The sequence below is a fragment of the Zonotrichia leucophrys genome, chromosome Z (assembly GCF_028769735.1).
Source record: "Zonotrichia leucophrys gambelii isolate GWCS_2022_RI chromosome Z, RI_Zleu_2.0, whole genome shotgun sequence".
Classification (NCBI taxonomy): Eukaryota; Metazoa; Chordata; class Aves; order Passeriformes; family Passerellidae; genus Zonotrichia; species Zonotrichia leucophrys.
This window is the reverse complement of record NC_088200.1, coordinates 57039693-57180558: the sequence shown is the minus strand read 5'-3', so window position 1 is coordinate 57180558 and position 140866 is coordinate 57039693. Positions and strand designations below refer to the sequence as shown.

Genomic DNA, 140866 nt, shown 5'->3' with positions numbered 1-140866 from the left:
TGCAACTTGTGAGCAGCAGGTGACATCAGCAAAGGTGGTTGGCTTTTAGACAGGATGCAACCTGTGCGTTGCTCCAAGCCACCTCTTCTCACTGAAAGGTTTTCCTCAAAAGCGCACAGGTGTCTTTCCAACTGATCAGAGTGGAAACTTCAGTAGGAGCTCGGTGAAAGGAGAAATTTTAATAAGAGTGCTGGTCACAAGACACACTGTATCAAAGCATAGGTGGCTCAAAACACTCCTGACTGATAAAATGACAAGATCCTGTCTTCCTGAAGGTGTGAATTCATAGGTCAAAGAGCATGCACAAAGCTTGGGAAGCCCATGCCAAGTTCAAGTTTGTACCAAACAGCTGAACGTTTAACTTGCAAAGGCAAGTACTTAAAAATTCACCTGTCCAAAGACTAAAGACACCAAACCAATCTTCACCTTCTCAAATATGCACATATTTTGAATGTGATCCTTTAAAATATCTGCATATTTCCCTCTTTCCTTTCTTCCTTTCCAACAAAGAATGAGCCATGAGACAATCTTCCACCTTGTCTAAAAATGCCATTGGAAATGGGCTATCTGATATGGCACAAGCCCTCCATGTTCTACAAACTACTGAGCTTTTATTGTGTGCCAAGACAGGGGCTGTGCTTGGCTCTGGGAGCTATGTTTTCCAGATGCTAAGCCTGAGTTAATGGAAAATATGTCAGCATTTTAGATTTGCTTTGTTTCAGTTCAGGGGTTATGCAGTTACATGAGTGCATCTTGTCTATCTGAAATATAAATTCTGTTTCCAGTTTAACCACAAATTACTTTGTTGTGTGTTGTAGAAAATAATGGGGCTTCCTACCTGACCCCTGGAACTGGGGTTCAAGTATCCAGAAGAAAAAGTAACAAACTATAAGTATGTGCAGGAAATTATAAACTGTATGCCTGCTTTTCTTGTTGGGTTGTCTTGTTTTTTCCTAGTGTTTCCAGACCAAACACTACCAATTGGGAAAAGCATTAAGGCCATGGTGTATAGGTGTTGACTTTCTCTTGCTATAGAATTTTTTAGAAGATGGCACCTTAATCAAGATGATACGACCATGTCTACTACAACAATTTACGGTAATATACCCACTGTGACAAGATTTGTGACCCTCAGAGCACAAGCAGTAGTTTGCTCTCTTCACAACCTCATCACCCAACATCAGTGCTAATGCCTTCGGCAGTACCATTAAAGTGTGTGTTAGACATAAGTGGTGTCTCTGCAATATAAGCTTTGCCAGTGACAAAAACATCTAATATCACAATTAGAGTGCCTTTTCTGAACTACAACACTGGATATTAGAAGAGAAGTGAAACTTTTTGTTTGCATTGCAGTCAGTGAGCTGTGGTCAAACGACTGAATTTCTGAGTGACTTGAGGAGAACTAGAAACTGCATTTAAAAGAATCTTGAAGTTCGCTTTACATGCATTAGTCTTCACAATTTTCACCCAAATAAGAGCATGATGTGAGCATGGGTAAATTGAATCTCTACCTTCCCAAAACATGTATTTCCTCACTAAAACAATTCATGGAACAGAATCTGAGAACTTCTTGACAAAAAAGCACCCCAGACATCTCAGGTAAAAGAAGGTATTTTTTCATTTTCTTTAGGTCTTCTAACAGTGAAAAGGAACTGGTCAGCATGAGAATGTTAATGGTATAAACAAAGAAATTACTAGAAACCCAACAAAGCAACACATTTTCATAAGCAAAGCAGAAAAGTAGCAAATAAAATTAATAAAGCACAAAGTAGGAAAATAAAGGACAGAATTACTCTAATTTAAGACTTACTATGATAAAGTGTCTAGGAAGAGAAATATTGAGAACTAATATCCAGTGGTTTCTCAGAGCACAAGAGCTACATCAATTCTGTAGGTCTGTGAATGAGACTGTTTGTGAGTGCTGAGAGAGTCTGTTGATGCCATTGCAAGGCTACTCCCCAACTATCACCTTTTTGAGATCATGGTGACCAGGCAAGTCCCCCAGTACTGGAGAACAGTAATTATTTCACCTGTCTTTGAAAACAGTAAGAAAGATAATTTAGAGAACTACAGCCTCACTTTGGTCCCTGAGAATCATGGAGAAATTAAAGATCTCAGGGCTGGACTCAAACATCTTGCAGCCTAAAACCAAAGAGCTCCGGCATTGACCAGCTTATTTCTTATACACATATGCACCAGGCACAAAATTTAAGCACCATATTCTAATGGGCCAGTCTGTAAGATATAGGCATTATCAGAACACACACACAGAATGTGTGAGGTTGGAAGGGGCATTTGGAGATCACTCAAGATCCCTGCACAAAGGAGGATAAGGTAGTGCAGCTGTGTTGCTTCTTTAGTTATCCCCAGACCAAGCACTGCCATTCTTACATTATAGATCCTGCATGGTCATCCTAAGGACTCAATGATAACTTCACTGTTGCCCAGGAACCACTGGAAGACAGTCATTTGAATGTCAATTTCACTACAGCAATATTCTGGCTTCAGAGATGTGGTCTATTAATCCTCTGATCTAAAAATAAAGACCTGGAGGTCCTTCACAGGAGGAGCTGTGAGCTACCACCCCCTACAGACACAGCTGCATAGGTGACAGGCCAATCAACTAGCTAACTGTCTTGGCAAGAGACTATTTGGAGGTTCACTGCTTCCCAAATTCTGACATTCTGAAATATTGTTCAGTATTTTGTTATAGATTTTACCTGAGCATAAGCATAATAACCATAAGTTTTTAACACCATAACTGTTGTGCAAACTCCTGCATCTATAGAATAGTAGGTAATTCCTGTTTCTTTCAATAACCTTTAATATTTTGGGTTTGGTGAGTTGATATCTTTCTCCCTGTTGTCCTTGCTAAAGAGTTGATAAAGCATTTTCTGAGTCTCTAGCTAAACAGTTTTATTCCTAAACTGATCTGTATAATTGTTTTTTATGAATTAAGGATACTATAAAATTCAGAGAGGTTTAAACCCAAGTGATAAATATTTAACTATACCCTCAATCATTCCAACCCACTTGAGCTGTTCAATCGTCACTGTTACTTGCCTTTCAGGGTCCTCCATTTCCCATGGAAAAAAAATCCTTCATTTTCTCTCTGGTCTCAATGTCAAATAAATCAAGTTCATTCCCTAGTCAAATCCACTGAACTGTATGAGACAAACTGATTCAGAAATCATTTGTAAAAGAGAAAAAAGCAAATACCAGACGTTTAAGTATCTCTAGTCTTACAAATATTTCCTCTGGTAAGTGAAACATTAATGCTCTTGCCAGAGCATGTAACTGTTAGCTAGCAATTAGAAACTTCTGGTTATGAAGTCCTCCTCACCAGAAAACCTCTTAATGTTTCAAAGATGAGCATTAGATAGAAAAGTAGAAGTAGTGAGGGATTTAGTGACTCAAGAAATAAGAATCTTTTGCAACTAGTCCTTACATAAACACAGCTTAGATCCCTTCAATGATCTGGGTTTTAAACACAAAAGCTTTACCAATATACATACTTCTAAATTATAAAATTTATACTGAGGGCAGGGGGCAGCAGGGAGAAGCAAAACAGAAACTCCTTCTCAGGTCCCAGGAGTTCTTCATCTTGGATATTCTGTTCTCAGAACCTGGAGCTTGCTCCAGTAAGAGGAAAGTTATCAGCAGTCTACTGCATTGTGCAAGGCAATGTGTGGTCCCTGTGACTGTCACCTATAGATATTGCATTGAAACTGAGGAGAAAGTTTTCTTCCTGACTGGTGCTTACCTTCCTGACTTCTTCATGACCATCAATTTTAGTTTGGCTCTAGTTTGCCACATTGAACACTGACAAGAACACTTGTCAGTCTTTTGATCGACTACACAAATACAAACCACAAAGATCAATACTTAAATTCCAGCAATTCAATTGCAGACACACTTCCATGCAACCTATACAAAATTAAAAGCAGAGCTGGTAAGCCAGAAGTAAAGTTTGTAAAGAGGAGCAGGCTTCAGGAGAAAGGAACATTTAGAAAAAGGGACAAAAATAATTTCTTCCTGAGAATCCAGCATGTGCTGATTTACCACTCAGACAAGCACAAGTCCATGGGACCAGATGGTACCACCCAAGGTACCATCAATTATTTGAGGGAGCTGGTGGAGTCACTGAGTCATTTTCAATTATTTGCCAGCAGGTGTGGCTAAAGAGGAAGGTCCTAGGTGACCAGAAGTTAGTCTAGACACCCACTGCCAGGAAGGGCTGGAGAGACAATCCAGGGAACTGCAGGCCTGTCAGTCTGACACTGGTGCCAGGGGACCAAATGGAACAAATCACATTGAGGGCCATTATGCAGCACATACAGGACAACCAGGGGATCAGGCCCAGCCAGCAGAGGTTTAGGGAAGGCAGGCCCTGGCTGACCAACCCGATCTCCTTCTATAACAGGATGACCCACTTAGTGGATGAGGGAGGCGGTGGATGTTGTCTCTGTGAACTTTGGCAAAGCCTTTGACACCATTTTCCACAGCTTTCTCCTGGAGAAACTGGCTGTTCATGGCTTGGATTGGTGCACTCTTGGCTGGTTAAATATCTAGCTGAAGAGCTGGACCATGAGAGTGGTGACAAATGGAGTTACATCCAGCTGGCAGCTGGTTGCAAGCACTTTTCCCCTAGGCTCACTATTGGGGTGACTCTTGTTTAACATCTTTATCAATGATTTGGACAAGGGAGTAAGTGTCCTTTCAGTCAGCCTGCAGATAGATAGATGTCTCCTTGGGCAGAAGTGTTGATCTGCTGCAGGGCAGGAAGGCTCTGCAGAAGGATCTGGGCAGGTTGGATTGATAGGCTGAGGCCAGCTGTATAAGGCTTGACAAAATGAAGTGCTGGGTCCTGTCCTTGGGTTACAACAACCCCACACAGTGCCACAGGCTTAAGGAAGAATGGCTGGAAAACTGCCTGTTAGAAAAGGACCTAGAGGTGCTGGTTGACAGCTGGCTGAACATGAGCCAGGACTGGCCAGGAAAACCACTGGCATCCTGGCTGATCCTGACCCACATCACCTATTGTCTTTTGTGCTGAAGTGCAAATACTTTCTTCCATAGGAAGACACATTAGCACATGCTGTGATCTTCAGCACGGCATGGGGATTTTTGAGGCTTTTAACAATCTCCTTTTAAAACCTGTCCTGAGCATCCTTAGACTTTCCCTCCTAAGCTTTCCAATTCTTTGCGAGGCTTCTCTATAGCATTTTTCACAATGGTATTACAACAGATTAATTAATTATCTTGGAAGTAGATGGACGTGTTCAGTACGCTGTTGGAAAGCATTTTTCCTTATAAATGTGGACACCTGGTAATTCATCCATATGGAATTGGACAAGTAGTTAGGAAAGTCTACCATAGGATTTCTAAATTTATGATCAGGTTTCTTGTGGCTGGAAACATAGGGGAACATCCTAATGATAAGCTAAAGTTTGTCAGATCAGTGACAATAGCAGATGTACTGGAGTGCAAATGTTTCCAGATGCTGCTGCAGCTTTTGAGGTAAAGTATGCTGTTGATCTAGGAATCAGGAAAACGACATAGGAAGTAAAAAAGGCTCAATAATAATTATAATTTATTGCCATCAAGACCTCAGGAATTCATATGTTCACCTTCTGATCATATCCATTTGGGGGACTGGCATATTCATACTGTGCCAACCACAGCCACAAACAGCCACCCCACTCTGAAGAAATAGTTATAGTCCATGATGAAAAAGCTGCATCATATGGCTGGACTTGAGTACAGCAAGAACAGGCTGCACCTGCAGGCACAGAGAGAAACCACGTCCTGACCAGCTTTAGAAGGGACTTTATGGGATTTTCTGTTGTGACTGAAAGAGCTACAGGGATTCTGCATGAGACCTTCTGTGCTAAGAGACAGGAACCACCCAGTGAAATACCTGAATCTGCATCATGTGGGTGATTTTCACAGCCTTTCTTGAAGCAGGAACTACTAACACCACCACCTAATTACCATGAAGTTCCACAGAAGCATGTGAGCTACTCACCTTTAGGCAGAGACTCCAGATTTGAAAAGGATTCAAATGTATGTATATGTGAAGGGCAAACAGGATGTCTAAAGCTGTTTGATTAAACCAGTTTGCTAGTGACCTGGACCTTTCAAGAGCTGTGCCTACACCTAGGAACTACCTTTTTTAATTTAACATTCAGATAGATAATGTGACTCAGTGAAAAATAGCCACCTTCGCAAGGCACTTGGCAAGGCAAGGCCCTTTACTGTAAATCACTTTTTTCTGGTTGATCTTTGTGACCCTGTCTCACAAGGGAACAAGTTTCCTCCTTCTGTGACATATACCTGGAAGAGTATACCAGGAAGAAGGAACAGACAGAACCTTCGACATAGAGAAATGTTTAATGGTGAGTGAAAGTCACCAAAGTAGCTATTTATTTTGGATGAGATACTGATGTAATTTTGTGGGATAATTGTCCAAAGACAGTCTTAGACATCTCAAATTGAAGGCAAATCTCTTGTAGATGTTGACAGTGAAGGTGTTTGGACTGTATTCCTCCTTATAATCACTGAACCTACCCATAAATCTTTACCTTTTTCCTCCACTTCTCCATCATCTGATACTGCATAGTATTTTTCTTTTTTATCTAAGAGAATGGACAAGGAGCAAAGAAATGGGCTGTGCAAGAGGAATGAAGGGAGGCTGGGAGATAGGCACCCTGAGATCTGCTAGGCAAACTAAACAGGGGGAAAATTAAGCACAAATTAGTCCTAAGAGAGAGAAGAATACTGCAAAGAAGGAGGAAAAAAATGAAAACAAATTTTGAAAGTCTGTAGGAGGGGAGAAAGAGGGCAAAGAAAGAAAGTGGAGGAAAGAGCATATGAAGTTTGGATTTGTTTTTTCTTAAGTTTTACAGAAAATCTATTAGGTGTATGTAAAAGTCAATTCCCCACTTATCACTTTCAGATATTCTGCAAACACACTTCTCTTTTGAAGGAAACTTGAAAGCATTGGTAGGGGAAATGAAATGGGTGTCCCCCCTTCTGTTTGTGTCCCCCCCTTTGGGTGTCCTCCCTTTTGTTATTGAGCCAAAGAGGTTATGTGGCATTCTCAAGGTTATGTGCCGTGACCTAAAGCCACCTGGCTTGTTAGATTTATTGCATTTTCAAACTGACACTAGTGCATTCCTCTTACTTTCAAAACAAGGTATGCTAAACTATGATATAGTTGAAGCTGTGAATTTATGACAGGTTTTGAAAAGACATTTAGAATGAAGGCTTTTTTCTAAAATGTAGCCACTATAAAGCTCAGAAAGTTCTGGGGTGAGTTTTTTTCATATCTCTTTTTAATAGCTTTAGTAAAGGAATTGCTGATTTGAGGTGGTTAGCCTTTGTCCAACAACATGTACCAAAGTCTGCAACACTTTCAGGCTTATGACTGACCTTTTTACAGTAGCTTATACTGGAGAATACCAAGATTTGAATACTAACTACCTCTTCTAAGTCTTCTTCACTTCTACAGTGTCTGTACCATTCTGTAACTGCACACATGGATAGTTTTTCTACACAACTGTAGAAGAACTAGTTCACTCAAAACCAAAGAAATAAATCAGCTTTCTGAGTGGGAAAAGGGCAAACATTTCAGCAGGAGGTCTGTAATTGACTATCTAAAATCCTTCTGCATTGGCCACAAAGGAATTTCCTGCAATGACACACTCACTCAGCCTAACAAAGGAAGTGAAAGCCTGACTCCTGTACCCCTTCTTCCTTCCCAGGTTTAGTAAGGACTGCAGCTCTTTCCATCAAGAGGACTACAGTGATGTAGTGTCTCTTGACCCAGCCACCTGCTGTCATAAACCTCGTGACAGCTAGAGACAGAGGTTGCCACTTTATTGCTGAATGTCTTGGAGATTGGCAAAGAAAAGCAAAGATTTGGAGGAGGCAGACATGAGCCATTTTTCTTAGGAAAACAAAGATCAAAATAAGAAGGCTACAGCTTAATGTAAGACATACTATTATTTCAATCAGGCATTTCCATAAAGGAGCAAATCTGAATCATGGTTTTGTGGCAGGCATAGCAGTCATCCACTGATTAACAATCTCTGCCTGGATTAATAAGTCAGCCAAATCACCCACACGTATGAAAACTACAGATAAAATTTATAAGAGCTGTCATTTTCCTTGAGGAAAAGACAGCTCTGATTAATGAATCTTAGTCTGCTAAGGTTCCCAGCCATGGACAGCAACACATTTATTCCTTCTATGAACTTTGAAGATGATGTTAGTCACCGGTGATTAACGACTTGGGGTATTTCAAATTGATGCAGTATAAGAAGCGTTGCATAATCACTCTAGAAGTCTGGCATCTCGTTTTGGTTTCTTAAATCAATACCTTTAGTCCCTTTTGAAATATATTGGCCTTTAATTTTTTTTTTAATAAGAAGCAAAATTGAGTTAGAACCTCGCTTCCATTCTTAAATCCCTTTTAGATTCCCTCAGGTTTTTGGCTTGAATGAAAGTGTGCCATGTTTCTATGAGAACAAAAAGTAAAACTACAAGAACTGGTGAAGTACCAACCATGGCACTAGTCTGCTTTGAAATTTGGATTTTTTTCTTAACATTTTTCTTCTTTATTTGTACCTCAAATGCTACCTTATTAGCACTATGTTGGTAGTTTTGGAGAGCTAGTCCTCACTGTTAACCTGGGAGAAAACTAGGCCAACAGTAAAGGACTTTGGAGAAGGTGAGCAGTTTACATGGCAAAACCAATTATATTTGGTTTAGCCAGCAATCTCTGAAATCAGATCAAGCCCCTAATGTAAATTAACCAAGTTTGTGGATACAAAGTTTTGCATTTAAATTTATGCCTAAGACATTTAAATTAAATTTTCATTACATGTAGAGACGGAGTCAGATCTTCACATTTATCTCCAGTCTAATGAAATTGTCAATGTGCTCAATAGGCTCTGGCTGGACTGAGAACAATGTTGGGGCCATCTTAGCTGGGGTTGCAGCTGTTCTGTGCTCCTCATTTGGAGATGAACAAATCCCTCAGCAGATTCCTACAGGATGACCTTTCTCTTTGCATGGGATGGGTTAAAGTGGGAAGGGGTTCTCCTGGGGAGTCCAAATTTCTGTCCAAGAGAATTCTGTTGAGTGCCATGGGGTAGAATTTAATCAATTACTGAAGATAATAATCTAATGGTTAATCTACACCCATTTATTTAAAAATCCAGCTTGGCTCATTTAACACTGGGCAGTTCAAAGATTTGTTGCATGCTACAGCAAACAGTTCCCATATGGGTGCTTTTCGCTTTCCGGAGTTCAGTGTCATTATGACATTTGCATACTGAGCAGCCATCCACGACTTCATTACAGCAGCCTCTTCAGTCAACAGTACCAGCTCAATTACCATGTTATCTAAAATACATGTAATGCTCAACTATCATTAAAAAACCACAGCAATCAAGAAATCTGTGAGAGCTCAGAGACCTACACTTGAGTAAGTGATCTCAGAAGTAATTTCTCCTCATTAGCCCCATGTCTAATGCCAGATGGACACTGAACAACCTGAAACTCTCCTGAATACAAAACAGTACATGATTCTCCTTTGAGAAGGAGAAATTATTTCAACAATGATTTTTGGCACTTTCTGATTTGGTAATATGCATAGCCTTCGAATGGTGCAACGTGGAAGAGTTGTAATAGGAGCTGAGGAGAGGCAGACCTGAAGAGAACAGTAGCAAGAGACAGACATTATTTCCATTTGATGTGGTCTGATCCTTTTAGGTCCCTGGATTGTAACTCACATTCTGTACGAACAGAAAACATACAGAGTTTGGGGTTATTCCTGTCTTTTCCCATTAAAAATCTATTTTCATCCCCACTTATGGCCTTCCTAGAGGTGCTAGGAAATCCATGTCCACTGTGATTCTCCAGAAGTTCTTCTGTCTCTGGTCAGAAGAAAACCTCTCAATCTATGCTTGCCTGCCCAGGACAGGCCCTAGCCCAAGACTGGGATATCATAACTCTTCTCTATGTTCTTTTTTACCCACTCGCCCCATGAGCCTCCAGTGAGTGGGTTTAAATACTGACAGGGTTCTTGTGCACAGCCACTCTCCCCAGTATGTAATCCCCACAGACAGTACAGCTCCATCTGTGCCGCATTTCCAACACGTGGGGGAGGATCTGCAGGCTGCAGGTTTATTTCAGTGGCATAGAACTTCCATAAGCTTTTGCAGCCTTGAGTGGGCAAAGAGTTGGAGGGTAGTAAAGCTGCCATCCCACCTTTCTTCCCTTCTCACAAGCCAGCTTTAATATCAAAGAGCAAACTGCAAACACAGGATGAAACAAGATGCCAGGCTTCTAAAAAGCAATGTCAGTGATTAATAGTGTGATCATGCCAAGACATTTGTGGGTTAGATTACTGCAGTTCAGTTTTAAAAAAGAAAATTGAGAAATGTATTTGCATGATGAGAAATGCATGGAAGACTCACAGTGACAGGGTATTACTATGGTGACCAGTGCAGCATCATGTTTAGAGTACAGTGATAAGAGATGTTGATGGCAGAATCTGGGCTCCTGAAGCAGCCAGACCTTTAGGGGAGCTGAGTACACTTTAAAAGGAGAATGAAGGTGTTTCCCAGAGATAACAAAGGAAAAACACAAACAGAAACATTGTCCTAGCCATGCAGAAGTTTGAAGCTGAGATATGAGGGGGGCTCTTGGAATCCCCAAGTACAGCTCTGAGAGTACAGCACTACTTTTTCAGTATTTCTAGTGCAACAGGCAGAAAACAAGCAGAAACAATGGGTACATTTGTGAAGCTGGATACCAGAGGAATACAAAGACTGTATTTTTAGCTTCTTATAAGGAGAACAGCACAGCTCAGTTGTTTTCAGCTTGCACATTGATGTTTTGTTGCTAAGGAAGCCAGGGCAAATCATGGGATACAAGGCTCAGACCCAGGAAATGGAAAATAATCCCAAAGTCCATATCTAGCTGTAAATCACACATTATTTTTTTTTTATATGAGCTATCTATAAAGGGAAACACATTGTCCCGTAGCTTTGTGATAATTTTCATGTGAAAAACTTTCATATTTTGAGCATGCCAAACAGATAGTATTCCATCTTTGTGGAATAAACAAAAAGCATATTCCTGTGTTAGACTTCAGGTCTACCCTGTTCCTTGCTAAGCTGGTTTTTGTTTTGTTTTGTTTTCTCCAGTAATATGTTCATAAATTTCTTCAGTCTTCTGCTACTTTCATCCTGGATTAGGCTATTAGTCTTTTCTTGTACCTACTTGCACCTGGTGCTGCTCCTACAGATTCTACCACCAACTTTCCTTAGCCCTCTACAGTAACCATCACCTAGCTTGACTTGCAGAAGCCTCTGACTCCCTTTATTCCCGTAAAGCTTTCTTAAAGCTTTACTTGTAATAATCCCAGTTTATTTGCCTGGCTGTAACATGACACATTAAAAGTCTTTTTTCTTAAAACACTAGTAACTTTTGAAATCAGGATAGATCAAGGCATCATAGTTTCATGAGGAACAGACAGTAGAAATGGACTTGATGGCTTGCCACCAGGGCAACTGTCACCAATACTACAGCTTCAGGACAAAGAAGCCTCACAACAAATTATCTCCTATTGTCTGAATTTGTCCTCCAAGACAAGGAGTCATCCAATACACCGAGTACTACTCCTGTTAGTTCTGGAATGCTAACAGATTGCAGAGAATATTTCAGGAAAATGAGCTGAAATAGTGCCCAGGAAGCTGTGATATAGTATTGTAGAATATTTTTTTCACAAGAGAACTCTGGAGGTCTGATCCACCACTTGCCCCATCACACTTTTAAGCTCCATGTTTAAAGCAGTACCAGCTGAACTAGAGTGCCTCAGCACTTGTTCAGTAGAGCAGGGAAGATCTACCGGAGTGGAGATCCCCATGGCTTTTCTGTATGTCTCTTCTTCAGTCAAGCATCTTGCTGGGGAATAAAGGGGCCCCTTTGGTCTCTGGCAAATGTCTTTGGTGCTGTCCCTCTATACCTCAGAGAAGAGGTCTGTCTCTTTCCTTTCTGTTTCCCCACCACAAAGAAGTTGAAGACATCTAAGAGTCCTTCTCTCCCTTCTTGTCTTCAGATTGTACGAAAGTCTTTTCTCCATCCCCTTCCAGATGTACTACGCTCCAGCACCTTCTCTATCTCTGTGGCATCTGCTGGGCTTTTTCCATGGAGTTAGTGGCTGCCCAGTTCCAGGGAGGCAAAACTCAGCACAGATCTCTAGATGCTGCCAGGCTCACTGGTGCTGATGCAAGGAGGAAAACACCTGAATTTGAAATTAAATGGCACAGAAGCAAATTCAGGCAGGTGAGTCTATCTATTAGAGTCATCTGAAGCACTGGTCATGGTGCTCTCCTGAACTTAACAGGGGAATTCTTGGGTGAGAAGTTTTTGTGTACCAGATACTGGTTTTTCCAGGAGGAGATATCTAAGTGTGCATGGCACAGAAACAGGTGTATAGAACAGTTCCTTAACACTGTGCCAGCCCTGCTGGGGAACACTGTTTAAAACTGTCCTTAAGGGATGGGCTAGATGTGTTTCTTTCCACTGTCTTGTGCCCTAACTCCTTGTACCTGATTTTCTTTGGCCTCATAAGAGGTAAAAAAGTGACAGGTTTTAGATTGTAATCTATTTTATGCCATAAGACCCCTTAAATAATAATTAATTTTTAATTACTATTATTACTATAGGTGCTATTAAGTACTTATTAATTTTGGTTTTCATTTCTGGCAGATGCTGATGTGTGAAACAGTGATCCAGAGTCTAGCACAATAAAATGAATACTGTCCCACTGCCTGTCTGCAGAGGGATTTCTTGTCCGTGAGAAAACCACTGAAAGGCTCCCTAACCTTTATGTGGAATATCTACATACTCCACACTAATACTTAAACATTGATAAAAGTATTTTAATTAAAATTTTTGTAAGCACCTTTCAGAAACTCCTCAAACACTTGTCTTTGTACAATCATCTAAATGCTATCCACTTCCATTGAAACAAATTATTTTCAGGACTAAAGATTTAATCTAAAATTGTCTCTGAAACTTCTTTTCTCAAAAAGACAGAATTAATTTCAGAGACAAAAATCCATATAAATAATTTTATATTCTTTAAATAAACTGTTGAATTTGGAGCTGGACTTCAGAAATGATCAGTTATTTTTATATTCTAAGTAGCTTGACTAAGATGTTAATTTGAGAAACTAAAATCCATCACTTAAGCAGAGTAAATCCTATGGTTCAAACTCAGATCTTCTGTAATCATTTTAGATAAAAAATACTTACAACAACCCCAGAGTGGACAAAACAAGATCAGCTCTTTTCTTGGAGTGGCAAGAGCTTATTGTTGCAAACCCACAGCGTCTGTTCTCATATGATGGGGAAGTGAGAAACCACATATAATTACTGTCTGCAGTCTTGGAGCCACTGGCTGCCTTTAATTGCAGAGAGTTTGCAGACTCTGTCTAATGTAAACTCTCTCTGCAATTAAATCCAGCCCACTCACATATCATCTGGGCAACTGACCCCCAGTGACCCTGCTGGAGCAGGGAGGTTGGACTGGACCAGGACCTCCAGAGACCCCTGCCACCCTCAGCTGTTTTTCAGCCCTTTGAGGCTGTGATCCCCGCCAGAGCAATGAGGAGGTGTGGTCAGCAGCCACCCCAAGACAGCCCTCCTCCCCGTGCAGAGCAGTGCCCAGTCAAAGCCCAGGTCAGGAGGTCTCAGCTCCTTATTCCTGCCCTGTGCCAGAGCCCAGCAGGACCCCTGCCAGCTGCAATGGCAGAGTGAGGGCAAGATGAAGCATTTCCTGACAGGCTGGAGTCACTTGGTAGGAGCTCACACTCAGAAGAAAGATGAAGGGGGATGATAATGGTGAGGTGCTTACCTCAGCATGGAATGCCCAGCTGCAGAGCAGAGCTGCTCCACCAGAGATGAAGCCCCATGCATTTCCTGGCCTGACCTGAGGCATCAAGGACACCCCAAAGCTTAGAAGCCGAGAAAGCATAGACTCACAGCTGAAATGTACAAAGGTTTCTTTCAGGTGACACAGGCTGCTTCTCTGGAGGCCGGTGCTGGTGCTGAGGGTAGCTTTACATTGCTATGGAAGAACAGAAACTGCTGGGTGATGATGGGGCAAATCTTGAGGAATTCCTTGTTTGCTGTCCTTGCCTGTGGGAGGAACCCCTTTGCAGAGACTGAGCCACCATCTGTCCTCAATGAAAAAGCTATGATCAGTCCGTGGGACATAGTGGCGGGACAGTGAAAACAGAAGTCCATAGGCTCACAGGCAGCATGATTCAAGGGTCAGAGTGGCCCTGTGCTGGCAGGGTCATGAACAGGAGACCCAAGTGCAGCCAGAGTGCTAAACATGAGAAACCCTCACAAACATGATAGATTTTAAGAGCCCTGGCTTCTTTAGTCCTGACTTGCCTTTGTAATAATTTTTCTATGCTCCAAACATCCTCCCATACCCACCCACAGCAAGCTACCAGCAGGAAAAACAGGCTGCACATCAGAGGTAGAACATCTGTTGGGATAGGAGGAGCTGACATGAGTTCATTTTCCATACCCTTTAAGACATTGTTAACCTGAACAAATACATTCCTGCCCTGAAATTACTTTAAAGAGCAATTTTACAGATTATATGCAGAAATTACCTGGGCGTGGCTGATCCAATTTATTATGTTCTTTAATGTTCTTTTAACAAAAACAATCTTGTCATTCTCCTCTGTACATTGAACCCTGTTCAAAAGGATGCTAAAAAATAGCCTAATAAGTCATTCTTGCTGGACAAAAAATAAAAAAATATAATTCAACTGCTGACTCATTAAATAGAAGCAAGAGAAAAAATTCCTGAACTTGGAATGATTTAGAGATGTTGGTATGGCAACAATACATTGCCAAATTTTATGCCAAGCCTGAGTCCAAGTAATAATACCCACAAGGGAAAACACACTGGACAATGCAGATATTGCTGTGAATGGGCATTGGGGTTTCCTCACCCTGTCCAGATCTCTCTGCAGTGAGAACTAGTTCTCATGGTATGTATGACTGCATGTCAATGTAAAATTTTGACCAGGAAGACCTCTTGAATGCATAAGTAAAATTCTAGACTACTGGAAATATTGTCAAAATCAAATGAGACATCCTGAAAGCTTGATGACCAGGAGACAATGATAAAGTTCACATTTTATTTATCTTAAATGAGTGATTTACCATCTGAGTAGCATTAGGGAAAATGGAAACCATAGGGATTATCTTATCTTTGTTACTGAATGTTTAGGTCAGGCAGATGTGGGGCTAACCACTAGACATGTTCATGTTTTGCTATTAAGGCATTATGTGAAGAAGGAAATTATAAACCACATTGGCATACCAGATATGCTATTGCCCAAAAGTTGCTCTTTTCCCAATTTAGTCAGAACAGAGCAGACTTTTATAATAGGCATTTTCCCACTTAGGCCAGGCCTGTAAATTATCTTGTTAGAAGCCTTTTTTAGGAGGATTTAGTGGAGATAGGTACTTTGCTGTACAAAAAGATTCATTACTATGACATGCCTTTGCTGCTTGTTTTAAATGCAAGCCAGGCTTTCTGCATGCTCTTCAGAGGGGATGCAGCAACAGATTTTGAAAGCTTTTCTTCATTTTCTCAAGCAGTAATGCTTCAGCAACCTAGAGACCTTAGTTTGTTTCTCTTTCTTAGAAGTCTGCCTGTGCAGACTTCTAAGAAATAGATCTGAATTACTTTCTTCCAGCAGAAATCTCACTGAGATTTTACTTGGATTGTGGCCTTCACACATGCTCAAGAGACATTATATCTGTGTAGACAGATAGTTAGAAACTAATCCTGCAAAGAGGGAGGCAACTTCACATCAGGACCCTCTATGGCTTAATTACAACTAACACACCTGTGTCAGATGTTTTCATCTTGAAAATTGGGCACATTACACCAAATACTTTTTCCAGATATTTGAAAACAGCAACATATGACAAACATGCTAAAATAATACTTCTTTCTCCACTCGGACTATTGAAAACTCCTGCAATTTCATGCAAATTAGTTTTAACTTAACAGTTGCCCTCTAATGTGTGTGGTATGGGTTTCATCATGTTATTAATGAGATTAGTTAAATTGCATTTCTGATGTGCCTTTGAGCTACAGGTCAAAGGGGCATTGACAGCCAGTACATGATTGGCCCTTATTCCACAGCTCTTCAACCATGTTTCCACAGCAGACAATTTGACCCTGTGATCCAGAACAATCCACAGCGGGAGAAGGCCTTCAAAAAAGAAAGGCAAACAGTTCGCCACTGTCATAGAGCACAAGAAGCTTTGGTTTGAGTGGTGTTTGTTCCACATGCACATTCTCAGCAAGAGGATGTCCATGCTGTTATGATTTCTCTTCCTTCCCCTACCAATTATAATAGGTGTCTCCAATCACAGTTTCTCCACTATTGGCTTGCAAATACTTACCCTAGTTTAAACACCGAACATTATCTAGCATAGTTACTGTTCAGTGATATAATTCGACTTAGTTTGTTATTTCCTTAATTAGTTAATATGCTGTTACTTGAAATGGTGCTACTTCACCCAGTTAAAACCAGATTAAAGAACAGAACATTAACTATTAATACAGGACCTAAATACATGCTTGAAAAGCTCCCTGAGATCTTCAGTGATTATTTTATTTTTTAACGTCTTTTATTGCAATGAACCTACATGTCGGACCTAAATAAAGGAAACTATATATACTTTTTACAATATAATTAGCATAATAGGTCAACCTTTGAGTCTGCCAAGACTTCAATAAAGTAGATAAAGGTCAAAAAATAAAATTAGTTAAGTTTGAATGTATGAATGGCTTTGTTTTTAAGAATGTTATGAATAAGTCTTATGCAAAATACTTCTCCTTAAGAAAATGAAATGTGGGAGAAAGGTTGTATGGCTAAATTGCAGAGATGACTTTTTGCTTTCTCAAAAGTGTTTGAAATACTTATTCCAATATAGAGGGAAGCCTTATCTTTTAAATAAAATGCAGACTGCTAAAGGTTTAGATGGGTTAGAGGAGAAAACCTGGCCTATACGTTTTTAAGAATGGCTATCAGAGCTACAGTCTTATCCCCAACCCAAGGGGAATTCAGGAATATAAATAAATTGCACCACTGTCAGAAGTGATGAGTGTATAGCAGCTGACTGCAAGGAAAGTTTGTGAACATACTGTGGTGAAGCACAACAGCCAGGCAGTCTCTGAGTCTCTTGTAGTTCACAGCCCATTTCAGACAGCTTCTCTGCCCAAGAAGTCATGTAAGAGAGATTTCATTTTAAGACACAGCTTTCTCCACTCAACCTTTTTTGTTGGTCCTCTTTCTAGATTTCAGTGCCAAATCAGAAGCTTACCTCGACAAATAAAATTTCCTTGTACCATGCTGACTGTTAACTAGGCAGACTAAACAGTTGAACTCATGCTGACTGTACTTGGACACAAAGCAGAGGAGAGCAGCTTGATTTATTGTCAGCAGGAGGTTGCTTTTTCCAGTGAGGGAATGTGGTGTCTGAGAAGACAACGTAGCTCCTGATGCAATTCACTGTACTTCTGATGTGAGAAAGGTAAGGGCATGCTTTTTTCACATCGGTGTTATTTTCTGAGTGCATAGGTGAAAAGTAAGCAACCTCACCTTTTTGAAATGAGTGCACACACTTCCCCGCTTACATTAAACCTTTCAGTCTACAAGGAAGCTCATGCAGCTGATGATGTGTTCAATGTGGAAATGAACAGCTGGATTTTAGAGCATTAATATAGTAAAATAAGTTGTGTTTGTGTAGTTTTTTTTCCTTTACATTAGTGATGAGCCAGCATAGTATACTGCAACACCAGCCTGAACGGCTGACTGCATTGGCTCTGCTATCACAGTTGACCTTTGTTTTACAAGCAACCAGTTCTACACAGGTTACCTTCACTGGCCTCTGTAGTATCTAATTTATCCCATGCTCTTTGTATGAACAGCTCCTCTGGGTAACACATTACAGTGTCTCTCTTCAGCATGTGCAAAGGCCACAATGACAATCAAATATCAATCTCATTATTTCTGCTGGAATAAAAACTGTTCAGGTCTGTCACATGGAAGCTTTACCATCCATGCAGTCTATGAGTTTTTCAAAATCAAATGATAATTCCAGCTTCATAGTCTTAAGCCACAGGATGTAAACACCCCATCACTTACACAGAGTCTAATTATTCCCTAAAAGTATTTAAAATTTTCTGTAACAATTTTGATTTTAAAAATTTGTGCTGCTGAGAATATTTAAATTGTGTAATTGCATTTTCAGATTAGCACATGTGACAGCACAAGAGAGAACAAATCAGCCTCTGGTGGATAAAGTTCTAACAGGAGTTGAGCTTTAAAGCATTTCAGTAATTCTGCAGGACCATCAAGAGAATTTAAAATCATAACAATTGGGATCTGTGTTAAGTACTTCTGTCTTCATATCTGTTAATTATACATGGAAACAAGAACTGGGTATTTGCTCAAGGTGGGAAGCAACTGTGAAATTCAGCACAAGAACACAGAAGAAGTTCTTTGTGAAACACTATCCTATTCTAACAAATTTGAAGACAGACCTGAACTATACCCTATGTATTTTCCTAAGAACTCCGTGATACTGTAAAAAAAATCATTAAAACTGAAAAAAGCATCAAGAAAATCGGCATGATTTTTAACTGGCTAGTTTTTACTTTCTGGCCTGGTGTAATAAAAAACTAAACAAATTGGTCTTTCTGCAGAAAACGTGTAGTTTTCATGCATTTCTTCCCCACATCCACTCTACCACATGAATCTTTTCTTCCGGTCTTCAAGACGTAGAGTGTCTCTTTTTGGTTGAGTGGACAGCAGGCAAAGGGCAAGTGTGCCTTGGCTGGCTTGGAACAGGAGACAGGGTGCCAACTGCCCAGCTTAACTCTGCTCCTGAGCTTTTGGGGAGCTCACCAGAAGACAGAATACCTGACCCTTCTCTGCCTTTCCTTATGCACAGTGCTGTGTCTTCCTTCTTGTCTTCCTAGAAACCAATTTTTACAAAATTTATATGACATCAAAGCCATTGGGATTTCCAGCATGACTGAAACAGGTCAACACACACAAAAAGTTACTTATACAGATCACAGACTTTTCCCTTGGCAAAAGGAGGGGTCTTCTAGTGCAGCACTAAGCAAATTGTACTTCTTTCACAAATACTTGCTAGCTCTCATTTTCAGTAACACTGACTACATGCATGACAAACATAATTACTTTTCCATTTCTCATCCTTCTGAGCTGGTTTAGGCCCAGTTGGTTTGTTTTGTATTTACTGGTCAGCAGCTATATCAGAAACAAAAGAAGGACTGAGGTTATCTGGTTAATTCTGGACTTCAATGAAGCTTTCATATGGCACTTTCTGCCACCACTGTGTAATAGAAATATTGAATTGCTCTTTTCCAATTACACAAACTAACAGCAGAAGACCAGGAGCAAAGCAAGCATGCATGCCTCCATGTGCTGTGGGTGTGAGAATACACTGCGTGTCCTCCTGCAGAGAGATTAACAAGTCCCCTGCTGGGGATTTCTGGCATGCACAGATACAGGCAAAACAGAAGAGGAGGGAAGTAACCTTGTACACCTTTGGACTTTGTTGTCCAAAATCCTCTGCCAGCCTATATATACCTCGGCCAGCCTGTATAATTGAGCTGCTCTCTACATCTGAAAATGTGTTTAAAGCAGAAGGAATGCATTAGTGCATTTGACTACTGAAAGGCAAAACTAAAAAAGGTTTTTAAGAACTCTGTAGTTATTAGCAGTCAAAAATGACAACATCCTCTTTGTTGTTTTGAATTAGGTTTAGGAAGGGAATTCCATTGCAGAAAAATGTCCAGCTGAAGGGGCATATAACAGAATGTGCATCCAATGACATGGTAAAGTCCTCTGAAGAGAAACTAAAAATACCACAAAATAGGTCTTCCAAACACTAGAAATTGAACTGAGATGACTGATATGCAGAAAAGGCCTAGATAAATCACCCAACTTTTTTTGTTTTTCAGTGAGAAGGAAAAGGAAAGAGGAGGAGGAGAGAAAGAAAAGAAGATAGAAAGGCAGAACACGGAGCTACTGTCTACAGGTGTCACTGCTTTCTGGGAAGATGAGCAATAATGTCTTGAGGTATTTAAAAACGATAATGGTATGGCCTTTGCACAGTATCCTTAAAGCAGATTTAACTAAGTCCCTTGTGTGCTCTACCTGGATAGCACCAATCATCTCTTCTCATCTTCACCTTTGTTGCAGTGGACCTGGAATTGTAGCTGTTGCTTTCTGGGACCATCAGGCATCTAATTGTGTTTGCAATATGTGGATCTTTCTGCAGATCTTTACTTCACTCATTAGCTCCCATTTAACATATTTCTTTGTGCAGAGAGCAAAGGACAAATCTGGGAATGTTTCTGAGAAAAAGGCTGTCTTGTCTTTCCCATACCTGGGGGACAAGACCCAGACACTGCTGACCCAGTAAGACACCTTTGTGCTGACAAAGAAATAAGAAAGAAAAAAAGAAAAAAGAAGAGCAGAGACAATGCTGCCTCAGGACAGCTATCTGTTAAAATTTCCTTTTACTTCAAATTGTTAATTGGACCTATTTTGTTTGGATTCTGCATTCTCTTATTTTAAATGGAGCATGAAATATGGTCTGATATAATGACTCTGAAACACTTTCAGCTATGCATGTTTGCAAAGCCATTAAAATTAAAATTATTACGTCTTTTTACACATAAAATACAATAAAATAGTAAACTAAAGTATTATTTCCATTTCTGTTCTTGAAAAATTTATTCTACAAGGTGCTAAAGGAAGCTGTGAGGAAAGGACAGATTTTTAGATAAACTATAATTCTATTTGCTTGTCTTGTATAAGTGGGAAAAATTGGTACAAGTATAAATGGAAACAAAATAACTCAAGGAGAACTAAATACAAAATAAGAAAATACTTTGAAATAGATAGGAAATTTTTACATCTTTCATTGAGTAGTCTTAGGCTTCAGAAAAGACTGGCAGCAGAAATACAGCAGTCAGGAGTGTGTTTTACTTCACATTCATAGGATCCCTTTTCCAAGGCATGTGTAATTTTTTTTTGCCAAAAAAAACTGTTGTGAGACTGGATCTCCCCATTTGAAGTAATAGTTGTAGCTATGAAGACAAACCGGTACTCAGCCTTGGGAGAAGGAACATCTCCACAAGGAGGAGCGAGACAAAGTGTAGACAAGTCTTTAAACTTACCCTGCAGAAAATTATTCTGAGATGAGAGTGTATAATGTACTTGTCTTTCACTGGCACTTAGAGCAGCAGAGGTGACACAGCTTCCCATGCTTTTGGCAGCTGCTCGCAGTTCCCTTACAGCTGGTTTTCCAGGCTCACAACTGCCAGTGATGGCAACACAAGGAATCATTCCCAAGACCTGCCTCACTGTGGAGAGATTCAGACACTGGACGACTGATTTGCTACCCAGAGTGTGGGACATGTGTTTTGCTGTCTCCTATATTTTTTGTGATTTGACTGGCTTGTTTTGCTCTGTTTGTCGAAGCAAGCAGCTAATCTATGTCCGGAGGAAAGTGTCTGGTTCAGCAGTCTGCAAACATGCCAGTGCAATGACTTCTGCATTCCTGTTTCCTCTCCATACCTGCCAGTAATGTGGAACTTGCATATGCAATACTCTCTTGCAGTCTGGGAGATACTTTGCTGCTGTTGTGCTCTGTGCACTCAATAATTGCTCTCTCTTCTGAAATCTTTTGCTATTTCTGTTGTTTTTAATTTATTATCTGCTCCATGAAGGGTCTTAGACTTGTATCATGGCAGTCTTTGACATAAAGATTTAAATAGTTTCTTTCAATTCATCTTCCCCACTGTGCACTGTGGAAACACACAGTATGACTGCTGGCCTCCAGGTCTGCAGAATGAGTCTTCAGAGCCCTCTCTGCTAAAAACCAAACAAATACATACTTTATTAGCATTAAAGCATCCAGATTTTAAAAAAATTCAGGATTCCCTGGGGAAACCTCCTTTTGCTTCTGACATCTAGCATGAGAAAAGCAATGGAAAGTGAATCCATTTTTTTAACAACAGCACTTTTCACCATATTTTTGTGTAATGAAAATTAATTAAGTCTTGCTAATTTAAACATTAAAACATTAGGAAATGCCAGAATAAAAACTGCTTGAGCAATCCTAATTCCACCTCCACCCCCATACACACATTCTGTATTTCATGAGCTTGCGTGGCCTTTAATTACACTTTCAGGTACCACGCGGGCTCCTTAGATAGTACAGAATGCACAAAACTAGTAAGTTTGCCTATCTTCTTCTCCTTTCTCTCTTTTTTTTTTTTTTTTTTAATGTTACCAAGTTTTAATGATACATAGCAGAGAGGCAGCATTCCTAGGGTAACAAAAGTCCCTGCAGTTTCCTGAAAACCTGTGGCTAAGGAAAGAACCTATTAGCATGGCAGCACAGAAACCTGCAGTGTCAGCAGCAAACAGATGATCCATGCAGGAGGATATTACCAATGCCCCAACCATGATGAAAAGGTTGCAACTTTCTCAGTGCTAGTCAACCCAAAGGTGCAGCCCCAAGATATCTGACTCCTTAGTTCTGCAACTCAGGACATCTTGTTCCTCACCTCTTGCACAGCTCCTTTTCACTCTGTCACTCTTTCCAACAGTGAGGAGATCTCTGAAGCTTCCACCAAGTGTAAGAACAGGCCATCTCAGTGTTCAAGAAAAAAGGAGATAAATAAGCAGACTGGCTTGGGTAAATACGGAATTGTGGCAGAACTCCAGGGCAAAAAAAGAATATACAGAAGATGGAAGCAGGGATGGGCTATGCAGGAGGAATTTACAAACATTGCCTGGGCATGTAGGAATGGTGTCAGGAAAGTAAAAGCCCAGCTGGAATTTTAACTTTCATGTCAATAGTAACAAAAAGAGCTTCAGCTGCTAAATGGTAAGCAGCTGAACAAGGAAAATTGCATGTGGTCACTGAGCAGGGTGTTTTACTCTTAAGTGGACACAATCAAACCTGAGGAACTCAATGCCTTCTTTACACAGCAAGGTCTCTCTCCTAGGGCTTCAGGCCAGGTATTCATGGAGAGGAGAGATCACCATGAGTGGTGAATTAGGAGTTGCTGGAGAAAACGTGGCTTATACAAGTCCATGGAAATACAAGGGCCATGTCCAAGGATGCTGAGAGACATCTGATTCCAGCACAAGGTTTCAATCATCTTTGAGGAGCCATGGATATCCCTACCAACAGTAGAAATGTTGCATTTATACTTAAAAAAACCTCAAAGAACAGCCAAAGCAACTGCAGACTGTCCAATCACGCTTCAATCCCTGGCAAAAAAGATCATAAAAAAAGTTCTCGCATTATATTTCTGAACATGTGAAGGAGAAATAGGCAATTGTGAATAATCAGCACAGGTTCACCAAGGATGTCATGACAGTGAACATGCCTGCTTGCCCTTTTTCATAAAAGAATGTGATTTGTGGATGGGTGAGAGCAATGCATGATATTTACCTTGAATGTAGCAACATTTTCAACTCTGTCTACCGGCATTCTTGTATTTAAGCTAAGATATTATGGTCTGGATGTTTAGCCAACTGATCCAACTTTGAATGAGGTCAGAGGGTTGTGATTAATTAGTTGTACTCTATCTGAGGGCTGCGTTGTGGCATCTATCCTAGGACTGATCCAGCAGGAAAATCAGTTGCCCAAAGAGGTTGTGCAGTCTCCATTGCTGAGGGTTTTCAAGACCAGACTGAGTCCTAAGCAAACTGGTCTGACTTCATTTCTGCAGAATCTTAGGAGACAAGAGGGCTAATGTATATGTCTCAAACACCGATATCCAAAAACCTGTGGAGCCAGCCATGGATTGTTGGTGATAACAGCCAGGAATTATTGGTAATAATCCACTGAGAAAGAGGAGGATGTGGCTGGAGAAGAGGCCATAAGGAGGTAGGGCAGCACATTTCTGGGACAAACGTCCTAGTTCTGGCTCCTGGAGATGAGCACAACACAGCACAAGTGCAGGGATGAGGCTGAGAAGTGGGCATGGAATGTAAGAGGGGATTGACACCACCAAAGATCCCCAAAGCCATCCCCAACCAATTTTCAGAAAAGTCTAGAGGAATGGACTGCACAGGGTTGCTAATTTGCATAGAAAATTATAAACTTATCTCCAGTATGAGGAGATTTATCTGTAGAAGGAACCACCATAAAGCCTGGGTGCACAGATGCTCCCAGAACCCTGAACATACCATCAGCTGGATCAGTGCTGGAGCCAGGACTTTTTTTCCTTTCACTCTGTCTCCTCCTCTCCAATTCATGCCTCTGTTCTCATTCAACTAACCACTTTACCCAAACCCAGTGCCATGTGCTTACACCAATTTACACACCAAGAGTGTCATTTACTAATAAAACTTGGTAAGATTTTGCAGCCCCTCTGATTTGTAATTTCTTTCAACCATGAGCATCTACAAATCTTGGGTACTTCCCTCCCCTTAAGCCATAATTTCTGACCCTGCTTGGAACCTGGATGATCCTGTAATTACCATCATGAGGGCATAATACTTGAAAAGTGCTATGGGTGCGGAATTCTCTTCTGACACAAAGTTATTTCACATCCATTTTTCAACCAAGGTACAGAGATTTCAACTACTCCACTGCTGAAAACTTTCTTTTCCTTACGTACTGCATCAATTGCGTAGTTGGATCTGTTCAGTATATCTTAGATATACTCACACATCACAGACTACAGGTATCCCAGTACAAATATCTATGAAACAAGAAACTGCTTAACTAAGAAGGAGAAATCTGGCTTATCCTTCCAGATCATAGAAACAAGAACAAGGATGAAAATAGGGACAGGATGGGAAAGAGAGGGTGACACTGAGGAGAAAGAGACTGATAGAAATACATTAGGAACAAACAGAGGACTAGGAAAGAATGAGAAGATGCAGGGCAGAGGAAGCCATTCTCCTTCAACACTAATCCTATTGCTGTCCTGGTTGTGCTGCCAATAGAAATGGTGCCTCTGTTCATGAGGGATGTGGTGTAGAGCAGAGGAATGAGATCACAAAGAGCTGCTCGAAATACCCCTATGTTTCTGCAGCTCCACACCGGTCCTTACAGGGTGCATACAACAAGGCAATACATCTAGAAGGACAAGTGGAGAAAAGGATTCATTTTATTCCCAGGTGTGGGAGTAAATTGTTCTGCTCCAAACATCAAAGCAGTTCTCTTCTGCCGCATTGTCCTTTTCCCTTTCTGTAGCCCAGTTTGACACTGGATTTCTGATGTCTGCACCCAAATGGCAGAGCTGTCACAGAAAGAATCTCCCTCACCATCCAGCTCCAACTTTTTCTGGGACCCTATTTCAAGTAAACAGCACAGATTATCTTGACATAAATAATATCAAAAGAGGCTAAACAGGGCAGACTTGATTCTGATCTGTCCTACAAATATTTGAGCTTTTGACATATTTTACTCACAAAATAAATCAGTAAGGGAATTTCACATGGGATCTTGGTTTCTGACATCATTGTTCAGACATCTTTAATGATAACAGAGATTTTAAGCAGAAGAGGATGTGAGCATGGTGATGCTCATCTACACAGTCTTAGTGAAGCTGATTTTCCCACAGGGGTTTTTCTGCCAGGAAAGACAAGGGAGAGGAGGGAATGATGGTTCTCGTGGTGAGCACTGGCCACTGTGCCTTTCTGCTGTCCCACATATCTGGGTTCTTCCTAGCACGTTGGTGGATAAGTTTCTCTTCATATGACAGCACTGCTGAGTCAGGAGGGCAGTTCACTCATGCACACAATTCAGATCACTGCATCATCTGTCTTTCCAGAGCAGGGCAGAAGCTGCTATGCATCAGCCTACAACATACACAACAGTGCACATTTGTCAGCATCTCACACACCTGGCAAACCAGGTCAGGCATTTGTAGATAGACGAACATGTCAATCAATAATATTACCTTAATATTCCCACTTGCTCTTACAAAATGTCAACTGGTATTACTAAATGTCAACCCCTCATTCCAGCTAAGAGAGACTAGAAGGCACAATCTATCAGTCAGTAAAGCTGACTAGCTTGTTCACTAGCACAAATAACCCATGCTTCCCTCTACCTTGAAACAACATGCTTGACATGGGCTAGAAATGGTTTCTTCTTCTTCATTTTCCTCTCTCTATTGCCTACTCCTCTCTGATCCCAGAAAATTTCAGCTAAAATTGTTCATGAGAGAATACTGGCATGCAGGATAATCTTCCTTGCCCACTCTTCCAAATATGCTCAATGCATTTAGCATAAAGTCGTTCTAACAGTAAGTGACCTCAGTGTCTTACTGAGAGGGTGATATGGTTTTAGCAGGTTGTGGTGAGGAATGGCACAAGGATTTCAAAGGCCTGAGCAAGAGGTGACATGGTGGATGTTAGTATTTTAGGGCCATTTCTGGAATCCATCAGCCTGATGTCTCAGTACTGCTGAGGCCGAGTGTTGGTGTGCAGTGGGTGTGTGAGGGTGATTACATCTCAGAGTTGACATAAAGATGCTGAGGCACTACAAGTGTTCATCTGATCTGGTCACAGGTCTTGTTTGAAACCAGTGGAGACTTTTCTTTTGCATTCCTTTGCATTTTTTTCCCCTGGTGAGTTTTTGGGTAGGAGATAACATCTAGTAGTGTGTCTCTACATCGAGGAAAGACAGCAGCAAAACCAGTCATAAAAATCCATAACCGAACTTATCCATAACCGAACTAGATATACTTCGGCTGATAGACCCCTGTGGATCTTACTTCTCCCCTTATTCTCCTCTAGTCCTTTTTCGACTCCAGTAAGCGATCACCCCTCAGACAGGGCTGCTCCCGCAAGGCTTCTCGCGGCTCATGCCACCACCAGCACCCCCAGCTGCGGCAGATGCCGCTCGGCTGCTGCCCAAGGCGACGGCTAACGGGGACTCCCACGGGAACGCGGAGCCGTCAGCGGGCATTAGTGATGGAGGCGACGCTGATGTTGTTTTTTTTGGCGACACACGAGCAGGAGAGACAGGGCAGCCCCCTTCCGCGCACCTCAGCAGCCCCTATGCGGAGCGCCGGGCTTTCCCCCGCCGAGGAGCGCCGCAGGCCAGACCCCGCTCCGTGGGGAAGGGCTGGCGCCCGGCCCGGGGCGGCTCCGCAGCGAGGGCACGCCCGCAGCGCAGCCCAGCGCGCCGAGCCGGGCGGCGGCGGGGCCGGGGCCGCCCCGGGAGGCCGGGAAGGGCGGCGGGGCGGGGCCGGACGCGGCAGTGGCGAGTCGAGGCGAGCCAAGCGAAGCGCGCCGAGCTGCGATGGAGGGCGCCGAGACGGCCAGCCTGCTGGGGGAGCGCAGCCTGGGGCCGCCGGCCCGCTTCAGGACGTACCGGCGGCGGTGGTTCCTGCTGGCCGTGGTGTGCCTGCTGAACTGCTCCAACGCCATGGTGAGTGCGGCCGCCTCTCCCGGCGCGGGCAGCCGCTCCCCGCAGCCGGCCTGCGCTGGGACGCTCCTCCGGAGTGCTGGGGAAGGGGGCGGCCGCCGGCAGCCCCGGGTGCCCGAGCAGCGGGCGGAGGCGCGGAGCAGGCAGGGCACACAGCCCTTCCCTGCCGCCTCGCTGTGCAGCAGATCTGGAGAGCAGGTCTGGCCGCTGCTGCTGCTGCGGCTGCTGGTGCGGAGGGAAGACGGGCTGACATGGCTCGCCAGAGCCAAAAGCACCTCCTGTTTCTTCCTAGAAGCAGCCAGGCAATCCTCAGGGCTCTGCCCCAGTGCCCTGTCTCAGATCCACCCCCTCATCCTTGGAGCACCGGAATCGGTTGTACGCGCACAGTTCGGAGAAGCGTCAGCCTGGCCGTGCCTGACGGACGGAATAACCGGGTTTTACTTTTGTATTTTGTCGTTCTGGTTATGACTTAGGCCTTCACGCTTTCCTTTCTGACCGGTGGGATCCGGGACACCGAGGGGTGTGACGGGGGAAGGGCAGGATGGGGCGGGAGGGTGTGTGGGATCTCCAAGAGCACAGCAGGAAGTACCGCAGCCTCAAGTCAGCCTGGGATGAAGCAAAATGTGTCCTGCAGCACAGCAAAAATTGCTGCCGAGTACACTTCGTGTGCCATGAGGAGACAGAGAAAGTATTCATCGTCTCTGAGGGTCACATGTTTCTAGCCTAAGAATAGCAGAGCAGTGTTTAAACGCCATGGGAGAGGAGCAGGAGTTAACTGCTGCATTGCTTGCCTGTGACAGCAGATTTATCTGGTCAGGAGAAGAAGCAAGCTTCCTTTCAGGGTCTGTTGCATATGCAGAGCACTATAGGAGTGATTATGCACTAAACGGATGGTTGTATGAACTTCTTTTGGCCTACTCTGCCTTGTTCTGAGAGACTTGAAAAATTTGGATGCCAGGTCATATCCCACCTGTCGAACTGATTTAAATTCAGTAGTTGTAGAGATAAACCCATAAAGCTTCCTCTTATCAAGGCTTAGTGTATGAAAAAGAAGCCCAGATCTTTGCTCATCAAGTCTTTGAGGACATTGTTGATAATTATCAGACTGATGTAGAATTATTCATCTTCTTGAGGATTACCATGCTGTGAATGCGGGCTGTCTGGCAGACAAGATCAGGCACTGCAACCTGCAAACATGTAAATGCTTTGAAGGATGATTAGGTATTCCGTGATGCAAGAGTGCTGGAGTAGAGAAATGGAAAAAACATAGTGAGAATTTGGCGGTATATGGGGAAAAAAATTAATGCACCTTCTCAGTGGTGCATTAAATCAATATATCCTTTAAGAGTGTAAAAAACTGTTCTGCAGAAAAGCCCCGCTGCTTGCTTGCAGTTAAATTAGCACAGCAGAAGAACATTATGTGACACGAAATAAACCCTGGAAGTGGATGGTGACAGCATGGGTGAAGGAAACTGTACCAAGCCTTTTTCAGGATGTCTTGTCAGATTTTGACTTTGCTGAAATCTTAAAGGTGAAACTTTAAGAAACAGGTCTTTTCAGTATATCTGCAAGTATTACTGTGTCCTCAGTGTGTTGCTGAAAACTCTGTAGCCCTGGAAGATTGACCTGTTCTGTCTCCTTTGTATCTTGACAATTTCCTGACTGCCCATAATACTATTTTTCCACGGTATGAGATTAGGCGAGAAGTTTACAACTTCAAAGCTGGGTGCCTAGTAAGTATCCTAGAGTGGAATTACTGTTTCTAAGCCATTGCAACGATCTGGAATGGCAACTATGCTAACATATAAAGTTGTAAGCAAACATTTCCTGATGCTAACGTTTCTTCTAAATGTTCCTGATAAAAATCACATTAAAATCGACGTAGTAGTTGAGTCCATGAAATCAAAGTGGTTGGTTGCTATTTAAAAGTTACAGATGAAAAGATTAATTAACCAGTTCTGTAATGTGAAAAATTGCCCTGCAACTTGTGTCATCAATTCCCGTTAAGATGTTGCGTGCAGCACTTTGTTTTATGTACATCTGTGTCATTATCTGCAAATGCATGTAGTGAGGACAGGACTTTTGAATTGTCTGGCTTGAACCACATTTGCTGGATCAAGCTTCCAGAATGATGCCTTGTATTCCTCATTCTTGTCCATTGACATGCAGTTTTCTATTAAGTACTGAGTGAGGGAGACTTTCAATGTCAAGGAGACAAGGTAGAAGCAGCTTAACTGCAGTTCAGCACATTTCATCATGCAGCAAGTACAGGCTGAGAAAGGAGTATTTCTTAGTCTGGTTTAGAGTGTGATTGAGCAAAGCCAGAGCAGACCATGTGGTGATGAAAGAGGCACTCTTCCCTATATCCTCCTGCTGTTTCATCATGTGAAATCCTTGCATTAACTGGAGCAGAGTGGAGTTAATATGATATAGAGGCTTTTACACCAACGATAAATATAGCACCTTACTTGTGCTTCTGTTACTGACTTGAGTTTAAAAGCCTCTGTCTCTCCCTGCTGTACAAAGTGGGTACTACCTTATCAGGAATTTGTTGACATTTCCTAAATAGGGCTGTTCGGGGAATTCCTAGCTGACAATATAGTGTAAAAAACTGCTGCCTTATCTTAGGAAAGCCATAAGCAGACATCAGCATGATGAAGTTGTGTGCAGAGAGGATGTTGTGACCACAGCTAAACTTAGATGATTTATCCCCAGCTGTCTCTTGCAGCACTGCTGATGGGAGGGGTTGACATAACTCTGTCTGTGGTTTCTCCCCAGATTTGTTTTGCTAAACTTACACTGTGGTTTTGAGTATGATTTTCTTCATCTGAAGGCTTAATGTTTAAGAGTGTTCATGCTGTGCTTGCAGCTGCTGTAGCACATAGCTCCTCCCTTTTTTCCTCCTTCCTGTGAAGCTGAACAGGTGGGAACTTTGTGTTTCACAGGAGGGACTTTCTATTGCTTTAGCACTGGAGGCACAGAAAAAGACAGAAGAATGAAACCAAGAGTGTTTACTGCCCAGTGCGGTGGTCACCAGCATGAGCAAGCTGGGAAGGAGCAGGGGAGCAGAGGGTTGGTGCCAGCTCACGCTTGGCCAAGTGGCTCCTGACTCACCAAGTGGAGGACTTACACTACCACTCAGTGTACTTGGGAGAGGAAGGAGGGCGGCACAAGTGGAGCCTGGCATGCTCCAGGGCAGGGTGCACACGCTCCTCACCCACACCTGTCTGCTCCAGCAGTGCCCCTGTAGATACGTGTGCGCACACAGCTGCTGCTCTTTTTTCCTGCTACTTCTCTTGAGAGCTGTGGAGACTAAAAGAGACATCTTGGCAAGGATCTGGCCTTTTCTGAAGATCACACCTCTGTCCTAATGTCCTAAAGTCCCGTGTCAGCATGGGTTCTTTCAGCTGAGCACAGGGGCTGTTTGCTTCCAAGCTGTGTGTCCCTTTTAACCTTAAAGATGAGGACTCTGGTGTAAGGGCTTCATCATCCAGTTTCGGGGGAGAAGGAGGCAGCATCCGTGTCACAGAAAGACCTCTTACATCACCTTGTAAGCTGTCTTCAAGCACATGAAAGAATGCATGCTGGAGTTGGCAGAATTGCTGTAGGTGAAGCCTGTGTGGGGACTGGCGAGCTGTGCTGGTGCCTGTTACGAAGCAGAAATTCCCATTTCATTCCCATTTCACAACCCCTTTGGCTCCTTCTTTTAAAACTGTACATAAAAGTTACTGCAGACATTTCTACAGTCTCATTCTATAGTCAGCTATACAGTATGCTAGACAATGAAAAATGCTCCTTATAGCAACCCTCGCTAGCTGATACTGCCACTGACATGGCAAAGTGGCCTGATTCCCACCCTGTGCTTTCTGCAAATACTTTCCACTTTTAGAATCTTGATTTGTTCATGAGAAAAGCAGGCATTGATTACCAGCTTGCCTTTTGTGAAGAACATGTCTGGCACCACTTTTGTCAGGGTTGTACCTGGTTAAATGTGTGGTGCATCAATATTGCTGCACTTTGAGACCCAAAAATCTTGCATCTGTCATGTATGCTGTTTTCAGCATACGTGACAGCTCACAGCTGTTGGTTACCAAAGTGTAGAGCCTGTGTGCAGTCCCACCTTCAGGCACCACCTTGGTACCACTGCAGACAGAGAGCTGGTGTCTCACAGCCTGCCTCCTACAGAAATGGGAGGAAGGACAAACACTGGGCTCCCTTCAAATGGGTGGAGGGAAACCAGATCCTGCAGGTGAAATTGGTCCTGGAGAGTCTGTGTGGGAGTGGGAACAGTGAAGGCAGTAGGGTGGAAGAACTGAACCAGGAGCTCTGATGGAGTTGTAAGGGGAATGAGTGCAGATCTTGGTCAAATTCTGGGAGGAAGAGAGGGGGGACACCTGTAAAACCCTTACCTGTCAGCTAAGGGTCTACAGGGATATCAGAAAGGACAACATAAAAACTTAAAAATGGAATCAGGATGAGAACAGCTGTAACCTGTTTTGATTACAGGAATGCCCATGCAGGCCTGCAGTTGTCATAAGATCATGATCATAGAATCATAGAATGGTGTAGGTTAGAAGGGACATTAAAAATCACCTAGTTCCATCCCTCTGCCATGAGCAGAGACACCTTCCATTAGACCAAGTTGTTCATCCAGCATGACCTTGGCCACCTGTAGACATGGAGAGTCCATAATCTCTCTGTGTAACCTGTTCCTGTGCCTCGCCAACCTTAAAGTAAATTTCCTAATATCTAATCTAAATCTACCCTCCCTTAATTTAAGGCCATTCCTGGTGGTTCTACCACTGTATGCCTCATGAAAAGTCCCTCTCCATCCTTCCTTTCAGCCACCTTTAATAAGGATTAAATTTCAGTTAATGGAGAAGGGACCAAGCAGTTTCTGGCTGGTGCAGGAGAATTAAAGTGTCAGCTAGAAGAAGATTAAAGCAGAGGGCAAGAGAGCTGAAAGTGGAGCCAGAACCATTCCCAACGTCAGTATTAGTCAGAAAGTTTGAATGTCAGTGCCCTGGCCCTGGTGCAAGCCTCATTGTCAAAGAAGATGTGGAAGGGCCCTCCTGTAGCTGAGGATATGAGTTGACTGTGGGTAGAAAACATTTCTGTCCTTTTCTTCTAGTGTTGGGGCATGGCTCCCCAGCCAGACAGCTGTGTGCAGGGGGAGTTACAGCTGTACTCCAGTGTCAGCTGGGACAGGCTCGGGGATCATCAGGGGCCCTTGTGTTCTTTCCTCAGCTGCTAAACACAAGTTTTTATAGTGAAGAGTGTATGCTGAGGTATGTCTTCCAGACCAGACTAGCAAGCACTGGAGCTTTTGCTATCTTTAAACCTAAAACCACAGTGAGATGAAGGTGTTTCTAAGGCCTGAGCTCAGAAGAGGAGTGTAGGAGGTAAAATTCCTGCCTTCTTCCTGGAGAAGAAACGTCCAATTATTGGAGAATAAACTCCAATAAGCGTCCATTATTACACTCTCTAGGTGCATATCTGAGGAGAGAAAGGAGAGAAAAGCCCATAACTGAATGCTGAAGGAGCAAATACCATGATCTAAAACATCAGTGAAATAACGATTGATAATGGATTATACTACAGGAGGAGCTGCAATTTGAAAACAACTAATGCCAAATCTATGAGAGATTGCTGGGGAAGTGAGTTTTGACAGGTGTCAGGGGATTGAGCTCACAAACTCATTGTGGCTTTTTGGCAAGCAAAGGTAAGAGTCTCTGTGATTTAGTGGCTCTGCATGGGTGTGGGAACCCAGGACATCCCTCTGGCTGTCCAGAATGGCCAAGACCCCTGCCAGGGGGGTCAGAAGCCCTGGCACAGAGCCCAAAACACCTGTGGTTTTGATTGTGACCCGTGGAGAAAATTACCAACCTTATATGAAGATCAGCAAGCCACAACAGTTTAAATAGAATAATAGTGAAATTATCACGGGGTGGAAAAGTAGATTTTGGGGTTTCTGGAATGAGGGTTCAGGAGGCAAGATGGAGGGATCTGGGCATGTCCAGCCTTTCTCCTTCTTCTTCTTCTTGGCCTCCATCTTCTGCTGTGATGTTGGCACTTTTAGACTGGTTTAGAGTAGAAGCTCACTGTCTAACATAGGCGATAGGTATTGGAAAGTAATTGTAAACATTGTGTACGTAGTTTTTAGTATAAAAACATAAAATCGCCCTGGGGGCAAGCAGAGTGCCTGGACTGTCTTGCTAAGCAGATCTTGGCAGGACAGTAGAAAGAATTTTATAGATAAGATGCAATAAAAAACCTTGAGACTGAGGAAATGAAGAGCCCTGACTTCTTCAAGCACCGGTCTGGGAAGAGAGACTTTCAAACTCTTCTCGGGGTCACTCTGACAAGGTAAAGATCCTGAGACATGGGCTTCCATGTAAATCTTTTGATTAACTTGCCGTGGTCCAGAAAGTGAACTGCTGCTGCCTTTCATCATTATCTATTCTAACTTGTGCCAAATTGAGAATTTTTTCAAAGGTTGCCGAAAGGTTTCAATAATTGTAGTACTAGCAGGGCTTTGAAGGAATATAAGCTGTAGTAGGTGAGTGAAAATTGCTTGCCAGCATCGCAGTCAGGAGTTGACCTTGTGGCATCTATTGAGCTGCATTTGGAGAAGCTCATGTGAGCACAGATGAAGCAGTGCAGTGCATAGCAAGAACTCATCTTGATGCCTTCTGCAACTGGCACTGAGGCTCTGGTTTTGTGTGGCCTCTCGGGCAATGGAGCTGCATGCAGCTTGACCAGACCACAAGGGTGTATTTCCACATAGTGAAGCTTGTGCAGGGACTGAAAATTGCAATGACTGAACAACCCTGCAAGAGGTATCTCTCTGTTCCTACTTTCTTTATCTGTTCCAGAAGACAACAAGCTTCTGGGGTCTGACATCCTATAACGCCACACATTGTCTCTCCCCTTGTATCTGTCACTGTGATCTGCAGTGGTAAGCTTTGATACAGGCCATTAAATTAAGACTTGGACTTGATGGTCCTTGTGGCAACCTTCCACCTCAGAATATTCCATCATTCTGTGATTCTGTGGTTTTGGTGTGCCAAAGATGAGTGAAGAAAATGGCCCTTGGAGAGTGCTGGAGGCCAGAACCTCTCTCTGTCTCTGTTCTGCATCCTTGGAGCTTACAGGACTTTAAATCTCACCAAGAGAGAGCTGCATCTTCTTTAAGTGCTCTGAGGGGGCTTACCTCAGGGCAGCCCCTATGTAGGTGTCAGCCTTGGCAATGCAGAGTTTCAGAAAAGCATGTTGGATAAGGGCTCTAGCTTCCAGCACAAGAGCTTATTAACTGCTGTGGGTGAAGTTACCATAACTGGGAAAACCAAAAGCAGAAGGTGGCATACTGACTGTGTATTTCCCTGAGTAGGCAAAACCCCACAATGCCACCTCTTTGTTGTAGGGGCATTTGGTGGCCTCTTTGACTACAGTTACATCTTGAGCTCCATTGCCCAGTTCTGAATTTCTGTGTTAGAACAACACATGGTAAACAATGAAACATACTTTTTCTGTCCAGACCCATAAATAGACCCACTTCCTATTTTGAGGGACAAGCTGCAACTTTCCACCCTCCATGCTCTCACATGGATATGCTAGGACTGGAGCTCTTGCTCAGGATAGGAATATGGGGCAGCCCCTATGCTTGGTTTTCTGCATGAAATGGTTTTACTAGATCTAATGAAATTGTGCCAGTGCTTGGTCCCAGATCACCTAGATGCATACAGTCACTGAACAGAAAATGCTGTTCTTTGACTTGTGGCATCACTTTCCTAATGATGTAATGCATGGTTGATCATGTTGTGGCATCACTTTCCTAATGATGTAATGCATGGTTGATCATGTTGTGTAGAGGAGCAAGGGGGTGAAAATGTATCTGAAGCTGGCTTACAAAATGTGTCATCTCTTTAATTGTTTCCTGGTAGAGTGTTTCATCACCACCACCCCTGCATAGAAGGCGTTGAAGAACGCAGAAGTGCTGTTGTTGGAACTACACAGCTGGGATTTGTTTAGCAGGAGTTTAGCATCCCATAAGCAAACTAATGCTCATGTCTTAGTCATGCTTGTAACATCTAAACAGTTACATTAGCATTAAACAATTAAACTCCCATTCCTGTCTGATGGAAGTCTGGAAAGTGACCTGGATTAATCTCCTTGATGTCTAAGAGTACAGTTTGCTTCTGCACCTACCGTCTTCCTTCACCAGGTTGTAGAAGCTGAGTAAACACCAAATCCACCCCCATACCAGACGTTTAAAGGATATCACATAGGTGTGTCTGAGCCCAGCATGCTGATAGGAGCTCTGAATTGAATACAGGAGGTACAGCATGGCAGCTTCTTTCGGAAAAGAGAAAGGGCTGGTGCTAGGAGTCCTTGCAAGGCTGCTGAGAATATATTCAAAGCTTCTCTGTTACGACCATTTACTCATTGCCTCCCTGCCAGGGGAAAAGCCTAGCTAAAGAATCATTTGTGTTGTGGCTGTTGTCACACGGTGACTCTAGGGAGAAGAAAAGCCCATCTCCCCTCTGCTCCTATATAATGTGACAGTTTTTATGGTCCCTATCATGTAAGAAAAAACCCCCAGGAATCCTGGAAATAACAAGAAACAGTTTGTAGGAGCACACCTTCAACTGAGATTTTCCAAGTCTTTTTCAGTTACACGTAAACGCCACATCTGATGCTGGGTGCGGGATGCAGGCTGTGAGAAGCAAGCTTGTGATGACAAAAGGGAGTACCTGGAAAGTAACTGTGGCTGTAGTTCTTTTGTAGAAAGCTATAACTGAAGTTTTTGCTCACATTTCTGCAGACTTTATAACCCTGAGTATTCAGCAGCAGCAAGATCATCCTGTAACAGTGAGGCAGCCTGTAATTGACATCATTGAATGGTTAGGCCATTTGATAGGTTAAATCAGTCTTTTTGAAAAGCACTAGGATGCATCTTGGCAAAGAATCTACAGAAACATCCTCTAACTTGCAGTGCTTCATTTTCTTTCTATGTATGTGATCTCAGAACCTGATTTTAGGATCAAGCAGTTCTTGTCATTCTCATAAGAAACCAGAAGCAGACAGGAGCAATGAAATCAGTGTCTACAACGAAGTTTAGGGAGCTGTGTTCAGATATGGCGCTGGAAGAAAAATGTGGATAGTTGTTGAAGTACCTCTTTTGTGTGTACCTCCCTGTTAGGTGTTCTAATACATTAAATAATGCAATCTCTAGGTAATTTTATATCTGCTGAGTGTGTCTAAGAAGGCAGGGAATAATGTATCTCTTGGCTGACACATAGTAAAGTTCTTCTTACAAGGCCACATCCAGGTGTTAAAATGGAACTGAAAATACCAGTCCAAGTTTAAGGGATCTTAGCTGTAGGGAGGAGGTGGCAGATTCTATTTGTTTGTGCTAACACAGAATGAGTCCATGTGGTTTCCATCAGGTAAGTAAATGCGTCAGAGCCAACCTGTTCAACATGGGGACAGGAAAGGTACTGACTTCTACTTTTGCCAGCCTCCAGCATCAGGACTAGGGGACTGGGGATGAAGCAGTGAAATGTAAGGGGTGCTCTGGGCCAAGTAACTGTGGACAAGGTCTGAAATTTTATTACCAGCCTTAACATCACAGTTTCAAGGAGAGACTAAGACAGCAAGCCTCCTCAAAACTCAGTTTGAGGGGATGCTGAATTACTGTTCTGTTGGAGGTGTTCATGCTTACTGATTTTCGGTCTTTGTTCGGCAGCTCTGGCTGACGTTTGCTCCTGTGGCTGATAAGACAGCTGCTTACTTCCACATTTCCCTGGAGACAGTCAACTGGCTCTCAATGGTGTACCTCCTCATCTCAATCCCATTTGGTCTGGTGGCAACATGGGTCCTTGACAGCGTGGGGCTCCGCTGTGCTGTGAGTTGAAGTGTTCTGCTTCCCTGAGGAAGTTTCACCTAGAGGTAGCAGTAGAAGCACAAATCAGTAATGTACATGCTTTGAATAGGAGTCTTCCCAAATGCTGCAGAGAATTAGCACATTGGAAGCTAGTTCAGTAACATCACGTCTGTGGCGATGGTGGAGAGAGCAGTGGGAAAAGTCAGAATAAAGTTGTATGCTTGCTTTTTCCGGCTTTAGTTTTCATTGTCTTAGCCATCTGACAGGGACAGATATTGTGAGCTGACTCTGTGAAGAGCTTTCTGTAATTGGGTCAGATTTGCTATGGAAAAGTCTTAGCACCACAATTTTGTTGTCTGGGCCAGTTTAAGGAATAGCAGGACAGAGTGCAAGCAAGAGACCCCTATCAGGTTAGAGCTTGGCCTCTGCTAAGCCAGCTTGTGATCTGTGCACAATCCCAGAATTGTGTTGTGGAATGCAGCAGTGAAACACCAGCATGCTAATAGAATAGAAGAACAATTGCAGGATCCAAAAGCTGGATGATTCATTGCCATTATCTTTGGGTTGTCACAGCAAAATATGGGTGATGGCGCAAACTTGATAGCAAGGTGTAATTAGTGAACTTCAGATTTCTCATCAATGTGGTTCTTATATGGGGCTGAGACAGGCTCCTTGCTCCCTGTCACCCCAAGACACTCCCTAAGGAGGCAGGTAGGATCAGGAGCATCTCACAGTGGCCCAGAGGGGTGCGCAGGGTCTGCGGGCAGTGATTACTATCACCCAGTGTCTCCTGTGGTGCGTTTGAGACCTTGCTCATGCTAATCCATTGTATTAAGTTCTTCCCTTCAGGCTTCAGCACGCAAACTCTTTTTGTTTCTGCTCACTGCAGGTGGTCCTGAGTGCATGGCTGAACATGGTTGGTAGTATCACCCGGATGTTCAGCGTTCTGAAGTTCCTGAGCTTGGGTTCCCAGAGTTACTGGTACCTGTTTGTTGGACAGTGCTTCTCTGCATTAGCACAGCCTCTTATCATCTTTTCACCAACAAAGCTGGCAGCGCTATGGTTCCCAGACCACCAGAGAGCAACAGCAAATATGATTGCATCAATGTGTAAGTGATAGCTGCAAACTAACATTGCTGCCTCACAGAACTTGCTAGCAATTTGTTTGCCTTTCAGAGGCAGCAGGCAGAGGAAGTCCTTTGTACTTCAGCCATTTGCCTTTGCAGATATAGCTTCACTCAAAAGTCTTCTAGTCATGTGCAACAACACAGATGAACAAGAAGTGGATATAAGCCACCCAGACTCCTAACCTTCTTTCTCTCTTCCAGGACCAGGTTGTCATCTTTGCCTAAATATCACACAGGGTGACAACAGCCCTTAATGTTACTAAGTCTTTAGTGGCCTTAATTTTGCAGTTTCTTAGGAAGGTGTCTTAAATTGCATTGTAGTGCCAGTGGTCACAGTTGCCAAGTTCTGTAACTGGATGGAGGGGAGGTGTGACTGCTGTGGCAATTTTGCCCACCAGTTTCATCCAGAAGGAAGGCTGAGGACATATTCCTAATTGGTATCTATGCACACACAAACAAAATATACTTGTCTGTCTGCACAAACATGTTGGGGATGCTAAATGGCAGGGCTATCCATGCAGAAAGCACCCTTGCCTTGCTAAGTGCCTGGAATCCTGGAAACTGGATAAGCAGATAAGCTTGCTCTAATCACATTCCTCTCTTGGCTCCTTTGGGCACAGATAGAGACAGGATACCACACTTGATGGACCTGTTTCCTCTCTTCATGTGGCACTTTACCCAGCAGCCAAAGAAATCTCTTCCTCTTTTCTCCAAGGACTTGAGAGGTGCTCCAGAAACTGGGCTGGTTCACTGGCTCCAGCTGTGAAGTCTCATAGTACCTCTATGTGTGTGGCAGCCCCATCTGTCCTTCCCTCAAAACAGCAGCAGCTGCCTTCCCTCCCCATTGCCTTGACACTGTAAGGAAGGGTTAGGCATGGAGAATGAAGAGCAACCCTATGCAGCTTTTCTAATGCTGCTACTGGACTAGAGCATGGGCACTCTTGTTTAGCAAGAATGGATCTGTGGTGTCAGAACGAATGAATTATTTTTGCACTGCTTCTCCTAGTGCTGAGACAGACCTTCACCTTCGCTGCTGGAGAAGGAGCTCTGTTGTCAGTGTGGCATGATACAGGCATTACCAAGGACCACTGGGCACTCAGTGCTTCACTGCCCTGAAGGACTGCAGCCTGCAAACAAAGGGCTCTTTTAAGTGAGAGAGCAGCCAGAGAAGCTAAAGAGCATTTTATTCACACAGCATCCTCAGTCTTTACAGAACCAAATGAATCTAACTATGACAAAGAACAAACCTAAAGAGCAAGGAACAGTGGAATCCCAAGACCTGAAGCTGTTCAGTGTCTGGCATGTTGGGATGTCAGAGTGCAGGCTGAGTGGTGATTATTGTCTGCTGCAGCACCTGCATGTTGCTCTATGGAAGGCTTCCATTAATAATGCCTGGTTACATCCATAATGTCTGCTGTACAGTATCAGGATTTAATTTCAAGAAAATTTAAATGCTGTCTGGAAGGAGGATCTGCCGCAGCCCCAGTCTTTTAATCCAGTTTTTAATTAACTCATGGCAAATGTCATTATCTCAATGCTCTTTATGCCCTGTGTATTCAGTCTTGTTGCACCTGTCTGTCAGGTAGTTATCAGCTCTTCTCTACTTTGTCTTGAAAGACTTGAATGTCTCTTCTCTACTTTGTCTTTAAAGACTGAATGGCTCCCACCCAGGCATTTTACAGCCAAATTTCCCTTTGCTTCTTCACACTTGTCTCCATTCTTCCTGTTGCTGATGTGAGCTTTTTGTGTCATCTTGCTCCAATTTATCAGTTCCCACTTCCTGTGTAATTAATGCTGAGCAGCACTCAGAATTCCAGTTCCATCAGTATCAGTGCTGCATACAGAAACTGGCTCTACAGCCTCCTGCTGTTAATGCCTATGGATAGGCTTCTTTGGGCTTTTGTGATAAATATGAACCTTGCACCCAGGATCTTGCTGAGCAGCTGAAATTACTATGACTCAGCTGTCATAATGATTAATGACTCAGCTCAAGTGTTTGTTCTGCCCATCACTTGTAGAGGCTTACTCAGAGAGAAGTAGTGCAGGGCCAAGAACTCATCCCCTGTAAAGATCACAAGAAATTCTCCTGTGTCAGAAAGAGAAGGAGTTGTCTGAGTGCACTAAAGTGACTTCTGCTTCATTCATAGGAGTCTTCATTTACTGAATTTTGTTGGTATATCACTTTCTTCACCCTGAAGAGTTCCAGTGCATCAGGATCAATGACCACAAAACACCAAGCCCCACTGCAGAGTGCTGTAAGCTAGTCCACCAGGATCTCTCGATCATAATGTATAGTTGATTAACTCAGTGGCCTCCTTTCCATTCATAATCTAGGCCATGCAATAGCTCTTCCCAGCTCTTCCCAGCAACTGAAATCATGTAATTACTCAAGTGGTCTCAGTCTTTTCAAATTTAGCCCAATGCTCACCTATACCTTTCCAACGCTCATCTACACTTTTTGGAACTTCTTCAACATGTTGATAGCTCATGGAAACAGCTGACTAGTTTACAGGCAGTCCCCTACAATGCCCAGTTGCATTTTACCCCAACAGAGAAGATGTAATCCATCTCCTTGGAAACTCTGTTTAATTGTTTCTATGTACTTAGAAGCAGGTAATATTTCACCGGCATCACAAGCTAGTACTTTCCCAAGCACAGAGTAGAAATGCTACAGTTGTGCTACAGGATTATTAATGATGCCTCAGCATCATTATAGAACAGACAGGGGTGGAAATCACCTCTTGGGATCATCTTGTCCACCCCCCTGCTCAACCACAGTTGTCAAGACCAGGTTGCCCAGGTTTATGTTGAGTCAGGTTTTAATTATCTTCATGGATGGAGGCATAGGAGCTTATCTGAGCATCTTATTTCAGTGCTGAACAGCTATCACAGGAAAGAAGTTTATATTCAGGTAGAGTTTCCTGTGTTACACTTTGTACGCCACTGAGAAAAGTCTGGTTCCATCTTTATAATTGCTGATCAATGTTCTTTTCTCCAGGCTAACTAGTCCCAGCTGTCCCAGTGTCCTTAGGGATGAGAGATGTTCCAGACCTTTAATCATGTCTTTGGCCTTTGACTGAACTTGCTCCACTAACTTGGTACCTTGTATTAAGGAACCCAGCACTGGACTTGGCACTCTGTATGTTTCTCACCGGGACTTAGCAGAGGAGGAGGATCATGATCTTCCACCTGCTCTTCCTGATGCAGCCCAGTGGGCTGTTGGACACCTTTCTGCAAGGATTCATTGCTAGCTTATAGTCACCTTGCAATCCACCAAGACCCCACATCCGTCTCTGCAAAACTGCTTTCCAGCAGCTTCTCCAGGCTGATCGGTCCCGCCTCTTTAGTGGCTTCTTACATGACAGAAGCTCCAGTCCTCTAATCATCTTTTCTCTTTTCTGGACCATTAAATTCATGTCTCTCCCACACTGGGAACCTGAGAACTGCTCACAGTTCTCCAGATGTGGACTTGCTAGTGCAGAGTAGAGGGTAAAGACCAGCTCCCACTGACAACACTGCCTAATGCTGAGCCCAGGATTGCGGTGACTTTCTTTATCAGAAGGCTGTGTTGCTAGTTTATGGTCAAGTTAGTGTGTACTAGGACTCCCTGCCCACTACTCCTCTGGTCCTTCTCTGCAGAGTTGCTTTTGGTAAGTCTGAAGGGGTACTGGTGAATGAGTTATTTTTCTTTCCCAAGGTGCAGCATATTGTATTTCCTTTAGTCAAACTTCACAAGGTTCCCTTCTGCCTATTTCCCCACTCTATTGCAGTGCCTCTGAGTGGCAGTACAGCCATCTCTTCTGCAAGTCACTCCTGCCACCGTCACATCATCTGCAAACCAGCTGAGTGTGCACTCTGTCCTATCATCGAGGTAAACTGTATGGCCCCAGTATCAACCCCTGTGGTGCATCACTGATGACAGGGCTCCAGCTGGTCTTCGTGTCAGTGATCACAATCCTCTGGGCCCGGCCATTCGGCAGGATTTCAGTTCATCTCACTGCTTCCTTGTTTAGACAGTACTTCCTCAGCTCGTCTGCGAGGTTGTTATGGAGATAGTGTCAATTGCTCTTTCCTCATCCATCCAGCAGTCATTTCACTGTATTAAAGCTATCAGGTTAGTTAAGCATTTTTCCTTTTCACAGTTTCATCCCTCATGTGCCTGGAAATGGTGGCAAGGATTGATTATTCCATGACCTTCCCAGGGAACAAAGTAAAACTGAAAAGCCTGAAATTCCCTGGATTCTTTTTTTTGTTCTTCTTGAAGATGGGAGTGACATTTGCTCTCTTCCAGTCCTCAGGAGCGTCTTGGAATTGCTTTTAAAGGTAACCAAAAATGGCCTTGCAATGGAAACAATCTGTTACTTCACCACTGATGTGTCCTATCAGTCCCATGGATTTGTGTGTCTGGCTTACTTAATGTTCTCCAACCTACTGTTTCTCCATTAAGAGTAAATCTTTATTGCTTCAACCTTTACCTCTGATCCCAGGGCTGAAGAGGTAAAGAAGGCATTGAATACATTTATGATTTCTGTGTCCTTTATCACTGAGTCTCCTGCTCATCCAGCAAAAGGCCCACATTTCTCTTTCCTTCTGCTGCAAAATGCTTAAGGGTACCTTTCTCATTGCCCTTCACCAGGCTCACTAGGCTGGCGTTGGCTTTCTTGACCCCATCCCTGCATGCTAGTAGAAAAGCAGATTTTCTTGTTTGACTATTTCCAGAATGTTGCCTTAACATTAAAAAATTGTTGCCTGTAATTTTGAATGTTCCCAGCCTGAGTCCCAGGAGTGCTGCTTCACACACTGCTCAGCTCCAGCCCCATAATAATGCAACTGCCTCCTCCTGTACAAAATCTGCAAGATTCTGTGCTGCCATGTAATTTTTTTGTACTGGATAAGTAGCAGAGATCATGTTGTATACCTGCCTGGCCTTTGCAAAGGAAATGTAAAGGCTTGAAAGGTCTTAGGAATGAACCTAGTGTGACTTTTTTGCTCATGACCTTTTGACAAAGAAAAGTAATGGCATCCTGGTGACCCTCCTGAAGAGCATTGCCAGCAGCTTGAGGGAGGTTGCCTGTCCACGTCTGAAGAACTGTGTCTGGTTGTAGATTCCTTTATATAAGAAGGATATGGACGTATTAGTGTAAGTGCAGTTAAGAAGCCACTAAGACAATTAAGGGAAAGGAGCATCTGTCATGGCAGCAGAGGCTAAGAGAGCTGTGGCTGTTCACCCTGGAGCAGAGGAATCCTCTACACAATGTATACATGCCTAATGGTGTAGGGGAATACAGAAAGAAAAACAGCTCTGTAACTCTTGCTATGTAACACCAGGACAGATGACATGGATTCGCCCATTTTAATTTTGTCCCTTTAGCTTGACATTTACTGAGGCAGCCTTGTGAGAGTGAGGACATCATAGTCCATAGTTGAAAAACAGGTTACAGGAGTTAGGAAGGGAGTTGAAGGGAGATGGTTTTATAGAATGGATTTCATGTGAGTGAGACAACAGATGTGGCAAGAGTAAGACCACACAGTCAACTTCTCCAAATATTCCCCTCCTGGTTCTCCCTGTATATGCCTTGTTTTGTCCTTGTTCATTACAGTGCTGCACACTGCAGCTGTGATGCTGGCAGGCAGTAGGGGTGGATACATGATTCTGACTGCTTGCATGAAAAAAATATTTCTCTTCTATTTCCTTCCAGCCAATCCCTTGGGCATTCTTATAGCAAACTTGTTGTCCCCTGCACTAGTTCCTGAAGGAAAGCACATTCCATTGATGGTAAATGAGAACTGCTTTAATCAATCAGCTGGGCTGATTTGGGTCCAGCTGATTTATTTGTTTGGATGTTGCGGAGCTGGAAGGACTGGTAACTTGTCTTGTCTTTTTGTTGCATAGCTGGGTATTTATGCTGTCCCAGCAGTAACAGCCTGCGCTCTAGCAACTCTGGGGATTCATGAGAAGGTCCCGCCAACGCCTCCATCAGCTAGTGCCACCAACTCCAACTCACAGCCATTCTTCACAGGGCTCAAAATGGTAAGTGTTGCAACCTAGGGACTGCCATGCTGGAGTGAGGGATGCAGCCCTGCAAGGTGGGGATATGCTGAACAATCTGCCTACCAAACAGACTCCGAATGCCCCTCCTCCAAACCTGCCATGGAAGCCCCTTAAAGGAGATTCCTCAGTATTCCTTCCTTCCTCCCAGAGTGGAAGCTGCTCACAGCAAAGCTGCAAGAGACGCTGTCTGATCATTCAGCTGTGAGCTGCCAGGCGTTCAGATAGCTCAAACAAGCGGACTTGGGCTTATCCAAGAGGAGCACACAACCTGAATCTTCTAAACAGATGTGGTAACAGTTAGGATAGCACATGGCAAAGCAAAGAAGAATTTGAGCACTGAAGACTTCCTCCCTCCCTAACATGGTCCTCATTGTAACATGTCCTCTGGCTGAATTGCCAGGACAAAGCCACACCTTTGTCAATGGTCATGGGGTTACCTTGTCAGCAATTTCAGCTGAGGAGTCAGAGCCACTGACCCTCAAGTCTGCTGTCACAGACAGGCCTTTTTCCTCCTCCACTTATTTACATTAATTTCTTTTTTTAGCTTCTGAGAAACAAGCCATACATCATCCTGGCAGTGTGTTTTGGAGGAGGAATTGGGATGTTCACGTGTTTTTCAGCTCTGCTGGAACAGATCCTTTGTGAAAAGGGGTATTCAAATGTGAGTCTTCTTCCTTTTCTCACCACTGTCCACATTGTCTATGATACAATCACACTGATATTCCCTCATAAAGGACTCAGAGCAAAATGAAGACAATTGAATATGCTGCAGTCTCATATCTTATTTGCTCATGTTATCTAACATAGATCAAGCAGCAGATTAATCCAGAACACAGTCAGACTCTTAGTATAATAGATGACCTGCATTTTCATTACTGACCATGGCCAGGCTCCCATTTGCAAACACAAATTTTTTCAGGAAAAAAGAATATTGTGATTTTTCTAAGCCACTCCAGAGCACTGCTTATGCAGCCTTCTGTCACCTACTCCAGAGTAGAATGGGGCCCAGGCAGGCCCTAGAGTGAAGCCGAAGACCAGCTGATGCAAGCACCTTTTCCTCTTTGGACAGATTTACATGAAGCCAGGGCAGTAGAAGAGGTCAGTAGTACTGTAACAACTGTTTTTTCATCCTTCTCATTACATCAGCAGGTGCTGCTTTTACAGTTCAGCACAGTATGTGCACAGCTGGTTCCTGCTGCTCTCCTCCTCCTGCTTATTGGGAGGCCCCCCCAATTCAGGCATTTTCTCTCAGCAGGCTGCACTTCAGTCCTGGTATATGTATTGCCATGGGGGTCCTCTTAAAACACCTCTCCAGCTGTTACATATGCACATTAACATGTCTGGCTTCTGTTCACCCCCTCTTCAGCTCCCAGATCTGATATCTGGCTCAGGGCTCCATGGCCAGGTCGCATTTTGCACACTCCATTGGCTTTTAACTGGAAACCTTAAACTTTGCAGCCTTGCTTTATGTGCATCCTGATTTTGTCTCTGTGTGACTGGCTTGTCCTGGCCCTTTAGCCCAGAGAAGCTATTCCATATACCCTTTCCTTCCAGTGCCACTCAGGGTCCCAAAAATGTTTTTCCAAGTTTGTTAAAAGCTTCTCTGCTTTCAGGATTGCTGTCTGTGTTTGAGTTTTTATGGAGCTCAAGAAGTGCCACAAGCAAAGGGCAATCAGTGCAGGCAACAGAGCTTGTACCCTATCCCAGCCACTGCTCACTGCCTTTCTAGTTAGACTTTGACTCAGCTGATGTCTCCTCTAATGTGCTTTGGGTGTGCCAGTGCAGGTCCCTGGTTAGAAAAGGGCCAGGAGGGTAATTACAGACATCAGCAGGTACCAAGGCAGTTGGGCCTGTTGTCACCAGTATGGACAAATCACCTGACTGCCCCTGGAAGAGCCCTGTGGCTCCAGGCTGGAATATTTAATGCCAGAGACCTGCTATGGCTCAACATCCAGCCTCCCTTGACAGGTGTACAGAGACTTATCATCCTTTGGGAGTGCTGTCACTGTGCTTGCCCCACACACTTGTAAAAGCACCTGGACTCTGTGACTTGCTACTCATAGCCCTCTGATGGCCTCAGCTACTGCAATGGGCAAGGAAGCTTTTCCTACCTCAGTAAGTGAACCACTGGTAGCTGGCAGATGGGTCAGTGACATTAAAATGTCTTTCCTAACTGCTCTAGTTTCTCATTACTTGTTCTTCTGCGCTCCAGGATTTTGCTGGCCTCAATGGTGCACTGTTCACGGTCTGTGGTTTGTTGGGTGCTTTCCTGCTGGGCTTGTATGTTGACCGGACAAGGAAGTTCATAGAGTCCACCAAGATCAGTTTCTGTCTGAGTGCGCTTGCCAGCATCATGTTTGCCGTGGTGAGTTCTCCCTTGCATTGTGCCATTCTCGTGGGCTTATTTCTGTTGCTATCTGATTAATCATCAACTTAAATCAAGGTCATTTGATGTCATAGTGTTTATTAAGCCCTGTGTTATGCTTTGGGATTATCTCTTTGATCTAGGAATTTCTTGTTTTAAAGAAAAACGTTTTACTGATGATTTGACTGTGGAGCCTGAGACAGACTGAATTGAGATAAAGATAAATAGACATAATTTTACTTCTCCATACTGGATCACCATGTTTGCTTACTGACTCCTGAGACCATTCTTTTAAACAAAAAAAGAAAGGGAATGGCTAAGTATTTATATCACAAAAATGAACAAGAATGTCACGTTTTTCCAACTCCTGCCTTTAACAGTGGTGAGTATTAGAGTTGTAACATTAGTGGGAAGGACCTAGTTATATTCTACTTCTGAAGTAGTTCCTTGAGAGCGACAAGAGAGGCAGAAGAGGAAAACACTTGAATTCAGCCAGGAGAGGAATGCACAACCTGGAGACTTTACACCCACGAGGCCAAGTTACAAGTACTGCATTCAGGCACAGCCATTGCCAATGGGAGCCATCACACAGCACGAATCTGATCACAGCACACAGCACCACAGAGGACCCAGAATGGTGCAGGTTTCTGCTTTCCCAGCAGTCTTATCCTGTGCATTTCTCTTGTGTGATAAAAAGTCCAGACTTTCACTAGAGGGTGATCACACCTTCACTGGGACCAAGGCCCCAGAGATTGTAGTTCATTTGGAAGAGACAGACAAATACAATGCTTTTGTCAATGTAGGGCAAGGTGCCTAAAGCACACCTTGCATTTTCCCTTTTCATTTTCTTGCATTTGTTTTGAGGATGATCTGAATATAATCCAGCTTGTGGGGACTCAGGTGAAGCACTGAATAGGTAAGAGGCTATGTTAGGAGCAACAAGCAAACCTATTCCTCCTGCCCTTCCCTCCTCACCTTCATCCCATCCAGAAGAACTGTTAATTCAAAGTGGTAGAACAAAAATCACCCATTCAAATCTGTTTGATCCCTTTGCTTTGAACTCTGATTCCAGACACATAGAGTTTTCCTTTACTTAACCAGTTTAGCTGGGCCAGGTTTGCTGCCATCCCAGGACAGACACCTTGTGTTCCTCTGTGGGAATTTAATACATGATGAAGGAAGGAGATACCGGCAGCATGGCTGCAAAGTACTTTGTCTTTAGTAGCATTGGCTGAACAAGGTCATGCTCTTCCCTCTAGAGTTAGGGACAGGCTGTTTAGGCACTAAACTAATCTCCAGGTTTTGTAAATATTTTAGGTGGTTTTTTTATTTGCATTTTTGTTTGGATCTTTTGATATTAAAATCCTAGTGTTACAAATGTGTGTCTGATTTTCCTTATCATTTAGCTGCAGCAACCCAGAATTCACACAAGTAATCTAATGCAAACAGAATTTCCAAAATGTTATGTTGCTTTGGGACATAGGTGTGTGTTTCACTTGGCCCTAGAGAGATGTTGAACATACTACTGGTAAGTTACTGACCTGACCAGTAAAGTTACTATAGTACAACCATACCAGTGTTTTTCAGATAATTCTGCTGATCCTCTCCTTACTTCAGTTCAACAGACACCTCTCCATTTTGTAGCCTTCTGTTGACTTTAGAGGGCTGAAAGTAAAAAATTGATTTCAGGAAAAGGTAGGGAATATATGGTGAGCCACCCCCTGAGACTTTCTCTGCAAAACAGTGCTGACATTGAGATTTTGGTATTGTTTTGTTTTGCCTGCAGACTTCTCGGTTCAGACATCAGGCCGTCACGTTGGCCATCACCAGTTCGCTCTTTGGTTTCTTTGGTTTTGCTATCTACCCCATTGCCATGGAGCTGGCTGTGGAATGCTCCTACCCCGTAGGAGAGGGCACATCTACAGGCCTGATTTTTGTTGCAAGGTAAGCAGGCAGATTAAATCCAATTGAAACATGAGCTTGGGTTCCAACACTCACACACACACACAGGGATATGGGTGCAGATAGACACATCAGTGCTTGCTGTCTTGCTGAATGTCTTTCTGGTGTCTGTGCACATGCCCCTGTCAAGGGGAGCTGGCTGGCTGAGCCATGGACTTGAAGAGCTAAATGTTTTAAAAAGGGGAGGACTCTGTGGAAGAGGCGCAAGAAAGTCTCCCTTGGTTGGCACAAAGTATGATTTAACCATGCCCAGCACCACTTGCCTCCGAAGTAGATGGGGGCTGCATGGCTAATAGAGGCACCATTCCCCCTACAGTACAGAGGTGAGTCAGTTCCCAGTGCTCTGTTGAGGGACAGTGACTGTCCTTCCAGTTATCAATTTACCTGGCTAGGGCTGCCTCTGGATTTCAGCAGGAATGACTTGCTGGAGCTCTAAGCAGTGACACCAGTGATATGATGCTATGTGTTTGTGTCAGGAGGAGGCACAGCAGCAAGAAACTTAGTGAGGGGAGTCAGACACTGCCTTTGAAGGCTCTTGTCTCTTACTGGTTGTGGACTTAGTGACTGCTGCCAGCCAGCTGTGAATGAGGAGGAGGCTGAAGCCACAGCCTTTTTTATGTCCTCAGTCCTGCAGTGAGAAGTGTTTCCAAGTCTCTGCCCAGTGAATATGCCTCAGGTTTTGGACAGGTGTAGTTCAACACCTGCTTGCCTTCAGAGGGAGCATAAAGTGATCCTGCCACCCTAGCCCTGTGTCTGAAGTTGACCTGGACACCCTGTGGGACAGAACCAGTTAACCAAATGCCTCAGCCAGAGGAATCCAGCAGTAGCTTTCTCTGCTAGAAGGACCGTGCTGCAGAAAGAAACATCATTCTCTTCCAGCTGGGAAAGGTGGTCCTGTCTGCAGCACTGGTACCTCAGGCAGGTAACATAACTGCATGTTGTCTTCTCCCCACAGCCAGATTGAGGGTGTGATTTTAATGATTCTTCTACAAGCTCTCACTGTCCGTGTTTCTGAGGATCCATTTTCCACCTGTGCCCTTGACCAGGATGGAGCCCTGGACTGGACAAGTAAGTATGTCCTTGGGAAATGATGCTGGACACTTGGTTGCACCTCATGTACTCCCTACTCTTCTCCAGGTCTCAGTGTGAGGAACCCTGCAAGTCTGATTCGTATTGTAGAATATCTTCTAACCCCTTTTCTGAGTCTGATGGTGCACTCCTTGCTGCTCCTGCTAAACCAATCCTGCAAGATTGAAATAGAAAGAACTCTAGGGTGCCATGAATGCCACTGCTGGCTCTGAGTTAAAATTTCTCTTGCAGTCACCCTGCAGAGGCTTGAGTTTCATAAAGCTAGAAAGCAGCTGTTCTAAGGGGAAGACACTGTCCATGTAGCATAACCAGGGCAGGTTTTCATACTGGAGGCCAAGGTTACAAATGCTTTGAAAGCTACATCCCTTTATTCTGCACACACAGCTGCCTGTATTTGAGCTTTGTTCTCACTTACTCCAGATTTCCCTTCCTTTCCTAGCTGGTCAGAAGAGATAGCAACTGAGATCAACAGGAGCACATAAGTGTTTTCAGTGCGGGCTAAACCCTTGTCTTGATCTCTCAGATGGTTCATGCCACCTGGGGACACCATAGGCAAAGGCTGACCATCACCTACTAAATATATCCTGCTTGGCTGAGCAGAAACTCCCCAGAATAAGGTCTGCTAGCTGTAAGGGATCAAGGCTTCATAATAACTGTCCCTGAAAAGCAATTTGACTGCTTCACCTATGAAAGTCTGCAATTTGCCATTTAATCAGATCAGAGCTGGATCTTGGGATTAGGTACCCATTTATATTCCTTTTGTGGTCTGATAGATACAGGAAAAAAAACCTGTGGTGAAGGAGATGAAGATGTTCATTTGGGACACTGGTGAAATTAGAACTACTTCCAGGCTTTGTTGCATAGTCTTTTAGATATACTTTTTCTTTCCCTTCAGAAAAGATTCTTTAAACACAAATTTGTCATTAATAAAAGTTCATGTTAAGTGTACTTTTCTACACGTTGCTCTCAGATGATATTACAAGAAACACTATCTGTGGAGCTGTTCCCTTGTGGAGCTCAAGTGATTTGATTAAATCTTTTTTGTAATGTTTTTCACTAACCCCCAGGACACAAATGTGTGCACTTACAGAGGGACACACACTCCTACAAGTACAGTGTCTGCTCTGATGTAAGACCTCCAACCTGGGGGGTCATGCAGGACAGTGTTCTGGAAGCCTTCCACATTTTAAGTAAATACTCTTTCTATGCCAGTGGTAGGTAAAGCAAGACTTGTCTGTTACCAAACTGGTCATGTCCCACTCTGGTCTGCACCCTGTCCTCAGGGGTATCCTTTGGCAGGAGGTCAGACAGAATGTGTCGTTTTGGAGAGTTGGCCTGTCTGTTTCTGCACCCATGGGGAGTTTTGGCTTCACTGCCTAAAAGTGTATCTCTCTCACAGCTCCGGTACTGGTGCTGGCTGGCCTCTGCAGTGCTATGGCTTGTTTCTACGTCATCTTCTTCCACACTGACTACAAGCGGCTCCATGCTGAGACAATCAGTGCTGATTTGGTCAAGGCAGAGGATGCAGTGACAGCACATGTTCCTGAATCCTAAACAGGCCAAAAGGGGATGCCAAGGGCCAGGACTCAGACTAGTGGGCATGGACCAATCCTGAGCTGGTACAGCTGGGATATCTGTGCCATGTTGCACAAGAAGCAAGGACTAGAGCAAATAGCACCTTTGCTGTACATCTCTCAGTCTTGTGTTTATTTGGGGATCTGGGCTGTTAAGGGCTGTCCTGCCAGAAAGGTCAAAGTGGCAATGGACAACTATGCTTGCAACTAAAATTTTTAGCTGACTTGATTCAACCTAAAGAAATGCCACAGTGGAGGGTAGCATCATATTTCAGACATTTTTAAATTTTCATGTACGTGGATCAAGGGTGAGGGTTTCAGAAAGATGGAAGCTGTGCCTACCACAAACCCAGTGGAAAACTTCTATTTAAGGACTGTGGTACAGCATAACAACTCTTCCACTCATGTTGGAACTAATTGTGCCTTTTAGCTAAAGGGCAGTAGAAGCTAGAGTATCCTTCCATTCCAGTGGGGATATGTAAGTATGTGATCTGTAATGGAAGTCTGTTACAATAAGTCACTTTGTCTTCTACAAGAAAAGAAAAGCCTTGCTTGTAGTGCTGCCTATAAAAGAAAATATCAATAAGCAGCAGAAGTTAAATACAGCAGCATTTCTCACACCTCTGCTTCCCTGAAAAAATGCTGAGACATTCAGGATTAGCTTGTTTCACTTGGGATTCTGTTTCTTCACCTCTCTTGCAATTTCAGTGGTTTAAGTTTTCACAAGAAGATGAAATTGCTGGTTTAGTATTAGACTAATGTGATGGTCTCCTATAAAGCATCACTCCTTGGGGAATGACACTGTAGTGCCTGGCATGATGGAAGCTGGCAGAAGAACTGGCAATGGTGACACTAGTGCAGAGACTTGTCATAAGTTTCTGCAGGTGACAGGGGCTTTGGGGAGGTGACCAAGTAAGAAACAACATCAAAAAACACTTGTTCTCTCTGCAACTGACATCTGGTTTTTAGTGTTAGATGAGATGGGAAGTGACACAAAAGATCCCATTTAGAGTTCAGTTACACTGACAATTACAATGGACACAACTGGATTTTTCATTTTACAGTACTTCCGTGGCAGTGTAATGTCCTGCTTTGAGTTCAGGTCTAGGTGTATTACCTAAGAAATTCTTACTTTATAACACTTAAGTGGTAAAAAAAAAAAAAAAAGTTGGGATTTTGTGATGCTTCATGCTCAGATTCAAGGGAATCTGGGTACTTGCTGATTAAGGGATCTTGATGCAAATTGAACCTGTGACTAAGTTCATCTAGTCCAGCTAGAAGACAGTCCCAATGCCAAGGACACACTGTGCCAGAGGAATACTGTACAAAGCAGCTCTATCAGTGCCTGAATTCTCTCCCCCATTAGCAACTGGAAGGTTCTCCCTTTGTAAAACACGTTTGCATCCTTCTAAGGAGCCTGCTTGTTCCTACAGCTACAGCTATGCTCTCACTAGTAAGCACTGATGTTTGTCAAAAGGAGCAGGAAAGAAGTCTGAAACTCAAGTGAAACAAGATTGTTTAACCCTGTCAGAGGAATGAGATAGCCATCTTTTGCAAAACTATCTGGTCAGTTCTGCAGCCCTGGAACTAACACACCAAACAGATTAACACCAAATTTACCTGCCACTTCTGAATTCCACTGTACTGGGAAGCAAGAAGCACTTGATACTTTATAATTTTATATATTTACAAATGTTTATGTTTTTTTAATAAAGGGTGGTTTAAGAAAGCATTAACCTCTTCTCACTGTATTATCTTTTAAAAAGTATTTTATAAATGCAAGGGTGTGTTCAATCTGCAGCACAAAGCACAGGCCCCTGTATTTGCTAGATATGCTTACACTGACAATCTGTGAAGTATAATCTCAGATTAATCTGAGATTCTTAAAATGACCGTGTGAAATTAGCTGCAGCATAAAGTATGGTTAGCTCTTTTTGAAGGATAGGTTAAAGGAGTAAGGAGATACTGCTAGCAACTGTCTCCAAAACCTGCTGTTGCCCTGGTGAGAGAGTCTGCCTTGCACCAGCTGAGACACTATTATCTCTATCCAAGCACATAAAAGAGATGATAAAAAGGAGACACTTTTCTGCCTACTAATGCATGAGACACAGAGGTGTGTAAGGCTCTTATTGGATTCCTAATGAGTAGTTGCTCCCTCACTCTATGGTTTGTCATACCCTGACAGTGTGCCATAAAGGTGTGATGGCACTGCCAAGCAGTGAGGCCAGACAGCTCACATAGGTACCTGCTTTGCAGCATTAGCTGTTCCTGCTGGCTCAGCTAACATCACATTTTGTGTTTAGAACAAAAGAGGCTCAAGTGTCCATGCTAGTCTGTAATTACCACCACAGCTGAAGGAGAATTTCTGCTGTGTACTCTTCTCTTCAAGACTGTGTAACTGATCTATCTCACAGCTCACTTATGGAGGTGCCTTTCCTTGGATAACCTATGGAAAATGTGAAGCTGAAATCTTAGCAGAACAGAGGGATTTTGATGTTAAGGCATGGGCCAGGTGTGCTGGGGACCCGTGTCCTTTCCCTGCCAAAGAAGTGGCCTTCCATGGTGCCAGCAGAGACCTCTACAATTAGGTCTGTAGGTGTCATTGGAAATCTGCAGAAAGCGTCCTGCAAAGGAGGTGCTGGCTGTAGTTGGGTCTCACTAGAGCCCTTCTGTTTTTGGGAAGTCAAAGCAGAGGAGATGGGACAGTCATGTCACTGTTCCCATTACAGCAGGGGATCAGAGAGAAGCCCTCTGAAACAGGCAAGGTTACACAATCTTGCTGTGGCTGCAGTCTGAGGTCTGCAGTTCTGCCTCTCCCCACAGCAGTTCTGTCTGGGTGGGGACAGCAGACACCACCAGGATAGATAGGACAGATCTCAGATTGCAGGAAGAGACATGTTTCTCCTGGGGAAAGGACAGGCAGCAAACCTTTGTGCAGAACACACACTCAGGTGGCGCACCTCCTGCAGCAGGTGGCTGAGCTGCAGAAGGCAGCAAGAAGGGTGCATAACATCAGGGAGACTGAGAAGGTGTTAGATAGCTGGTCCCAAGCTCAGCCTGCACTGGCCCCACAAGCCAACGACCTAACAGCCAGAAAAACTCTCTCACTAGCACATATGGAAGGGAGGGGCTAATAATGCAGAAGAATGGAAGCTTGCAAGGACCACAGGGGGTAGAGACTTCCCTGAAGTCTGAAGTGCCCTTGTCTTGCATAACCACTTTTTTCCCTGTGGACTGAAGAGGAAAGACTTGTCACATCATGAGAGGCACTGGAGCTGAGTAGGACAGCCCCATCTGCTCCCTGCATAACAACCACTAAGACAGCCCCATCTGGTCCCACATCACAGCCAGCACAACTAAGAAAAGGCAAGGGGTGGTAGCAGTAGGTGACTTCTGAGAGGTTCAGAGGTACTGAGAGACCTGACACAGTCTCTGGAGAGGTGCTGCTTACTGGGGAGTCATAGCAGGGATGTCACTGATAGGCTGCTGAGCCTTGAACAGTCCACTGACTATTACACACTGCTGTTTCGTTAATTACCCTCTCAAAGGAAAGATGTTTGAAAGGGCCAGTCAGGCAGGTAAATCAACAAATGGTTACAGGCTGGTACCTCAGTCCAGGTTTCGGTTTCTTGGACCACATAACTCACCTTGGGAAACTGGGTGTACTGAGGGCTCATGGGGTCCTGTCTGCCAGGGAAGGGGAAAAGCATCTTCAGCCATAGGCTTGCCAGGCTGGTGAAGAGGGCTTTGAATTCAAGGTGTCAGGGGATTGGAACCTCAGTCCCTCTTAGTCCTTCCAGTCTGATGGAAAGTCAGCAAGAGATGGCCAGAGCTTGGGGTGGGTCAGGAGGAGAATACATGAAAAGTTATGAAGGAACTCCTGACACTCCAGCCAGTAAGTCTGCTTCATCAGGGACTGAATTTATGCCACAGACATCCCAGGGAATGAACAAGAGAAGTTAGAGATGGGCTAAGAGGAACCACAAAGATATGGTGGGGTGGCTCCTAAGAGCCAACACTCCTATGAAGCATTGGAATGAGAGGTTACAGACCCTTTTGAAAACAGGCAGGAGAGATGAGGAAAGACTGTTGCTGTCTGTGCCAAGAACATGCTGAAGTGGATGGATTTCTGCCATGGGATGGATGAGAAGCCAGCTGAGAGCTCATGGATCTGGATTAAAGGCAGGGCAGAGACAGGTGATATTATAGCAGGGGCTCACTACAGGCTGCCTGACCAGGAACATTGAGCAGATGAGTCCCTCTGTAAACAGACAGGAGCAGCCTCGCATTCACATGCCAGGTCCACAGAGGGGACTTGAATCACCCCGAGAGCAATTCAAGGGAGAATATAGCAGGACATAAGCAATCTGGGAGATTCCTGGAACACAATGACAATTTCCTTCTTCAAGTGATAGAGAAGGAGACGTGTTAGGCAGGACCTTGTTCTCACCAAGAAGGAGAGGCTGGTGGGGAATGTAAAGCCCAGGAGCAGTCTTGGCTGCAGTGACCATGAAATGGTGGAGTTTGAGATCTTCAGGGCAGTGACAAAGATGCACAGCAAGCTTACTACCCTGGACTTCAGGACAACAGATCTTGGCTTCTTCAGGGATGTTTAGGGATAAAGTCCCGGAGGGAAAAGCAGCCCAGGAAAGCTGGTTGAAATTAGGGATCACCTTCTTCAAGCTTGGCAATACACCCCAGCAAGGAGGAACTCAGGCAAAAAATGCCAGGAGGCCTACATAGATTCCAGGAACCCCTGGACAAACTCAAACACAACAAGCAAACACACAGAGGATGGAAGCAAGCACAAGTAGTCTGGGAGAAGTGCAGAGAGATTGTCTGAGCCACCAGGGAACAAGTAAGGAAAGCTGGTTTTTGGCCTGGTTTTTGGTAGTGGGGGAGACCACAGAGGTGGCTTCTGTGAGAAACTGCTGGAACTTCCATCGTGTCCAGCAGAGCCAATCCCTTATGGCTCTGAAGATGAACATGTCACTGGCCAAGTATAGAGATTATGGTAATGCCTCTGTGATAACATCTTTAAGAAAAAACCAAAACAAAGGTGGGAGCACAGTTTTAATTCCAGCCTGAGAAGAGGAGGAAGTGAGAATATGTGAGGCATCAAGGTCAGTGGAGAAGGAGGGGCAGGAGCTGCTCCAGGCACTGGAGCTGAGATTCCCCTGCAGGCTATGGGGAGACCACAGTGAAGCAGCTGTGCCCCTGCAGCCCATGAGGATCCACGGGGGATGCACAGATCCACCCACAGCCACGGGAGATGCCGATACCAGAGTGATTGGATCCCTGGAGGAGGCTGAGGGAGACCCAGTGGAGAGAGGGGTCCCTGATTCCAGGCTGGAGCAGCCTGTCCTTGAAGAACTGCACCTGATGGAAGAGTGACCCACGCCACAGCAGTTCTGGGAGGACTGCGTGCCCGTGGGAGGGACTCAGGTTGCAGCAGTTTTGGGAGGACTGCTGCTCCTGAGATTCGGAGCCATGCTGCAGAAGTTCATGGAGAACTGTCTCCCATGGGAAGGGACCCCATGGTCTCACAGGGGAAGGATTCCTCTCCCTGTGCAGCAGAAGAAAACCTCGGGTGATGAACTGACCAAAGCCCCTGTGCCCTGTCTCCCTGTGCTCTCCATGGGAAGGAGGGAGCGGTTGGGAGAAGAAAATGTGTTTTTAAGGGCTTATATTACTTATTATCTTCCTCTGATTTTGTTAGTAATAAACTCACTTTGTATCTCTAAGCTGAGCTTATTTTGCCCTTGGAGTATTTTCTCCTGGTTCTTAGCTCATGAACCCTACGTTAAGTTTTTCTCTCCTCTGCCCTGCTGTAGCAGAAGAGGGTGAGTGAGTGGCTTTCATGGGTGCCTGGCACTTGGCACCCACAGTGTCAAACCACGACAAGTCCTCATAGACATAAATCTGGCCAGGGACAACAAGGGCAACAAGAAATTATTCTACAGGTATACAGTATAGACACTGTAGCCAGGCTGTCTCAGTCACTGTCAAGTAACACCTGTTTTGGCATTGGCAAAGGCATGGTGACAGACATATTGCTGGGGATGGTCCTGATGTGAGAAGGAGGCTGGACTGAAAATGTCCTGCCAGCAGCACAGCTGTAAGTCCCCACTGAGATGAAGAAAGCAAGTGGGTAGTATGTACCTCAAATCCCCTCTAGTAATTCTAGCACCACGGGACCCAGACTTTCAGGATCACTATTTACAGTTTCCAAATGTCAAGCAGTTCAAACATGCCACATGTTCTGTGGAGGATATCTAGTTGCATGTTCCCCACCATCAGGTATGAAACTTCACAGAATATCTTTAGGTAGGTCGGGGTTGGGCACTTTTGGGTCCAGTTGCATTCTGCAAGAGTCCTCCTGTCTCACACTCTCCATAACATCTTGACTTTGAGAAATCTGTAACACAGTTCGGGAGTTGTGTGACCAAAGCAAAAGTTTTCGTTACCCGTGAATTATAAATACACTGATCAAGACATAAGAAATATCAAATTATTTTAAATACATGTGTAACTATACTCAACTCCTGTTCTGCAAGCAGTGTTCAAGAACTTTTTAATACTCTGATGGCACAGCCAGACACAATTTGTGGTTAAGTATGTGAACCATGGAATCAGTGAAGGGGCAAAGTAGGATTCAGGTTCAGAATAAAGGTCTTCAAGTAGCTAAATGTTGCCAGAAAGTGAGCACAAGACACTGGAAATAAGAAACATTCTAAATACACAGTAGCAAAAGCAAACCAATATAAATAGTGTGAAGAACAGGGGAGACCTCCACCTCATTTTGGGAAAGAGCATAAAAGAAGCTAGGCACAATGGAGGAAAATCAGAAGTCGTATGACAAGCTTACTTTAGCCTCTGTCCTCAAAGTGCTTTTGTGACTCAGCGCCATTCCCACCATGACTAGAAGCCACTCAGGACCATAGGCAGCAATGCTGAGGAGGTGGCATCTGCTACATGGTACTCATAGCTTACTGAGCACTGAGCTACATACTCACAGGGTGGGAAATGAAGATATGATGAACAGCATGCAAGAATGAATCTTTAGCAAGAACTGTGTTGTTACAGAATAGATCTGCAATTCCCCAGCTGATAGATAATACCCATGTATTTAGATATCAGTCATGGTTTGGGTTGCTTTGTTGACTCCAAGCCTTCCTCCACAGGTCTCCGTGCCACTTCCCTTTGCAGGCTCCTGCAGGACAGATTCTCAGAAAAGTCTGAGAAACCTGACAGACTTCATTGAGCCTTGTCTGGCACTGAGGAAACACAGAGGAAAAGAAGCTATAAGAGATGCTGCTGTACCTATCATGCAACCTCATCTTAACCCACTTTTTCCTTGTCAAGCAAGTTGTGAATGGATAAGGGGAGGTCCGAGTCAGGGGCTGCTGTTTCTGGAAGCATGCAGTATGCAAAGGGGAGACATGGAAGGGCTGAGGAAGCACTCATGGGCAGTGCTTGGAGTCAGCACGGACAAGACAAAAGCACTCAGGCTGCTTAGGTCAGCTAGGGTATTGACAGAGGCAGGCTTCATTCTCCCAGTGTCACCTGGGATGAGTGGGCTGTCCACCCTGCAACAGGGAAGAGTCTTCAGCTGGGTAGAGGGGCTCTGCTTTCCAAAGACATCTTCATCTCTGAGGTCCTAACTGCACATGGATTCAGGAGCTTACAAATGTCCTGAAGCTGTCCTCAACTTCCTGACTAGTCCCACCAGCAAGCCTGCAAAGGAGCTGGGGAGTCAGTCTGAAGTTGTTCCTCTGCTGACAGTCACCAATACTTCCCTGGGTTCCCCCATGCTGTCACAATGGTCAAAGCTCCTGTGGCTAAAACAGCAGCCCCTCCATATGGATGGGTAGCCCTTGTGTGCACACTGCTTTGTCTCTTCCCTCCCTTCCTTGTCCAGCAGTCTTCACTCTCATGGAGCCTTCTTGCCCACAGTGAGGGAAGACAGCACTTCCTACCTGTTCTGACTTGGTGCTTACTGTTTGTACCAGGAACACAGATTGTGCATGCACAGCACAATCCTGTTGATCCTCCAGATGTGGAAGGAATGGGGGATGATAATGCAGCTCAAGGAATTCATGGCCTGGCCTCCCCCCAAATAAGTGCTCCTCCTCCACTTGGAGGAGAAAGAAAAGAACATAGAACTGAGAAAGTTACACATCCAAAAATCAAATAGTTGAAGCATAAGCATCCCTTGCCTAAGTCTATCACTTTGACATTCCACAGTAATTTCAAGATCTTTTTGTAGCTGCCTGTGGGCAAGAGAGAGTGTCCCAAAGGCTTTTATTAAGCCAACAGCATTGCTGCCACAGCCAGAAAGGAATGACATGCAAAGCTGTTGCTGGTTAGTGGTGTTGCTCTCAGCACTTGGCCCCATCTGCCTGGACAGCTGGGAGCAGGCCAGCTATGCACTGCCTGACTGCTCTGCTAAGAGTGCCTTCTGCACATGGAGGGTGACCTCCATGGTGTACTCGGTGTGGAGGGATGACAGCTTTGAGGAGCATGTCATACCAGCCCAAAAAGCACTACAGGACATGTTCCACCTCGGAGGAGGAGGTCCCAGGTACCCAGCTGCTCCCCCATCTGCACAGCCCTGCAACACTCTGGCCATCAGTGGGAAGACAGCCACCTCCAGTGGCTGAAGGTGAGTACAGCAAATGAACTACAATATGTGTGAAGTTGTACTCATTGGCAAGTGCCTTCCTTTAAAGAGAAATTTGAAAAACAAAACTAACCAACCAACCAGACAAACAAAAAACAACAACAACAAAAAACCTCAGCAAAACAAACAAACAAAACCCACAAAAATCCCAAACAAATCTAACACAAAAATAATGGACTGCTCCAGGTTTGCATTTCTGCAGTTGATCCCAGGGCAGATGTTTCCAGCCAGGGTGACTCCAGGGTCAGCCCGTGCCCCACCACTCAACCTCACAAGTTCTCCTCCTCAGCCTGTGCCCCACATGCCGAGGCTCTGCTCTCCTGCCGGCTTGCACTGCCCGCTGCAGCCTCACTACGGCAGTGCCCCAAATCCCTCCTCCTTCCTGGAGTCACGACTTGCTGCTGCTCTCTGAGTCAATCCAGGCTTGTACCCTGTCAAGGCAGGAGCCCCAAGAAATTCAACAAGGGGAAGTACGAAGTGCTGTCCCTGCTTGCAGTGAAAGAGAAGTGGGCGAGTGTTCAGAACAGGCAAATGAGAAAAGAAAGGCCCAAATGATGAATTTAATTAATTCAAGCCTTTGTTAACTTTTCCTTTTCTTGGCTGGTGAATAAGACTGTAGTGGCTGGGGAGGCAGAGGAGCTGTCCTGGAGGAACCAGGCATTGTGCAAAATCCTTTGGTGTGAAGCTAGCACCTTACTTACAGAAAAGTTGCAAAGAACCTGCCAGATAGTTGTAAAACTTTATGGCCATTGTGAGTCTATTTTGCAGGAAAGCAGCACACCTCCGTGTTTAAAGCAGTCCTTTCAGACAATCCCCCTTGTAGAAAAGAACCCAAATTTTGGGTGCTTTGAGTAGAATTGGGCAGGATACGGAATCTTGTAGAGGCAGCAGGAGCTATGGCACATCACAGTATATCTGGGGTTTGGTGAGACATCTATGGAACCTTTGGCATGGCCCTGGAGAAATCTGAGAAAGTCTTCAGAGGGTTTAGGGTTTAGGTTTTTACTGGACATTTTAGATGAGTCTTTGGGGGCAGCCAGAGGGATTTGATTTCAGATGTATTCCAGATGTATTTGGATTTGATTTCAGATGTATTCCTGGCTCAAAGAAAAGGTTTCAGGGTGTTTAGTGGTTACAGCCCTGGACACAGGGTATAGGAACTTTTGGGGGTCATAGACAAGCTTGTGGTTTGTTTGGCTGCTCCTGGAAGGGACTTACGGATGTTTTGTGGACTACAAAAAAGGTTTATGGGGTGTTTATAGGAAATTATGGTTTATGGGTCTTTGAAGAAGGACTTTCAGTGGTTCAGAAGCAGGGGTTGGGAAATTGGGGGCTCTGAGGCAGGTTTGGGGGGTTTTGAGGGTACTTGGGTAGGGTTTGCAGGTATTCATGACACCTAGATGGCATTCTCCAGGTCCCATTCAGAGGACTATTCAGACATATTTGGACACCTTGAAAGCAGTTTTGGGAGTGTACTGTGACAGAACTGGAGAATCTACCAGAGATACTCAGGTAGGCTGTGGAGGCACTCTGGAACGGGACTTAAGAGGGTTTTGAGCTGCTGGCATGGGGATGGGGGTGTTTGGGAACATTTAGGTAGGGTGGGGGGAAACTGCTGAGCAAGGTTCAGAGGGAGGAGACTAGAGCAGGGCTTGGGATGTTTGGGGGCTCTAGGACAACTCAGGGATCCTTGGGTTTAGTCAGGCAGGGATTTGGGGTCCTGAAGCTATTACATCCAAAGGAAGGCTACAAAGATGATTGAAGAGCCTTGAAGAGAGGCTGTATGAGTGCCTGAGGCACTTGATCTATTCAGCTTGGAGGAGACTGAGGGAAAACCTCATCCCATTGTTCAGCTTCCTCGTGAGAGGAGGGGGTGGGCAGGCATTCATCTCCCTGGTGATCAGTGACAGGACCTGAGGGAACAGGGTGAACTTATGTCAGGGGATGTTTAGGACATCAGGAAATGGTTCTTCACCCACAGGGTGTTTGGGCACTGGAACAGGCTCTTCAGGGTAGCAGTCACAGCACCAAGCCTGACAGAGTTCAAGAAGAATTTGGACACCACTCTCAGGCCCATGGTGTGATTCTCTGCGATAGCGCTGTGCAGGGCCAGGAGCTCGGCTGGATGATCCTTGTGGGTCCCTTCCAACTCAGAACATTCATGTTTCTGTGATTATGTGAGGCTGAGTCTTGGAGGCCTCGAGCAGAGCTGTTGTTGTTCGAGGCTGTGGGGCTGGTTCGGGTTTTCCTGGGGGCACTAGAGTGGGTTTGCGTGTGCCCAGCAACAACCAAGAGCCCTGAGTTAGTGTGGGGGGCCTTTTTAAAGTGAGCGGAGGTGTGGCCACGGGCTGGCTCAACGCAGCAGGGACACGCTCCGGGCCCGTCTTTGCCGCTGCCCGGCTCCCGCCAGCAGAGGACATCCCGCCGCCGTCCCCCAGCCCTCAGCGCGCTCCCTCCGCAGCAGCGCCGCCTCCCCACGCTGCCTCAGGCCGTGCCCACCCTCAGGAGGCGCCGGCGGCCGTCGCGGTGGAGCAGCGGAGCGGCGCGGCCGTGCCGGGCACAGCGCGGGGAGGCGGAGGCTCCGCCGCAGCGGGCAGCGCGCAGGGCCGCACTCATGGCCCCGGTGTGCCCGGGGCTCCGCAGGCCGCGCACATGGCCCCGCCGTGCCCGGGGCTCCGCAGGCCGCACTCATGGCTCCGCGAGTTCCGAGGGGACAGCGCCCGTGTGCCAGGCACGGACAGAGTCAGGGACGGTGGAGGGACACTGCCCCGCGGCGAGAGGGAGAGAAGGAGAAAGGCAGGGACCGAGGAGTGGGGATGTGTTCGAGAGTGGAAGGGAGAGGAAAAGGGATGGTGAGTCAAGAAGTGGGGATAGGAAGAATGAAATAGGGACTAGGAATGGAGGAGGAGGAGGAGAAGAAGCGGGAGCGAGCAAAATGAGACAGGGATAAAGAAAGAAGTCTGGAGATAGGGAAATGAAGGGCTAAGAAAATACACAAAAAGGATACAGAAACAAGACTGAGGGCCTGGCAGTAGGAGGAAGAGAAACTGGGAAAGAGAGGGGCAGAGTGGAAAAATTGGGAAGTGGGGCAGAAACAAAGAAGAAGAGGCATGGGAAACAGGAAGGAAGCACAGCAGGAAGGAGGAAGGTGGACACTGATTTGGGGAAAGAAATGTAGAGGTGGGAAATAGGACAGATAAGAAGCTCTGCAGGCCTTAAGGATGCAGGCTGACTCCAGGAGCACAGCCCCTCTCTTGGCTGAGTCCCTGTCAGCAGGGCTGGGGGCTGGCATTGCTCCCTCACCAGCTGAGCATCCACCATGTCCGGTGATGCAGACTCCAGCAGCCGAGGAGGCGGAATCACCCTCTGGCTGAGCTCTGGTGCAGTGCCCTTCACCTCTATGCTTCTCTTTCTCTTCTCTCTGCTTCTCTTGTGTGGGGAAAGGACAGAGCAGGGCCTGAAGAATCAGAGCCTGAGCCTTTGGGGATAAGGGGCTACTTGCAGGCCTGCCTGACAAGGCTGGAGCTCCTTGCATCTTGCTTTTGTTGTGCAGCTCTTTCCATGTGCCATTGGAGCATGCAGAGTTCAGGTGGCAGCTCCCTTGTCACCTCAGCTCACCCACTAGGCATCTGCTGCCTACAAGAGTGGGAAGCCATGAGATCCCTAGTTCATGCAGACCCTCCTGCCACCATCTGCCTCCCTTTGCACCAGCAAAAGAAGTGCACCCCTCCATAGCTCATTTCCTTGACTTCCTCATCCTAGCACCCAGCAGAATTTGGATTCCCCCAGCCCAGCTCCCTGCTTAACCAGCCAGGTATATTCACAAGCTGCAGTACTTTCCTGTCCTCCAGCATCCCCAGCCTCACCAGCAAGGTCACTTGGCCTGTGTAAGTGTGGCCTGGTGTCATCTGCCTTCCTTGGAGAGGAGCTGAACCCACTGAGTGGTCTCTGCAGCTTGACATGCATGGTGAAACCCTGGTGATGTGACTTCTGAACAATGCTCTGTGTCCTTCAGCACTCGACACCTTTATCAGAATTCCCCAAATCACTCATAACTCATCCAAACCACTCCTGGGATAAAGCACTTTCCAGTACTTCCTGCATTATGAGGGCTTTCTTCATCCTCCTTTCTTCCTGCGCAGCTGTTAAGGTGTGACTGTGGCCAGTTGTGCTTTATCTCTGTTCGCTCACAGCATGAGGTGCTGAGTTTGGCTTGGAAGTCAAGTCAGTGCTAGAAGGGCTGACTGGGCAAGCTCAGCAGCAAGCATGGTTAAAGGTGGTAGAAGAAGAGCTGTCTCACCTGCAGACAAACCCATCCACAGAGGAAGGATGCCCAGCTCCAAACATCCACAGAGGAAGGATGCCCAGCTCCAAACTTGCAGAGTTGTACCAATGTGACCCAGAGGAGACAAGACCTCAAGAAGAGGAGCAAGTCACATAACTTCACAAGGTCAGAACACAGTCTGAACCCCTAAGTAGAGCTTTGACATGGACCTTGTCTATAGGCCCCAGTTTGCAGCAGTCCATCCCAGGCTTCACAGGGAAATGGCAGTTAGAGAAAATGTCCGCCTCTAAGGTCTTTGGTGAAAAATCCTGGTTTCTGTATTTATGCCATCTGCTTCTGTAGGAGATGAGCAATGAAAACCTCCAGAGCTGAGGGGCAGGTGTACATCCTTACTATAGGATCTCAGCCAGAAGGGCTGGTTTTATCTTCTCTGGGAAAGCCTTTTCCAGTGGCAGCACACTTCAGGTGGACATGAGAGAGGAGGAGCGCAACTTGCACAATAATTTTGTCCTCACTGTATCCTTCCTTAACTACAGCCTGTGAGAGAAGCACACCTTCAGGCCCCTGCACCAATGATGAAACCTATGTAAGCAGCAATCCCAACAAAGAACCTGGTTGCAGCTCAGTAGTGCAATAAGTTGTGTTTTGTAGACTCCGCAGTGTATATTTGGTTGTAAGATATGCTCACTTCTGCCAGATGACATGGTTAAATGGCTGTCTGTGGAACAAAGCAACCCAGGCATTTCGAAGAATTCACCTGTAGCCTAATTTTGAAATGTGATTAAGAGCTGAGAATCGCAGAAAAGGAGCTAGACTGCAAAGCCCCTGGATTCTGCCTGTCTGCATTTGCATGCTCAAAGTGGGATATTGCAGCACCAAGTCTCCTACTTGCAGAGCGCCATAATATAGGTGGATTTTCCATCCTCGTGAGATCAGTGGCTTTCAACCTGTGCCCCTGTGAGTAATTTGCAAAATGGAGCTCTCAGTTGAGGCAGCTGGGGCAGTCAGGAGTCACTCTTGCAGCAACAGAAATTATCTTGGAGGGGAAATCTCCATCTGGGGAGCAGGGAAGGTTTCTTTTTGAGGGACATGAGTATTACGTCCATCCATCCTTGGGCCAGACAGCAATTGTGGCCTCACTTTTCTAGCACTACAATTGCTGCTGCAGTGTCATTGACAGGCAGTGAAGTGGTTTGTCATCCCCAGCTGTCTTCAGACACCACTGCATATGGCAAGCATGGCCATGGAGCTGGACAACTGCTGTCCCATCTGCCTGGACAGCTGGGATGACACTGCCTCTCTGCTTCTGCTAAGAGTGCCTTCTGCAGTGGGCTGGGAGCAAGCCTGAGGACCCTCTCTGCAAGAGGAGAGTGACCTCCATGCTGTGCTTAGTGTGGGGGATGGCAGCTTTGAGGAGCATGCCATTCCAGCCCACAGAGCACCATGGGACCTGTTCCACCTGAAAGGAGGAGGTCCCAGGTACCCAGCTGCTCCCAGTCCCCACACTCTGGCCATCAATGGGAACACAGGCACCTCCAGTGGCTGAAGGTACAGCAAATGAGCTACAGTATGTGTGAAGTTGTACTCATTGATGAAAGCTTTCATTTTTACAGGAATTTAAGAAAAACGCAAATCTAAACCAAAAATCATGGACAAAACTATGCCCCACATTGTTGTACTGTGGGGATGTGAGGGGAGTAGAAAAGGAGAAAAGGAGAAGTTTAGGTGCAGCTGCCCTGCAGTCAGCACAAGTATCTGGAAGAACAGGCATCTCTGCTGTTGGACAATACCTTTTTCCTGACCCAGAGATGTGACAACTGAGAGGTGTTTTAAAAGCTTTAATTCCATTTTTAGTCTCATGAACAGGGTGTGACAATACACGTTATAATCCACACCATCACAATCAGAAGATGACTATTTCCTAATTACAATACACTATATGCATTTCTTGGCCTGTCAGCTTTTTGCCACACCATGCTGTAGATGCCTTAAAGCCAATCATCTAGAACTACCCCTCATGTGTCCTATTACAATGCATCTTTCATAGTTCTATTTCTTCAAATCATCTAGTCTTATTTGCAAGGCCATCCTGTGAAACTTTTTTCTAGCTCCATTTCTCTCTCAACAATATCTGTTCTATTCCATGACATTTTTAAGTCAGCATTTCTTGTCTCAAAGCTTGCATGTGGATGCATGCTATGTGAGCTTTCTGTCAGGCCTTGAGAACTCTACAAATCCATTTCCCACACTCTACAATAGGCTCTGCTCAAGTGATCTTCCCTGCAGGAAGCTGTGATCATGTATCAAACTTACTGATCTCCTAAGCACTTAGCTGCTCCCAATCCCCATTGCTCTGCAGCAGTATCAGACCTGAGACAAGGACTCCTGCTGCCCCTAGTTCCCACAGCACTGCAATAGTCCTGCCATCAGCCGTGTGGCCACTGCCCTGGGCTCAGTGAGCATCTCCTGCCCTATGTCTCAGCATCCCTCCTCTACCTTGCTGTTCTCCACCACCTGCTGTCACAGTTGCATTGGGAGCAGAGGCAGCTCTTTGAGGATGGTAGGAAGCAGCAACAGTGCAGTGCCTTGTCCCATCCCATTGTTCTGGTTTGACATTGGCACAAGGCCAGATGCCCGCATGAAAATACACCTCCTCTGGTGTCTGCTGTGAGATTTTGACCAGGAATAAACAAAGCAGGCTCTCACTTGAAAAAGAAGAAAAGTTTATTAACTAAGCTACAAAAACAATTACAAAACTACACACAAAAGGAAGAAAAAGAAAAAAAAAAAAGAAAAACACAAGGAAAATGAAACTTCACAAAAACACTCTCCTCCTCCTCCTCCCCCCCAAATTCCCAATACAATACAATCCAAAATCAATTCTGGGTCCAGCACCACCCTTTAGAATGCTCAACTTCAGTTCCTCAAGAGGAGAGGGAGTCCTTCCATGTGTCGTGGTGGCCTTTTCCGTCCTTGTTCCGGTGCTCTCACCACCGGACCAGAATCAGGGCTGCTTCCAGGGTTGTCCTTTTAAGGAGGCTGTGTCCAGTTCCAGAGAAGCTCAATCTCTCACCTCTGGGACATCTGTCCCCCCCATATTTTATATACCCCCTGGGGCCGAGGGGTACCCACACTGAATCTTCTTTGGCTCTGGGACATTTCTCCCCTGGACTCAGTCTCTGTATTCCAGGGAAACATAGCTCTGTCCATGGCTACACAAAAGAGTCCAGCATAAAATGCCACTTCCTCTTCTACATCTTTCTAACATCTCTCACTCTCTCTCTCTCTGGTCGAGACCTTTATCGCTCGCTCATTTCCTTCATCCTCCTCTACTCTTATCCCTCGTCTAGGAAGGGTTAATGTTCTGTGAAGTTTTCATTGTCCAAAAAAAGGGTTAAAAACTCCTCCAAGCGGCTGGACTCCTGGCTGCACCCCCCCCACCATCTCCTCAGCCGGGCTGCCTGCTACCAGCACATGTTTACTGCTTTCAAGGTAACGGCACACAAACACCGGCTGCACTCTCTCTGTCTGTCTCCAAGGTGGGGGGGGAACAGGCTGCCCATTGCTTCCCAGCATTTCTTTACTTCTTCCTTCCACCCTTGGGGCCAGGCCTACCTCTCCTGGGCTGGGCCGCATGGCTTTTCCCCTCCCCCAGCCCAGCCAGCAACTGGGCCGAGGGAGAGACTCAACTCCTTCACCGCCGGAAATCCAAAATGAACTGCCAGGGGGAGAGCCCTGCTTTTACCCTGTGTTCTCGGAGGTGGATCCCATTGCCCAGTGGGTGGGCCAGATGGCAATATTCAAATCTGAGCACTCATTGGCCCCATCCACATAGCATCCCAGAAATCCTGTTTCCGGGTCAAACCATGACACCCATCCAGCCTGCACTACTTTGGCCCAAATGAGGCTTTGTTCCAGCTTCTATGGGCTTCCCTGCACAGGCACACAAGAAGCTTTGCCCACCAGGTTATTGACACCATCACAGGCCCAGTGTGGAGGCCCAACATCAAATGGGCCCGGAGGTCAGCAGTGCAGCTGGAGAGTGGGAGAACAGCCCCTCTAGAGTCACTGATGCCACTCCAGGGGGTCTCCCAGGCCAGCCTTCATGGGTCCCAGCAGCAGTTCCCATTCTGTCCCCATTCCTACTCATGGGGAGCAAGAAGGAGCCTGGGAGAACCCAGAGGAGGCTGTGCCTTGTTGTTCCACGTGCAGCTGGTCAATGAAAGCTCACCTGGGGCATCCCAGCAAGCCTGCAAAGGGAGGGCCAGCAGCTCTGAGGACCCTTCCCAGACCTCCAGGAAGACAGCCCACCATCCAGTGACAGGGTTGAGAGGGCCTGAGGATACAGCTAAATCAATCCAGGCTGCAGCTGAGGTATACGCCAGCCCCTTGTGGTCTTAGCCTTCCAAATCTATTTAGCATTTATTAAAAGGAAATGAAAGCATGAAAACTGCAGAAGATGTTTGTGTGTTATTAACTAACACTGGTGGTGTTGCTCTCCCCACTTGTAATGTTTCCCTCCCCTTTCCTGGTTCTTTGACCACTGATTTTTCATGTGTTTCCTGAGCATTATAAGTTTGCATTTCTGCAGTTGATCCCAGGGCAGATGTTTTCAGCCAGGGTGACTCCAGGGTCAGCCCGTGCCCCACCACTCAACCTCGCAAGTTTTCCTCCTCACCCTGTGTCCCACATCCCGGGGCTCTGCTCTCCTGCCGGCTTGCACTGCCCGCTGCAGCCTCACTACAGCAGTGCCCCAGATCCCTCCTCCTGCCCGGAGTCACGACTTGCTGCTGCTCTCTGAGTCAATCCAGGCTTGTACCCTGTCAAGGCAGGAGCCCCAAGAAATTCAACAAGGGGAAGTACGAAGTGCTGTCCCTGCTTGCAGTGGAAGAGAAGTGGGTGAGTCTTCAGATCAGGCAAATGAGAAAAGAAAGGCCCAAATGATGAATATAATTCATTCAAGACTTTGCCTCACCTTGCCTTTCTTTTGCTAGTGGATAAAATTGTGGAGAGGAAGGGGAGCCAAGGTGAATGCGAAATCCCACAGTAGACAGCTGGGGAAGAGGGCACTCAGAGCAGCTCCCTGCATCTGGTGGAAGCGATTACAGGAAGGGGTGCACCAAAAATGGACCGGAGATTGGCTATTTTCATATTTTCAAACTTTTGCAGTATTGAATCCCCCTGCCACCTCTGCTGCGAGAAAAGGCAAGTGTGTGCCACAGGTGCTTGCTGCAAGTTGCCCTGGCAGCTGGGAGGGAGCAGAGGGGGACACACACTCTAATTCATTTCACTGGGAAACAACTCTAGAGGCACTCGAGTGCAAGCACTGGAAACACTGCAGCCGTGCTGTCTCGAGTTAGGTACAATATGTGGAGATGTGGAAAGCGTCTCCGAGGCAGCACACTCCCCCTTCTTGCAGTACACAGACAGCTGTGTGCGAGGATCACTTGCATTTGCTCCTGACCAGGGAAAGGCTCAGTGTGTTGAGCAATGTGAGTCCAAAGGAATGTAACCTGTTCCTTTGTGTTTGGATTTACTGACCAAGCACTGAGCTGTCTTGGCTCCTGGGGACTGGAGAAGCACATGAGCAAATGCACTTTTCTCCCCTGGTGGGAAGCTGGTTTGATGCCTTATTACCGTAATTGCCAAATCCATCAGTCATTGCAGGCTGTCTTCAAGACTTCATTCTCTTTCACCCTCTGCTCAGGAAGGAGAGCCAGCTTATTTTGACAATGCTCACAGAAAGATGCTTGGCATTTGTTTATTCTGCACTGTACCTCTGGTCATCCTTGTTCTTCTCACTCTTTAAAGGTAAGCTAATCTCTGTTTGTCCAGGGCTTTCATTTTTTTGGTAGTGGTTTGGGTTTATTGTTGCTGTTGTTTTGATTTGTTGTTTGGTTTTTGTTTTTTTTTTAATCTTCTAAATGCTAGTTACATCCAACCCCAAATATTTTTCTCAGTAAGTCTTGTATCTGCTTATATTTTGGACTTCATTAGAGTCCCATGCTGGTTTAACTGACTTTTGTAATCAGTTTGGGTAAGTTTGTGGATCTTACAGTGCTGGGATCTTACATTTTTTTAGAGAAGGAAGAAGCATGTGTGTTTGGTTTTGTGTTGGTTTTTTTTAATTAAAAGTGAGTAATTTTAACTTCCGTAAATTAATTGAAATCGTTGTGTTTCAAAAGAAATATTTTCTTGCTTTCCTGAAAAATGTAACCTTACCATGGTTTTTTGACAACAGGAAATTATAACTTCAGGGCTGGGCAGAATGATTTGGGAACGCTGTAGGTGTGTGAGTGCAATGGTGTTCTACAGAGAAATACAAGCAGAAGAAAATTCATAACTGTTTATTCTCTGTGCATCATGTAGAAATATTAAATCTGTATAAATACATAAATTTATTAATTCTGGTTTGTTTTTATTAAACATACTCTTAGTATGCTTAATAAAAACCATTAAGACAGAGATGGATATATAGCTGAAAATATCTAATAAAAATAATGGGATTCTGTAGTCTAAGGTGTCAGCTCTGACTAAGCTGTCTTCAGAAGTTTCAGCATGGTGCTAAAAAAATAGGAGCTGTGTGATTATTTCAAAACATTCAGGATAGCAAGGCTGACAATAAAGTGTTTTTAAGTGAGAATGTTGAAATAGCCCCAGTCATGAAAGATATTCAGTATTCTACACAAAATGTGCTTTTATCGGTCCCTTTCAGCTGCAACATAAATACCTGCAGCAACCAAAAATTCTAAAACTAAGTATTCTAGGTGTGAAGGACCATATTTTGTTTCTCACAATTTATATATAAAGAAGGATTGTCTTTTTAAAGCAGAGAAAGCTGTCCATCTATTTCAGAAGTGCAAGGACACTGGAAACTTGCATATATGGGATGTTGCACTGGACTATTCATGCCACATAGATAATTCCTCATTAATTCATCTGAAGCTGTAAAACATCTGGGCATTTCATTATTACAGATCCACATTTCATCTGCCTAATGTAGTAATGGTACTGCAGAAAAATATTTCCCCACCGTGCTGAATTAAGAACCTTGCTATCTTCAAGATATGTCTGTGCTACTGTAGGAGCTGAACTAACAGGCGGGTTATAGCATCTAGTTATGAGATAAGTAATTTTGTGGACATTCCCATTTTGAGTAGTTGTGTGTCATGTAAATCCTGCCTTTTAAATAATGAGTAATCATTAATTCATCAGGGGATACCTAGTTTATCTAAACAGCACATGAAGACAAACTGCTTTTATAAATAATTCAAAGAATTTTTTGCTAGGTGCTCTTACTAACAGCTTACAAGTGTGCACTTTTACAGAAAAATGCAAAAGCAGAATAAAATTAATCTCTGATAATGTTGGTCTGTAACTGACTTCTGCTTTACAGATTTTTTTAAGTAAAAAAAAATAAAAAAAAGGGAAAAAAAACCCAGAAAGACCTGGGAATTGAGCAATGGGGGAAGAAGAGAAAAAAGTCAAGATGATATTATCATGTTATCAGTAGCAGAGTTTTTTGTTTTTTAACAGTAAATCCAGATGAACTTCCCCCTGGGTTCCTTAGTTCACCCACAAGGAAGTCACACCAAATTCAAATCATAGCTAAAATCACTCTCACATAGCACTGAGTTTTTTCAACATTGTTCATAGCAATTTATCAAGTACTGAAAACTCCTGTCGGGCTGTTTGACAGGAAGGTTGTCACAAGAACTAGATAAAAACCAAACACAAACAACACATGAAGAACTCAGTTTTTTTCCCAGTTCTTTCCTCAACTGTCTGCCTCAACCTGACTTTACTTGCAATAATGCTGGAAGCCCCAGTAGTCATGTTATTTAAGTTGGGTCATTGCAGCCCTCTTTCTCAAAGGGTTGATGATGCTTTTTTTGAGACATGGGTCTAAGGAAAAATCAGGAAACTGTTTTTCAACCTTCCTATATCCCAGGTGAATACTGTCAGGGTCAGACATCCCTTCCAGGCCAGGGGCAATCCTTGAAGAAGCACCCAGAATGTAGAAGGACCCAGTGAGTCTCAGCAGCTACCTAACAACTTTGGGTGGAGAAACTTGAAAAACCTAGTCTAGGGATTGATTGCAAAAGAGGGATCATTCCTGCTCCTTTTTTTTTTTTTTGAGTGTGATGCAATCTGAGGGATAGGGTGCAGACAACCCTGCAAGTACATTCTGAGAAACATGTCACAGTGATCACTAAGATGCATAGCCTCTCTGAGGAGTTACCTTCATATCAGGGCATAGTCACCTAGAGGGTTTGAACAGCCAGGGAGGTTAAACGCACACTTGGCTAGTCTCCAGTCAAACCATGTATTCTAATTACTGTGTCTTTATATCCTTTTTTATTTCTCAAGTGAGACCATTACAGTGCCCACACGCCGCACAGAGCAGAGTCAGAGCTCTCAGGTTCTTTGTTCTGTACAGACTGCCATCAGGGTCGTATCTGGGCAAGTGGCTTTGAAAAGCCCAGCAAAGGCAAAGGCAAGCTGAGGACAACAACCTTTCTCTGCAGTCTGGTGGGAATATAAGTGCGCAGCTGTATGGGACAAATCCTATGGCAGGGGATGCTGCAAGTGAACTAACCAGTTCAAATATGTAAATTATGAAGTAATTCAGCCCGACTTGGTGTACCCAGCTGGTACAGGCAGCTTTTCTTTGGATCACTCATAAGACAGATTTGAATTACAATGCTACACCCAATTTCGTGCTTTTTCACACCTTTGCTTATTTCAATGGGGTCTAGTGATCACATCAGAAGAGAACTGATGATCTCTTGGAGCAAATCCTCACAAATTTCTTGGTTCACTTCCATGCAAGCAGGTGCTGTTTCTGCAACAGCAGAAGCATTGGCAAGATAGCTTCAGAAGGCCAGATTCCCCTGCCAGGCGACAATTTCTCTAATGTGAGCTAATTAGACTGAGGTGACATGAATTGAGAGATCTGTGTAGTAGGAAGAACAAATAATGTTACGTAAATATCTATATATGGAGTCTAAACTTCAGGCCTCAGCTGTTTAAACCTGATAGAATTACAATGATGTGTTTTAATCAAACTTATTTACTCCAAAGAGACACAGTTGAACAGATAAAAGGATTCCTGTGCCTTATGGGAGAACAGCATAATATCATTGGTAATTTAGGTGGTTGGTGAAGTAGCTGTATTTTTACATCTCATAACTGTTATCAGAGTAGAACCATATGTGAAAGTTAAATCATTTAGAATCTTTCATACCTTAATTAGAGGTCTGAAGGTTGTATTCACCTCAACTCTCCATATTGTCTATGTTGATGCACTGAATGATACAGTTCCAAAGATAACGATGCAGCTGATGCACATTTAAAATAGAAAATACATGAGCTAGGTCTTAGCTTGTACTGGTAGGTCTTTTCTTCCATACTGATGGCATAAGAAGATGCCACACATGCAACTTGCAGACGTGGCAAATTGCTGTCAGATCCCTGCCACTACTTTAATATCTAGTAGCACAGACAGCAGAGCTGATCACTCTGAATGCTGAGAGCGTGCTAAGGCATCGCATGTGCATGGAGCCAAGGGAATAAATGTGCTTGTCCATGGCACGTGCACATATACTCTGTTATCTGAAGCACTGGTGCTATTGATATCTGTCAATACATTAAGACAGCGTCCTCAGGTCCCCCTATTTCCTTTGCATTACTGTCTGCTACAGTAACTTGCTGTTCATGCTTGCTTCTTGAGGTTCACTTTATAGTTCAATGAACCAGACCTTGTGCTCAGTCAGTAATCTTCTATGCGCATTCACTGGCACAGCTCTAAGGCTGATCTGTATTATCCTGGGCACAGCTGTGACAGTGGAGCTGGCCCAAGCTTCTGAGAAGTTGCCAGGCTCCAGGAGAGTTGGAGGTATTTCTATGTGCATTTTCTGATAGGGATCTGAGCTAAATCTTGTATTAATTCTTTTCAAATGTAACTGGAAAAGTGGGCAGGTCCAGAAAAAGCAACTGAGTCATGACGACACCAGTGCCTATTGTTACATGCAGCTATTGGTATAGCAGTCTTGCATGTAGGGAGGGGTCCAGAAGCGGATGAGAAAGTAGCATCCATCTGGTCTTTGGGATGATGCCAGATGGTACCTTGGGTACCTTCAGCCTTGCTTCAGCTTGTAGAGTTTTCTGATGGCCTCAGAGCAGAAGTTCTTGTTCCAAGTAGCGGTTTTATCTCTTAAAGGCAGCTTCAGAACTTTTCTTTCTCTCTGGTTTATTTTTCTAAGACCTGTGGAGAAGAACATGAGTTAGTTATGGTGGTAGCACATACAATTTCATTTGCATGTGACAAGCAAGAAGGGAGGTATAATCTCTTCAGCTCTAAAGTGTGATTAAAGTAGATGAAAACCCTTTGCATCAGTCCTGACATGGTTGTTTGAAGACGTCTACTGACTAGAGATCCTACATAAACTAATTGAGAAAGAGATCAAATCTGACTGAGACAGGTAGGACTAGCACTGGCAACCAGTATCAACCCAGGAAATGAGAAAGGCAGACAGGAGTTTATTGCTGTTTTAGAACACAGTCCTGAGAAAATATGGCTTAAAGAAAGAGTTTTGCTTAACAAATACTTTCTGCATTGAGCAAAACAGCTGATGAGAAGGCTGAGACCAGAACCAGATGGAGTGTTTGGAAGTAAGACTCTCCCCACCCAGGGCTTACAATTAAGTCAGTAAATTGCGATGGAAAGGAACCTGTAGTCAGCATGAGTACTTATGTATGTAAACAGTGAGGTGCATGCGTCTCCATCTTGCATTAGTACTTAGTACTGTGGGAATGCCCCATCATGCACCTTTATCTTACTGGTCCTGTCCTTGTGCACCTCCCAGGAGAGCCTGGCTTCTTCATGATGGAGCCCTTCCTCATGGAAGCTGAAGGCAGCCAAAATAACTCCCCCTTGTTTTCTCATCTCCAAGCAGATCAAAACATATCTCTTTAACTCTAATCCATCTGCTGGGTTACAGCCTGTTGTTTGTGGCCTCCATTTCACTCACTCTAAGGGATCAGTGCTGCACTGTGGAGGCTTCATGGCACAGAACTAACTGTGTGTCATGCAGTGGGTCTCACTGAGTGCAGGCTGGCTGTAAAGAATGATGCCTCTTAATGTTCTCACCACATCTGAGTCAGTGCATTTGGGAAAAACCAAAAGTAGAAAGTCATATAATCATGCAGATAATACTTTACATAATTCTTAGCCATCTTGTGGGGTTTTTTTTTGAAGATCCTGCAGGAGTGAAAAAGTATTTGATGGAGTGCTTTCCCTTTAATATTGTGTCATTTTAGAAAGGTAGTCAGCAAACTGAAATCCAGCTTTTATAACAAACATAACAATGGGAAGAAGAGATCAAAACTTAAATAAAAAGTTGCCAGATAGTTTGCAGTTCCCACTGTTTCAAGTGGTAAATGGATAGCAACTTTGAATTAAACCTGTTCATGTTCAGGCTTCACACATAATCCATAAATGGCAACTGGGCAGCTGCAGGAGCTCCAAGCAAAAGCTTTGCCTTTCTTTTATAACCAAGCAGCTATCCTGTAGCATACTCTCTGCAGTAGCATTTTGTTCAAGGTCTGAGACTTCTAATGTAATATCCGAAGATGTTAGGGTCACCAATTATAATTTAAATTTATTGGATTGGTATCTCAGCTCAAGCACTTCAGCACTCCTGGCACCATCAGATCTACATATGTGTTGCCAGATTATATGAAAGAGAAGCTAGATCTAAGGAAACAGATCTAAGGATCTGTGGGTAAGGAGAAGAGACATCCTTCTCCAGAGGAGGTCTCTGTCAAGTGGACAAATTACTTCACCTTTGGGTCAAAATGCTCTAGCAGTGTCAGGAATTCTTTGCTGGGGAATACAAGAGAGCAGCCCAGACAGTACAGGATCACTTTCTAACTTTCAGGCTCATTCTGGTCTCGCTGAGAGACCAAGCATCCCACATCTGTGACATTGCTGCTGTATTACAGGGTGACAATCATGCTCCCTCTGGATGCACAGGGCACCAGTTTTGTTTTAATATTGTTTTGTCTGCACCAACATAATTCAGGAGCAGTAGACTGAAGTTACCAAAGCTTAAAAGCAACAGAGTAAAGACAGGACAAAATCACACTCCCCAGATCGTCATTCTCTAGAAGTACCTCAATTTCACTGTGATTCATTTTTGCTCTTAGCCAGGATGAGTGACTCAGCCAATGCAGGTTTGGCTGGCAGGGTGCAGCAGGGAGAGACCAATATTTCATATAATCACTAACAAAGCCAGGACCTGAGCCATGTACCCAAGGAAAAGACAATAGCATCTAGGGTTCTGAAAACAGATCAATGCTAACCAGCACTCAGCTGTCACTGAGACCTTGATACCTTTAAAGTCTGGGGGAAAAACCAAACAACAAAATTGATGTAAGCTTTTAAGCCATTTTGTATGCATATAAGTAAATCTGGACTGAGTCAGCCAAAGCATAGTACATACAGTTTCAAGTGTCTTAGATCAGATCTCCACAAACCTTGTTTGATTGGTCACAAGTCCAATTTCCTCAGAACCAGTCATTTACTTCATCAAGAGGTATTAGAAGCAGCTTTTCTCTTCAATGTGAAATAAATTCAGACTTCTTGCTAAGAATTTTCACACCCTTATTTACAATTCCCTTTGTCTTTGAAGACCTCAACCACCAAAGCCTCAGACTTCTTTCCCTTAGAAAAATTCCTTGATAGCAGCCACTTCTGCTGCCAAGACCTCCAAACTGTCACCAGCTGATTGGCAACACCATATCTCACATAGACAGGCAGCATGTTTGACCTGACTTAGTGAAATCTCATGGGTGCTGCCTGAAACAAGGCTGAGTCTTATCTATAGCTGTGCTATGAAAGTTCTGCTCCCCAAGTGTGAAACTGTTTCAGATTTAGGAAACATTTAGAAAATGTCTCTCCATATTTTCCAGTTCACATACTAAGCACTGAACAAATTAGGAGTCACTCAAGGTGCAGTCAAAATTTTCATCTGACTAACCCCCATCCCTTTCAGAGTGCCCTTACATTGTGTTTTTCATTATCCATCATTTAACTTCTGGTGTTGTAAAGACAAACCTGGAACTTTCTTTGCATTTTCAGATCCATGTTCACTAAGGATGTTTGTGTCTGGCCCGTGCCTTGCAGCCAGTGGAGCTCTTACTTTGTTCATGGACAACAGCTGCAACTTGAGTGATGAGGGAAAAAGGCAGGACAAGCCATCTCTGGCCTTGCCTATTGCATCCTCAATGACTTTGCTGCTTAGCTTTGCTGTGCAAGTACAGGTGGCAGGCTGGCAAGGCAGCAGTTCATAGTTTGGGAAACTAGCTTTCTCTGGGATTATAACCAGCTGATGAGCACTGCAGAAGGAAAAATGGAAAGAAGCACTGCAACATCTCTGAGCACACTGGGCAGTTCCTTTTCATAGTGTTATTGTCTGTATCATTTCCACTCCAGCCTATCCTCTACATTGCCCAGAGTAGTTTAATCATATTACCACTGCTTCACCAATAACACATTGAGGCAATGGTTTAGAGCAAGATCTCTCCCTCATCTTTGAACCATAAAAAAAGGCAACAAGCTTTTTTCCCTGTTAAGGACATTCCTGTGACTAAGGAAGAATTCTTGGAATCTTTGCTCTCTTCACATCTTGGGACAAAATGATGATGTTTTTCTTTGTGGAAAGTTAGTATATCTCAGTATATAAACTGAGGAAAACTGACTAGAAAAGGCTGATTGCTGCTCAGGCAGGGGTGGGCTGGGTACAGATCAGTGGGTGGCAAGCAATTGTGTTGTGCATTATTTTTCTTCTTTGATTTTTATTTCTGTCTCTCTTTTTGTGGTCTCCCTTTTAATCATCATCATCATCATCATCATCATCATTATGTTTTATTATGGTTTATTATTAATATGTTTCATTAATGTTATTGTAATTTTTTTCTAATTCTTCATCCCCTGGTGGGAGGGGAGATTGTTAGCGAGTGACTGCATGGTACTCAGTTGCAGTGTGGGGTTAAACCACAACATCATTGCAGGCTCCCTCACTGCTATTATCTGCACTGGGTTTAGGAAAAAGAACTCCTCCTACCTATTGTTTTTGTCAGCCTAATCAGACATTATCTGCTTCCACAGAAATCATTATTACACCTGTCAGTTAACTTATGACTTTCTTGGATCTGAGCTCTCCACATGTGTAGAGTGGACTTTTGATGGGGAGGCGCAGACTGACTTGACCCTTTTCAGAGCCATCTGATAACGCTGTCTATAATGCCATGGCTTCCACATTGATGCCACTTAAAGGGTGAAGCTCATAGTGCTTTCCTAAGAAGAACTTTCCCTGGGTTGACTGGTTTGGGTGCTGAAACCCATAGAGATGAAGAGATGTGACAAGATGCTCTGCAAGCCAGTGGGATCAGGGAGTGCAGAAGGCCAGTCCAGTATACTGATGGCCATATCACTGGTGTCTTTCTTTTATCTTACGGTTTTGTTTCTTCCCTTTGTCTTCCATTACTACTCCTCTCCACAAATCCCAGGATAGTTGGCAAGAGTTGCTTCCAGACAGCCACAGCACTCTGTAATTTGTAACAAGAGGTGTCTTTCTCTTCATTACTGCTCCAGATTCCTCCTCCTGTGCTCCCTATGCATTGTAGCAACGACTCTTGTATTGCATAGAGCTAATGCAAACTAGCATTACACTAAAAGTGCATTTTTTGCCTTTACTGGCTGTAGCTGCTTAGGTTTCTGACCTGGAGTAATGAGACAGTTTAAATAATGTTGATAACTGATTGATTGAGAGGCATCCCACTGTTAATAACTCAAATTGTGTCTCTCTACCTTACACACATTACTCAGCCTTTAAAACACCCACAACCAAGCCAATAGGACCAAAAATATAAGTTCATCCTTTCATTATATCATTTTAGCATGTTGTCATGGGCCTAGAGTCTTTAAGAAAAAACCTTTCCTTGCATACCTTTTTGATACCCATCGCTGCTGGAAACTCTTTATCTGCTATGAAAGAATAAAAATGACCCGTATCCGGAATATTAGGCACTTCTTGCTTAGGAAGTCAAGTAATTTCTCACATTCCTCTGGATAGCTGATGAATTTTGTGTGTAAGATGCAGAAACAATCTGCATAGCGAGAGACAAAGATTAGAGTCAAAGATTACCCAGAAGGGAAGTAGATTAAAAAGAGGTTTTAAATGAGAGAAATATTCAAATACACAACACATAAACACACACACACAGATGCACAGGGGGTAGAGGTAGCTGATGTGATTCCATTGTTTCTTATGTGAATCCGCTTCCCTGAAGGCATGATGGCATGCATTTTAAATCAAAGGGCATTGAAAGAAATAGTGCATTTGCAGCCACAGATAAAAGTAACAATGCTGCACATAAGAACAAAAGCAGATGGGACACATCTGTGTCTCTGGAGATTAAGTGACATATGGCAAGGACATGCTTTACATTCTCAAAAATCTGCAAAATATTCAAAAATAAGTTGTTTTTTATAGCTACCAAATCATTAGAACATGCCTCATTTTGTAAATGCTCTTGCCATTGCAGTTCTTTATGCGAATGAAATGGTCTGTGAAACAACCTGCTTTTTTCCTGATACTTTTCATGTTGCTTACCCCATAATTCATTATTGCATGTAGTGTGTGTGTGCGTATATGTTTCCTGTGATCATTCTGTTTGGATTCTGAGAGTGATAGCTAAAAATCCCTGCAAAAGTACAGTGATAAACTGAAATGAAAATAAATAATAGAAGGAGCTGTGGCAGGAAGGTTTTAGGAAAACAGTTTTAAGTTCTAGGATTTACCTCTGATAACCATAGTATTTAATGGATTTTTCCTCTGTAAATATTCCAGCTATAAGAAAATTAACTACAATCATTACCCAACTAACAACACTTCACAGTATAATGGCACTGATGTGTTTGTTTTTTTTAAATGCCAGAACGTTACTCATTTTCTTTTATGAAACAAGTAACAAACAAAACAACAAACAAATAAACCAAAACAAAAGATACATGTCAAAGTAGCAGTACAGAGAGACAAAAGTGACATAGATCTGGTGAAATACTTGCGGAAGGTACAAAGGGAGTGAATAAATGTCACAGCTACGGTATCACTCAATTTTGAGACCTTTCATGAAGTATTGGGGAGCAAAATATATTAAAGCAACAATGTGATGGATCAGAAACATACTGTTGGTTGTAACTTACCATGTTCTTCAAAAGGATTATATAAATGAAAGTGATTTCAGGATCTGTCTTTGAAAACAGAAGAAGAAAACAAAGAGACATTTTATAATTCAGAGGCATGTTAGCATGCATATATGTTAATATAAAGTAATATGGAAAGACTATGATATTTTGTCTGAAAGCCATCATGTTAGGTACCAATAATCTTGTATGAATAAAGTAATAACTTGTATATTTGGACTCAAGTGTCTGCCTAAAGAAATGAGCAACAGCTAGAAAACAGAAGCTCCCCCGCCCCAAAAGTTGAGATATTATGAAAACAAAACCAGAGAACTATGAAACAGATGTAGAATGGTTGATAATACAGGTGTCATTGTTGAAAAACTAGTGGAAATCCATGTTCTACTACCTTGTCAATATTTCATTATTTATTCTTTGCTGTGCACAACCAGCCAGAATGTGTCTCAGACCAGCATCCTCAGTTAAGAAGCTGACTACTTTGTGAACAAACGTGGGGAACTGGAAGGGCTGGACTCTTGCCTTATAGCTTGGGGACCTTGGCACGCAAAGCAGAGCAGGAAAATCAACCAGCCAAGACCAGGCATGACAGCACAGCTCCTGGAAAGGAGAGAGCATCTGTCCTTCCTGGGGGCGCCATATGGATAGTCTGGCCGGACCTAACTGCAAGTTCCCTTGGTGTGCAATTCTCAGCAATTACATCCTGGAAAGAAACATGAAATACAACTATAGCATCTATGCTCAAAAGATTGGTAGCAGTTTATAGGCAATATGAATCATTCAATCAGTGGGCTTCTTGCAGACTTCTTTGCATATGCAGAAGCACAGAAGAAATTTCCAGAGAGGTGTTATAAAGTTTAACGTAGTGCACAAAAAACTGCTTTCCATAGAGCTCTTAACTGCCAATCCAAGGATTGATTGCCTTGTGCTTTCCAGTTGTCTGCAAACTCCAGGAGCAGTTTAGCGAACATTTTCAGAGTATTAAACAATAAATCTTGAGGAACAATCCAGCCCTTGATCTGGTAATTCCATGTTTCCTTTCTGCTGATAAGCCCCAGCACTGGATCCAGCATTCCAGGTCTGTATCACCAGTGCTGAGTAGAGAGGAAGAATCACTTCTGTTGATCTACTTGTGTGGTTCTTCCTGTTGCAGCTCAGGATGCTGGTGACCTTTGCTACAAGGGTGCATGGCTGGCTTATAGTCAGCTTGGCACCTATAAGGTTCCTTAGGGCTTTTGTGCTATCCTGCTCACCAGACAGCGAGCCCCCAGCCTTTTCTGGTACCTGGGATTACTCCTCAGGTGCAGGACAACTTTATACTTTTTTTCATTGAACTTCATGGGCTTCCTGTCAGTCGTTTCTCCAGTTCTTTAAGGTCCTTCTGAGTGGCAGAAAACCTTGTGCTGTATCAGCCACTTCTCCCAGTTTTGCACCATCTGAAAAAAACCCAGCTTGCTAAGGGTGCACTCTGTCCCATCATTCATACCAGTGTTAAATATTATTGTTCCCAGTATCCATCCTTGGCGTACTCCACCACCGGCTGGCCTTCAGCTGAACTTTTTGCTGCTGACTACAATCCTCTGAACCTGACAGTTCAGCCACTTTTCTGCCCAGTGTTCACTTATCTAGCCTGCAAGGCATAGACAAATGTGCGTGAGAATTTTTCAGAGATGGTGTTAAAACTATTGCTAAGCTTGAGGCAAACATCCTACACTGCTCTTCTCTCAAATTTTAATGAGTCTGTATGTTTTCCTACTGCTTCAAAGATACTTCATATCTTTGGGAGGGAGACACTATGATGGGCAGTGGGTCATAAAAACTCTCAGATCCTTTCCTTAGAAAACATGCCCTTTGCCAGTTACTTTTACCTACCAGTAACATAGGCAAGCAAGTCTGGCACTGGTTTTGGGAGACTGACTTCGCAACCTTGAATGTTGACATTTGTCATCTAGCCTAGTTTATAAGATGAACCAGTGCCACTGCTTTTGGTTAAACTTGCTGTGACTGAAGGGTAGTCAGTGGTAAAGCTTATTCTACCACTAGTCCTGGGAGATTCAGGCTTCCCCATCACCAGCAAGCACTCCATTTAGCACACAGAGTTGTAGTGTCAAAATGCATTAGCAGAAACACAGGAGAAAAAAGCAGAAATCTGTCTCGAGTATGAAACATTAAGTATTTGAAAATTACAATTTAAAGAAAAAGGCTGTGAACATGTAAGTCAGACTAGACTTCCACCTCAGTTCCCTTCTCCAAAGCAGCTGTAGCAGAGAGATGGCAGTGTGATTAGGCTAGCCAGCTCTTTGTGGTACCAACAGCTGCTGTGGCACTTTGCCAGGACACCATTGCTTCTGAATATATGTCATTTTGTAAGCAAAACCATGCAGCACAAAAATATATGGTCACCAATGCCAACTCGGCAGACTAAGAATAGATTGTCTATGACTGTGTTAACAGTTTTGAATTCAAGAGATTGCAAAGTACCAGGATTACATTACAGAGAGGAGAGCTGAAGAAAGGGTGGAAAACTAGGTGCAGTTCTTGGTTACTTCACTTCACAAAGTTTAACAGGGAAAGAGGCTTGACTTCAGCACGGATGAAGCTCATAGTGCAAAGATAGCTTTCCAAAGCAAAGGGTTATGCTTAGATTTCTGCAAGCCCCCCCTCCTTGGGGGGCTCTTCAACTCACCCTGACAATTGTAGTACCAGGGCAGTCTAGCAGCTCAGTTGGGTCCAGAAACTGGTGAAGGGTGCTTTTCCCCTTTTAAAAGCTGAGGGAGCCAGTTTAAAAGAAAGGTTGAAGGCAAGTATTATGTAAGTACTCAAGATGAGAGCAATAGTTCAGAAAGTAATTTCTTCCCTAAAGCACAGGAGCATGGGTGTGTAGGTGAGTGAAAGGACAGCAAATCTGCTCCAAACTCAGAGCATCTTTCCATAGGACAGCATGCGGGATTTTCACGGGTTTCCTTCACACACAAGACATTTATGATGGAGTCTGGTCCTGCTGAGGTACTGGAAAATACTAAGGCTGTAACAGAGGACTTAAATCTCTGCTTAAGTAAGCAGGGAAGATTACTTAAGATGCTGAAGGAGAGATACTGTGGTCAGAAAGCACATTGGTGAAAGCACAGCTACCAATACTGAGGTGTCAACAAGGGCTATTGAAGGCTTGCTTACAGCATTTGCTCCTCTGGGCACCTGTGATCATGTAGAATGTTATGCAAAAGGAAAAAGGACTCATGAAATTGATGTGATGGTGTAATTTACCAAACTGAACCAAAATACTCTTCTTTCTTGTTTACTAGGCACTGCCGTGCTAGAAAGTCACAATCTCCCTTGAGTATCAGCAAAAATGAAAAGAACACAAGTTAAACAGACCTATGGAGTGTTTGTAAACTAAATTTATTATTAGTTTTAAAAGGCATGGCTGCTTTGTTGTAGGGCAGCTTGCCTCAGACTTTAAGGGTTTGCTAAGCATAGTAAGAGGCTGGGAAGGCAGAACGGGTTGTTATAGTTTGTTTGCACTGTCAAGAAAATATTCATCACAACCTCTCTGAGAGAAGTTTTGATCTCAACGTGCAGAGCTCTGATCAAGAAGTAAAAACCGTCATATACAGAGAGTGGCAACTGTAGTGGATAAAAATTGCTTCAGTACAAAGTAATAATGATTTAGAGTGTAGATTCTCTCCCAGGGATTGAATTTATACAGTTCAGAGAATATACACTCATGTTGACAGGACTGATTGACCTCAGGGAACCTGCAGCCCATGACCTTCCCTCTCTTAGGTGCAGCTCTTAAGTAGAGCTCAGGCTGCCACTAGCCACAGCACCAAAATCAACACAGTTTTGAGAAAACTAGGGTTCTGAGCAGTGTATGCCAGAAACCTCCTTGCTTTGCTGGGAGTCACCAAACCTTTACCATCCATAGTTGTCATCAACTGTGACATCCATGAACCTGGCAGAGTAGCTTAGATGGATGGTCTCCACACCCACCCCAAAGGTAGGAACTAGGGCATCTTGGAAATTAAGCATAGACTGAAATTCTGCTAATCTTCAACATGCTCAGCTGCTTGCATGACAGCTTTGTGTGGACTCAGTAACTCAGTGCAAGCTGAGTTAAGCATGTAATACCAGAAATTCAATGTCTCTGTAATAGCTGTTAAATACTCTAGACTTCATACCACCACCTCAGTAGGTGTTAACAAAGTGTGCTGCCATGAGATGGAAAAGAGTTAAGGAAAGTAACCCAAAACCTAGAAAAACTGAAGAGGGTAGGAAGAACAGTTGTTACTCTTTCTTGAGCATAGAAAAAAGCCTGATATATCAGCTCGAAGAAATAAGGGTACCTGTTACCCATGCTTGATATAAACACAATATGGCTAAGTAAGTGCTGGCTCACAGTAGCCAGTGTCTAGGAAATAAGAACAAGCAAATCAATGAATTCATTTGCTTGCCTTCCAGGAAGCTGTCTGGTAGTTTTGGAGCCTCAACCCTGCTATCCATCAGCAGGAGGGACTCCAAGGAATGGGGATATTCAGTCAGAGCCCCAATTCTGTTCAGTAGCTTCTGAATGTTACTAATGAGTTAGAGTGTTAGTAGTTAATTTTTTTGAGAGTTCATAATCCGCATATGCAGAAAAGCTGTGTCACATCCATATGCAGAATTTGGGTGATATCTTTAGGAGCTGCTTTCTAATTACAAGCCTAATAAGAGAGAATTTTCAACAAAACAGACAAACAATGCTGGCTGTGTGACAGTGTGAATGACAGACACCTTCTTTCTTTTCCTCTAGTCTCTCAGCAAGGGGAAAGCCAGAGACGCTTGTACAGAGAACTGCTGCGGAACTACAATCGTCTGGAACGACCTGTAGTGAATGACTCCCAACCACTCATAGTCGAGCTCCGGCTTTCCTTGTCACAGATAATTGATGTGGTAAGTTACTTGCTGTTTTCTTCTCTATGGCACCCATTCAGCATAACAAATCTGATCTCTCATCTAGGAAACATATTCTTCCTCTTTATCAGGCTATCAGAGATGAAAGCAGTCTGTCTTTTGCTAAGCATCCTCCCAAAATGCTGGAGTACATGCTTTGACTCTTTAGAAGAGTGAATATCATCCTAAAAGCACAGCTCGTTCTGACACAGCATGAGCTTTAAGGAAATGAATTATGTATTTTTTTTCCATTTGTTTTAAACAGAAAAAATAATTCAATCAATTAGAAGCCGTGTGTTACTACAAATTATTAATGATACATTCTCCTCAGAGCTGTGTGGGATGCAATAACTCAAGACCATGTGCGCATTCAAAGCTACCATCACTGCACTTACACTTTTTCATTAGATATTATAATGGCATTGGCCTCTTCTCCCATCATATTTTTACTGTGCACTGCACTGAATGAGTGTGCCCTGAGATGAGCTTAGAAATACATAAAAGTAAAACCTGGAGGCACAACCCTCTAATTGTCTTGACTGCAACATGCTTTTACAGAATTGGAGATTTGACCCACGGAAAATTTTAACATAATAATCCAAATCCTTTTTTTCATCATGAAGAGGATTCTGTATGATAAACCATGATATATATAGACAGGATTTGTTTCGTCTACATGAGAAAAACAAGCAATTTTGACCATCTTCACCCTGTCAGCAGAGCAAACAGGTGAACACACTAGTGCTCTTATCTTCATCCTGCCTTTTCCATAAGCAGTATTTGGAGCTGGTTTCTGATACACTGTCACTGTTATGGAGGGAATGAGGAATAGACAGAGAGATATGGAAATATATGTGCAGTCACAAAGCAATTTAACAGAAGCCTCAAATATTTAAGCTTTTTAAAACTCTCACAGTCTTTCTGAAAATGTGTAGTATGCCAGGTGCTCTCCCTGGAGAGGCAAGCAGGACTCTGAAGGTGTAGCCCCCCAGCATCACAGCATGCAAGTGGCAAGTCCAGTCAGCTGTGGTATTCCTGGAGGCAGGAAGGAGCCACTCAGATAGGGTATGCATCTTTCTGTTTTGAAATGTTACCAACTGCATTGAACTGGAAGAGAGAGGAAATCTGTACTGTCAACCAAAGGCCTCTACATGAATGAAAGAGCAAAGATTTCCTGCAGCTAATTTCAAGTAAATTTAAGCAAGCAATTCTAGGTTCAGCAGAGGTGTCTCAGCTCCAAAAATCTTACTTCAGTCCTTCTTTATTTCATTTTGGCATTTTCTTTCAACCTTATTTGAAGTTTGTGGGTACTAAAGGGCCATTGGGCTGTAACTGTACATTTTCAAAGTCAGGAGGAGTTACATAAAACAATTTTCAACTGTGTTTCACATTCATATATACAACCAAACCTTTCAGGAAATTGGTATTTTTAAAAAGTGCTTTATCTACATTAAGTCAATGTCTGTTATAAGAAATGTAGTTCCAGTGTTCCCTTTTGGTTGTCCACAATAGGAAATAGATATGCTAGATGTTCATACCTTTCAGAAATGAAGCTTTTTTTCGTTACATCTTTGTACTCAGTACAGACACTAGATGTTAATCTGTTTTAATCAGAACCTGTTCCAGGCTTGTGGTCTTGCAAACTGTACCCAAAGTGTTTTAAGAAACACCCAGACTTACCTGAAATTTTTACCTTGGATGATGTGAAAAGGTGCCTGTCTCCTCAGTGCAGGACAAAAAAATCACTTGGAGGTTGAATCCCTATACTGAAAATGTCATTGTGGCATCAACAATGTGGCTAAACCAACCAGCCTGAAAGTGCACAAAACACTGGTCCCCTGGGTCCTTAACTCAGGAATCAATGCAGAAAAATTGGCCAGCAACAAGCACTGTACTTGCAAGCCCCTCATCCTCCACTGCTGGCTGGACAGATGGCAGTATCTGTCTCCTCCAGCTGCTGAAGTAAATGCCTGTTTAAAAGGAGGCTCGTTATAGCCACAACAACGATGTAAAGAAAAGCAGTCAAGCTACAAGGAAGAGGTAACCTCTGTCAGCTAAGGCACCATGAGGCAAACTAAGTGGCCATCTCTGTTCAGTCAAATGGGGGTCTGGGGTGAGTAGACTCTGCCTTCTCAGCTGCTCTGCCTGGTGGAAGACAAAGCAGATGGTGCATAGCTCTTCACTTGGAGAAGAGGAAAGAAAGCATCACGGTTTTGGCAATGGTGTATGCATTAACAAAGGGAAAAACTGTTCTTTTTAGGACCTATGTGTCTGGTGTAACATTGCTGGTCTGTCATTGCTGTAACAGAGCAGGATGCTAGGCAGGGCCCCAGCATGAAGGCATTTTTTACATCATACTCCCTGGGAAAAAAGCACTCCATGCTCAGGGAAGTGTCATGTGCCAAGACACACTACAGCATTGCTGGACTCACTGAGATACTTTGCAAGCAGTCACTGCAATGGGCATGAGACAGTGGACCCTGTTCTGGTTTCCCTGCAGGAGAAAACAATGTGAAGAAGATGAAAACAAATCTGTTTCATTGTTGCATGGAAATGAAAAGGAGTCTGCCACTGATAGTCAAAGAACCTTGTGCCTTACCCCTGCCAAGACCTGTCATCACATCTAAAGCACTTCTGTCTGGGACAGGTTCCATCACATGCCTCCATAAGTCTGTTTCCTACACATACTGTATTAAAATCTAATGAATCCTAAATTCAACTTCTGCTGACAGACTGCTGAGTACAGCATTGGTGACAATCTAGTTGCACACTGCTACACAGAGAGAAAAGACTGCTCTGAGATCTCTGTGGTTTTCCAAGCAGTAGTACAAGTAACTACTTAAAATCTCACCTCCTCTTTTTAAAACCCATCAAAGAAAACGTCAAAGCACGACTGCTTTGGATTATGTTTTCTGCTTATTTGTGCATGTATTTGCCTACACAGGATATGTATGGTTTTTAGGATTCAAAGCTAGCCATTGTACTCAAAGCTCAGAAGAACATGTTATCTACTTGTCACAGTTGGGATAGGCAAATGCAAATGAAGACTTTGGGGTTCGGACTTCTTCACAAAATTACATTAATTTGTAACTACAGCCATGACAGGCCCATTACATTCAGGAAATGAGTGAACAGAAAGAGGGACAGTTACATCCCTTGTTTAACAGCAGGGTTCAGTTCAGTTTGCCTTGTCCTCTGTGTGAAAGGACAGCTTCATGCTGAGCTGTCTCATGTATGCCATTTCTGAGGGTCACTTTTGTTTGGAGCCTGACGTGCAGGCACTCCCTGTGCGTCAGGAGGGCATTGGCTGGTCATCTCTCTCACAGAGCACTGTCAGACACTGCCAAGCTCTGCAAACCCAAGCAAGGGTAGACATCCAAGAGTACTGGGACCAAAAATTTTCATCTTATTTTGTTTGAGAGCCCAGTCAGTTGATGAGGGTAGAGTAATAAAGAAATGAGGCATGGTATTTTCTGCAGCAGAGGAAATGCAAGCGTTTTCTTTTGGCACAATGTGAAAGGAAGCTGCTAGGTGAAAACTATTTGTCATCATGAATGATTGTTTTAATTTCTCATGTTGGCATCTGCAGGAGACCTTTTCTGAAGGGGTGTATATGTGGTTGCACTGTTAAATTATTAAAAAAATCAAACATCTGTTGATGTCCCTGCATATGGTGGAGTTCTGTAGTACTTTTCTCCTCCATGTTCAGCTTTCCAGCTGCCACTGCCAGAGGTCATAATGACAAAAAAAGGAATTGCTAGTAACCAGTGGGAAGCCACAAAAGTGCTGAAAAAATTCTCGAGCAATCCATGAGTCATTATGCACTTCCAGAAGCCAAAACATAATCTTCATGTATGGTCAAAACAAATACTGTGTCTGGAAAAATTTATTATGGACTGTTCTGATTCAGTTGCAAAATGACTTTTCAGTGTGTAAAATGATTGTACATCCTAGGGACTGTAGGGTTATCTCAAACCTCATGGTTATGATATCACAAGGTTGCAAACAATCTCACTTATAAACTACAGAGGTTGCTGCCATGGTGTATCAAAGCTCTCCACATTTTTGGAAAGCAGCAAGACTAGGTAATGTAGGAGTTTAGCAGAACAATAAAAACAAAGATTCACTTTGGTTTTTTTTCCTGAAAACTGTGTCTGAGCTTTGCTGTTCAGAGAAGACAAGAGAAAAGATCTTCACATACTTCACCAAGTTCTCAGGTGCAGTCACTATCAGTATAAGCAGCATACTAGCTTAGCAGCATAGATATTTTTGCCTTCTGTACCCAGACTTTATCAAATGTCGGATTCAAACTTAAGCTTCCACTGGTTTCTTCTGAATCAAAGAATACAACTCTGAAGGAGTTGGAGTTTTTTGTTATTTTGGGTTGGTTTGTTGGGTGTTTTTAGAAACAGTTTGGTAAGAGACCAACTTTTAAATGCAGGCATCTGTTGACATTGAAGCTCCCTTCACCAGCCTGCTCATTTCTCAGGTGATCTGCTCATCAAATAATAGGAGTGTTGAACTCAGTCCTCAGGAGCTCAGACCTTTTTGCTGAGGAATTCTCTATGTGAGTGAGAGTTGCCAGAACTAGAGGCTGCCTGTCGGTATACTGTGCCAGAAGTTAAAGGTGAGAAGGCAGGAGGGGATGCTATGCCTGGCCCTGGGGTGCATCCTGTCTGACACAGCTCTCCTACTGTTAGGTTTTTTACAAAATTTCTGTCAGATTTGAATGCCTTTAGCAGCTGATATCCTTGTTTTTAAATTATTTTGTTTCACAAGCTTTTTAGGGCTGGTTCTGCAGGTGTATTGAAAGGCCAGAAAGTTCAAGGTTTATTTTCTAGCTCTAATTCACCTCTTCCTTGTTAAACTGACCTTACAGCATCTAGGTCATTCCCTCCCACCTTTCATTCTACATTCTCACACATACAAAAATCTATGCTGGGTGTTATGTTTTAAACCCAGATCAACATACAAGCAATTCAAGGAAACAAATAAAAATACGCAGTGTACATAAGCACCTATTCATTTGTTATTCCCAATATAGTATCAGTATTTACTAGATTAAACCATAATCCCTATAGTACATCCTGTACAAATCTTTTACAGATAGATATCTTCAACTATGTAAGCTTGACCGTTCAACTAACTCTTTCAGTCCTTCTAGATTAAAGTATCTTTTTTTTTTCTTTCCTAATAATGCCTTTGTATTTATTTTGGGCTTCCTGTATAGCTTTTGTGAGGAATGTTTACTCTGTATCTCCTTGAAAGACCTACTCTACCAAACTACATGTCTTTCTGGAAAGTTTTTGTCACTCTTACTTTGCAAGAGACAATTCAATGAGACCAGAACAGCAAGGCTGATGCAAAATGGTGCAACTGAGAAGAAAAACTGACTAGACACCATCATAAAAGCTGAAAATCAATTTGTGACCAAGAGCATTAAAATTCCAGACAGAAAAATTACAGAAAGGATTTTAAACCAACAGATTCATTGGAGTTAAATCCCAAAATCTCTCTCTTGGTCACAGAACTCACTTAGTGTGACCAATTTTCACCAATTTTCCAGGAAGAAAAAATAAAATTCCTCTCCATTAGCATTGGAGGATATTGAAAATTGGGAAATTCAAGGCTAATTGAGCAATGAATTATTATTTTGGCTGTCCCCTATGTGCCAGACATTATCAAAATGCCAGTCTCACTAAACCAGGTAAACGTACAATGCCTGAATTTGCTAGTACAATGAAATTAAACACCATGGGTAGTATGGCTTCCTGACTATTACTACTTGTACAGCCTGCATGAAACATTATGATGGAGTTTTAATTACCTGAACTTTACTGGCATCTTTTTTATTTTGTATGACTTCTGCCTCGCTCAGCTCAGAGTGGAGGCAGCTCACTGAGGGGGAAGAAATGCTATGGTTTGTTTTCTTTCAGCATTGCTCCCCAGGCTGCACATAGTGGCAGTGGCGCTAACAAAAGAAAGGCTGGTTTCCTTCTGAGAATTTTGGTTGTGGTCATCCAGCTTGGGCATTTCAGGATAATTAAACAATTTTCTGTCTGACTGGTGAAAAGACTGTAGTCTGTTGTTTGTAGATGTAGGAATTTAGATCTTGAGCTCATGCATATTCCTTAATTTTGGATAATCTGAGGCATCAAAGATTTGCAGTAAAACAGTTAAGCCAAAGCTGTTGGGGTGGCCTTGAACCTAGTATTTCTTAGTTTCTCTGAGTTCTCTGAGGGTAACTCCTGAGAGACAATGAGTTCAGCTCTTGAGTAAAAATCTTTCCTCCCATTTTCTATCCCTAATCACAGGCTTTAAGAGCTCACTTGAGTTTTGGAACATACCTACATTCCCTTATTTTTTGCTGTGCTGTCACACCAGCATGGAAATATAAAAAGAAAAAACACAGGGAACCTTGCAGATAGATTGAATGTGGGTCTCTGATAAGTACTCAGCGTTGGTTTTCTCACCAATTCTTCTGCTGTTTTCCTTGTGATTTCAAATGCTGAAAAGGGCAATTAATAATTAATATCCTAGAATAAAGATTTGTGTCTAACCTTGTTTGTTTGAAGCACCTGCCAACTGTGCACAAAATACATGGAGGCTATTTCAGGAGGAGGTGTCCACCCTGGAGAATTTAAAAACCACCTACATGATACATGTGGATATTTTGGGATTTTAATGGTGGACTGAACAGCTTTTGTATGGTGACATAACACCCTTTCCCTCAGGAACTAAGCATGTATGTCAGTTTATCCAAGCAGTAAGAGAGCAGCACTGTGCTGGAAGGCCATGTGAGGCCCTCTCACCCAGCTTCCGGGGCTTCCATGAGAATTATCTTTGAAATAGAGGGACAAAGCTGGTGGCTTCACTTTTCCCAGGATGTCAGAGAGCTCTGGAGCAGGGAGTCCTGCAATTTGCAGGTCTTTGTGGAGGAACTTGGAAGCCAAACAGTCTCAAGCCCAGTGAAGCTACACTGTGTCACAATTCACACCAATGAATGAGATCAGTTCCCTCATCTTCGGGGTAAATTAGTTCCTAAGTCAAGTACCCACAGCCCCAGGCAGTGGTTGGAAGTCATTTCGCATGTGCAGAGCAAGAACAAGACTGCCTTTTTTCACCACAATGGAAATTGGAATGTTGGGAGATGCTGAGGGGTATGGAAAGTAGGACACAAATCAAGTAGGCTTGGGAGACTCTCACCAGTTGTGCCAGTGAAAGAGAGGGCTGCCTACTCTGAGGCCCTGACTGGCAAGAGAAACTGGCATTTCTTCCCTTATTTCTTACTTCTACTTTTCACTTTGGGGAATGTGTGGGTTTAGTACTTGCTGCAGTGGCTTTTGTATCCAGGCCTTTGCATTTAACATCCATGTCTGGTTGGTCTCTGACATACAGGGAGTCAAGGCTTTCACAAAGAGTACCTCTTGAGGACTTTTGATAACCATCCATTACACAGCCTAAGGAGTATGGCTGGCATCCATGTGTTTGCAGGCTTCTCTGGCACAGTCCCACTTTCAATGCTGTGCTTCTCCGAGTACAGGGTTCTCTTAAACTCTCCACCGTTGCCACAAGCGATTGCTCCTGGCTCAGGGGCTTGTAAGGGGAGGAGTATAATCTGACAGGGGCCAAAACCTCCAATATGTAAAGTTCCTGTCTCAAAAGCAAGTGGATAGATTCTGCTGAAAGCAGCAGATAGAGATGCAATGGTAGTCCCCCAAACTGGGGGGAGAAGAATGCGGGTGGTTAAAGATAGTGGGACAACACAGCCTACACAGCCTACTACACTGCCTTTGTAGTAGCTGCTACACAGTGGAAAGACCAAAGGCAGATTGCACTTCTTGTTGACAGTGAAAGAACACATTCCTCTACAAGACAGAAGGGAACCAATTAAGGCATGACCTCAAGAAGAAGCCGGTGGCACCAGATGAAAGTGTGATTCAAGATGAAAAAACACTTATTTGAAATCACTTCCAGCCATTCATAGGAGGAAATCCTGAGCAACAAAGATATTCAGCTATGAGCACTTGCCTAGATGTATCTTCATCTTTATGGGCAGCAAAATACTCAGCAGGTGTTTGTTCTTTTATTATTTCTTTGTATTTTTGTATTTCTCCCTAGTCTTTCACCTTAACTCTGGACCCTCCTGTCAGATTTCCTTTTTCCTCCTGAAGGTGCTTTTTTGTTAAAAGAGATTGAGATGAAGTACTTAAACTTAAGTTATCCCTACCTAGTTGATGTTACCATGACAAGGTTTATTTCCGCTTCTTAATGAGAGCCCTGAAATAAAAAGGCTGTCCAGCAATACTTACTTGAATGTTGCCAGGGCAACCTAGGCACTTCTCAAAATTACTGGCTCTGTGAGCCTTCAACCATTCAATGCATTTGAGTTTTAGATAATCAGCTGAAAATTGTGGGTAGATTGGTGGTTCAGCAATGGAAAGGAGTGCCTGTACAGTTGTAGATGGAGCATACAGGCATTTGAAAGCTTGGTCAATTCCTTTGGATATTTTGAATAAGGTCCCACTCGAAGATCAGTGTCTCTGCTAACAAAACTTTACAAGTCTCCATGTCAATATTTTCATGTCACTTGACAGCTTCACTTCTCATCTTCAGATATTCAGGTATAAAAACAGTGGGAAAAAAAATTTAATTACCTGGAGTGGTACCTAAGTAGTCACACATGACCATTGAGAGTTACTTGTTCAATTAGGGACTTTTCTGATCATTGTCTTGAAATAGTTCAGTGGCTGATTCAACTCCCACTTCCGTGGCTCTGTGAGAGGGCAAGAATTAATGAAACCTGCTGATCATGTGGTAACAAATGCCTTGCTGCATAGATGACATGTAGTCACATGATGTGACTACCGAACCAGGAAGGGCTTTGGATTTTTTTGTCCAGGTGATGTGACCCAAGTAGTTATGGGTAGGTAAGGGTGTTGACCTGGCAAGGGAGCATCTGAAGGGCAGTGGTGCACAATGTAGGCAGATGTATATACATTGTATCTTTAAATTTAGGGCAGGGAAAAGAAAACCAAACTAAAACATTCACATGTCACAGCATGTGCACCAGAACAAACCAAACTGTCACTTTACATGGGTCAAAGGTGGTAGGAATAAGCAGATATCCAGGGCAGAGGATTAACTGGAGTAAGGCTAGAGATAGAAAGGGGAGAAATGACCCAGATAAATATAGGAAGGATTTAGAGAACAAGTGTTGCACTCACTTGTGACCACAGCTTTTCTAGCATTTTTAAATACTAGAAGCAAAATTATTTGTCTGAGCTAAACATTTGCAAACCAGGAGAGCTGCCAGAGGAATGATGGAACAGCACCTCTGGGAGCTGATAATTTTTAGCCTCACCCAGAATCTTTGCAGGACTGCTTTCAATGCTTTGCTGCAAAAAAAGATGGGAGCTGAGATCTGGCCCAATGCAAAGGGAAGGTCATTCCTAAGACTGACAGTGCCAAGACGGGAATCTTGAACAGAAAAAGCAGTGTGAGAGATTATTCATGTTTTCTCCTGGGAGGAAAGGCATCCTCTCAACTAACCTTTAAACCCCTCTGCATAAACCAGTGACACAGAATGAGGGAACTGCCTCCAACACTTCCCAAGCTCAATAATTACCTTTTAATTTCTGCAAAGCTAAGTGACCAGTGATCTCCTGGGACAGACTTTGTCCAAGTTAATTGTTTGTGTGTGTCTGTGTAACAGAAAGATACAGTCCCTTCTGTGCTAAGCTATTTTAGGGGTGCATAGAACACACAGGTCATGATGAAGATAGCAGGAGCTGTAATTCTTCTGCAGCTCTGGAAAGGCCAGACAATCAGCCTACTGCAAAGGCCAAAGTACTTCCTTACAGAATGCAAAGCTACCACAAAGATAGAAAGCTCCACAGACACCTCAGCTCTCAAATGCCTCTCATTCTAACAGGGGGTGAACTCAGACTCAAGGTTCCCATGGCCCTCCTCTCCTTGGCAGCCCCAGCAGGCACTTTTTCCTTGGTTCCTCAGGGTCCTCCTCCAGAAAGGACTTAGCAGGAGAGCTACACCTGGAAAAATGCCTGCCCAGTATGAAGTCAGCTTTGCTGCTTCTGCAAACCAGGCACTTTTGTAAAACTCAGATCCTTGTTTGAAAAATGTTCTGTTCTGTCATGCAACGAGAAGGACCCATCAGGCTGCATCTGTTGACCAGCGCTACATATGTGAGCATTTTCTGTGTTTTGCCAAAATGTCAGATGCCATTTAAGAGCTCAGCAGCCTGAGGACAATGATGGGAATAGTCTCTGAATGGCCAAGAAAACATCCTGAAGTGACTTTATTGTTTCACCCAAGCTAAGAGAAATGTAAGCAGCCCAAAGCCCTTGTTAGACCTTGTGGTTTTCCTGCTATCTAAACACCAGACAAGGAAGACCATCATTGCTCTCTAGATAAGCATTTGAGAACTCAAAACTGTCAGTTTTCTGTTGACTACAAAACATATCTAAGCACAGTAGCCCTGTAAAAAAGCAGGCAAAGCAGACCCAAGACAGTAAATTTAACATTATGTGGAATACCTGTCTGAATAATTATTTGGATTCAAAGCTGATTAGCCAGGTTATTAGTATTTGACACACAGTTAAACAGGTAAAGACAACAAACTGTTTTGTGAAATACAGAAGTCAGCCCGAGATATCTTCCTTTGCAAGCTGTCTAGTATAAACTTACTGTGCCAGAAAAAAAATTAGTTTCCTTGTAAATCAGAGCCACTTGTGAAAGGTTCCTGATGGAAGGCATCTGCACATGATGGAAACCCCCAGCCTCACATTGGACTTGAATGCATTCCTGTGAGGTTTACATAGGTAGATGACAAAATGAGGAATGTCCCTTCTTCCCCTTCCCTGCAAGTTTCAGTGTAGATGGGAAAAATCCTTAGTTCTGTACAGCAGTGGCATTGGCTGATTGTTGCTGACCAGATTTTTAATCATGTTGTTCAGGCTCTTTTAACAGTACACAGTAAGTCTTTGTTAGGAGGACATGTGCAGCGTACAAGTGTAAAGCATTCTTTGGCTAAGTGCACAAAATATTGTTAGTACTTGATGTGCAATTCAGACGACCATCATGCTTGTCAGCCCTACAGGACACCTCAGGAGTTACTGGTGGCCAGGAATGCATCAATCAGATGGGCTGGTGGTTAGCCTCTGAGGATCCCTGAGACACAACCTCTGTGTTTCTGGGTTGCTTTCATTTTCCAGGTCAGTGGACACAGATAGCTCTGATGACTCTATCAATTACCAGCTCTAGGGTTATTCTTTAGAATTTTATTTTTCAAGATCTTGTTTGAATCCTCCAGCATCTAAAAAACTTGTCTCAACAAGCCCAGTCCTTCTCTGATTTTTCTACAGATTTTCTTACAATTGCTTCAACCACAGCAACCAAGGGAACAAAAGGGGGTGCAGAAGGACCAAGCCTCTGGAGGTGGGTTGTAGTTTGCATATAGAGAGGAGTATGTTTGCTGGAGCAGCAAAGAGGAGAAAGGGAAATGTATGATCAGTGTAACAATATAAAATCACATCTGATTTTTGTGTGGCATCTCACAGCAGCAGAAACAGTGTAGTCAGGTCTCAAGGGGACTCAAGAAGAGGTACTGTGATAGACAGTTTTATGGGGATCACTATGGCAAAGACCTGTTTCCTGTCTGAAATTTGCCTTTCCTGGTAAAAAGGGGCTTGGCTGCAGAGCCTAACTCTGGCCACAGTGCCAAATCAGGAGTCCTCCAGAAGTTGATGTTACAGCTGGACTCATTGCTGGAGTGTTTCTGTAATAGTCAATGATGTCTCCCTTTCTAGGTTGTTGTATTTCTGGAGCTCCAACAACCCAAATGTAAAAAGAGGAGATGATGCTACAGACAAGGTTCATACTAAGAATTCAGCAGTACCACTGGTCCAGTGTCTGCTGTGCTGGGGAATCGGTAATTAGGAGACTTCTCTGGGCAGTTGTCCTTCATGCCTTAGGCTAGGAATCTGCAGCTCCTCCATGGGACACAGAAGTAACTCCAGAGGACACACAGATTACCAGACACACCTAGGGTTGCAGTGAGATGTTGCAGTTTGATTTTGAGCAGCCCTTCCCTGACACTTCTGGGCAAGTTTCTTTGCATATGTACTGTGAGGGTGGCTTGGGAGGGGAGGAGGGAGTTCTTCCAAAGTGAATAGGGCAGTTTAGGTTTTTCTACCTTGTTGGAGAGTAAGTACTGCAATAATGACATGACCAGAGAGGGCATGCATGTCCAGGGAGCTCTCTGTATGGTTTAAATGCGTGCCAAGCAGCTTGCAATAGCAATGTCTCCCACCTGAGACACTGCAGACAACCACATAACCTTCCTAGGGCATGGACACACACAGGGACAGCTGGGCATACAGTGAGCCGGCATTGCCTCAGCTCCTGGGAGGTGCAGGGCTTGGCTGCTGTGGTGTTTGGGACCTGTGTATCTGCATCACAGTGACTCTGCAGCCCTGCTTCTCCATCCCCACAGTGCAGGTCCTGGACCTGCTGAGTAACTGCAGAAAGCCAGGCACAGAACTTGGGCACCAACTGGGTGGTGAGAACATCTTTGTTTCTGTTATAATTGATTCTTCCCCGTGGCCTCTGCATGCAGGAATGAACCTGCAGACTCCTGCTCTGTGAAGGTGTTGTGTGAGCTCCCTCTCATGCAGCATTTGTGTCCTTTTAGCCAAGTGACAGCTTCAGCCTAAGGCCAGCCCTTTCTTTCCTTTAGCCAGAGCTAACTTACATAGCAATGATACTTGAAAAGAACAGCACTTCTGGCATTATTTCATCATTGCTTTGTAGTGGAAGCAAACACAACATAAAATATCTCCAGCTATGACATTTAGTGTGGTACTGAAAAACATCTTGTTTTGAGCAGGTAGCTAGAAGGTAAAACTTGGTAAGGAATTCATCCCCAGAAAAAGAAGTTAATCATCTATTACTTTCCTTTCTATTGTTGATCAGTTATGACAAACACAGGGAGTCTGTAGGTTTAAAGGATAAGAAAAAGAGCCACTATTGTCTGAGCCAAATAGTAGTGTTCCAGTGAGCTCACAATCTACTCCATGGAGTTTGGTTTATGTACCCCAAAAGTGTTGATTCTCTAAAAGACGTAGAAACTCTTCCATCTCTAATCAAACTGTTTCATCCCTTTTTCTCTTGTCTTTCCTTCCCACTTTTGTTCAAAGGATGAGAAGAATCAGGTGTTGATCACCAATGCTTGGCTGCAGATGGTGAGTAACCTCTGTTAGTAAAGAAACTCTAATTGAAAACTACTGAATGTGATTTCTTAGCAGAAAAGCAAGACTGCTGTCTTATAGATTATGTTTAATGCAATACAGGCATTTTGAGACCTTTTAAAATTTCTCTAGTACTCCTTTTAGAATTGAAAATTAACTTCAGGAGACTACATTAATCCTTTGGACAGACCTGTTGACCTTTTGAGCATGGAAACCAGCTGCATTGTTTTGCCATTGGATGTAATGATCTAGTAACAGAGTCCAGAGTTAGAGTCTCATCATAGCTGAGAAGAGTATCTTCAAGGGCCTCAAGGCCCTCTCCATAGCCAGTGATGGGGACTTATGAGCAAGCCAAACATCCAGTAAAACAGGCACCTGCACTTACCACTTCTGGGAAATTTCCACCTTGGCCCGAGACTGGGAGCCAGGGCATCTGTCCCTGAACACAGAAGTGGTCACATGCAGACTACTCATAGGGGGTGGTGGGTAGTCCAGGGGCCACAGAGGGCCCAGGGCTGCTTTGCTGCTGGCAGCACCCAGGCAGCTCTCTGGGATATTGCCTTCCCTCATGCTTGACAAACCTCTTATATAAACATTCCTCGTCCCTCTTCTGCAATCTGCTCCAGCTGAGTATTCACCTGCATGCTCACACAGAAAAAGCAAAATTGACCTTCACAAAGGAAAGGGACCTCCTTTACAGGATGGAATTTCCCATCAGGTCTGCCTGGCTGCCTATGGTGAGGGATACAGTGTTTTCTTATGCTGCATAAACAGATCTCATTAGGGGCTTGTGGTCAGGAAGGAAGCAGTTCTTACAGTAAAAACCAGTGGAGACTTGAATGATTAAACTTATTCCACTTTGATTTTCACTGCCAAACACTATCTCATATTAATATGTTCAGCTGAGCAGGCTGTTTCTTCCTCAGCTACCTGCTGGGATTTGCAGCAGAAATGAGCGTTTTCATGTTGCAAAAACTAACCGAGACAAACCTATATGACTACAGGATTGTTAGGTCAGAGCCTGTAGGTGTTCTGTCCTTTGCAGAGTTCTTCCACAGGTTCAGATGTTCCGCAGAGATGTTTCACTGATTAAGGTTTCCCTTGCAAGCCTCCCACTGAGCTTCATTGTAAGTCAGAAGGTTCTTCCCGAAAGCTCTTCCTGCACCTTTCTTGAATTAACTGTGTTGAGGTGGAGGAGATGGGATCAGAAACAGTCCCTTGGCATGTAAAGTTCACTTGCCTACCTCTCATAGCAAGGTGGTTAGTAAAAGAGCCACCCAACCTTTCTAACAGATTAAATTATTTCCACCCAATGAGGCGACTCACACCATGGTTCACCTAGCACTAACCACCTCAAAAACCACTTTACTTCAGAACCAGCAGACCTCATGGAAGTGCCTACTGCCAGCAAAGGTCCAGCAAAGGTTTGGGATGCCTGGACACAAGATGAAAAGCTAAGGACTGTCTTCAGTAGTCACACTGAAGTTATTTCCTCTATATATGCCAGCCTTTCTTAATAATTAAAACTGAGCATTAAACTCTTATCATACTGAGGCTATTGCTATTGGCAAAATCTATTCTAATCCCATAATATTACAAAAAACTTAGAAGACTTTTAAAAGCTCATATAATCTGATGTATGTGTTTGTCAACAGTACTGGGTTGATGTTTACTTGTCTTGGGATCAGTATGAATACCCAGGAGTGCAGAACTTGCGATTTCCTTCCGACCAGATTTGGGTACCAGACATTCTTCTGTATAACAGGTAAGCAAGATGTGAAATGGCTGGTAGGAGACTAGAAGTGCAGAAAATCAGCTATGCTTCACTGATACTGGGGGCCTTTTGCCCTCTGTGGATTTCCCCTTATCCTTAAAGAGTAACAAAAACAAGCAAGCATCAGTGAACACATTTCTCAAGTAGCCCATCTGATCTTCCTTGCTGTAGTTCCGCAGATGTCTTTAACTTTTTCTCAGAGAACGCAAAGAGGAAACTATTACAGTCTCTTCAAAATTACTGTATCTGCAGGAGAGCTACTGTCCTATATGTGTCATAGTGTTTCTGATTGAAGTAAACAAATGGATTTTCATCTCACTTCCATTATCACATATTTTATAAACCTCTCCATCGTTCTTCTACTCTGAACATTCGCTAATCTGTTTTTCCTTCTACAGAGGTGAATCCAGCTCTCTAGACAACATTGCTGCAGTGTTGAATGAAGTGGAAACTCTCTAGACAGCTGTTTCCTTAATGCTTTCCAGGAGAAGGGGATTTGGGGTTTCTCTAATAATATCTTAATTCTGGACTTATATTTTTTTATCTATTGCAAACCCCAGCTGTTGTTGTTCAGCTGCGCTGTCTTACTAGATTTTCCATCTTATGTCTTTCTCTGACAGTTTTCAGGGTAATACTTTCTAATTACCCAGATTAAATTTCATTTTGTTAGTTTCCAGAGTTCACCATGATCTATATTCCATTCCAAATCCTTACTACAAGATATCCAAAGGAGGCCTGGAGACACCTAGATTGTTTAAGTGCTTTACTTTACCTCAGCTTTGCTTCTTACTGTCTCTTTATTCCTTTTCAGTCTCTAAAAAGGAGGTGTACAGCTTGGTCCATATTACTGTAGTTTATACGAACATGCTGAAATTCAGATAGACACCAGCCTGCTTTTAGTAAGAAAAATAGATTGATTTGATGCAATTGGCCCTTCACAAATCTGTGCCAGATGTTTCACCCCATTTTCTTTGAAGTTAGGCTGATGTCTATAATTTCACCTTTAAAAGAAGTGAGAATTCTCTTTGATCTCCCCTAATTCACCATGCCCTTCCCTCTTCTCCACAAGCTCTCACAGATAATTGTTAATGCTTCAGAGGGTATTTCGGCCAGTCCTTTCAGTTCTCAAGAGTAAATTTCATCAGCTCTGCTGAGTAAAATCTCTCTTATCTACATTTCCTTAACCTGTTCATCCCCTGTTCTGCCATGGACTCCTGCCACTGTGTGAGAATGGGTTGCGAAGAGTGAGGGACACAGGGTGCAGGAAACTGCAGCTCTCTGCACCCTGTTTTTTTTTCCCTTCCTTTCCTCTCTTCCTTGTCCCCTTGTACTTATGAAACCCCTTTTTGTTGTCTTTTATGGTTTTGATAAATATCACTTGTTCTGAACTTAGGCTTTTCAGTGCCATCCCCTTTGTTTTGTACTGGGGACTGAAGACTCAAGACATGAATAAAAAGCAGACCAGAAGAGTAATGGAGGCTCTGAATTTTTAAAATCTGGTAGAAAGACAGGGTGTGCAGGATGGTGAAGTCATGCAACACAAACCTGCACATAGCCAGTACAGGCAAGGCTCTACAAGCTAGGGGATCCCTCTGTGGCTAATCTCTTTCTAAAAGACCCTCTGGAACAAGCCCCCAGACCTGCTTCTTTGAAGAATCGTGTCCTTGTTTGGCTCATTACCCCTTTAATTATCTCAGAATTTTGGAATAGTAAAGAAATTCTTTATTCTTGGTCCCTCCTGCTGTTGGAGTTTCAATGAATCTCCTCCTTCAAGCTCCTAAAATAACTTCTCTCCAGTGGTTTCTTCCAATGCTGGAAGCAAACTCTTATCCTCTCTGCGTCTGAGGAGACTGCAGAGTTGTTATGTCAGGCTACCATTGCTGTTACAATGTATCTGTTACTACAGATATCTGGGTAAGATAACAGATAAGGTGATTTATGTGGTGAGCTGACTCATTTTGACAGGTGCCCTAGAAGAGCATCATTGTCCCAACTGTCCAGTTTTGGGATACATCTAATGTGGCACTTTTGCTTCTTTTCCTTCTGCCTTTTTTCTGAGACATGCAACACTCTGCCTCTCACTTCTTCAAGGACATTGCAGCATGCAAGCAGCCTGCCAAGGTGCAGGCTGAGAGTAACTACAAAGAACTGAGATATTTATCAAGGGACACTTCACCCAGATGTAGGAACTTAATTCAGCCAAAAGATTATTTTTATGTTGACAGTTACATCTTGACTTGCACATCAGCTTGCTTTTTCTTTATTTTGTTCTGTTTTGTTTATACTGTGTTACAGTGCAGATGAAAGATTTGATGCAACTTTTCACACAAATGTGCTGGTGAACTACTCTGGATCTTGCCAATATATTCCTCCAGGTAGGGCACAGAGAGTATTTATTCACTTTTAATCAAATAATTTCAAGCAGGTTTCCTTCATGAATGAAACAAACGGTGTTTAAAAGCCCTCTGTGGAAATTTTGCAACCTAATGTTTGCAACCTTGCAAATATTATTAGACTGTCTAATAATGGGACAGACCCACTATGAAAATTTAAGTCCACTATCAGTGGCATTTACACTTTATTAAGCAGTAAAATATTCCTCTGACCAATTTGCTCAAAACATCCAGAGGCACCCCTAAGGTGTCATCCAAAGTAAGACGGTGTGCACTATGTCATCATGTTTCACGTGCACTCCAGCTAGGTGTCTGTTGTGTGGAGAGGTGTGTGAGCAGAGGTGACCCCAAGAGCAGCACTCGCTCAGCATTGAAGCCCTGCTTGCCAGGCTGAGGCTAAAATCCAGGTAACAAGACAATCGGGATTGGTCTCAACCAGTGGGGCCTAAGTATCAGTCTCTTTTAATTTCTGTTGCTGATTCCCCGCCTGCGTGTTCCAGCATCCAGGACTCACCTGTGAACAGAGAGGCTATTCTGCAGTTGCTCACTGTGGTGGACAAAAAAATTCCTAAACTTTGTGTCATAGCATAGCACTGTCTCCAAGTAGGTCCACAAGGCCCAGTAGGGATCAGCAATCATTCCCTGATGGCTGCTCCCCTGTTGTTCCCTACCCATTAGACCCCTTAAATCATCCCAGAACATGAACTAGACACAACCAGAGTTAAAATCCAAGCTTGGTTACCACACAGATGATAAAGGCCATCACCAAGCAAGGTTTAGGAGAGCAATGTACTTTAAAAGGGCTGTGGGCCTGAGGCATGGCCTGTCCAGGAACTCCTTTCAAAGAACTGGTCACAGCACAGTAAGCCCCTGGGGTGTACTCTTTGCTCCTGTCAGACCAAGCAACACTGCCTGCAATCTGATAGGGCCAGCTGGCACTGGGAAACAGGCTGGGCTGCTCCTGGATGGCCGCAGTGTCCCAGGCAATCTGCCTCAAGGATGCAGTGAGAGAGATCTTCACTGGTGGAGGAAGGAACATTATTCCACTCATGGCAGCATCTTCCACCTGCAGTACTTGTTTGGTTACCCCATGACTGTATCACACAGAATTTTTGAAAAGGAAACTTGTTCTCAATCAGAGACAGATGAGGGTAAGATGAAATGCACCCTGCACATGTGTGATCATGACTGGTTTCTGTCTACAGGCATTTTGAAGAGCACATGTTACATTGATGTCCGCTGGTTCCCCTTTGATGTGCAGAAGTGTGATTTGAAGTTTGGCTCCTGGACTCACAGTGGCTGGTTGATTGACCTGCAGATGCTCGAGGCTGATATTTCCAACTACATCTCAAATGGAGAATGGGATTTAGTGGGTAAATTGGCCAATGTACAAATTTTCAATAGTCTAATTTTCAAAGGCAAACCTCAAATATATAGAAATTATCAATCAATTGGACATGGAATACAGATATTAAAAATATAGATCTAAGAAGAAGCAAAGAAATAGGAAAAAAATCACATATCAGAGACAGCCTTTCAGCAATGTTCATTGAACTGTGTCTGAAATCACTGTGTTCTGAAGCAATTGCCCACCACTGAGTACATAAATGAAAGCTACTAGTCTTGACACATCTGAGCAGTTTGTCAGTACTAAACTTGGATGTGTCTCTTGTAGGTGCATGGAACACTACTGTCACATTTACTCAAATACATCAGCAAAAATGATTGGTGTAAAAAGTATTTCAGCAACACTTTTACATAAAAGTATCTTTCTCACCCAGAAAAGCATCAAAATGTCTCCCAGTTCACAAAATGCGCAGATTAGTATGTCTCTCTTCTATGCTTTGGAAGGTACCTGTATTTTCAAAAGAATTTATGTCCAGAACTAGTTATTCAGAGAACTAGTAAGTTATTTTGAGCTCATTTATGTAGCTGTAAGTCACAAGCAATGTTACAGAAATTGATGGAACTTAGACAACTGCAAGGAGAGGTTACGAAAAATATGTTTATCTTCTGGTCCAGATATACAGACAAGGAAATAAGTTTACTACCCAACTGCATGCAGTATTTTTACCATGCAGGGCATCTAAGAAATTATATTCAGTTTTATGAGAAGCCAGAAAGCTCCATAGTGAAATCCTCCTAAAGTCCAACTATTTTAGAGCAATCCTTCCTTCCAGTCCTCATTTACAGTGGGTATTTTTGTCCAATAACTTTGCATATCTGATTAAGAGTTTGTGGTTTATCTGCCTTCAGCCCTGACTGGGGGAGAACAAAACAGGGACTTATTAAGCTCATACAGCAAAAGCATTAAATAGCACCTCAGGCAAGCCATGTCTATATCCTTTAAAAAGACTTTTCTAAGCCTCTGCCAAAATGCACACATTGTCATATCATCTGTCATGTCCACAGAAACAAAGGAGAAGTGAGCAATTTTGGCATGAAAGATACAAGGTACTGACTTCTTCCATCTCTCCTGACATTTCCAGTGCTCTTGCAGTCCCCATCATGGAGCATGTCAGGCAATTTGCTGCAGCAGGATCACCGTGAACAGCCCTGCAGTGCAGCTGTATTGGACAGCTATGTCTCTTAACCTTCAGATATATAACAGACTTTGAGCTTAACTTGGCATCCTTTTTGAAAAGTAGGCCTGTCTGTTTTTCCTGACAAAAAAAGGAGCAAAAATGTATAAAGGATCACAGAATAGTAAGAAGCAGTGGCACTTGTCACCCAGAAAATCTGCTGCGTGTGCTAGTGAATATCACATCAACAGTATGTTACCATTCACAGAATGTAGGAAGGCAGAATGCACATTGTTGAGGTTGTGATGCTCAGGACTGTTTTATTCTGTCTCAGATGAGCTTCATTAGCTAAACTAGGTTTGAATAACTCAGAAGGCATGAAAGCAAATCCTAGAAAACACAGAAGATGGACCAAGAATAGCAGAGGTGACACACATTGGCTCATAAACCATCACTTCTTGATCCAGTCCAGGGAGGTAACTGGGAGTCCTGCCTCTCTCCTCACTGCTCTGATCATCCTGTCTGTAGGTGTCCCAGGGAAGAGGAATGAGATGTACTACGAATGCTGCAAAGAACCATACCCAGATGTGACGTACACCATCACCATGCGTCGACGCACCCTCTACTATGGCTTGAACTTACTCATTCCCTGTGTCCTCATATCTGGTTTAGCACTGCTTGTATTCCTTTTGCCAGCTGATTCTGGAGAGAAGATTTCTTTAGGTAAGTGCTAAAATATTCATTTGTTTTATAAGCATCCTATAAAATAGGAAAAAAAATACCTCATGGCACTATGTTGCTCAACGAAGAAAGATTTCACTAGAAGAGAGCAATAGAAGTACTTTTTTGGTTACAGGAGCAAGGAAACAGCTTTCTGTGTGGCATTCACACATCCTCTGCTACATATAGTATCTTAGGGCCTGGGAGGAAGCTGAACTTGTTGCTGGCACAGACGGCAGTGATAATATTCTGTCATGCCTGTTGTTATGTACTTTAGTACATCTCAATGCATTTGTCATGGTTTGACCCGGAAACAGGATTTCTGGGATGCTGTGTGGATGGGGCCAATGAGTGCTCAGATTTGAATATTGCCATCTGGCCCACCCACTGGGCAATGGGATCCACCTCCGAGAACACAGGGTAAAAGCAGGGCTCTCCCCCTGGCAGTTCATTTTGGATTTCCGGCGGTGAAGGAGTTGAGTCTCTCCCTCGGCCCAGTTGCTGGCTGGGCTGGGGGAGGGGAAAAGCCATGCGGCCCAGCCCAGGAGAGGTAGGCCTGGCCCCAAGGGTGGAAGGAAGAAGTAAAGAAATGCTGGGAAGCAATGGGCAGCCTGTTCCCCCCCCACCTTGGAGACAGACAGAGAGAGTGCAGCCGGTGTTTGTGTGCCGTTACCTTGAAAGCAGTAAACATGTGCTGGTAGCAGGCAGCCCGGCTGAGGAGATGGTGGGGGGGGTGCAGCCAGGAGTCCAGCCGCTTGGAGGAGTTTTTAACCCTTTTTTTGGACAATGAAAACTTCACAGAACATTAACCCTTCCTAGACGAGGGATAAGAGTAGAGGAGGATGAAGGAAATGAGCGAGCGATAAAGGTCTCGACCAGAGAGAGAGAGAGTGAGAGATGTTAGAAAGATGTAGAAGAGGAAGTGGCATTTTATGCTGGACTCTTTTGTGTAGCCATGGACAGAGCTATGTTTCCCTGGAATACAGAGACTGAGTCCAGGGGGAGAAATGTCCCAGAGCCAAAGAAGATTCAGTGTGGGTACCCCTCGGCCCCAGGGGGTATATAAAATATGGGGGGGACAGATGTCCCAGAGGTGAGAGATTGAGCTTCTCTGGAACTGGACACAGCCTCCTTAAAAGGACAACCCTGGAAGAAGCCCTGGTGTCCAACGCTGGCGCTCCTTTGATGGGGAGAGAAGGTACATCCCACGGGCTGAGTTATGGTTTTTCCTCCGTGAGTCTGGAGAAGACATGAGGAGATGGGATGGAAAACCCACCACTGCTTTGGCACAACGGGTGCGTGATTTGAAGAAAAGAGAAAGTATCACCAAAAAGATAGCAGATCCGGTCGCTCGTAGCCGAGATGTTAAGTATGATGATGACGATGACATGTCCAATCCCCTTGAAGGAACTTCTAAGGCATATGCCCAAGGAAAGAAGGACAATCTGGCTTAGAGGGGCCCTGCCTCCAGCCAGGAAGAGGCACGGGAGAACCGGGTTTTTTGGAAGGGGTGGATCAGATGGCCTGGCACATCAGAGCCACAAGACTATGAAGCATTGGTTGACACTGGATCACAATGTACCTTAATGCCATCGGAACACGTGGGGACAGAACCTGTTTCCATTGCTGGAGTGACGGGGGGATCACAACAGTTGACTTTGTTGGAAGCTGAGGTGAGCTTGACTGGGAAGGAGTGGCATGAACATCCGATTGTGACTGGTCCAGAGGCTCCGTGTATTTTGGGCATAGACTTCCTCCAGAATGGCTATTACAAAGATCCTAAGGGATTCAGGTGGGCTTTTGGAATAGCTGCAGTGGAGATAGAGGTTATTAAACAATTGAATACCTTGCCTGGACTATCAGAGAACCCATCTGCAGTAGGACTCTTGAAGGTAGAGGAGCAGCAAGTGCCAATGTCAAACCAGAACAGCATTTCACAGCTCATTGACTCTTGGCTCTCTTTTTCAGATGAAACATACTAGGAAGCAAAGAGTGGAAGAGCTGTGAACAGCAGCAGCTGGGCACTGGATTTTCACCTTAAAAATTAGCTCCCAAAACACCTAGTCATGTGTGCCCTGTGAACACAGCCATGGGAAGGGCTAAATGAGATTTACTGTTGTGTGTGTTGATAAAAATGGGAAGGGTCTCCTTCCAAGAGGAGATAGGCAAGACCTATAAATACACCAGACTGGGCCAGCTGAGATCTTAAGAGTTAATTGTGCATGATTCTGTCTCAGGATAGAGACTTCTAAATCATATGAATTGTCCTCAGTGGGGCTTTTCTTGGTTAAAAAAATGTATCTGAGCATCCTGCCTTACAAAAAATAAAACACAGGCTATCAGGGGTACAATTGCTGTCTATGAAATAAAGGATGGGGATAAGGAAAAGAGCTATTTGAGCTGAAGTACAATGTTGACATAAAAATATGAGCTAATGTTAATGCATTGACCTTTTGATTTCTCAGTATCAGGATGGTTAAGTTTAGCAACAGCCTTTCCACATAGAATAAACAGCTTCTTTTATAACAGGCTGCATGTCTTTGAGGGATGTTATATAATATGTGATAGCAAAACCTAGGCTGCTGTCTGTGCAAGTCTCTCCTAGCCCTTAACAATCATTTGGGCTTTGTGCAATGTTTCGGAAAAGCACTGTAGTTCATCAGTTTTGTAAGCTTCATTTCACTCAGTAAAAAAGATTTCTCCATTTCTTTGAGAGAAGCAAGGGTTTGTGTGTATTAGAGAAAAGGGAAAAGAGAGCAGATAGAGTTGCATCTAAAAACACTCACACTTTGTGGAAGTTCTAATCGTCTCTGACAGACATGAAGTCATGGGTTTGCCTTAGCTGTATATCAGGACAATGCTTTATTTAACAGCAAAGACATCAGAGGAGCAGCTGCAGAGTTCATTTACCTCATTCTTCCCAAATATGTTCACTCCCTCCAGGTATCACTGTCCTTCTTTCCCTGACTGTATTCATGTTGCTCGTGGCTGAGATCATGCCTGCAACTTCTGACTCTGTCCCGCTAATAGGTAAGTTGATTTTCACTGCTTTGTGCACTGTGTATGATACCTCGCAAGAGCTGTTCAAAGCCAATTTGAGGACTGACTGTTACCACAGTTTTGCATTCAGCAATGTCAGGAATGTCAGCCTGGATTTCACCATGTGCATGTATGAAAAGGACCTACATGAGGTTACAGAAAGGCACCGGAAACAATAGATAAGCAGGTAACTGCAATCAGGGATTGGGAGGACATAGACTCTACATGGCAGAAAATTAATTTTTCTTCTGCTGCATCAGACCACCTCCCTGCAATTACACAAATCCTTCCTGCCTTCCCTCTTCCCTCAGTCTGAAGAGCAATTCAGGATACAACAGTCATAATTCAAGTATATCATTGAAGCATTTTTAATGTATACTGAAAACTACAGGGCAGATCATCATCTTGGGATTGTGGGCGAGACAGACATTGTTACAGCCTCTGTTTTTATAGGACTGCTCCTTTACCTTGATCTCATGGGGTCTTATTGCAGGGTAGACAAAATAAACCTGTCCTATTTTACAAAGTAACAAATGAACACTACCTAAAAGGCCTGTGATACAAACCATGACTAAAGTACATGTTCTAGACAGCAGAAATGAACAAAATAGTCAACAATATATCTAGATGCTGATGTAAGATGCACGTCACATTTGTATAATGAAAGCCCCAAAAAAGTTATATAATGACTAGGACAAAAAAAAAAAAAAAATTTACTCAGACAGCTTCATGGTCTCTCTTCAAGGCTTTAAGACTAGGCCTGACTCTGAGGAAGGAGATAAGCATGCAACAGTACGTACAATGGCACCCATAGGCAAGAGTTTCTGAAAGCCTCCAAAAAACTTACTCTTCTCAGTGAAAGTCAGCAGGACTCTTAGCTTTGAGTCATACAGGAGCTTCCAAAAAACTAATAAAACCTCTTCCTGAGCATGTACCTCGGACACAATGGAGACAGACACAGTTCTAAGAGAAACTTGTGTGCAGGGAGGAGACGCAAGCCATCTTGAACCACTGTTGACATCATTTTGCTGCTTATAATACAAAACAAATCACATTTAGAATTCGTAAAGAGGTACACTTGCCTATGGCCAGTCCACTAGCTTTAACCTGAACAGTTTCTACTAATACAGTCTTCTATCACAGAAGGTAGGATTTGTACCGAGAAAAACTATGAATAATTATGTATTTTTACGGACTTTGATGTTGCAATGACAGGCAATTTCTGCTTATCAGAGAATTCCTAAAGTTGCTGTAAATGCTATCTACTACTCTCTCATTCTCTGCAAATATTTTGTTATTGCAGATAATCATGTTGGTCAGACATGATTTATTCTTATTAAATTTTGGATGGCTGTTCCCATCCCCACCCCCTTCCTCAACTGTCCAGAAATGTTCCCTGAGGACTTGCTGCCTGATGTACCCAGGGAGAGAGTCAGAATGACAAAGCTCTTGTTCTCTGGATTGTCCTTTTGAGAGGTGGATGCAAAACTGTCTTTCTCCATCTCCTTGGTCTTGCAATGATCCCATTAGGATTCTTGATGATCCCATGGATTTGGGCAGGTTCAGATCTCACAATCAATACACCAGTCCTTCCTTACTATTGCTGGTTGTGTTCCTCATCCTTGAACCATCTCTAAACACAGAGACATCAGAGACCTTGATGGTGCAAACTAAGGCAAAGTACACATTGCCTTGATCTTATCACTGTTCACTGTCACTGAATCATTTCTTTCTTTCAGCAGCAAGTCCATGTTTGCCTTGTTAGCTGTTTGTGTAGTCTTTGTGTAGTGATGGAAACTCTTCCTGTTGCCTTTTGATACCCACATCAGCTTCAATTAATGAGTTTTAACATTTCTGACGCCAACCATAATGACCAGCAAATGCTTCCAAATTTTCATTTTGTAGCCTGTCTCTGCTTCCCGTATCTCTTCTGCACTGAAGCCCTACCGTGAGATCACAGTTCACTCATCTGCTGGTGTGCTTACTTATTTCTTGCATTTGGAGGCATTGTGCTTAAACTCTCGCAGTTTTCCTGTGCTGCTTTATCTTTCAGAGCATTCCCTGGTGGGATCCCAGCTACTAGTTCCCCAAAATGACAAGTCTGTTCACCTGAAGTCCAAGGTCTATGCTTTGCTGTTCTTAGTCCTCACTCAATTAATGGTTCTGAGCTTCACTATTTCACAATAACTCCAGCCTAGGTTGCCGCTGATTATTATGTTCCCAAACAGTTCTTCATTGCTAGTGAAGCACAATGTGCACCACCCCTGATTGTACATTATATATGTGCTGCCTTTTGAGCAGTCATCAGGGTAGATCAAGCTCCTGGTGGCAATGAGGGTTTGTGAGACAGAAGTTTCCATGAGTTGTTTTAAGAAGTCCCCATGTCCACTGTCTTGGGATGGTCTATTATGCACTCCCACAACAGAATCACTCCTTTTGGCCTCTTCAATGAAGCTGATCCACAAGTTCTCCAGCAGCTCTCATCCATCCGGACAGAAGCCCCTCACACCCAAGTGTCTCCTTCATATAACTTCTTTTCCTGATGAGCTTCTGGTAGTGAGAAATGTTCCTCATCATCTGTTTTCCAGTAACATTATTTCTTCGCAACTATGTGCAGAGTTTCATTTGATCCTGCATATTCCCCAGACTCAAAGCATTTTCTCACTCTGATGGTGAGATCTTCTACCTTGTTTCACAATTCTTGAGGTCTTGCTCTGACTACCCAATACTATTTTTTTCCACCCTTGTCTGCTACTTATGCATTTACATGTGGGTTGTTACCTCCCTTCCACAGCATTTCTAGTTTTAAATCCTACCTTTATCTTCTTGCTCCACGCCAAATTTGCAGGGAGACTGCTTATCCATTTGGCTTCTGCACCCAAACAGCTCTTTTTCAGTAAGTGCTCAAAGCTGGACTGTGCACTTTCACATTATCTTGAGTTCTGAAAACCTTATCCTTACTCTAACAGAGTGACATAACATCCTTTCCACACAGTGGTCCTACAGGTGATGTCACAGAGAATATTTTAGCTGCTAAATAGAATATGCCAGGTCATGCTCATAGTTTTCAGTTTCTCAGTGTGATCTCTGGTTCAGTTAAAGTACTCAGAATTAATACAAGGAAGACGAGTATATTTGGAAAGCTCATTCCACTTTTGAATAATCAGCATGGTTAGCAGCAGGTTTCAGGAATAAACAAGTCTTCTAAAGCATGTGGTTTGTGAAGGATGCAGATAATTTGAAGTAGAAAGATCCCATGCTGATCTGCTGAAGAGTCACTGTTATTGGTCTTCATGCATTGGGGTGCAGAGATACTTTGAAAACGTGACTCCACATGCTTTAAAAATCTGCATTATATTTTTAGGACCCGAGTTTTTAGAAACAAACATGCATCCATACCTCTCTGGATCTGCCTGCACCCTCACAGCCTTTGCCGTTTCAAAGCCACTAATGCCTAACATGCTGTGCTTTTTTCTTCTGACCTCAGCTTTAACTACTGATCTCTAATAATAAGGAAAAATATCACAGCTGCTGTTGGAGTGTCTTTATTGAGGTAGCAAAGGAGAACTGGTCTAATATGACACCAAGAAAAGTACTAGCTTTTGTGATCTGGAACATATTTACAGAGTAATGTGGAAATCATAAGTTAGTTCCTCTCAGTTGAGGGGAACTTCAAATTAAACAAACAAAGCACCTATCAGATTAAATAATCAGAAGGATGCAAGTGGGACAAGACAGCTGCTTTTCTGTACCTTTGCAAAATGGGTCACCCCTTCCTTGGTATGTGTTCTGCATTTTCTGTCTGTTTATAATGCTACCCAAAGCAGAGACTCTCTTGGTCCACATATCCAATTTCCCCAGACGAGAGATTCCCATTTCTCAGCAGCCTACCAACTATCATGTTAATATATATTAAAACAGGTCAACATCTTTTTCTGTAAGGAGCAAGTGGCAAGACTTGACCTAGGAATCAGTAGCTGGCAGCTCAGCACCTTAGAGCACCAGAACCCTACTGCTCCTGATGCAAGGTAGAGCTTTCATATGTTCCAGTTGGACAGGCTGCCCCCTGCTCTCACTCTGCTTTCTTGGGCATTCACATCAGTACCTCCTTGCCCAGCAGCATTCTCACTCCCATCCTTCTCTAGCACACCCTCCCTTTTGGGGAAAATATTTCTTTTCAAAGCCCAGTTTTCAACAGCACACATCTATGCAAAGACGGGCACCACAATATTTCAAAACTTGAATCCTGCCCTTCCACAGAGATGCCAATGGAAGGAGAAGGCCGAACCAGGGAATAATGTCTCTGATTCTGTTTAAAACATTAGTCACCCACAGCTCAGCAATTAGCTCAACCATTTAAATAAAAAGAGTCAAAGGCCCATCTACAAACACAATAGTTTGGCTAGAATCCAGCACATGTCAACTTTATGAACAAAGATTCTTTCTCTACAGAGTACTGGAAGTCCCTCCTGGCACTTAAAACCTCTAGAGTATAGCTCCTGAAAGCCTTTCAGACCATGGCTATACAGCAGCAGCTGTGTCCTAAACTTACCCTTTCTACTGTAGCTTAATCATGCCTTGTGGGAAGTGTGTCTTGCTGCAGCCATGATTTTACTTCCTTTTAATTTTCTCTTTAAAGTTACTTTTGCCAAGAGTCCATATAAGTAGAAAACTGGAGTTCATTACTTGAGGAAAGTTTGTACAGAAATGCAGAGAACTCCAGATGTGATACACAACTAAATTACTGGTCTGACTGTGCTAATAACTGGGTAAAATCATAAAATCTGTATGATACAGCTCAGGTATAAGACAATTGTTTTTTTCTCCTTTTAAAATCCTATGTAATTATGCAGATTTGTTCTGAACTATAAATGCCAGTAATTTTGTGAGGATTTCATGCACCTTCCAGTCCCTATTATTGCACTTATCCAGTGCATTACATAGGAAGATGTAACCATGTCTGACTGTGTTGATTTCCTGCTTCAGCAACTAAATCAAAATTGAACAAATACAGCTATCAACAAGTACTGTTATTTTAATTAGAGCCTTTGTACAAGTTCAGGCTCTGCCTCTTGAATCAAAGGACTAGGTAATCAATCTGAAAACTACATTGGAGGTATTTAGCTCTATACTGTAAGGACCATTTTCTAAAATAAAGATATTGTGATCCATGTTAAGTGAATGGTTGAAACAAATTGTTTTAGAGGTATTTTCAAACCTAAATGATTCTATTATTCTAGGTAAATAACAGTGGATGAGGATCTGGTTTTGGTAATGGTTATATGGCCACTTCTCTGGAAAGGATGAGTTCTTTCCTTAGGCAATAGATATACGCCTGAATTCCTTTAAAGTCTTCATATCCCTGATCTGTTTCATAAAACAGTGTTTTCTATCCAAAAGCAATCTTATAATTAAGATTAGGAAATCATGCGTTAAGAAGTCACTAAGGAACAAATTCCTCGAAGTCAATACAGATTCTGAACGGCAACTCTTACATTTCATTGCTATCCTTTGGCTGGAGTCTTCTTAAGATTACACAGTTGTTGGTAATGTGGTCCCACATCCAGTGGTACCAAATAAAGCAGTGACCAGAATCAAATTTATCATGCACTGTTGAAGGAAACTCTTCAATAATGCTTCAGGATAAGTTGCTAGTTTGGGCTCATGGACTTAAAAAAATTAATCTCTGAATGTAACACTTAATTTCTACCAAAATCAGCCAGTTTTTCAGAAAGACTGATCAATCCACAGCCCATGTTGTCAGACATGGCCAAAATTTGGGCCAAGCTTGTGAGGAGACTAACCAGTACACCTTCCTGTGTATTCTTTTCTCCTGCCTGCAATATCAGCTCCAGAGGGGCAAAACTTTTGGGGCCGCAGGGCACTGTCTGCACTTCCCCCCCTTCCTGCAATTCACCTCTGTTTTCCTGTGCTGCAGTCCCACCACTGTGAGGACAGGGTGGCACCGTACAGAGACAAACCTAAAATGCCTGCTTTGAAAACTCCACCCAGCTCTTTGCATTTGTATGGAGTTGAAGCTCCGCAGGCTTTGAGTTCAGGCCCCAGGTAGCACAGAAGGTACAGTCACACAAAAACCAGCTAGCAGCACCCACGGCTGGACTCTTCCAGCTTTTGACTAAAGCTGCAATAAGCTCTGACTTAGCAGCTGTCTGTCCATCCTAGCCCATGCTCTGAGGAAGTATCATTTTCAAAGTACTTTGTCAAAACAGATAAAGCATGCTTCTGCCCAACAGCCAAATCTTGAAATGAGATATTCAGATGTATCAGGCTGGTCAGATGATTTGTTTCTTCGGTAAAGACTTTTTAGACCTTGTAATTTGAGGCTTCCCCTTGCACAGGAGAAGTAGTTAATATATCTGGTTGTCTTCCATGCAAAAAAATTTCAAAGTGCTGCAAATCCTTATTTTCTACCAGCTCTCTCCAAAATAACACCACTGTATTTTTCTTTAAAATGAGTTTATAGCAGAAAGTGGGGAACACCAGGAAGCTGGTATGTAGACAGTGTTTGAAAGGTTCATAAATACAAGGAACTGGCACTTCCTATGATTAATATTCATGTGATGCTTGACATTTTGGCTACATGTATCAAATAAAGCACAATAAAAATAAAGTTATCTCCATCTTCAGTTAGCAAAATCAAATTTCTCTGTCTTATTTTGCTAAGCTCCTCTGCTTTTTTAAAAATCACAATTTACTTGCTGCTTAGAGCTCCATTATAATGATATTTTCCAGCTGTGTCCCATCCTTGCTGTTCCTTACCATGCCTACACCATTTCAGTAAGCATGAACACTTTGCACTGTAGTTAAGTACCTTTGCAGCAGATGCTTGGGGTGATTTCTTGCATTTAGTCATAGAGCAAATGAGACTGGAAATTACTAGTGCAGGGAAGCAATGTGGTGCTTTCTCACCTTCAGGAGTTACAGATTGTTTTAAGTTAGAAACATAAGGCATTAGCTGTTCTCCCTAGAGAGAAAATTAGATTAATCAGTGTTATTTTTTTTGTCATCTTACAGTATGTTCTCGGCTGATGCCATCTCACTTTATTCAGTCCCTATTTGAGTTTTTGGAGTGCTTTTCCCCCCCTATCCTTTCATGGTCCTGCCTGCTACCTTGTCAGAATCAGGCCCCTACTCAATCTCTTTCATGAAACAGAAATTCTCATTCATGGCAGCTCTTAGAGTTTAATCTCCATGATCAGTGATGCTTTTCCAAAGCCAAGAGTCTTGGATGTTTTTTTCTTTACAGAAGAATATAGTCAAATGAAATTAGAGAACAGTTCTACTTTTCAAACTCCCATGTCTATTCTTCAAAAGCATGTGGAAGGAGAAGAGTTTCAGAACACTAGTACCCTAATTGTATGTCCACTTATGTACTTCTTTGCTGTCTGTGTACAACAGTAAGCTATAAAGAGGCTTTCTCCTCTATCTTTGATTTCTTGGTCTCCCAGTAACTCGGCCATTACCATTTTTAGACTGTCACAGTATCTGCCGAGCACCAGGCCTTATCCCTACCATAGAAGAAAAGAAGAAGGATGGTTGGAAGCCCCTCTGCCAGTATCTGAGGTTTTCATTAACCTACACAGGCTTTAGTTCTCTCACCTGGGCCATTCCAGAAGTAGGAGCAGTGAATATCTCATTCTGAGATCACAAGAAACACAAAGCATTCAGCCTGAATGACTGGAATTACCAGGCTTAGAGTGGCTCTAACCCAGTTATTCATTTCACGTGCAAAACCTGATGTTTTCTGAAAAAATAGAATAGAAACAGGAGCACCAGTGGGACGCATCCAACATACAACTTGATCAATGTGAATATTTGAGCACAACACTTTCCTCCTTCCCCTAGTATTTCACAGGAACAAGAAGACCGTGACTGGTCACAGTGCAGATACACTCTCTTGCTTGTGATTGACTATGTTAACAAATCTGGGTCAGATGATAACTGCTGGCATGATATGACATAATTGATATGATGTGATATGATATATGATACGATACCACTGTTCCATGACAAAATCAAGACAAAACATTCATCTTAGGCATTCTGTTTTGTTTACCCTAATGAGTCCTTGAAGTTAGTCAAGTTCCACTTTAGCAGTATGTCTTCCAAAACATCTCTAAAATAATGCTAAGGTGCTTCTCTAACATCAGATAATGACAAAAAACATCAAAAAATGGTTCTGAATGCTCTTCGAATTATGAATTGCAAATGATTGCTATATTTTTGATGTAGGTGACATCAATAAATAAATAGCTGCCTGCAAAGAGCAAATAGCTGTTCTCACTGGCTTTTTAGAAGATCTTCTGACTATCTGTGGTTTTATTAGATCCATATTTGTTATTATAACAGCACCTGATCATCTTCTGATTGTCCTGGGACAGATGATGGCAACTCCTAGATGTTAAAACTGCTGTCCGAATTTTTACATAATTCCTCCAGCAAAGAAAAGGAAGAATATCAATTGTACAAGAGCAAATATTTCATACTTCTTGAAGATCAATCAAGCATCCAAACCAGCTGTTCTGTTCACTCAACTCTGCTGAGGAAAGCAACCTACTGGTTTTAAAACCTATGAAGAGCATTTAGAAGTGACTGGTACAGACCTCAGTTTCCCTGAGGCATGTTGAGGGGCTCCTAACACAGAGTGGAATTCAAATGAAGCTGGTCTGTACTAATACGGTCATGCAGATCGTGTACACTGCGGTGAACGATGTGGCTAGAAGGGTTAGAAGTAGGGCTCAGGTGTTTAGGTAGGATGTGTTTAGGCTTTCAATGATTTGGTTTTTTGAGTAGAACCCTGCTAGGAATGGTGTTCCGATTAGGGCGAGGTTGCCGATGGTGAGGCATGCAGTGGTTATGGGTAGCATCTTTTGGAGTCCTCCTATTTTTCAGATGTCTTGTTCACCATTTAGCCTGTGAATGATGGAGCCTGAGCATAGGAAGAACATGGCTTTGAAGAATGCATTGTCTAACAGGTTGTCTGGTGCATTTTTCTGGCTTGTGGCAGTTACCCAGAGCAGTCACTTCCAAGCTCTGCCTCAGATCAGGTGAATTATCAGCAACCAGATCCTTGGTCTTTCACATGCACCCTGATCTGGGGTTGCTGTGCCTGACACTTCCCACAGTGAAGGGAATTGTTAAAGATTCTAAGCTAATCTAATAACTAGGAGTCACAAGTAGGACACAGAGGGATGTTTAGTGGGAGTTGTTAAGCATTTTCCTCTTGCAGTTTAAGTAAAAGGGGCTGAGCTTCTTTGTAAAACCAGATTTGCTTTTGCCTCCGCCAACAGACACATGGGCACAGGACTTTGTGGGGGCAACAGCTTCAAAGGCCTAAATGAAGGATTTAGGAGGGTTCCTAAAATACTGCTAGAAAGATCTGGTGGCTAGGCCAAGGCTGTTACTTGGGAGACCAAATCTCATTGGTCTCTTGTACCCCACCATGCCCCACCTCACCGGACCACATCCTATTTCTGTGCTCAGCCACATCAGTGGAGACCCAGAAAGAGAGTTTGCTAATTCAGGGCAGTGTGGGGCTAGGGTAGAATGAGTGAAGACTGAAGCCTTGTGGCTCCAAGGGAAGTGTTATCCATGAGCATTGTAGCTTGATCCTTTAAGCAGAAAGGCTTCTCTGCTCACAGGGTTGCTGCAGAAGGCTGAGTCATAGTCATAATCAGAGAGGGTGCCAGAGGTTATGTTGAGTTTCACTGTGGGGAACTGCAAGGAGTTCTTTTAATAATGGATGGTCTGGAACGAAATTAAGCCAAAAGAGGCAAATGTTATATCTGATAACCATTTATTGGCAATGAAAAGACAAAATAAAAAGGATTTACTCTGCTAAAGAGAGCTAGAGAAGATGGAGCAAGAGGAAGAAAAATGGGAGAGAGAGAGAGGAGAGAGGGAAAAAGAGGGCATTACCTCCAGAGTTTGGGGAGTGCCCTTGCTGTCCCGAGGCTGGGCACACTGTCTGCCTGTAGACAGATCTTGCAGTGGCTGGACGCGAGGGGAGAGGGATCGGGCCGGAGGGCAGGACCCTGGACAGGGTCGCGGCGAGGATCACGGTGGTGGGCAGGCTCGGAGGCCAGCAGGGTTGGACGCAGATGGCTCAGGCAGGGCTGCAGAGACGGAGGAGGCAGGGCACTGCTCAGGGACACAGGAAGGCAGGGCAGACACATGGGTGAGCAAGAGCCAGTGAGGGCTGGAGAGCCCGAAGGTCAGCTGGGGCCAGGGCAAAAGCTTAAGACTCAAGAGGCTCCCAAAAGGACAAAAGGATAGAACAGGCCCTAAAGAGCCCCCAAGGCTTATAATGCTGTTACTTTTTATGCCCCCAGTTCCTCCCAAAGTTTGCCTGCTGACAGGAGACCATTGGCCCAGTCTGATGTCCCAGAGCAGTCCATAGGCAGAGACCTTTTGCCATCTGACTGGAGAGTGTCTCTGGGGTACAGTGTCTTCAGTGTTCCCCTGCTCATGGGACTGCCTGTCCCATGTGGGACATGAACTGGTGGCCAGGCAAAGTCTGCCCAGAGACAAGGCTTTCCTCCATCTTCTCCTAGCTGCCTCCTGGATGTGGCACAAGTGCAACCCTTGCCCTGCGTGCCTCTGACAACCATTGTTGAGGCATAACAAAACTGAATTGGCTCATCACAGGTGAACAGGGACAGCAGCCCTTGTAGCTGTCACCAAGTGATGAGTTTTACCTTCCTGGTGCAAGGGCAAAAGACTGTCAGGAACAGAAATGAGCAGACTGGAAGATTAGGCCATGCTTCTAAGGAGGTGCATGGAGGACAGCACAGGACTCTTCCTCATCAGTTCTCCTGCTGCAGTAAGACTATGTTTTTCTGCTGCCAGGAAAGAGAGGATGTAGGATTAAACCCTGGAAGAAAAATCAGAAAATGCTGAGTGAGTAGAGCCGTACCCTTTTTTTTTTCTTTTTGCCTTGTGGGCATACCCACGGAGTTCTGAGGGCTTTCCTTCTCTTCCCTTACAGGGGAGTGGTCAGTGAGTCTGGACCAGGGTCTTGGCCATCCCTGCCTGGTTCTAGATTGTAAGGACAGTCAGAGTTTTCAGTCCAGGGGATGCGTGGGGATGTGTAGCAATTCCTTTGTGATCAATGGCTATTAGTTCTACCTTCTCCTGTCACACAAAAGGAGGCACAGCCTCCTTTTGTGTGATAGGAGAAGGTAGAACTAATCATATCTCCGGCTAGAGATGTGAAAGACCAGCAGCTGTGCCAGTTATTGCTATATTTTTCCTCCACTTTCACTGTTGTCTCTTTAGGGCTGCCAAAATCCAGCCTTAGAGCTGTGCTGGGCATTTCCAGGACTTTGTGACTTTCTCTCTGTATACAGCACCTGCACCTACCTGATGGGCATAGATCTACCTGCCAGATTTCAGAGATGTCTTGTACACATTTGACTGCCTCACACTAACACATAGGGCTCAAGTACCGTGCACTATGTCCTCCATCCTCACTTTCCAACTGAAGACTTCAGGGTACCTTGAATGGGAGCACCCCACTCCTCCCCTCAAAATGCAGATGACACATCTCCAGCTTCTTCCTTGCCTACCACCAGGCAAAACTATAAAATATCTTTCTTTATGGGTCCCTGGCTCCCTTCTGGTTCCCAGGCTGTTCTGGAGAGAACTGTTTTCTGTTTAACAGCTGTTCTATACAGCAGTTTCCTGACATCTGTTCCTGGCTTTACAGCACAAAAACACTTGGGAGCATCAATGCTTTTGCTAATCATTGGCTAGGATCTTCAGTCAGATATTATCAGGTTGTTTCCAAGTTTAACCCTGTGACTAATTTTCCCAGGATATGTGAAAAATCTTAGCTAAAGCCATTTTAAATGGACTATTTCAGGCCTTTGAAGCCTGGTGGCATCAAAATACATAGAGTTTAATGAAGTTATTTACTCACTCATGGCAGTAATTAAACCAACAATATCAACACTGCTGTGTTTCTGTAACATGGGACATGTAACAACTCCCATGAAACCTGGTTTGCTCTGCTTCTGCCTGCTTGTTGACTCTCCTCTCTATGAATAAGTGCAATAGAGACCTTCAAATTCATCTCACCCTTGGGACTATTCTTCTAATCTAGATACGTAATTAATTTTGTCATGAAAAGCCATACCTCTTGAAGCAATTCCAGCGTTGTTTTCAGGAAGGCCTTAGAACCTCCTTATTGTAGACAAGCTTTTTGCTCCCAAAGGAGTAGGATTTGGTATTAAGGAACACAGGGAGAACAAAGCTTGCTTTGGAGCTTTGATTGATTTCTTTACTTTACCTTCAGGCTACAGGAGGGAGGGCCGGGGGCTGCAAGAGGCTGCAGTCCGGGGCAGTGTGATGTGCTCTCCCACATTGCACCATTATGTCAGCCAACAGTAATGCTCCCTGGTATTTTGCCACTGAAGCCTTCAAATGTCATTACCCCTTGGGCAATTCTGCTTTACACTCCAGCGCATCAACCTCACTTCTGGCATGAGGAAGCTGTACTGCCACTTAGGAGATGTGGCTTCAAGCCTCAGTTCTGGCTTTCAAGATCTTGGTTTCTTTCCTGTACGGCAGATTAAAATTTAGCATTCAAAGAGGCTTTAGTGTACTTGATAGGAACTGGAAGAAGTGGTCTTGAGTGCTAAGAAGAGTAATGAGAAATATGCCTAGCCACCTGGGAGCAGTAGTGGTGCAAAGGTGGGGAACTGGTGACACTTTTTGGAGGGATGCAGAGGCACCAAGAGGACAGCAACTCCTCCAGCACCTCTGCTGGTACCATGTAAGGCCTAGGACTGGGAATGCTGGTGTTCAGTGGATGTTGTCAGCTCAACTCCTCACTGTCCTGGCAGCAAGCACAAAGGTCTTCTTACTGTGAGGCCCTGGACTCCTTTTCAGGGACAAAACCCGAACAGTTTTCACCTTCCATGTGTTCAGGGCCTGCCCTCACAGGAGAGAAGGGAATTGAGCAGATACACAGCTCAAATGCTCCAGTGCAGCAAACCAGAGAAGAGGGTGTTCAGATGTGATGCAGTGCTTCTCAAATGTAGCTCTTGAGGCATAGCCAAGGAATAATATTATGTGCTCCTTGTATTTCCCCCCCTGTAACCAAGTCCTCCTTTTGCTTGCAGCTCAGTATTTCGCTAGCATCATGGTCATCGTTGGTCTGTCTGTGGTGGTAACAGTGCTGGTTCTGCAGTTTCACCATCATGACCCCCAAGCAGGAAAGATGCCCAAATGGGTAAGCAGCTTTGGTGAGAAACATTCAGGAGGTTACTACTGAAAGAAAAGAAAATTGTCTAAAAGCTACAATAAACTTGTTAACTTGTTATAGGTGAGAGGCAGAAGTAGTTTTCCATTAATTTGAAGAGTCAGTTACAAACAGCGTAGTTGATGCTTTTGTTTGCAATTAAAAGGAAAGAGCAAGCATACTAAATGTGTTTTTCCACTAAAGCCAGTTTCTCCTATTCTCCATTAAAAATAGTTCCTCCTATTTGGCCTTTGTTTTCAATATTATGATGGAGTGGTTGAGTCATTGCAAAGTTATCTCATTCACCACCCAAGTGACAGAATGTGCTAAACAAGCACTAGTCTCTACTGGGCAGTTTGTCTGCAGCCATTTGATCTATTCCCAGTGCATTAGCATGTGAACCCTCTTTTCTCTGCAGCAGCAGGCTTTGTCAGCCCAGAGAGGTCTGGCTCCAATGCCAGCTGGCTTTCAAATGGAATGTTTCCTTTAGATTTTCAAGTTAAAAGAAAATTATGTTCTATCTATTTAAAAGATTTTAAAATAGGCAAGATATGCTTGTGTTCAGAGAATGAAAAAGGACAAAAGCAGAAGCAGATAGTCACAGTCAACTATCTACCACCCTGTTTGTAGGAGACTGGTTGTACAACATCCTCTGATATCTTGTTCACCACATTTTTCATGCTACACAATTATCCTGACATTTCCCAATTATTTCCCAAAGTGCTGTATGATTAAAAAACCTCTTACTTTCAAGGCAGCAGAGAATGTGCATTCTGGATGAACCAGCTTGTAGGCAAAACCTGAGGGTACATATATGGGAAACATTTTTCAGATATCGTCATGGACAGATTTTGCAGCAGTGTAACAGAACCCATTTTATTGCTTTTTGACTAGCCCAGACATAATGCCTCATGTTAGTCCACCTCACAGGCCCTGCAAGTCAGCTCTTGCTCTCTACCAGTCTCATGTTTTCTTGTCTGGAAACACAAATTCTCATTCAGGAGAAACCTTGTTCAGTGGCCTGACAGCTGAACTGACATACATTACACAACATGCCATCAGGAAGCAAAAACTGAGGAAAGCATAACTGGGAAGTGCAGATGATAGACTGCAAAAGGTGCAGACCAGACAAGTTTACAGGGCTGAGGGATCTCAGGAGGAAAAATGTGAATGCCAAGTGTGTAGGGAAGAGGCTGACCCCATAAAAGTAAGCGCTTATACTCTACAAGCCATAGCCAAGGCTCAGTTGTTAGAATTTGTGTTAGTCTCTATTATTTTTGTTGCTGTTTTGGGGTTTTTCTTGGTTTTTTTTTTTTTTTGGTTTTGCCTGTCCACCTATGTCAGGTGTTTCTTACAGACACCTTGAATGACTTTTGCTCAGTAAAAAAAAAACAAAAACCTGAAGTGAAGAAGTAGCTTAAGAAAGAAGAAAATTTGTTGCATTACATTTTTCTGCATTTCCAGTACCAGCTGCTGCCCTTACCATTTACTTATTCCCACAATGTTCTCTTCATGTCAGAGCCAGGCATAACTTATTGCAAGCTCTAGCCCTGATTAATTGGATAGTGTTACAGGACTGTTCTCACCTCCTGCTTAAATGGATTTGTCTGCTGGAGTCCGTTGCAGGGAGAGGCATTGGACAATTTGGCATGTGTGGGAGCTTCTGCAGACCCAGAAGATTTGAATGGATGCATTTCCTAAACACAGCTGCTTTCTAAACCATTTACAGTTGAGCAGATTTTTCCCTGCCTGTCTCTCAAGGGGTCTGTGCTTGCACTTTGCAATAGAAGAGGGAGGAGAGGGCCTGTTAGTGTTTATCCTCTCTGTAGGTGTTCATTTTCCTTATACCATTGCTTAGAATTGTGTCTTCCTTTCTATTAATCTTTGATGACTTGCAAACCAGCTTTTTCCAAGAGAGGAATTTAAATCCAAGGTGTACAGTCAGGGCATTTGTTGTCTACTCAGTTGAGAAATGAGAGCTGCTGGCTGATGGACACTTTTGATAATGTCTGCTGAGATAGCATGGAAAAAAAATGCTAAAGAAGGCCCAGCTAAGGAGCTGTTTGGGAGTGGATAACATCAGGTATGGACTACAGCTCAACTGACCTTTCTCCACTGATAGCCAAGACTGTTTCATGGTAAAGAGATATAGAGAGACCAAGCACTGAGGGAAGAAGGGTTTTTGTGGGAAAAGGCAAGAGAACTCTGGCTCTTTGCTGTGCTTAAAACTGTGCAGGTTTGTTGTGTTTCAGGCTTCTCTGTTGATATGGTTCAAACTCAGACATGCACAGTTCTCCTAGGTGCAGATGTCCCTTATCAAGAGAGCTTTAACTGGAGACTGTCTGCTCTGGGCTAGGCCAGACTGGTGGCTGTGATGGAAGCTAGGAGTACAGCTGTATTATAGATAGGAGAGGCTCACAGAGGGGTTGTTGACCTCTAAAGACAGCTGTACCTGTGTAGTTCCTTCATAGAATTCCATATACGACAATGCAGGTGAAAGTGTAGATTCATATTTTCATACAGCTGTAATCCAAAAACCTGTATGCTGCAGCTGTCTCTTGAAGTAATTGTTATGACAAGAACAGATTGATGCCTGAGTGTCTGTGTTTTCAAGGAAATAGGGCATTTGAAATCCAAGCTAATTAAAAGCTGTGTTACTGTCTTCTGGGTACTTATTTTTCTATGGGAAATGGGTTTGACTGTAATTATAAAAGTAATTTCCCTAAGGAATAAAAACTCTGTCTTGAAGGAAAAAGCAGCATTCCAATATAAAAGTGCTTTTTCACCTCATGTATCCTTTCAGAGCTAAGGCAGATGTATTAACATTTTCTAATAAGAAAGTTTGTCTGACTAAGTGTTTTGGAATTTCACACTCCTGTAGAATTAACTTCTCTCTCCCCTTTGCAAATGACACTGTTGACACATTGCTAGAAATTAAGACCTTTATTTTGTTCCATGTTTTCCCATTTTGTGTCCATGAGCAGTCTGAGCACATTATAATTAAGTTCAGTTAAAGGTAGAATCTGTTTTTCAGGCTGCAGCACTATGGGTAACTATTTGTTTGTGGTGACTGTGGAGAAAATAATGAAATATTTAAAGCAAAATAATATGAATAATGGAAAACAGTCTTGCAGGACTTTGATAGTTTAAATCTAGCTGGCATTTAAGTACCAGACAGCCAGTTGCTCACATCCCAGCTCCCTTCCCTAGTGATGGTGAGAATAAAACTCCAACACTTTGTGGGTTGAGAGAAGAACAGTTTAATAATTGAAACAGAATACAATATAATAATATGAATAATATTAATTATAATAATGAGTAACAATAATAAAAAATAATAACTGCAATGATGAGAGAGAGTAATAAAATGCAAGAGAAACAAGTGATGCACTATACAATTGCTCACCACCTGCTGACTGATGCACAGCCTGTTTTTGAGAAGCAATTGACAGCCTCCAACCAACTCCCCACACTTTATATCCTTTTGGAAGATCCCTCTGGCTAGTTCAGGTGAGCTGTCCTGGCTATGCTTCCTCATGGCACTGTGTGCATGTGCTCACTGGTAGAGCACAGAAAATTGAAAAGTCCTTGATTCAGGGTAAGCACTACTTTCCAACAACCAAAACATCAGTATTTTATCAACATTATTCTCATACTGAATCTAAAACACCATGCTGTACCAGCTACTAGGTAAAAAATTAACTCTATTCCAGCCAAAACCATGACAATGATGAAGAACAAAACATTGACTAGAGGGAGAGAAGCAAAGCAGCTCACAGAAAATGTTACAGGACTGTGACATAAAAGAGCTCACATTGCAGAATTAAAAAATTGTGTAACTGCCTTTCACTGGTCATTGGTTTTGGCTATTATTATTATTATTATTATTATTATTATTATTATTCCTATCTGTGATTACTTAGGCTTCCTCCTTTCTGAAATTATGCTTGTCATTACAGCAGTAGCTCTAAGTGCTAGCTGTAATTTTCCCATTCCTGTATCTGTACTGTGCAAATACAGGAGTCAATTTTTCCTGCATCTGAAACATTTTTGCAGTCAAAATGTGGTCCCAAGTAAAACATGACCAAAGTAAGCAGGATTACACAGGGAGTTCTTGAAAGTCAAGGCTCAAAGGGAAAACCAGAGGCCACATCTCTTTCCTTCTTGATGTCAGATTGTTTGGCTTGCAACCAGGATAATAAAGTCAGCAAAGAGGCCTGTATGCATGGAGGGTCCCTCTCAAGTGCATTGTAAATGCCCTTTTTGAGCGCATAACACCTGGAGGATCTTATAATTACAAGATTTTGCTAATTTAGTTGGCTGCTCTTCACACAAGACATTACTGAATCCACAGCCTTTTTCCTGCCTTATATGTTACCAGTAGGAATTCTAGCAGGCTCAGGCTCAGACCAAACATCTGAAGGTCAGTTCACTGGAAAAAATTTCTGGAAGCACTCTCTGGAGTTAGCTCACTTAATGACCTTGACAAGAAGCATATGAGGCACAATCTGCCATGTGCACGTTAGAGCATCTCGTGATGCACCAGCACACAGGAAAATGACAGCAGTTAATAGCGGCACTTAGATTTTGAACTGCTAAATGTAATAGATTTACTCTTTTGAAAAAAAAAAGCTTGCTGTAGTTGAACTCCTCAAAGAAGTATAAAATAGCTTTCAAAAAATCCATGAAAACCCCACCAAGGTCTTTTATTTAGAGGTAAACAATAGCAATGGGGCTGGGAAATGTTCTAGAATCTGTCAGCAAAATCTAAACATTGACACCCAAAAATATTTAACTTTATCTCTTTCCTTACAATCTGAGAAATGTTTGAAAACCACGCAGCCAATTTTGGGCTGTCTGCTCAATTGCAGACATCTCAAAGTCTTTAATAAAGATGAGTCTCCAAGGACCATTTTGTAAAGTAAGATTTTTACATCTCTTTTGCTTTATAAGCAAAGTGGGCATTGAAAATCCCTATGTTCAAGACAGATCTAAAAAAGGGCTATCCTTAGTAGAAGGCTAGACCCTCAAATAACCATTTTTTACTGAACATTTTGAAAGCAGATAGCTGGAGAACGCAGAAATCCATCAGTATTTCTAAGAAACTGTGCAGACCAACTGTAATAGTCACAAACTTTTTAAATGATGAAGAGTCTCCTGTATTTCTGCCACGGTAACTCTCTTTCAGGTCCGCGTCGTCCTGCTGAATTGGTGTGCTTGGTTTTTACGAATGAAAAAACCTGGAGAAAACATAAAGCCCCTCTCTTGCAAGTACAGCTATTCCAAGCAGCAGCTGAGCGTGAACAGCATGGAAGTGAGCGTCCTTCCCGGGCACCAGTCCAGCAATGGCAACACCATCTACAGCTACCACGCCATGGAGAGCCCGTGCTGCCCACAGCAGAACGACCTGGGCAGCAAAGGTGGGAAGATGACCTGCCCCTTGGCAGAAGATATTGAGCTTGTGCAAAAGAAAGCTTTAATGGACACTCTTCCAGTGATGGTGAAGATCCTGGAGGAAGTCCAGTTCATAGCGATGCGGTTCAGGAAACAAGATGAGGGTGAAGAGATCTGCAGTGAATGGAAGTTTGCAGCTGCTGTCATAGACAGATTATGTCTGGTTGCATTTACCCTTTTTGCCATCATTTGCACATTTACAATACTCATGTCTGCTCCAAACTTTATAGAAGCTGTTTCAAAGGATTTTGCATAAGGTTGTCCAAGATGAGCATGATAATCAAAAAGTGAATATTGCCAGTAATTTTACTAGATAATTTAACTCAAATAGAGAAGTGTACTTATATGTGCTAACATACACAGAAGGGGATTAAAATAATTTCAGGACATTATTATTCCTGATGTTAGTGATTGTAGTTTCTGAATAGTAAATGTATTGAACTCCGTTACTTATTTCATAGACTAGTGCCACATGTAATTTTGTCATGATCTGTGGTAAGTGATAGACAAGAATTCAATACATTACAATACTATAATATATTTATTACAAGTTAACATTAGTATCAATGTGTTACTTTGAATTTGTGAACTTTTGGATATCGTTAATTTAAATTACCATTGAAGACTATAATTTTTTGCATAATTTTATTGTTTTCAGTATATCTGTGTTTTATAATTATTGTTTGGTGTGTCTGTGACATGCACTTCTCAGATTTGAAAGACGTATCTCCACAGTCTCATGATGCTGTATATTGTATTTATGAGAATAAACCATCATCATATTAGCTCAAGCTAGCACAATGACTGCAATGCTTTCTTGGTAAATTTGTTAAGACTGTATCTTTCCCAGAAAATCACTTTGGGTTATTTTTTTAAATTTAAATTAGGAAATATTGTTTTTGACATTGGAAAGAAATGTCTTTCTCATTGTTGACAATCATCTATGTAATTTACAATGCTTACTTAACTGTTTCTGTCATCTGGAAAGTCTACTTGGTTTAAAATATCACTGCTTTCTTGGAACACAGTTGCCGACCTAACACTAACTAACTCTGTGCAATTAAGGCAGAATCTTGTGGCTCCATAATATCTAGGAAATGGTCGACAGATTTAATTTGGCTCAGATTTCCTATCCAGTCTATACCACTGAAGTAGTATTTTTTTGAAAATTCTATTAGTACAGTTTCCTTTCTATGTGGTCACTAGGCTTTGTTAAAAGGAGTGTATAAAAGACAAATTTTATTTTGCTCAATTTTAATGTATCAATGCTTATTATGAAATTTTTGTCCTTAAATATTCTCTAATATAATGTCTATATGTTAATAAAACATAATTGAATTATGCCACTTCCTGGAATATGTGGGGAAAAAAACTCTATTCTTAATATCAGCTTTTTTCTACTCAGTACTGTGGATGGGAGTGACACCTTTCTTGCATGATTTTATTTTCCCTGCTGATCACAGCAGAGCTGCAAAAGAACATGATCTGTTGTAGACACCTTTCCCCTTTGGAGTAACACAACAGTTTTCTGAATGTTTACTAGAAGAAAATAACAATCTATTTTGTTCTCTGGCTGACTTTCAACTTACTGTTCTTCCAGGGTTAGTAAAAAATTAGGATTTCCCCTATCTGCATGATGGGATCCTTCACGCCATCATCATTAGAGAAAGAATATGATCATGATTTTACTCAACGGGAAGTACTTCCATCTAAAATGGATGGTGAAGCTGGTAGTTCTATGGATTGAATAAGCTACTATTTCTTAAATGAAAAGGTCCCTCAGCTTTTCCACTATGGCCTTTATTAGGTGGTGATACTTGGCTTTAAATGGAGACTTCGCTGTTTTGAATGTTAAACCTCTGCAGCAGTAAGATTAGATCACCACCATGGATTTATCATACTTCTTGGAGTTGTGTTCAAAAAAGCACCTAAGGAGGTCAGCCTAAGAAGGCCCTCACTACAGTGACCTGTTTTATATTTCACACAGTTTTCCTGGTTACTTCAGCTCCAGGTGCAGCTCCAAGTGGTTACAATGGTAAAATCCCTTGCTAATTCTATCCATATTTCAGAGAGATCTCTTCTTCTTGAGAGGAGCACTGTGCTCTAAGTAACTCTTTCCAAGACTGCAGAGAAAACTGCCAATACCTGGTGATTTCTCTTGTGCATTTTGCTGCTTCTGCTCACAAAATTGTCCTTGCTGAGGTATAGAATGTAATTCAGGAAGGTTTTTCCTAATAGAAAAACCTCAGTGAAGAGCAGAATCATTCTGGGGGTTTGGGTTAGTTATACCAGGCTCTTCTCTTGGACAGCAGCTGAAATACGAATTTCATTTTTCTGTTAGTTAAAAGTCTAAATATCCCATTATTTCTGCAACTTGTGATAAAGGATGCTAAATGAATTTTAGAGCACTTGTTCAAGGACCACTAATATTTTTGCTTGAAAAGCATTTTTGTAAGTAATTTTCAGTAACAGGATAAAAAAGGCAAAAGCTGATTTTAAAGCACATAGTCAAAATAACTTAGCATCCTCATGCAAAGCATTTCTCCCTTACATTAAATGAGTTGTTGTATAAGAGTTTTTTTAACTAGATGCATAGACCTTAAGATCAGAATGAGGATGGAAACTATCTGAAAGCAACAGTGAAAAATTAGTTTAAATAACTTTTTTTCATATGTAAAAGTTGATAGAAATAAAAAAATTCCATTTATAGGCCATGACTTTGTTACTGTTAGATTGTCCCTTATAGACATGCCCCAAAACTCAAATTGCAATTTACAACTTTTCACACTGGACTTAAACTACTTGCTGATTACTTTTTCAGATTGCATATGAGATAATCCTTTTGCTATCCACTTATCACTTGGCCTCCTGAAAGGCAATAGCATTGCTACACAAAGTTTGTAGAAAAACCAGTGTAAAATAGCACAGAAAAATGGTTACTGTACATTGAGAATATTGCAGAATAAAGTGTGAACCAATATAAGATTTTCCTGAGAATTATAGTACACTTGAAAGATTCGGGCATATTAATTCACAGCTCTTTATGGCATCACCAGTTAGTGTCGTGGTGTATTTATTTCCAGGAGAAGGAAAAAATCCCAAATTGATTGCATAAGTTAAATGGCAACAAGAAACTAACCCACAAAATCCAAGCACTTGTAGAAATTTTACACAAGGAATGATGACCTTACTGTCCTCTTATAACACAGAACATGATAGTAAAGGTCATTGTTCACTTTACCTTGCTGAGGAGCACCTTATTTCCCAAAAGGCACAATAGGTTTCTGCAAAAAAGCTATTCAGCATAATAAAACGAGAATCTCTCCTGGTTTATTTATCAAACATAAAGAACAATTCATATAATCAAACATAATCTTTACTTTTGACTCATGAGTTAGCATGTGTAGATACACACATGAAAGTCTATGGTTTCTTTGGTTTTGGAAGTCAATTTTTGTCTTGCAAGTTTTCTAATTTATCTGCCACCATGAGAAATACAGCTGTGTATCTTCCAACAGTGAATGTCAAGTATTTCTATATTACAGTAAGGTTTCATACATCTTTCATTTGAAATTAACTTTTCAGTTTGATGACAATAAAGAAATAGGGGATCATGATCTAAATCCATTATTCTGAATTACCAAGTGCCTAGGAAAAGAGGATGCTATAAATCAGAAGAAAGTTAATTAAGAACAGGATTAATCTGGGATTTTAGACAATAAGAATGTTAAATATTGAGAAATCCCCAAATACTGAGAAATCCCTACGGAAGTAAATAAAGGCAAAATATTTAGGGTTTGAAGGCTGAAATGCCTTCCCTTTTGTGAGGCTCCTCTTGGCAGAATTTGGGACAAAAAATTTAGAATTCCGTTAAACACTTGGTGAGGTTACATCTGGGTTAAGGGATTGGGCTGAGCAATGATCCTCTGGCTGAAAGGCTTTCCAGAATTACATACCCAGTTTGGAATTAGTTGCTAAACAAGGGTTTCTAGGTTTGTTTTTGTTTTTTTTCTTTTCTTGATGACAAAGATACTAAGGGAGAAAGGACATGCGACATATGAAAATCCAAGTTTCAACGTAGGTAAGAAAGCACATGCTCAGAATGCTGCTCCTTTTCTCTCTTGTTGTATGATCTAGAGAATACAAAGGGCTCTGCACTGGCCACAGTAGAAGAGTGTCTTGAGTTTGTTTGATGCTGCAGCTGCTAAAGTTAACTCTATCACAACTGCTTCCTGACACCACTTCGGATGGTCTTCAGATCTCTGACTCCTTATCAAGTCTGTTAATCACACAAATGTTCACACCATTTTTCTCCTGTCCACGTATGGGACTAACAGTGGCTGTGTCTCAAGTGCTTTCAAAAGGTGCTTAATCTTAACTTCCAATAACAGAGAATTCAGTTTCCCTAAGAAATTATTTGCATATTTATTACTCCTTGTTAATATCTAACATATAAATGAACATACAAAAGTCATCTCAATCACTTGAAAACCCCACCTTTCATGTGACAAAGCAAAATGTCAGGATTGTTAGCTGATTAAGTATGAATAAAAAGAATCTTTATGGTGATAATCATGATCATTATTAGCAATCAAAGTCCTAATCATGGCACAGTTATTTTAATATTGTGAATACCTTGATCATGTAACAGACACAATTTTGGAAAAGAAAGTTTACGAGTTCTTCAACACATAGAGAATTCATTTTGTGAACAGAAGCCTCTGAGTTGTTACACAGGCTGTCAACACACTGCCCCTGTAGATTTTCATTTAATGGAAGGAACTCATGAAGACCTTGCCAAGTAAAACATAGGTTTGACACAGACCAGACGGACTTGTCTGACTGAAGGAAAAAATATGTTGAACAAAAAAAAAAACAACCAAAAAAAAAAAAACCACCCCAAAAAAACCAACCAAAAAAAAAAGAAACCCCCCCCCAAAAAAACCCAAAAAACAGCCCCAAAACCCAAATAGAATTAGAATGCAGGAAAAAAAAAATAACTGAATGCAGGAAAAAACATTCATTCATTATGATGGAAAACTCTAGAAAGAGATATTATTGAAAAAAAAAGAAAATTCAACAATTTGATTTTCAGAACACATACTTACCTCTTACAGACACTATATCTTGGATTTTTACATCCATTTATGAGAGAAAACAGGGTTTAAATTCCAGACCAATGACAGGAATATGGTACTGTGCCTTTAGGAGTATCCATTTCCTCTACAGAAAATTATTTTTGGTGAAATAATTTGTATGGTTATACAACATATACAACATCCAGAAAGGGGAAGTACACATGACACGGTACAGTGAGTACTAATAAAAATAAATTTAAAGATCATATCTGTGGAACTCTCTGCTTTCAGGCACATCATGTTGCATTCCAAAAATTTTCATTATTAACATTCAATGATAGAACATAAAAATAGGAAGGCATCCTTAGAAATCTCAATATCCTCTAATTGTCTGCCTCCCTCTAGGTTAAAGCTGTACATTCGGCTATTTTTGCAAATAAAGAGGACTGGGAGGTTTTTTACACAGAAATTTCATGTCAAAAAGGAATGGAAAAACCTTTCTCATTGAGAAAAAAGCATAAAAAGCAAAAGAAAATGCAAAAAGGCTTGCTTATAATGTTTTTTAAATTGTGGAGGAGAAAAAATAGTCTTGATGGTGTTTCAGGTAGAGATTTCTGAAATCTATGAAATACACCATTTTAGTGGGGCAGATTGTGGTAGAAAAAGGGGGAAGGGTTTTAAACTACAAGAAGAGATTAAATTAGATGTTAGAAAGAAATTCTTTGCTGTAAGGGTGGTGAGACACTGGAACAGGTTTCCCGGAGAACTTGTGGATATCCTATCCCTGAAAGTGTTCAAGGCCAGTTCGGATGGTGCTCTGAGCAACCTGGCCTCTTGAAGGGAGGTTGGAACTAGATGACCTTTAAGGTCCCTTCCAACCCCAAACATTTATAATGCTATAATTCTGTGGTTCGATGATTCTATGTCAGTACACACTGATGAAACCTTTCACTCAGCAAAGTTTAGATTTCATCTTTCATGCATTCAAATGTTCACTTTCCAGCTCAAACAAATTAAGGTTTTGATAAGAAAAATGGAATTTCAAGGAAATCCTTATCTGTCATTGGCAGGTACCTGCTCTGGTTATGAAGTGCTGAATGTTACACTTGCAGATCAGCTTCACATTTCCTCTGCAGTTCCAAGTAAGTCTCTGGGACCAATAAATTCATTTGTGTAGATGAGGAATCCTCTGTGGCTGTGAGTTGTGGTTTAACCCCAGTCACCAACCCAGCACCACACACAGCCATTCTCGCCTAATGTCCCACCAGCAGGATGGACTGGGCAGAGAACTGGAAGGGTAAAAGCTGGAAAACTCACAGGTGGAGAATAATTCAGTTGCATAGGGAATGCAGAAACCACACACACAAGCAAAAGCCCCCAAAGAGCTCATTCACCATTTCCCATTGGCAGGCAGGTGTTTTGCATCTCCAGGGCAGCAGGGCCCCTTCAGGCCTCACAGGGTCTTGGGAGGACAAATGCCATCACCCCAAATGTCCCCTCCTTCCCCCTTCTTGCACGCAGCATGAAGTACTGAGCAGGATGTCAGAGGGTCTGGAATGTCCCTTTGGTCAGCTTGGGTCTCTCCCCAGCCTCCCACGTACTCCCAGGTTCCTCACCAGCTGTGCAGTGGGATAAAGCAGAAAAGGTCTTTGCTCTGTGTAAGCCCTGTTCAGAAATAACAAAAACATTTCTAGGTTATCAACCCTGTATTCAGCACAAATCCAAAACACAGCACCTTACCTGATGGACTGAAAAAAATTAACCCTACCCCATCCAAAACCAGCACATGGTGCTATCATTATCCCAAGGACTTGCAGTCAAAAGCATCCCATAAACCAATAGAATATCCTCAGGACACAGACACTGAAAAGAACATCAAAAAGTGAAAACTATCATTAAAATGTCACAGACAAGGAAAGCCAACCAGAAACCCAGAATCCACTCAGCATAAAATATTGAAGTTCATGAAGGAAGAGATAAGGTCAAAGCCACAGAGAACTCCAAAAATAGATGTACCAATATTATCCTGAATTCCATTTTAGTTAGAAGTAATTCTGATTAAAAACTTTCACTATTTTTTATGATCTTATGAGAAGGCATATGATTAGTAGTTAAGAGTGCATTTTTATTTGGGTAGCACTGTCAGTTTGATTGTATAAAGAAAAATTACTGCTAAGAAAAAGTCAAGATTTTTCACTTTATGGTTAGTAGTAGAGTGTTGCATAAGTAACCTTTGCATATCTGTAGAGTCTTTCAGGCTATGAGGACTATCCAAAATTGCAGGTGATAGCTCCCTTTTTCCTTTTATCTAGGGGAAACAAAAGGGAGACATCCTGACATATGAACAACTAGCATCCATGTTCTGGAACTCTGTAGCAAACAAATATATTTCCATTTAGAGCATTGTTTTTTGTTTAGTTGGCTTGGAGGTTTTGTTGTTGCTGTTGTTGTGGGGGTTTTGTTTGGCTGTTTTATTGTTTTTTATTGTTGTTTTGATTTGGTTTTACTTTTCGATTGTTAGTGAGGTTTCTATACCCTGTAAAAATCCCAGTGGAAAAGCAAAAGTGTGGAACAGAAAGACTTTGGTGACTTTTTTGACCATGACACTACCAAGTCAGAGTATTTTACTGAATGTAATTTGCTATTTTAACACTGCATACTTAAACTGTACTTGGAATTCATAGCTAAGTTCAGTCCATCTGAAGCACAATTAAATTGTGCATAGTGTGGTGATGACATGTCCTCCTAGTCCAGTGTCCAGCTAAGAGGACCAGCAATTTCCATGACCTGATTGTGCCTTACTAAATGGAAATTAGTTTCTACAGCTTTGCAGATAACAAGGAAATAAAAGACATATTATATGTTGAGAAGAACTGACAATATAAAACACGTTTATGGTTAATGTGAACATCTCCACATATGACCTGAGTGTTTAAATAATGCATTTTTTCAGCACTCTGAATGCTTAGATACCTTGACTTCATAAAGAAGTCAGAGCTGAAGCAGTGTTTTGCTAGTTCAGAAAGTTTCCAATTATATAATTCTGTGCAATCAATTGTCAAAATCCCATGGCAAAATTATGTGATTCTTACATAGCATAGGCATACAATAATGAGTAGAAGGAAATGGAAGTGACGAAAAAATAATCTTCTGCATTAGTTATTGGGTGCATAAGATTCTGAACAGGAGAAATTGAAGGTTCAGGACTGTGCTAAATACATAATCTCAAGCACCAGTTCAGCTCCAAACATAAAATTTGCCATGCCCTGTTTGTTAAAGTCCCTTGGGTGTTCTTTGAAGATGTGTCCACTGAACAGTACCACTCTAGCAAACCTCTCCACAAAATTCCTGCTGCTGCTGAATTTAAAATGAACATGCCCTGGGATTAAGTGTCCCAGCATACTCTCCACAAACAGATCTAAGGTCAGCAGAAAAGCCTGCCAGAGATTCAGGTTCTCAGCAGGAGTTTTTTAAAGCCAAGCAGTGTTTGTGGTAATGAGGAGGACACCTAGAGACTTAGCTCCCTCTAATTGTGTTAAGATGTCCTTAGCCTTAATTGGAATACCGCTGCCAGAAACATTCTAGACCACACACCTGGGAAAATGGCATTAAGCACACAATATTCAAAGTAGAATGGGAAACAATAGCTCCAGAGAGATCAGACAGATGAAGGGAATGACCCTATCTCAGAGACTGATCCAGTGCAATGACCTGGAAGGCTCATTGGTGCTGACTATCACATATTCCACAAGGACTGTGTTTCAGCATTTTCTCTCAACTGCCCAGAAGTCTCTGTCTTGAAGAATAACAGCAGATTGCAACCAGATGTCCAGGAAGAGACTTGACTTACAGACTTTTCAGTCAGCTGTGTGAGTTTTAGATTTTAATTCCAAATTACCTTCAGAGAAAGGAATACAAAGCAAATTTGGGCCTGCTTTTTCTTTAGTATCTCTGGACATCTCTCCAAGTTAAAGCTGAGAAAGGTCAGGTTCAGTATGTGCCATCTAGAATGGCTATCCTGAGGTGAATCTTATACAAAGATTCCTGAGGCTTCAGAGGATATGTTGCTTTGGCCAACAAAGTAGAAACCTAAATATTTAGAAAACTACTACAGATGTTCTCTACTTCTTCTGACATACTCAAAAAACCCCAGCATTACCTTTTTTGAGAGTTCCCTCTGAATTCTATAAACAAGACTTAACAGCATTGTCACAAAATCAGAATTGGATCACTTGTCTCTTATTCCTCGTTGTTTTTTTTTAAAATGATTGCTTCCACAGGATAACACCATGCTTTGTATTCAACAATATAACAATCTCAGCTTTTGATATTTTGGTATTTGTGGGAGTTTTTCAATTGCAAAAAGCGGCCAGATTTATACCGTGGGTAACATGGCCAAGTGAAAATATGGGCTTTTGGAAGTGTCCATGACAAGCATCTGCAAAGCACTAAAGATTCCTATGAAATTGTCAGAATTCAGTGGTGAGGGAGATAAAGAGACGCGTTCATAAGGAGAAGTATCTTTTCCACAGTTCCTGGGGATGCATGAAGACCATCTGACATAAAGACCAGCTGATCTTCCAAATCTGGATAAGGCAAAAAATAAACCACACATGTGTCCATGCTCTTCTTCCATGGCTGTTAATAGACGAAAACAGAGGCACTGTTTGTGGTTAGACAGCAATAAGAATGTCATTTTAGACAGATTTTGATGTAATAATACTATAGTATAGTAGCTTTTGTCATTCCCATGTACGCAACAAAAGAGCTTTCCTTTTATCTCATTGACCAACCATCAAAAAATAGTTCCAGCTTTTTGTAGCTCAGGGATCACATTTTCTACCACATTCTAGTAGTCTCTTCCTAGCAAGATGACAATCAGTTCTACTCTCAGACGGGCAGTGGAGTACTTCTCCACTGAGACAGGGTTTTCCAGGTGGCACAACTGAAGTCTGTGTCATGGAGTTCCCTAACAGAAAAATGGGACAAAGGAAACAGGGAGTTTGTGCAGTAGCAGAAACAGCCATTCAGGGTTTAGTCTTTAACACAGGCAGAGTTTTGCCATGGTGTTCACCACTTCTAACAGACAGAAGGCAAATGTTTTATTGCCCCTTCACAGAAGTGCAATATATAAACGTCCTTACAATAGGAATCCCTGGTGTGCTCCTAACATTTTCCTTTGCATCAGGAGGAAATCCCAGTCAGAGCCCTCTGGTACCTTGAGGCTGGATATAAAATTGTGGCTGACACCTGGCATAGGAGTATTTATCCATTGCATAGTGAACATTTGAAGTATAGGGCACATCTACTGAATATTTAGCAGTGGTTCACTGTGCTCATAAAACATGGCACCCATCAAAAGAGGGACAAGCACCCTTGTCTAAGTCAGAATTTATTCATAACCAAGCTCAACATCAATATCACTAAGTATCTGTAAAAGTTCCCAGGAGTACAGACAAAAGTGTCCTGATATGAAAATCCAGTAAGAAATTATATATGTTTAAAAAGTGATTATCTGGAGTTAAATATTGTCCTAAATGTTCAGAGACATCTCTTAAATCTGTTCTTCCATTCAGTCATTGCTTATAGATGTTCTCTGAGTTTATGAAATATCTCAGAAGTAAGGCTAGTGAACACTAGTGATAGATGTCAGGGAGTTATTCTCTCCACAACATAGAGAGAAACAGAACACGTATATTCTTTTCTGACTGCAGTGCAGGAGCTGTGCACTGCTCTGTTTGTACTTAGCACAGAGAAGGGAACTCTGGTAGGATCTGCTGCAGTGGCTCATTGTGAAGCTTTAATGGGATGGATCCCTCCTGATGGACAGATCCAGAGCTGCCAGATACAGACTGACTGACCAAAAACCCTCCCCCAAAACTGCACTGCCTATACTCAAAGCAGAATTAGTTAGATCTGGCTTTAGTAAAATGGCTACAACTGTAAAGTTACTTTTGTTTACTGACTAAAAGAACGCTTAAGCTCTCAGTACCAATTAATTTATTCTGAACTGCTCTATTTAAAGAAACATTAGCAGCATATCTTCACTTCTAACCAATAGCATAGATGTAATGAAATACATAGATGTAATGATGGTTTTGTTGCTTGCAAGCAGGTTTGCTAAAGTAGCTTTGAGACTGAGGTCTGGCTACCAGAGCATAATCATATTTTTAGTGAAATGTGGATCCCTGCTTTCCTTTTGAAGGGCATCTGGAGGGTGATTGAAAGTTTTGAGTCAGGTGTCTGTATTCACACCTCAGCATCTAAATGCCTGTTGTCATTGTTTTGAGTCAGCTTCAGAACCTTTGCTTTTCACAGACATAAACTAATGGTGCAGGTGCTTTGACCTCCATAAAATATGCCGGGACTCATTCATAGTTGTGTATGGAAACACTCATCTTGCATTTTCAGCAACAACTTATGGACTCTATGCAAACTCACCTTTCTAAAATTAACTTGGAACATTTGGTGATTCACTGCAAAGTACAAGCTAAAGGATTTGTGTAATATGAAGGCAGTAGATTGAACTCTTCCTGCACTTGTTATGTGGACTGGGTGAAAGAACTCTTGGTGTATGATGGGCATATAAGTTGCTAAGACAATAATTTCAAATTGTAAGCAACAGAAAGATCTGTGCAATAGCAGGGTAATACAAAAGTAACTTCCACTTTCTGTTTTGCTTTTCAGCTATTTCATGCCATAATAAGAGATGTCCTAAATATTCAGAGACATCTCATAAAGAAAAGAAACATGATACACTTCAGGGCAATTAAGATTTTCACTACAATGTCATAAACATTTCTAACATAAGGATTTAATGAAAATTATTAACTGTGTGATTAAGGGTAGCTGGGAATAATGCAGCCTAATAATTATTAGTCACAATGCTTTTCATCATGTTCTATGCAGAAAACAATGTTTAGATAACATCCTTTCAAACATACTACAAAACAGAAAAAAATTAAATGCCCTCAGAATTATGGTCTAACCAATAATAGTATTCCTATAGGCAAACAGGGGCAAGCATTTTTGAGAAAAACATGACATGAGAGTGAATGTATTGGCCTTGCTTATCTATCAAATGCACAATATTACTGCAATGCCTATTTGGAAACATAAAGCAGTATTTCTAAAAGGATTTGGAAGTCTTAAGTGATTAGAAAAATCATCTCTACTGCTCAAATAAATTTTCCTGATGAGGTATCATAGCAACAATATGCAACTTTTGTTTCACTAGGGAGAATACCATGTTTCTGGTGAACAGCTTATATTTAACATTCCTTACATCTTATCACATTTTATTTTCTTATAAAAACCTTTAACACTCATGTCACCTAAATTGCATAAATCTCACATATGATTACCCATAAGAGGGGCCAGTGAAAAGGTTTGCCTGCCTTGATTTACGCTGATGTATTGAAGAGGGTTGTTTGTGGCCATCCAGTCTCAGTGAACTTGGTGAGAATAATTCCACTGGCTTGTCTGAATCCATCCCTGAGATTTTCAGTATTTTTCCACAAAATGTCCAGTGCTTGCTCTGACTCCAGGAGTCGGGTCCC

The 140866-nt window shown here is 42.9% G+C and overlaps 2 protein-coding genes across 3 annotated transcripts; both read left to right on the top strand.

Annotated features, from left to right (window-relative positions):
* Nucleotides 1–27363: 27363 nt before the first annotated feature.
* On the top strand, nucleotides 27364–53359 carry SLC49A3 (solute carrier family 49 member 3). Its single transcript, XM_064736934.1, has 10 exons — nucleotides 27364–27576; nucleotides 37322–37480; nucleotides 38349–38568; nucleotides 44286–44362; nucleotides 44480–44617; nucleotides 45183–45299; nucleotides 46851–47003; nucleotides 48790–48947; nucleotides 49921–50033; nucleotides 51454–53359. The coding sequence occupies exons 1-10, from the start codon at nucleotides 27448–27450 to the stop codon at nucleotides 51606–51608; spliced, it is 1419 nt and encodes a 472-aa protein (XP_064593004.1). The 5' UTR covers nucleotides 27364–27447; the 3' UTR covers nucleotides 51609–53359.
* Nucleotides 53360–69950: 16591 nt separating this feature from the next.
* On the top strand, nucleotides 69951–129014 carry LOC135460039 (neuronal acetylcholine receptor subunit alpha-7-like). Of its 2 annotated transcripts, XM_064736645.1 has the most exons (10): nucleotides 69951–70407; nucleotides 85656–85795; nucleotides 99013–99057; nucleotides 100719–100828; nucleotides 103133–103212; nucleotides 104436–104603; nucleotides 106281–106475; nucleotides 109416–109502; nucleotides 122657–122766; nucleotides 127964–129014. In XM_064736645.1, the coding sequence occupies exons 1-10, from the start codon at nucleotides 70329–70331 to the stop codon at nucleotides 128483–128485; spliced, it is 1536 nt and encodes a 511-aa protein (XP_064592715.1). In that variant the 5' UTR covers nucleotides 69951–70328; the 3' UTR covers nucleotides 128486–129014. The 2 variants fall into 2 exon arrangements, with proteins under 2 accessions (XP_064592715.1, XP_064592716.1); XM_064736646.1 differs by lacking the exons at nucleotides 69951–70407; nucleotides 100719–100828 and having other exon boundaries at nucleotides 85711–85795.
* The last annotated feature ends 11852 nt before the right edge of the window (nucleotides 129015–140866 follow it).

Excerpts from the sequence above, each read along its gene's own strand:
- SLC49A3 (XM_064736934.1), top strand. The coding sequence starts at position 27,448 with ATGGAGGGCGCCGAGACGGCCAGCCTGCTGGGGGAGCGCAGCCTGGGG. Across the intron at positions 37,481-38,348 it reads GCGTGGGGCTCCGCTGTGCT|GTGGTCCTGAGTGCATGGCT; the intron begins GTGAGTTGAAGT and ends TGCTCACTGCAG. Across the intron at positions 44,618-45,182 it reads TCTTCACAGGGCTCAAAATG|CTTCTGAGAAACAAGCCATA; the intron begins GTAAGTGTTGCA and ends TTCTTTTTTTAG.
- LOC135460039 (XM_064736645.1), top strand. The coding sequence starts at position 70,329 with ATGCTCACAGAAAGATGCTTGGCATTTGTTTATTCTGCACTGTACCTC. Across the intron at positions 85,796-99,012 it reads TGTCACAGATAATTGATGTG|GATGAGAAGAATCAGGTGTT; the intron begins GTAAGTTACTTG and ends TTTTGTTCAAAG. Across the intron at positions 109,503-122,656 it reads TGACTCTGTCCCGCTAATAG|CTCAGTATTTCGCTAGCATC; the intron begins GTAAGTTGATTT and ends TTTTGCTTGCAG.